This window comes from Serinus canaria, chromosome 5 (genome assembly GCF_022539315.1).
Source record: "Serinus canaria isolate serCan28SL12 chromosome 5, serCan2020, whole genome shotgun sequence".
In the NCBI taxonomy this organism is placed as follows: Eukaryota; Metazoa; Chordata; class Aves; order Passeriformes; family Fringillidae; genus Serinus; species Serinus canaria.
In genome coordinates, this window is record NC_066319.1 from 39,236,678 (window position 1) to 39,354,134 (window position 117,457).

Here is a 117,457-nt window from a genome sequence, read left to right on the forward strand (position 1 = left end):
CTGCAGAGCAAACCTTCCACTTCTGTGTTGTACTTGGCTGCATTGAACCGCTGGTGTTATGGGAAGGGCCTCTCCTCTGTCCAAGCCAACCACTGCCACCACACGGAGAGGAAGGTGACAGTGCTGTAACCTGGATGCCCCACACATTCCCTCCAAGGCCTTTGCAGTGCTCACATCCAGCCAGGCCCACCTGGGAGGCAGATTGAATGGGGCAGCTGGACAGGAGCCCTGCAAAACCAACCAAGCCTCCTCATACCGGCCACTGAATTTGCATCTGAAGCCACTAACAAATGAGGTGAAGGAAAAGCCTGGAACAGTGACCAGGCTTGGGTTTGAGTCCTGACTCCAGAGCAGCCGGTGCAGTCTGGCAGGCAAAACACAACTCAGCTGTCCCCAACACCCTTGCTGAGCTGGAACTTCCTCACTGCTCCCACAGGCCAAGTTTCACCTCCTTGAACTCCTGCAATCCCCACAATTGGAGATAGAGAATCTGCCCCACTCTCAAAGCAGATTTTATGCATCCAGGGTACAAGAGGGGGTAGTCAAAACCAGCTGTTCAAAGTGATTTGCAGTGATTCACCACAGCTGAACACCTTCAGCCCCAAATCATAAACCCTGAGACCCCAGGAAGACATCACCTAGAGCACATCAGACCTTGTCAAGCTGTGAGCTTCCCTCATGACATGGCTGCCCCTTCCCACTCTGCTTGCAGGGCTAGGGCAGGCTTTCTTCCAACTGGATGCCATCCAGAGCCTCCTCTGAGGTCCAGAGAAGGGAGCAGGAGGTGGTCCCAGGGGGTGGGAGAAGGGACACAGAGACCACAGCTCAGGGGGTTAAGGTGGCGTTGTAAGAGCCCGGTACCTGTGGGTGGTGGGGTGAGAGGTATCACAAGGTCAGACTTTTCTGTTGCTAAAGCTTCAGAGATTTCTCTTTCCATCTGCCCTCCCACCATCTGCTGAGGCGACTGCAAGGGAGAGGAGGATTGCAAGGGTCACTCTTGGGCCAAAGCAGATGGAAAGGACCTGCTGTGAGTATTTTACTAGACATGGGCCAGACAGCTGCAGTGTGCCCCCCAGCCCTGCTGACAGCTCACTGGATCACCCAGTGCACGGAGTACCACGGTGAAGGAGCTGGCTCACAACTGCACACACTGCCCTGGAGGCTTGCTTGCAATGATGAAGGGTCTGCAGCTGTACAAAGCAGTGAGTTAACAAGCTGTTTAAGTCCTTCCTTGGAGGCCTGAAGAAACAGATGCTGCCAGGAGCTGGTCTCTCCCCCTCCTGGGGATGATCCTTCAGGTCAAAGATGTTTTTTCTTGGTGCACTCTGAGGGGAAAAACCAGCAGAACCTTTGCTACCCAGAGCTCCAGCTTCTCCTCCCCCTGAGCCTTTGAACCCTTTCCAAATTTCTCAGCTCTGCAGGCTTCCAGACCTCGCCTGCTGCAGACCTAATTAACTCTCTTGTTCATTTATGGTCTTTTGTCACTAAAGCAAGTAATTGGTGCACACACGCAGCAGATCCTCGTGTGCTCACATGGACTTGATTGCTCCCTTTGGTCTGCTGGGGAAGCCTCTCCAGCTCACCAAGGGTGCCTGCAGTCTCTCTCTGTAGCCAGCCACTTCAGGATCATCTATGGAGCACACGCTGCCTCCATTTCCAGAAGCTCTCTCAGTACTTTTGCAATCAGAAGACACAGATTGTCTCAGGACACGACATCTTTGAACTCAAGCAAGTCTAGACCATGGACTGCACCTTCCCCTTCTCCCTTGCTAGCACCAAGAAACCCCTTGGGGTTTCTCATCATGTGCTGTTGTTTGCTTGGTGCTCACACACACACACTCAGAAGCCTCCAGTTCAGTGGGATGGCACAGACACCAGGCCTGGCAGGGATGCTGCTGCCACAGTATTTTCTCCCTGCGTTGGTACTCACTCGAGTTTGCATACAGCCAGATGCATGTAAGAACATGAGCTCACTGCTCTTTTACCACCACCACCACCCTCTGTGTTCCCTCTTACCTCTGCCACCACAAGGATGGAGAACAGCAGAGAGGGGCAGGGCCCTTTCACAGGGGGATAGCTGGGCAAGATTATCCCAGGGCTCCTGGACCAGACAGCTCTTCAGCCTTTGGAAACCTCCCTTGCCTTTGTTCCTTGGCCCTGTAGGGTTGGGGGAAGGGATCCCAATGAACATATTTGTGCTGTTCTCCTTAATAGGGTGTTGTGTAACACAGAGGGAAGTGACTACGCTGGGGACCCCAGCTGAGAACAGAGACTTTAATCCTGCTGCCCAGGAAAAACTTGGAAAAAATACCTACATCTGTTCTGTTGCATTAGACTTATGGCTCAGAGGCTGACAGCTGACCCTAGCTGCTCATGATGCCAAGGCACAGCCCCTGCCAAACAGTACCAGGGTAAATGACCATGACTGATTAGAAAGGCAAAAGGCAGAGAAAACTGGGGAGAGTGCTCTCCCTGGGCAGACGGGAGAAGGCCAAGCCAGAGTTCATCAGGGTACTTCATCTTCTCCACTGCCATCCTGGCAAACAGAGAGGAAGGAGCCATAGTAGAAGAGAAAAAGGCAGAGGATGAGATGCAGGGAGAGGCATAAAGGTGAGGAGGCAGAGAAGAATTACAGCTGCATCCACCTCTCCATGGGGCTCACCAAGGATAAGCTTCAGGAGACAACCCTCCTTCTCCTCAAACCTGTGCTAGGCTGAGAGCACAGAGGACAAAAGGTACTCTTTTATTTACAAGCAGGCTTCACAGCTCAAGAAAGGCATGGGGCAGGTGCTGGCCTCATGGAGCAGTGCACACCCCTTGCCACAAATCTGCCAGCTCCACGACGTGTAAGAGCACAGGTGTGGGGCTCCCTGATGCAGTGCCACAGCACAGTTCTCTTCCAGGCTCAGACTTTGTCATCACCCTGTGGGGTTCAGTTGTCTGTCTCTGCTCCCACACACATGTAGGATGGTTCTTTGTGCGCTGGGCCTCAAAGGACGAGTCTGGACACGAGCTTTTTCGGTCTTCACAATTGTTTATTGTTTCTTATCTACAAAGTTCCTTCTCTGCCCGACCTGGATCCAACCAGCAGGGCAGCCAAAGGCACTCTGACCGCCCACAGGGCGGTCGCATCTTTTATAGTAAAAACTACCTATATCATATTTACTCTTTATTCCCAATACCTATCACCCTCGTCACCACGTGCACCTTCACCCCAGACCAATCCACGAGTGCCAACATCACCACAGAAGATGGATGACAAGAAGAAGAAAGAAGAGCCTTGTGACACGCCCTGATTCTCCATCTTGTCTCAATAACCCCCCTGTACCAAAACCCCAAAATCTGTGATTTACCCTATAATTATGTCTTCCCTTCACCATTCACACCTGAGTGATTCTCACAGGTTTCATCTCCTCCTACACAGGTGGCACATCCCTAGATGGATCAAAATCAAGCCACCAAGTGCTTCTGGCAACATTCCAAGACTCCCGAGCCCCCCAAGGGTTCTCTTGGTAGCTCTGGACATCAGGAGTGATGTTCTGAGTTCCCACATCACCCCACACCCACAGAGCAATTCAGAGAGTGAAAAGGAAATAAGCTATTCAGCAAACAGAACACAATGCTGAAATTTGACTAACAGCAGACTCCTAGACACTCTGGAAACATGTCAAAGACTTCTCACCATATTTGGTGATACATCCACTGGGAACATGGTAAGTGCAGCACTGGGACCACAGGGCAGGAGGAAGAGCCAGTTCTCCATGTAGTCCCTCTTAGAGACACAGCAGGATGCTGAGGGGAGCCCACCCCTGGATGGGAGGGGGTTTTCTGGAAAGATATTAACACCCAGTTTTGTGAAGGATATGCCTGCTCCTTACTCATGTGCTAAATTGACTCAGGCCTAATTAGCACAATATGTATGACAGGATTAAAGCAGATTTTACCTTCTTCTTCCTGCCTAGGGCCACCAGCTACCAAACACTCCTCCTGGTCAGCATCCAGCACAGAACAGTGGACAGCTTCAAGAAAAGCAGAAAAATACCTCCTTTCTAACTTCTGTCTGTCAGAGACAGGCTGTGGCCCTGAAGCAGGAATGTTTATTTGCTTTAAATCTTATATAGCCATGGATGTTTTCATTATCCACATGCATGTCACACTCTTTTATCTGCCCTTAGGAGGATAGGCAGGAAAACTCAAGCTTTCCTCAGTCCATATGTGGAGCAGACAGTTTTGATTAGCCACGTGCTTTTTGCCTTTCAATCCCTGCTGGCTGTCACTTTGACCTTGTTCAACAAGACAAAGGCATGAGAAGTGGTGTGTTTCCTTCAGTCTCTTATAAACTTCAACACCACAACCTCATATCAAACTCTGTTCCACTCCCCATCTCCATGGGCTACCTGCTCATGCAATTCTAAACCTCCAGCACTAAACTGAGCACTTAAGAATCAGGGATCCTGCTGAGAAATGCAGCTAAAAGGTCCAGGTCCTTCTGACCCAGAAGCATTTCTGCACTAGAATCCAAAGATGCCTCTTGAGTCCAGCATCACCAGTCCCACGACTCCTTACCGCCTTCCAACCCTCTGCTGTTGTTGACTGACCTGGTGCCTTTCCCTCTGCTCCTTGCACTGCTGGGGAGCAGCCCTGGCAAAAGCAGAGCTTCAGGCCTGAATTAGCTCCACAGCATCAAGTGCATTACACCTCAGTAATGTCTTTGTTACACAGCTCCTCTGACACTCTGCCCCTTCAAACTTGAAATGAACCTCAGCCCTGCCCAGGAGGAGGAAACGCGGGGGATGAGGCACAGCAGAGCCAACTCCTAGAAGCAACATCTTTAGAGCACTTTCCAAAGGCATTGCCAAAAGGCTACTGACACCACTAACTGCTAAGTGTAAGGTTAGCTGGCCCAAGCCACCTCTGCTCAAAACCAGCCTGATGCAAAGAGTACCCAAGGAAGGCACTGGTCTGTGCAGGGGCCACTTCAGGGCAGTTCCCCCCCCGAGGGTGGTAACAGGGTCCCTTTTCCCTCCTGTCCCCGGAGCTACTGCACTGTTCCAGTCACTTCCTGCAACTCATCCAAACTCACATCAGCTTCCACTCTCCCAGGTTCTCTGGAAAGGCTAGAGGTGCTTGCAGTTAATTTTAAAAAGTCCATTATGCTATAATGAGTCCTAAAAAGAGAATATCAGCTCTTTCTGTGCACCAGCTCAATTCTGCTTTCCCGGTCCACACATTACAACTCCCTCTCTCCTCACATACTGATGTGTCTCAAAGCCTGAGGGAGCACATCTAATCTGGTTAGTGTTACTGCTGTTGTTTATTCATATTAAGCACATTACTCTTACTAAGCTATTTGTGCTGAGTGTCCTGAGAGAATGCTGCACGTTAATAATGCATGTGTAAATCCAACTTTCTTTCATGCATTTTAAATGTGTTGCCTGCTGGAAAACAAAAGGGCAAGGGGGATGGTGCAACAGGGACGTGTGCAGAACCAGCTGATGCTTTCTAGATGCTCACTTCTCACACTCCAGTTTGGGGATTAGAAGCAGAGCAAGAGACTCTACCAGCCAACTTGTTTGCTAGATTAAGAGGTCTGCTGCACAAAAAAAAAAAAAAAAAAAAAAAAAACCAAAAAAAAAAAAACCAAAACAGCAAACCCAGACAACTGTGAGTCAAACTGGACGGTTTCAAGAGAGCTGAAGTTGGCCACTGTTAAAGGGAGCTACCGGTCCCCCTCTGGTGGCCATCAGCCACACTCAGGGTTTGCCGGCACCCCAGAGCTGCCGCAGGGCGACTGTCCCTGCCCCGAGGGAGGCACCCGAGCATCCCAGGGCCGGGCAGCATGGCTCGGCTAGGAAAGCTGCCGGGCAGCAAGGCTTCAGAGCACGGAGCTGAGTCAGGGAGAGCGGCACATCAGGATGCCATGGAAGTCTTCTATTCCCGAAAAAAATCATTAGAAGAACAGCCAGCAGCTGCCCAATCCCTCCACCCTGTCAGGCCGGTCTATAACTAAGCCCTTGGTTTTTAACAGCAACACTGTGTAGCAGGAGCTCCCATCTTGAAACAGGGCCCCATTGTGCATGGGGCCAGGCAACATCTGGACACAGAGAGTCCATAGGCTCTTTAGGATGGGGAATAAGATGGAGGGAAAGGACAGAAGATGGACAGGAAATGAGTGAGCAGAAGGAAATCAGACAGCAGTGGTCAGCACAGAAGACAGCAGTCAGAGAGATGCTCTCAGTGGGTGAGCACAAAGGCAACCATTCAATGTCTTACAAAAAGATACCAGGGCAACATTTTTTGCCAGTAATTTTCAGTTTCAACAATGTAGACAATTGCTACCAGTGTATTGAATGTTGTTCCCCATATAAAAGGGCTTAGGAGAGAGAAGTCTGAATAGCCCTGCTGACTGCTCTAGTCACAGACAAGAAGAGGCTGCCAATTTTCCTTAAGTGGTGGTCTGAGTCTTTTCCACACCAGCAGTAAAGTCCTCTGCAAATCTGAGATAGCTTCTAGTCAGCAAGCCACGTCTTCAGACAAACCTGAAACCCTCACAGCTACTTTCCAAGAGGACTGCAGGGAATTTTATATCCTTGCATTTCTTCACCCACTGCTGTAAAAGCAGCACTATCTTATCTCAAGGCAACCTCACACTTCAGCTACTGGAGCACAAGAAAGCCCCAAACAGCTGTTCCTTCTGGTAAGAGATGAGATTTCTAAAATTACTCAGAAAATTGCATGGGTTTACAGGCCTTCAGTACTGTGTTATCACAAATCCCTAAAATAAGGGGCTGGTAGGGGCCAACATACAGCTTAGCAGAAAATTGCCTCAAGAGGGTGAGAAGAATTTGGTTTTGGCCATGCAGAGTCACTTCCCCCAAAACCACTTAAACTCACTCTGGTCTTCACATGCCTCAGAGAAAACTCTGGAACAGTCTTAGGCCAATTCCAGTTTCTCCATCCCAGTTTCTCCATACATTGCAAGAGCTCCACTTCCTTTGCTTGTATTCATTGCAGCTTTGTACCAAGGTGGAGAGGCTTGGCTCTCTGCCTCACTCCCCACTTCCAACCCTGTGCGCAACTGCCCACACCTCAACACACTTTGTAGCACTCCATTCCTGCAGAAGGGTAGCTGGAAACGGCTCATTGGGAATTTTGGGGGAACTTCAGCTACAGCTGTTTTGTTTTACTGCAAAGAAGTTACAGCAAATTATGTCTATAAATGATCACGTTCATGCAGTAACACCTCCTTCCTACAATCAAGTTTCATGCTCTGGAAAGCAGAGATTAGTGTCTCTCACACATTCAATGAGAAAACCAAAGAGTTTAAGAGGAAGACCCTAAATCTTAGATTTTGCAGGGTACAGCTGGTGCCAAGACAGGCTGAGGTTCTGATCAGCTTAGCTGTTTCCCATAAGTGTTTCCCTTTTAGAGGTCCTCTAATCAAACATTCAAATGCTTTCTGTGCTCATGTGCCAGATCAGACACAAGATGGTAGCAGAATAGCCCAAACCATACAAAATGTAGTAATTCCCTATGGGAATCAGGAATCACAGCTTGGTTCAGTTGACCAACTCAGCCATTACACAATGAAAGTAAGAACAGATCTCATCCAAATCAAGCATCATTTCCCCATTTTTTTACTTAGGTATCTGAAGAAATTCATTTTTTGTGGTTCCACAACTGAAGCAAAGTTGAACAGATGAACTGAATGTACAAAAATCCTTTTTTCCTAGCAGCACATCATGATACACCTCAGGGCAAGTGGCTGTGTACAGAATCAAGGATTCAAAGATATCAACTCTTTGCTATTGCTGAATATACAAGCTGGGGCATGTAGGATTCCAGCATGAAGTGCATGGGCATGATTTCTCTCAGAGCCCCAGCTCCATGCCAAGTGCCAGGATAAATGGAGGCTGTGGAGTCAGCAACAGGGCATTCCAAGAAATCAGAAGAAACTGGAGATCAGGATGGACAATGTGAGCAGCCAGATGATATCATGCATCCTGTAAAGAGAAGTGGAAACTTTAGAACTTACTTCATGCTGAAGTAATCCAGCATGCTGAGCTCTCTCCTTCACACCCAAACAAAGTTTCTGAAAACTCCAGGCTCAACTTGGCCTCCTTCTTATGAATTGTACTGGTCATGGTATGCAAAGACTGTCCACATGGCTTGCTGTGTATCACTTTGCTGGCAAAGTCACCCACCTTTTAATACCCTGGCCCCACCTCCAGCAGCTCTACTCACAACCTTTGCAATTTTCAGGGCACATTGGAACTCCAGTTTCTGTATTCATAACGTCAGCACTGTTTTATGAAACCTCCCTCATCTGAGTGCAGCATTAGACAATTCTGTTGCCACAGGAGCTTTGAAGGAATACCATGACCCAACACAGTGTTAGAGGCAATCCCTAAGGATTGCATGCACCACTCTCTCTTCTTCAGACAGTGCTTACGGCCTGAAAGCCAGAATCAGCACTAGATGCTGGTTTCACATGTGAGAACATCCACCTAATTATGTGGTGGAACACACACAGCCAGCCAGTGCTCTGCTGGCTGAGGACAGGCTAAATCTTGTACAGCCCAGGAAACAGTGTTTCATCATTTTACAGGCAGAAATGCTAATAGACACTGAATCATCTTGAGAATCATCTCAAGTTTTAAAGTTATCATTTTAATCCTTAAGGTGTAAAGGACTCAAAAGCCCCCTCTTCTCCTCACTTCACTTAATCTTGACAGTACTGTGAAGCACAAGCTCTTCAAGTACCTGAAGCTCAGTCAGGTAATATACAATGAGACCAAAAAGTGATTGCAGCAACTGCATTATTAATTTACATAAAAGAGTCCTTGAAATTCTTTCTAGCATTACCAGCTGCTTCACAGCATTTTCCAGCCTACGAGCAGTGAGGCCTCGCAGTATCCTCCAAGCCTCAGCCCAGAGTCCTGCCTCTTCCCAAAAGCTCATAGGTCCTGGCTTCAGTCAGTCATCCTGAAAGGCTGCAGGTGGAGAACCATACCCTCCCCCCTGCACCAGACTTCTGCTAGACATCTGAACACCTGGAGAAGCCCCTTGCCCACAGACAGCACCAGTTTGATTCCCTCTGTAAAGCCTAGAAAGAATGCTGAACTGAGAAGACATAATTTTTAAAATATTTTATTTATTATACAAACTATTTACAAAATCAGCAACTACAACCACAGGCTTCCAAATTTTGGCTGAACTCTGCCAGAAATTCACCAGAGGGAAGTAGGATTTGACCTGTATCATTGACAGCTCCTGGTTTCTATAAACATGCAACATGGCCTGCAGGTTCAGGCTGAAGCCAGACCCCCTTGCACCTCAAAGCAGCTTCAGGAAACACAGAACGTGTCTAAGATGGTATCAGGTTCCTAATGATTTCTACAGAAGAGTCTCTATTAAGTGGCAATAAATAAGGAGTAAAAAAGGGAAGGAATGAGCCTCTGCTGGAAGTAACATACAGTATAGGTGACCAAAGCACATCCCCATTGCCAGCGCTAAGGGCAGCATTAAAAGTGACTGTACTGGGAGAGGATGTAAAGGTAGAGAAAAGTTTAGAAATATTGTGGTGGAACTCAGGAACATGGCGCAGCCTAGGGGCCTGTGCACACAGAGGGGATGGGTTTAGTTGACTTAGAGTACCCATCCCAGTTCTGACTGCACTTGTGTTAAGAAGGAAGTCCTTGGCATCTTCACAGCTGCTGGGAAGTGCTGGGTGCTGGCTGCAATGAAACAAGAAGCATTTAGGAGCTCTTTCCAGTAGAAGTCCACTCAGTGGTCAGCATCCTCAGAATAAAAAAAGGCCAGCTCAAGAGAAGAAGGGAGAAGATTCCTGAGGGAGATGTCACTGTCAGAGCTGGCCCATAGCTACAGGACTGAAAACATCCTCAACGAGGTGAGGCTACAATATGGAAAAAACACCAAGCCATGCCTCCCAACAAAGTGGAGTTAAGCTGAGCACCACCACCTCCTCTCAGTCCCCTGGGAAAGCACTGAAGCGGTGGCACAGTGAACACAGGAGCTGTAACTCTACTGACCACGGAAGCCACCTGCAGTATAAATAAAATGGTACCATACTCTCCACCCAAGAAAGGTCAGAACCTTGCAGAATGCAGCCTGCACTAAAAAAGGGAGAACAGCCACTACTAATGTGATCTGTCAGAGCGCAACAGTGGCAACTATCAAGCTGGCAGCCTCGCAGCACCTCAGTGCCAGTGAGGAAATGAATTCACAAGGCAAAGAAATCCCCCTGAGTAGTCTCAATGTTCAGCTGACTGCTTTTTGGCACCAAAATGGCTTTTTTTTTTCTGTACAGAAGTAACACACTCAGCCCAAGAATGACTAAGGTGCTTCCTTAAAAACATTTTATAGATGTAGAATATTTCCCACAAATTCCCAGTCAATTTAACTAAGCTATATTTGAAAAGCACACACGGTTAACTTAAAATATCCATACTGTGCTCAAGTCTGACCTGATCAAGGATCAGCCTGAGGACAGCAGAAGGGGACTGAAGAGGATGATGTGACATTTTATCCAATACAGTGTTCTAAAATTAGCTCAGGGATGCCAGTCTGAGAATCCATTCTGGAAGACATCCAGCAATTCCATAATCCAGTGAAAGCTTACATTGCAGGTAGTAGCAATGAATTTCTCTCACTATGAATCCTGCCTGCCTTTGACTTACTTGTAGACTGTAGAAAGCAAAGATCTTGAATCTTGCTTCACTGAAGAACTCATCAAGGTTTCCAGATTCCCCTTCCCTTTACTTCCCTGGGAAGGGCTGAATGGATTGCCAACTACAACAGACCCCAATCACAAGCTTACTTCTGATTCTGGTCTATCCACTCCTTTCCCCACAAGCCAGACAACGGTGGGTGCAAGCTGTAGAGTAACCACTTAAGTGAAATTCTAGTTAACATTTTGTGCTGGAAAGCTAACATCACTGAATGGAACATGTGGAAAGGAAAGACGAAGAAAGATGGTAAGAAGGTTGAAAGGGCAGAAATCTAGCTGCTCTCCAGGCACCAGCAACTCCCTGGACACTCTGCCTGAAATGCAGTAGAGAATGAGAAGCCTCAGGCTGCTGCATGATAGAGGTAGAAGCTAAGATCCTGTGGGATGCTGGGGTGGAGGTACCATGTTCTGCCCAGTACCATCATCCCAACAACAAATGCAAGCACAGTGCACACTGTAGCTGCTTATTGATCTGTCACTGTTAGCACATAACATACATACCCTGAAGGTGAATGTGGGATAGGCATTGGTGCTCAGCATTGAGGGATCACACTCATGCCCATACTCTCTCTCCTGAGGAAGGGAAAAGAAGGCAAGGGCATGGAATAGCTTCCTGTGCAACATCAACTGTCAGAAACATTCAATGGAGGAGAAACTCCTCTTCCAGTTAGTTTGCAGAAGCTAATTACCAGCCACTGCTGGAGAAGGGCGCTTCTGCTGCCAGACCCTGGCGGAGGTAGTACAGGATCACTGTCAGGGCCAGCACTTGGTGCTCCAATTAGATTGTTTTCCTCTTTGGGTAACTCCCTCCAGTGGATACTGCCCTTTTTTCTCTGTGGCACAGGCAACAACAGCATCCAGAGAAACACGGAGAAGGAGAACCAGAAGCCATTCTGGGTCAGGTGCTGAAAGGATGGACAACTCTATTCCCCTCATGAATCATAGTGAGATATCAGGGAGCATCACTGGGGGAGTTGAGCCAAGGTAAAGGAAGCTACTAAGACTTCCTATGAGCCAAGGCTTCCAGCAGAGCTCCATGCTGGTCTTCCCTCTTCCTCCTAGAGAGCTACAGTAAAGGCAGCTCAGCAGATCTCCTGCACCTCAATGTAACTTCTGCTTATGAACTTCATTTTCTAACAGAAGGATGGATATACAGGGTGCTTGGAAATCAAGTGCAATATCTCCTTGACAAATGCAACAGTCCTTTTGCTTTTTCACATTGAACCAAAGGGAGAACGAAGGAAAGGGGAAAAATGAGCTCTTGATGACATATTTGGGATACAGAAAGGCCACATGACATCTTCTGGATGACAAATTCCTTTACATGGAGTCTTTGCTCTGCTTCCACTGCCCAAGTGAAGGGAAGGAGAACAAGCAGAGGATTGAACTTGGGTCTTGCCACAAAGAGCTGAGAGACTAAATGGTCCCCTGGGAAGGGGAAATCACAGCATGCCAAATCCCTCACAACCCTCGCTGATAGCTAGCTGCAGCATCTTGTGCACTTCTTCATAGGAGTCATAAGTAGGGAGGCACAGCTGGTTAAAACTGTAAAAAAAGAGAAAAATTCCATTCAAACTAGGTCTGAGAGGGAACTACCCCCATTAGCTGCCTTCAGATTGATTGAATGGATTGACACAAGCATCACACATGTTACTCTGTTTGCCCACCACAACTGGCTGGTGTCATTCCCAAAAGCACAAGGAAGAAAGTCCTACCACCCCAGGATACTTGCCAAGTGTGGGCTGTCGGCAAAGTACTGTGAGTTGGAGCTGCAATGATCTGGAAAGATGGACAGAGTGCAGCAAACCCTCCTGGGGGCAGCTGGGAGGAACCAGTAGTGAACTGCAAAAGCCTGGCCAGCTCTTCCTGTGTGAAACTGGAGACCACAGTCCAAAACCACCTCATGACCTGTTACAAACCAGGAAAGGTAAAGACAGGTCAGCCAAGGAAATCAAGCAAGCACGTCAGCAACTTACAAGAGTATCAGTCAACTGGAGTCACAAGCAAGTGTTCTATTAACAGTTAGACTTGATTTGTTTTACCAGGGTGACACATAGAGGCAAGTATTACATAGTTCCTAATCAGTTAAGAGGTGTCCCATACTACTATCTCCCACCAATCCTTTCCCTTAAAGCAGAAAGGCTTCTTCTGCTTCTGCTCTCCCCACAGAGATTTTATTTTTAGAAATACCTGCATAGGCAATGAGGTAGGTTTACAACGCAGAAAGCACACTTCCTTCTTGTACTATGTTAATTTTTTAGTTTTTCACATCATCTGGTACTTCTGCAGGCAAGTGGAACCATCCCAGTGTTTACAGATTGAAAACACAAGTTTCTATCTGTTTTCATCTTGGGTGTTTTGGCAGCTTCCATTATTTTTCTAAACAAAGCTGCTACTATTTCCATACCCCTCCCACTGGGAAATGCAGAAAGGGATGAGAGCCATTAGAGGGTACAAATTTATGCTACTACATCAATAGTACCACAGCACTGAACTCCAAACACTACATGTGGGCTGCAAGCATGTTTTTCAAGCATCTCTTAGAGATAAGTATATCACCATGAACATCTTTGGTAGCAGTAATTCCCACCAACTCCTCCTGACTCCCTGCTGAACTGTTCTTAATTAGAGCTGTGGTAGATTTTTTTAAAGAGACCACTGCTGACAATTTTACTTGCTGGTATCTGATTAAGCATAAGCTTTAGTCAGTCAGAAGGAATCTCTCTAGGCGGAAACATTATATCATAATGTTTACAGTCCTACCTGACCCCTAAATTTTTCAGTTTGTCCTTCTGAAAAAGTAACTTCCAACCACTTCTGCTGTATTTGGAATAACTGGTTTCAACAAGCAGGAAGGAGAAACCCTTTCATTTACCTTCTCACGGAAGTGCCAAGAGCCTCCTACCACTACAGCGTGTGCCTTGAAGTCACAGACACTGATATCTCCAGTACCACACATAAGCAGCTGAAAGGCAAGAGAATGCAGTCAGAAAGTCAGGAGCCCAGGAAACAAGGCAACAGCTACTGTGCAAATTGAAGGTGTTTAAAGTCCTCAGACAAGGAACATTTTAGTTTATTCCCAGATCCAGAAAGCATCAAATTTGTCAGACAGGATGGGAAGTAAATGTAGAGCTGCTTAGGGAGGCAGCAATTACCTCAAGCTCATTCTCATCAAAAATAGCCAGGAGGTTCTCAGGAACTAATTCATTAAGACCTGGAAGAGAAAAGCAGCATGAGGTATGCCCTGGGACACAAAGGCAGAGAGGAGCAGGGAGCAGGCAGCATGTTACCTTTCAGGAAGTGATCCACCTCCTCTCTAACCTGATTCGCCAGCCTGTACTGTGCAAGCAGATTTAGGTACAAAATTTTGTTCTCATTGGTCACTGGTACTTGAGCCCCTCCTGCCACTAGTTCTACCACCTGAAAACAGAACACTTGACATGAGTGTGACCAGTAGCATTCCCCAAACCTGAACTCCCATCCACTAAAAAAAAAACAAGAAAGGAGTTACTTCCCAGAGCAAGCTCAGTTTTCTGGGGCATAGCAGAGTTCTTGGTCCCCCACTGCTGCAGGTAGTAGGGGTTAAATGTTCCCACTTTCAGGAAACGCTTCCCTCACCTTCTCCAGCTGTCCTGTTTTGCTATACTTCTCTTCAGCAAAGACCAGGTCCATCTCACTCACATCATTGTTCAGTATGAAGCACACTTTGGATTTATAGAATTCTGGGTCATCCGTTTCAAAATACTGTGCAAAAGAATAAGAAAGCAGGGACATAGAATGAAGAACAAAAAAACCCTTACATTGTTAGCCAGAATCCTGGGTCTGCTACTGCACCAACATTCAACTTCTCCCCAGATCAACACAGGCTTCAGACAGGGCTGGGCAGCTTTACCTTGTAATGCATCCGAAGTCCTATGATCTGAGCCAGGAAGGAGCGAGTGAAGCGAGCCCGGACCAGCTGTTTGTAAGCCCCTCCCAGAGATGACTCATACAGACACTTCCCCACCAGGCGCCCCGCAAACTCATAAACTTTGAGTCGTAAATACGTGGGACGCCCTGGGTTCGGATGCACCTGCAAAGAAACAGAAAAGTGAAATATCCAGCTACCAGACTGACCAGCACAAATAGCAAATATGGGACCATTTCAACTCACTACATCTCTCAAGCTGGCCAAGGAGCTTTCATGTAATGTCCTCAAAGCCAAGCACTAGAAATAAAATGCCTAAGCCTGTGTAGGAAGAACATGAAATGTTTCACATGCACGGGAAAGAAGCTGTATGAGAGCAGAAATGGACTCTGAAATATTCAGACCCAACACTCCTCTTGCCCAAAAATCCAGCCTTCCCTGCTGACTTGCCACCCTTTACTGCTCATCCAGCCAGTTCTTTGACACTTCAGTGGGTTAAGATCATTAAGCAAAGCTTTGATGAAGGCAATCTAAAGAAGATTAAGGTAGCACAACACTTAACAGCAGCATTGTTTAACCATCAATGGTCACATTTCTGTGCATTCAGCATAGGAACTACAGACTCACCAAGGCCTGGTTGTTATCACTAAAGCGGGTAAACAGTTGATTGGTGGTATCAAATAATGCCTTACAAATGAGCTCAAACCACTCTCTGCGTGGACCTCCCCAGTCCAGAGCTACAAAATAAAACAAGCTTGGTCATCCAAACTGGGTTATCAGTTCAAGAGTTTCATGCATGCTGCTCAGTATTACCCAACACAAGAGTTTATCACAATAAACAGCTCTGTAGCAATGTGGCAGTAAGCAGGGACTGCAAAACTATAGGTTCTTTCCCAAACCTACTCCTAGTTTTTTTTTTGTTTGGTTGGGGTTTTTTTAGGGCTAGAGGGGCAGGATTTACATAAGGCTTCAGGTCCCTATGTGAAGTAGCTCTAGAACAGCAACAGCAGGATAATTCACAAACATCTGTGAGAAAATCAAAGGGCTGGAAAGCCACAAAAGAATGGACATACTACAAGAAACCAGAATTTCAGACCAAAACTACTCTGCCATCATTCCTTTTGCTTCCTCAGCATATATATTCACAGGATAACTCACCTTCTTCATCCTGAAACACCACTTCAAAGTTTTTGCTCCAGTCAGAAACAGAAAAATTTCGTGTTGCTTTAAATGACTGAAAACCAGAAGAAAATAGCAACAACCATTACTGCTTGGCACCCCATACCCAATATGAAGTGCTGTATGTGTGAATGGGCAAAGACAAAACCCCAAAAGCCTAGCACTTGAAAGTATAAAAGTAAAAATTAGAAACACCTAAGGTCTAATTCTTATCTGACAAAGCCAAAGAAGCCAATTCCTCATCTTCTGTTATGAGACATTACCCACATAAAATACAGCTCATCTTAAAACCAGTGTGAGGCCTTAGCACAGAAATATCACTCTCAAGGCTGCAGTAAAGTATTGTTTGAAGTATTAAAATGCCTGTGGGAAGGAGCAATTTCTGTAAAGCACTTTCAGCCCACGAATTCAATTTAAAATAGAAATGTTTCAAAGAGCACTACAAAATAGCTTGAAGAGAATTACTGAGTTCATACTTAGAGCATGTCACGATGCAAAAAAGTAATAAAATACCCCAAGTGTCTAAAATTTCCAGTGCCCTGATTCTGGACTCCAATTAAAGAAAATTTTAAAAGCTACATGGTAGTCTTCAGTCATACAGGTAGTTTTGGCTTAGTTTATCCTGAAACAGGTTGGAGCATCCTGCTACTCACCTCTGGACTAAGCACGTTCATTGGGCCTATCAACCTTGGTCACTAGAGCTTATTTTTATTATCATCATCATAATTATTATGGCACTAGATTTATTTTTTCTTACTAGACTGTAACAATGCTCAAGACAGTGCAGGAATTTCCAAAATAACAGCAAAAAGTAGTCATGGAAATACTGTTTAGAAATGAAGTCATTTTGTCCAAGCTATTAACTGAAACATAATCTCATAAACACCGCAAGCTGGTACACGCAGAAAATATTCTGAAACACAAATTTACTGAGTATAAATCAAGGGAAATCCCAGCCACTCCTGTTTTCCCCAGAAATGTTCTTTCCATCTTTGCAACATTACTGTTGTGAGACGCAGGGGGAAACAATAAGTCAGGATAACTGCCTCCCCAGCATACAAAGTATTCAGAATGTCACTTCAGAACTGCATTATATGAATGACTAAGCTATATTTTGGAAACACAACAGTTCAGGTCAGACGAGGTGAAGATTGTATTAAGGGACTCTACAGAATATTTTACCATCACTGTGAACCACTACTAGTAGCCTGTTGATGCAAGAGTTTCATTGCATCAGCTCAGGAACATCTGACTTGACAGCTTATCTTGCTGAATGGCTCTGTGCCAGAAAAACAGTAGATAAAGATTCAGGAGCTCTGTGTTCTGCTCCCATATCCAGTCCAGGTAGACAGTCTCTCTCCAAGCCTCGAGTTCCAATGTAAAGTAGGGACAGAGTAGCATCAGTAGATTTCCTGCTTTTGCAGGCTATGAATCCTTTTACTGAATCACAGAATCACTCAAGTTGAAATAAAACCTCTAACATCATCAATTCTAATTGTTGACTGGTCCCTACATTGTCAACTAGCCCATGGCACTAAGTGTGACACCCAGGCATTTCTTGAACACTCCACAGCCTCCCTGAGCAGACCTTTCCTATGTTTAACAACTCCTTCTAAAGCTGCCCGCTGGCATCTGCCTTGAAACAGAGGGACTAACCATTTCCAGCACGGCTGCCCTAGCACATTCCAGTCTGGACTTCTTTAGGCACTGAGCAGAATAAGAAGGATGGAGGAAGCACTGGCTAAGGCAGAAAGACTCGTTCACTCACCGACTCCAGCAGGCAGTGGCGGCTGACCTTCAGTGTGACCTTCGAATGAGGTCTTTTCATGTGCACCTGACGCAGCTCTCGCTGAAAGAAGTTCACTTTGTCTTGGAAGGTTTCAGAGCCTCCTGAGAAGAGTGACAATTTGGGTAAGGCCTGAGATGTCAACACTTCAAACATCTACAGAGCACTCCTAAGATTAACTGCACAGATCAGCTTTACAGCCCCAAAGTGCATTTACCACAGCAAGGTTTAGAGACAGAACTCTAAAGGTAGTTTTGCAATTAATCTTGCTGGTATTCACACTCACAGGTGCACTTTCAAAGAGCCTGACAGAGAAGCCAAGCTGAAAAGGAACAGCTGCTGTGATGAAGTACATTCACTGGAAGCACCAATGGGAACAGAGCACGATACTCCAGGAACCAGAGTTCTCATCAGAAGTCATTCAGTGCCAGCAATCTTTATTCCCCAGGGAAACTAGCAGACCCAAGTGCTAACTTCCTGACTACTGTACCCACCTCACTGTCCCTTTACCTATGTTTTTATGCAGAGAGAGAATGAAAGTGGCTGCCAAGATGTTCCTCTCCTTGCAGCTGAGCTCCACAGGGGGTTGGATTCCATCATCCACCACCAGTGTCAGTAATTTGTGCACAGGATCAGGACCAAGGTATGAAAACTAGCAGCAAAAAGATGCAAGAAAGGGTAAACCCATCATGCAGAAGGCACAGTTATGTTCAGTAGACAGAGCAACACCACCTGTGCTTTTAAGACTTTCTCTGCTCCCTGACGTGTATGCAGTTAACAGAAAAACTATTTCAAGCATCCAGACTCCATTTAGGAAGCTGCTTTAAACTTCACACACAATTCTGAGGGCTTCAATGGACACAATCATAGCATTTTAGGAAGGTTATGAGGAAAATAACCAAGAAAAATGCAAAGGAATCAAGATTTTTGCCTAGCATTGGGACAAAAGGCAGGAAAGAGTGGTAAGACTGGCACCTAGTCACAAATATTAGCAAAACTTCTGCACTAAGAGGGGATTGCAGCGTTGAAATTTATGCCACACAATGTTGTTCTGTGGGTGGAAGCCCTTCTCTTCAAAAGGAAAAAAGAGACTGTGATTCACAAGGATGACAACCTAACAACGTGGAGGTGCAGTGACAGGTACGTGGAAAGAGGCTCACCTTTGTGCCAGGGCACACTCTAAAGGTGAAAAGGCGCCATGGAATGATCTTCAGGTAAAATTCTTTCACTGAGAATTGCTGAGTAACCACAAGGAAAAGAAAATGTTAAATGTCACACATCTCTTAAGGGGTGTCCCTGAAACACATGAGGCAGAGGACAGATCTATAAGGCTAGACCTCCCTTCAATCCCAGGAACAGGCTTCTGCAGCATTTGGCACAATACTTGAGAAAAGCTTTAAAGCTCCACAGAAGTGTAAGCAACTTGTCAGCAAGCCTTCACTGCATGCATTTATGACACATGTGGGATGCCAGCATGACACAGATTTTACAGCAGTAAGCTATTGTGCTCAGCAGAACGTCACCAGTCTAATTGGAAAGTAATCTTAAGTACACTTGAGAAGCTGAATTCAGGACAAGATTGTAATGCACTGACAAAAAGGTCTTACCAAAAGTCACACCAACGGACTACTCCTACCACTGCCCAATTTTCATTATCATTTTAAACATCTTTTAAAAAGCACTTGCAATTGCTAAATTCATGAGATTTGCCTAAATTTACTCTCAGTTTATTTCTGCCGGAACAACTGACTAACTGCACAACTTCTGTCTTCTGGAAAGCAAGTTAAGATGAAATGTTAGCATCTTTAGACAAAAGAAAACCATTTCCTGCACAAACCTTTCCTAGCTGCAATGACTGGAAAAACTGACCACCAGCATTTGTCCACAAACAAGCCAAATATGAGCAGCAACTCTTTAAAATAGTGGCATGGTAACGGTTTTCTGCTGTTTCTATTTCTATACATGGAGACATCCAGGGATACAATTATGCAAGCCTAAGAATCACATTAACAATTTTGGCACCTAAAGGGAGCTTCTAACAGTACCTACTTCTGGTGATCTACTTTACCAGGTAATGCAACAGAAAAGAGTATGGAAGTCCAAAACAATACACCAAGGGTGAGAGGATGCTGAGCTCACAAGGACATAGCACTAAAAGCCAGTTCTTAGAGCCATATGCAGCACAGATTTAGAAATCTCTAGCAGCTCCCTCCATCATGGAACTGTTTCCCAGCCCTCTTTCTCCCTTTGGCAAGGAAGCAATTCCTGGATTAGTCTTTCACTTTGATATTTATCACTGCATTTTTCAGAATGCTTTTGAAGAGACAGATGAACAAAATTAATTTAAATGCATGATTAGACTTAGAGGAATTTTCTTTCTAGTTTCTGAATGCTTTTAGGCAACAATAATGGAAAATAGTTACTGTTAACATATTCTTATTATAAGAGAATCCCCAGTTTCTCCTGTTTCTTTTACTTATGAATTTACTCTTTGTTCTCTGACCATTTTTTCCCTTTTTCTTTTCAGGAAAACATTCCAGAAACAGGACAAAGACATAAAATCTGAGAAGGTGAGAATCTCTTAAGTTGGAATTTACAGGTATCAGAAACTGAGAATAAGAATTGCAGGTCTGACCTGAGAAAAGCAATGGAAAGGCAAAGAGAATATCTACTGAACAATCAGCAAGAAAATTTCCAGTAGGATTTGGATCAGACCTAGAAAGATTCTAAAATCTAAAAACACAATCCTAAAACTTCAAGTTCTAAAACACACTCCTAAAACATTCAAGGCTCTTTTTAACATTATTCTCAGTCACAAGCTCCATGTTTGCCAGAAGCAAACTTTTTTTTAACCACATCTGAGGCACCTGAATCTGGAGCTAAGATATAGAGCACAAGGAAGCTCTTCAGTTACAGTATACTTTAAACATGCACACGAGTGTGGCAACTTTCTGATATCTACCTTAGGTGACACGTAGCAGTAGACTTTTTTGGGCTTCTTCACTTTCTCAGGGGTCTGGCTGTCAGAAGGAGAATCTTCATCTTCATCCTCAATGCCATTAGAGGGACGGCGCTGGGAGGAGCTCAGGTGCACTGGTGGAAGTTGCCACTGAGTGTTGGTGTAACTAGGAGCATCGTAAAGGTAAGCTTCAAAATAAATACTGACACCTGAGGTGGACACATTGCGTTCTACAATGTTCTTTTCATTCTCTGAGGGAAACAGATATGAAAGAGTTGTGTAAATCCTAATGGAGACAGGAATGAAAAAGAATGCACAGGCTACCACAAAATCAGTGACTTTGATGTTAAAGAAAAGATTGTACATCCAAGGGAAAACCTGGTCAAGTGAAATTTTGATAAAGAGAACCCAGGAGTGGGATGAAAGATGGCTGTTTGTTAGTGACTGGTTGAAGAAAAAAGGCATAGAGAACCTCCCTTTCAGGGCACCAGCCTGAAGGTATAGCCACTTGACAGCCACACTGAAGTCTGGCTGACCCCTGAAGAAACCAGGAATTATAGCATTGTAAATAAAAAAACCAAAAAACACATAGGTTACATGCAGTGTTCTTCCTCCATATAATTTAACATACAATACATGACTGGCTTAGGTGCCAGCTACTAGCAAGCAATAAAAATTGCCTGATTTCAGAGGTAAACCTCCTGAAATAGTGAAAAAACACTTGTTTTTATCTGTTGATGGATCAGAGACTATCAGCTCCCAGAGACCTCCCCTGTTAGAATTCATTTACCTTAATATTTTTTAATGAATAAGCTTTCCTTTAGCAAGTAAGCATAGCCAGCCTGCAGGGAAGCCACAAAATAGCTCTGCTACATGAGTGTGCAAAGCACATTGCAAGAGGACACCTGGAGACTGAACACTGATCAGGTCTTGACTCACCACTTAGAACAATGATGTCAAAATCACCATTGCTTATGGGCTGGTTCTGGTAGGAGATGCAGGCATGAAAACACCCCCTCGAGTGCAAGGTGAGTCGGAAGAACACCTCACAAGTCTGCCGATTGGACACCACAGACTTCTCAAACACCACATCAGAGCTCTCTTCTTCTTGAGGCCCCAGCTAAACAGAAAACAAATTAATAAAAGGAACTCTGCAGCTCACCTGAAGTCAAGCAGCAAGGGATGAGGCTGAACTCACCTCATGGATGGAGAGGCTGTAATTGTGCTCATCTATCAAGGACACAGAATTGCTGGTGGGATTGTCATACTCATCTCTGGGAGCTATCTGCAGAGTGTGCTGCTGCCCACAGGTCAGCACCAGAGTGGAGAAATGGCAGACAATTTTGGTTTTGGAGGGAACCACCATTCCTGAAGCAGACAACAATAGTTTAGAGTCAAATAAATTCCAAGGTGAAGCTACAAAAAGCAAAAGAAAAACAACCAGGGGCACAATACCCTTGAAAATGGATCAAATCTAAACACATTCTATGCCCCTACATTAAATAAGCAAAGTATCTGAGCACTGAAGTATATGGTGTAGTACACACCGTGTGCCTTGCATCAGAGACTTAATACTAACAAAGCAAACTAAGTTACTAGTCCTCTAAAGAATGGTTTTCCACCATTCTAACCTTCTGCTCAGGAACTTGCTCCCACTGTATATACAAAATATAAGCTAGCTGACACCCAAGAAAACCTGCAAATGCAGCTTACCAAACAAAATTTATCTGGGTTAAACCTAAGCTTCTTCTTTCTGAAGGGATGTTTTAGCAAGCTTTGTATGTATTCACAAAGCAATGAATAGAGGTCCTTTCAATGGCATGTACATGAAATATAAAAGAAGCTAAGTGGGGTCAAAAAAACAGAAGTAGAAGAAAACAAATTTTAGATGGATAAAAAGGAAATGTTTTTACCAAAGTGTGTAATCAAAGGTATCAACTGCTCCAGAAGCTTACAAGAATAGAGTAGGGTGTTCAGAAAAAAGAGGCAAATTATGACAGCATCTCCAACTCAGATACAAATTACTCAATACTTTCACAAAAGACACTCTCTGACTACTAGATGGATTATGAAGAAGTTACTACAAAATGGAGAACGTGACAGAAGTGGATAGGGATTTTAAGTAGCACTAATGACTTATTCTATAAAGCAGTTTCTGTTTTGTTATGTACTGGTAGTCACAAGTATGTTTTACTCATGGGTCTGTTGCTGGAATCCACACATGGCAGGAGGACAACAGTGAAGGGTAACCCTTTCCCTGTCACCCACCAATTTTAGCTGGAAACACATTTACCTAAGGGCCTCCAAGACCTCCAAATCTACTTTGAATCATTACAGGGCCACTTAGATCTTACCTGGCTGAAAAACCTTGTAGTAGGGGCTGTAGGCCACATTCAAGCCACCGAGTTTTACAGTGATTTCATATCTCCCAGCCCTGCGCACAGTGAAAGCCACTTTCACCACATTGGAATTGGGCTCTTGAAGAACTTCCTGGGTTACAGGAATATCAATTGCTAACTCCACATGGCAGATGTGCACTCGCAGCCCCACAGGTCGGTGAGCAGGGAAGGGTTGCCCATTTTTATAGAATAACTGCATGGGAAACAGAGAAGTCCAGGTCAGCAAAAACATACAGCGCACAGAGGAGGAGAAAACAAGTTGCCTTAGGAAAGGGCAAGTACCTCAGTTCAGAAAAGGAAAAGTAATTAATAGACAGCTCTGTCACACAGACTGTGCTCTCCAAAATGAACAAGGACAAGTGGGCATTGAACAGCCCCATTCTCTTTTGTGCTGGGGTTCAGATGCATGCCCTGAAAAGAACATGCCTCTAGGCATTTCCCATCTGCACTTGTAGTGCAATATCAGAGCAGAAATCATGAGAACCCACTAGCAAAAGGAAAAAAGTAAAGCCATACCCTTTCAGAGAAACAAGCAGATCTTGTTCATTTGTACAGCTAAGCTCTGAAAAAAACTCTTACCAATTTGTTACAGAAAACAGTGTGATGAAGATGCTGACCTAAGGAGCTGACCCAGTCTTTACTGCTAAGAAGCATCATAATGAAAACAACATGTTAGATAAAATCACAGGCAGCTCAATCACCAAAGTGATCTCCTAGACAATTTCAGAAGGTAACATACCTCAACCACTAGTTCCTTACAAGGAAAGAATTACACCTTGAAACTCTATATGCATGGCTCTTCAAGAGCCAGCAGCCTGCTGGCCAGAGCCTGCCTACCATCTCCAATCAGCAGAATGCAGTCAGGAAAAAGTTACTATTATTCCCTATTTCAAGGTAAGGGAGGGTGTGGGGCCTGAAGTCGTTTGCATCTTGAGTGACATCAGGAGAAACTAGTGTATGCAAAGCTACTGTTGATGAATAAAGGGCCAGGCAAATGGCACACAAGCATGAAGTGGAAAGGCTCATGAGTGTCAACAAGGTGAAGGAAATAAATTTAAATAATGGGAACAGAACAAGTCCCTTTTCCCCCAGCTTTTTTCACTGCCTGCACCCTGGAGTTAGACCTTCCCAAGAGGGATGGGTATGACAACCTAGCTGAACCTTTCTTCTTATTTTGATACCCTCCTGGATGGGAAGGTGAGATAGAAAGACAGGCACATAAACCCAGCAAAACCTTTCAAGTTGCTCAAACTTTCTCCACATAGGTTCAAACTCTCTGTGTTCACTCAGCTTACTTCCTCTACACTTGGCCTTTTGGGATTAGAGGGAAACAAGAGTCCTTGGCAGGCTTTTCCAGGTCTGACAGAATAACAATCCATTTTGCAGTTAATGGGGAGTGGCCACGAAGCTTTACAGCTCTTGGGTTGATAAAATGCCCATTCCCACACCCTCAACTTCAGCTGCACAACCAAAAGATAGCACCACATTTGCTGAAGGCAAGGCTCAGCCTAATCACTTCCCAGTAAAGGAAGCAGCAGTCAGGGCAAACTTGGGTCTCCTCTGGCTCTTCAGAGGATTCTGAAGAGAGGAAGATTAGGCCTTAGAAGTGTAAACCTCAAATATACACTTACAGAGTTTTGCAACATTGTAACATAGCAGAAGGCAAAAACAGATAGTTTGCCAGTTACTTAACCCTCAATTACATCTGGCTTAGCCCCAACAATAAAAAAAAACATTTGAAGAGCCCACCCCTAACTCAGACCTCTGTTCCTGCCCACAAAGCCGCATGGAAACAAAAATATTGCCTTACATGCACTCGGAAGGCCATGCTATGGCCCACCTCATAGGGGTCCTTCCAATCCCAGGAGATCTTGCAGGACCGGGGATCCAGGTAGTTGCCTCGCACGTAGTCATAAATAGTTCGCTCCCCTCGGCGCTCCCGGTCCTCATGCTGAAGGAAGCTGACTATACGTGCGGCAAGCTCAAAGAGGAACTTAATGGTGAAGAAGAAAGCTACAACAGATACTGTGATCCCACCTGCAGCAGGGAGAGAACAAAGAGTGGTTGCAGAAGCCAAGGTTCTTGGCTGAGTCAGGCTGTAAAATCCCCTCTGCATCAGCCAAAGATGCCTTTCTGTTAATGGAATTTTACTCAAATGCAAATTAGGTATTTAAGGCAGATGCTATTGTGTGAACGTTTATGGTTTGTGTTATGATACAAGTAAGGTTAGAAAATATCAAGTCTCTTAAAACTCTGCAAATGACCGCAAACAAAGGAAATAGTTAAAGGTGGTAGAGAGTCTCAGGTAAGGCTTGCAGACATCCCAACAGAGACATGGAATTCCCTTCAAGTTGCAAGCTAGAACTACAGAGATTCCTTTAAGGGAAACAGATAAGCAGACAACTTCTGCACATTACATTATGGCTGGATTAAGAAGCATCACAGAGGCAACAACCCTCCACTAGTTCTTGGAAGAAAAAGTAAGGGGATGGCTTAGGAATTAGGCTAACAAAATGACTTCAGGATCAAGAAGAATGGTCTAGAGGCAAGTCTGCCAGACGGAGGGCACAGTGTGGAGTGACAGTAACTTCATGTTTGTTAGGTAAACTCTGAACTAAAATTAAATCAAAGGTTTTTAAAAACCCTTCTAAAGCCTATGGAGAGGTCATCAAATACAGTGGCAGCCTTTCCTTCACTTACCAATAATGTAAAACATCAGGTCCCTTCGGTGAGATACACAGCCGAGGATCACAGCTGCATCTAGAACACAAAATAGGCCAAGTCCAGTCCAGTGACTCCCTCACACACACTGGACTAAATTTAATCTATGGTTCCTCAGAAAAAAATGCCTATTGATCACTTGTCTTCCTCTCCAAGGACATCCCTAAAGCATTATTCCCTAAGATTGAAATATGCGAAAAGCACAACATGCTACAATTAACAGTCCTCCCTCCGTCACAGATTCCGATTCAGGGATCTGTAAGAAGGACAACGTATCATCCCTCTGAAAACAGTGAGAGGAGGCTCTGGGTAAGGCTCTGCAGGAATGAGATACTTTTTGCAGGATCACCAACTCCAACAACAGTGGCCAAAGCCACTCATCCAAACTGACACACCTATTTGCAAGCCATGAAGTTATCTTCTACTCTGATATGAAAGCATACATTACAGAGCCACCACCAAAATGGACAGAAGCTGAACCTTAGCCAGAAACCTTGGAAGAAAAAGCTATGGAATAAAAGAGTTGCAGACAAGACCATCTCCATTTGTTCAGAACAAACAAAATCCTTCTAGGGCAGTGGTGAATATATTTTTGCCCTGCAAGTCTACTACAGAACACATGAATGCAACTGGAAAAGAGTCCCCTTCTGACTTCTGCGAAGTGGAGCCTCTCTGCTGAAACTCTCACTGATCAACACAAAAGCTAAAACCTTTTGTTTGTACACCATTAAGTTCACAGCAATTTTAAGAGACACCAATCTAGACTCAAGTTTTCACTGAGAGGACTGCTAAACAAACATGTAGTAAAAATACCACACCCAGAACAACATGCTGTGGGGTTGATAAGACGTAGCTGACAGATGGAACAAGAGCAGCAGCAAGGAACGTGTGTGACAATTAAGACAAAGGATTTGGCATACAGTAATGCATACAATATAGCTCACCATGTCACCATTCAGTTAGTGACAAGCTACATTGTGCATTCAAGCTGCCTTTTTTTTTTTTTTTTAAACAAACACAAAAGGGGAGTTATTCATGAGTTATCTCAACAGCAGCAATAACAGACATCAGCATGCAGAAAGCTTAAACCAGGTACTTCCCCCCAACAACAGCCATGACTTTCTAGCCCAGCAAATCCCCTTTGCTGGCCTTGGCACATAGTCCAGCCTTCCAACCAAAGAGCAATCACATACCTTTACACAAGTGCCCATGTTCTAAAAGCCAAAAAGAGGGTACCCATTCTTCAGCATCTTTCCGCTTTGGGCCCAGAACTGGGACAGACATCAGCAAGAAGAGGCCATAGAGAAGATTATCACAGAAAGAGTAACTCTTGGAACTTGCATCACAGAATCACTGCTGCTAAATAAGGACTTGAGCACTGCAGTTTCTTCCTCTTTGTGGAAAAAAGAGTTGTCCTGCAGTGCTGTTTCCTTTAGCCTGCAGTTTGCTAGCTTTCCTGGAAAAGCAAAAAAAAAAAAGAAGAGAGAAACGTTAGATGTCTACATTGTGGATAAATCTAGCAAGCAGAAACACATGAGAGGTGCAAGATGCAAGAGCATTACTAGACACCAAATCCATGAGAGGTGCTATAAAAGTGCCACTGTTGATGAGGTGCAAAGCTTCACCATATCCTCAACCTCTATCTGTCACAATCTCATTTCATTACATGACCCCCTGAAACTAGCACATTCAAGATGGAACAAAACACATCCTTGCCTCCACAGGTTTCATAGAGATAGAAGCAAGAGCTGGTAGCCTAGGAGGAATACAGAGAGACTGTCTCAGCAGCCAAGGATCAGGTTAGAAGAGCTAAAGCCCTGATAGAACTAAACCTTGCCAGAGATATCAAGGGCACCATGAAAATTTTCTATAGGTACATTGGTGATAAAGAAAGACTAGGGAAAACATGTACCCTCTCCAGAAGGAAACAGAGACCTGGTTACCCAGGACAATGAGAAAGCTGAGGTACTCAACAACTTTTCTTTTCTCCCTCAGTCTTCGCCAGCAACTGCTCCAGCCACACCAACCAAATCACAGAAGACAAATGCAGGGACTGAGAGAATGAAGAACTGCCCACTGTATAGTGAAGAACCAGAGCAGGTTGCCCAGAGAAGTTGTGGCTGCCTCATCCTCGGAAGTGTTCATGACCAAGTTGCATGGGGCTTTCAACAACCTGGTCCAGTGGAAGGAGTCCCTGCCCATGTCAGGGGAGTTGGAATCAAATGATTCCTTCTTTAAGGTCTCTTCCAAGCCAAACCATTCTATAATCAGGTAGCCCTTCAAGTCTTCATACCCAACAAAATGCTATATACTATTCTCAAAACGATTTTGCCCAGATTTAAAGGACTATTTTTAGTCAAGCCTCAAAATAAAAGAAAAGAAAGTTGTTCTGAATTCTTGAACCACAAAGCAAACTAGATTTTGGGTTTGGTACTGTTGTTTTAGGTATTCAGGAAACTGAAATCCTTATAAGGGATTTCAGCTTCAGCAGCACTATCCACTAAATTACAGTTTACTGTCAGGATTGAGATAAAAGAAATTAAAATTTAACAGCAAGGATTGACGCAGCCCACAAAAACCAGGACACATGCCAGAAGAAACACCACAGAGCCTACACAATCATTATCTGCTCATTCAGAGCACAGATTACCTAAAGGAATGAGAATGGAAAAAACAGAGCCAGGCTCACCAAGGCAGCTGTCTGTTAAGATAGTCACCTCTTCTGGGGATGTGATGTGCTCCTCCCGCCTGCCATGCCACCACCTCAGCTGTCACTTCTTCCTTAGTTCCCCCTCCTCTGCCTTCCTCTTCAGATGGCTGTTATTTCCCTCCATGCCAATAATCATACAGATTTGGCTGCCTTTGCACACTTTTACTAAGCTAACACACATGAAAATCAACTAGTAAACCTGTCCAGAGTTTTTTCCCTGTGCTGCAGAAACAGCCAGATTTTCACATCTTTTTCTCACCCACGTCTCAAGGAAAGTCCCACCCACTCATCTATTTTCCTCCTTCCTCTACTTTTCCTCACTGCAACAGTGTTGCAGTCCCCAGGGCATAAATTCTAATTCTCCTCCTAGGTAAAGCCTAGGAGTTATGAGTTTTCTAAACTCATACATTTCTGTGTGTTAAGGACCACAGACCTAGCAATTTCCTTGGTATTTCAGTTATTTCACAGTACATATCCAAGATGTGCTACAAATGACTGGTTGAAGCTCTGCTCCATCCTGGCCTGCCTGCGTAAGGTGTGTGACTGCTCCCCACACAGCTGGGGAATTTCACAGAAACTTATCAATATTAGGAATCTACAAGATCTCCCTCCAGCATCTTCCAGAACCAGTCTCTTCACACCACAAAAAACCCACGAAGCTGCCTCTGTGGGTTCATCTACTCAAGCTATTTTTGCTTCACTCCACAACTCCTTCCCTTCTGTGAGACACACCATAGGTCACACAGCCTCTCTTTCAAGCACAGAAAGATCCATCATTTAAACTTCACAGTTTTTTAAGTCTATTGGAACCTGAATCTCTTGATCTGGTTTGCAGAATTTTTGAACTTGCTGGACACATCAGTTATCTCAGTTATGTTAATTAATCAGCATAGCAACTTGTCATTTTATTATCCCTACATGACGTGGTAAAAAAGACACCAACTCAGGGGGTCACCTGAGATGAAGTGGCTGTTATACAATCAACTTCCTTCCAGCTTACTCACTGCCAGCAGCTTTAAGGGTGCTCTTGCAGCTGGAAGACAGTGAGGTAAAGAACCTAGCTGCAAGTAGGTGGTATCCAAGATACACTGCCACTCACTTAGCAGAATGCAGATGTGAATTAAAATGGTATCTGTGCTAAGGACTGCTGGGTAAAAATCTGGGAAATAAATTAAGAAAAGTGGCAATATAAGGTGCCATCATAGCTAGGCTGGAAAAAAAGGTGCTGAATTATCCAACAGGTCTTGGAAATCTTGATCCAAGAACAGAGCAAGTGATGGTCTCCTGCCACCTGCAGGGAAAATGGGGATTTGAAAGCTTCACCTTCGTTTGACTCAAGGAGAGGTACTGGCATAATCAGGGTGGACAGCATGGAATCATAAAACAAACTGCATTAGTGCCATTGCTTCCTCAAGTCAGCATGGAAAGGAAGTTCAGTAATTGGAATACATTTAGTTTGTGTTACTGCTGCTGTTGAAGCCAGAGGAACACAGAGCAGAGCACCAGAAGGGAGCACAAGTGTAACACCCACAAAAGGAACTGCGACATAGTAATGGCACATTCATGTGGCTACAGCTACAAAACCAGCTAGGGGCACCATATACAGAACAGATGTACTGAGCTCCTAGGAAATCTGCTGTGCCTCTTGATTTTATTTGGTGCACTGATAAATTGCCATTCTTCTCTTAACAACAAGCCTTTAATTTTGTTTTAAAGCCTTTTTGCAGGTTAATACTACCTCATCCAATCAAGATAAGAGAACCATTTATCTCTGAGCAGAATCTCCCTAATCCATGTGCACAAATGTCCACCACAAATGGCATGTTTGTCTCATGCCACGCGCAGATGACTATTCTCTAGTGAAAGAGACAGTATTTTCTTACTTAAAAGGAGTATTTTCCTTACCTCTTAAGGAAAGCAGGCACAAACCAACAAACAGGAATGCCCATGAGAACCTAACTTTAAAATACATTCACGGAAAACCAAAAAGTCAGCACAAAAAGCACTAAGCAGGATCCAGTATCAGCTGTCAAGGACAAAAGCTGCATCAATGGTCAGTGTCTACACAAAAGAGTCATTCTCTTAGTAGGGACCGAATTTGTCATATGCATTTACATACAAGCTATATAAAACAGCCGCAACAGGAAAACAAACAAACAAAAAAGAGACTTCTGTCAACCGCTTAAATCTAAGGCCTTTTCATTGCAAATGAACCACCAGCAGCGCTGTCAGCTCCTCCTGTTCTCAAACACAGCAAGACAGCCAGATGGCAACTTTCAGGCAGTCTCATCCTGACCCCAAATCTGATTCCTGAGCCAGGACAAAATTCAGCCACTTGCCATGCTGCACATCAGTGGGGAAAGCAGATCACCCCCCTCTTCCTCAATTATTTATCTTCCCAAACCACTGAGGGTCGGTTGAACAGCATAATGAGAGCTCTACCTACTGTATTTCCTCAACCAACAGTTAAGCTAGGTGTGATCACTCAGGTGGAAAGCTCAGCTGTGGTTTTCCTAATAAATACAGTTTTTCTTTCAATCTCATTTTCTTTCTCATTGTCAGAGCATCAATCACAGTTCTACAGAGGTCACCACTCCTGAGAGAACAAAAATCTTGAGTGATTCCTCACTGGCTGCTTTTTCTGACCAGCACATCAGATAAAAACGATTGTATTTGGAAGATACCAACAGCTACAAGATCTCACTAATCCTAGAAGCTTTCATGAGAAAGGCCTTTCTTTCTCCCTTCCCTGCACAGGGCACAAAAAACCAAGTACCCCGGACCAGCCCGAGAACTTGGAGAACATTTCTGTTCGTGTGCAGAAAAGACATTTTGCAGACTACATCATTATGGCTGCATAAAGTACAGCTAACATTATGCTCATTCGCTAAGACTTCTGATCACAAATATAGGTAAGATCTAAAGATAATGACAACCCACTGCTTTTCATTAAGAAGTTCATAAGCCAGAACGTAACAACAGCACTACCACACTAGCTCTTAAAAAACCAAAACAGTCCAGCAAGCTCAAGTGAGTGGGCTGAAGAACTGCGTACCGTCCCGGCTCTGCTGAACAGAGAACAAGACGGGGAGGAGAGCGATTGGTGTGCTGCGGCTTCCCCTCCAGCCCGCGGCAGCGGTGGGCTCGGCGGGGCCACCAATCTCCACGGTCCTTCCAGAGGCGCCAGCTCGCCCCCACCTACCGGCGTGCCCCCTGTGCCCCGCAGCGCCGCGCAGACGGCCAGCCTAAGCCGAAGTGAAGAGCCGGAGGCCGCCGCCTGGTAGGCAGAGCCGGCCCTTCGCGCTCGCCGGGAGCCCCGGCCCTGCCCGGCCCCGCCGCGTCCCTCCCGAAGCCATCCGCGCCGACTGCGCGGGGCCCCCGCCGCGGTTGTACCAGGCCGACCGCGGGTGCTCCGGGCCGGCAGCGGGGCCGTCACCCCGGGGGACGCCCGTCGCGACGGGGCGGCAGGGCTGCGGCTGCAGCTCCCTCGCCCCGGGAGCCCGTTCCCCGCGCCAGGGCCCGAGGCGGCGGGGAGGGAACGCGCTACTGCTGTTACCGTGGTCTCCGACGACGACCGCGAGCCCGCTGTCGCCGCCCCGCGCCGCCGCTGCCCGGCGCTGGCAGTCGGAGATGACGCGCTCCCGGGGCGGGGCCCGGTGACGCACAAGGGACGCGGCGGTGGCGGCGGCGGGGCCGGCTGGGTCAGCATGGTGAGCCGGGAGCGGGCCGGGGAGCGGGGGTCGGGCTGGGATTGGCTCCGTCCTTAGCTCATCGCGGCTGTGTGTCCGTGTCCTTGCAGGGGAAGCAGAAGAAGGCGCGGAAGTACGCGGTCATGAAGCGCATGATCAGCCTCCGGGATGAGCGCCTGTGAGTGTGGCTGCGGCTGGGCCCGGGCTCGCTGGAGCGCCCTCGTGTCCCGCTCGGGAGGCGCGGGAGGAGGTCCCGGCCCAGGTCTCTCCGCCGCCGGTAGCTCCTCCTCATCGCTGTACCCCAGTAATACCTGTGTTTCTTTGCAGTAAAGAGAAGGATCGCTTAAAAGCCCCTGTGAAGAAGAAGGAGGACCCGAGTGCCATCAAAGAGCGGGAGGTGTAAGTGCTGCCGGAGCACTGGGGAGGGAGAGGAGGAAGGAGGGAGGGCAGGCCACACTGCAGGCTGGAGCTGAGGGTGTTTCTGACTGATACTGTCAGAAGAAGAAGTGGCACCCCAAACCGAAGGATTGTGTTTGGGAGGCAGCAGGAGGCCTGATGAGTTTTTCTGCTCATTACCCTTCTTTCATTCTATGTAAGTTGTAGGGTTGGATGTGATGTTATGTGCAATTCACTGATTTGAATTCTTTGTCTTCCTGGCAGGCCCCAGCATCCTTCTTGCTTGTTCTTCCAATATAATACACAGCTGGGCCCCCCTTACCACATCCTGGTTGACACTAATTTCATCAACTTCTCCATCAAGGCCAAACTGGACCTAGTGCAGTCGATGATGGACTGTCTCTATGCCAAGTGTGAGTTTCTGCACCACTCACAGCTTCTTCAGACCACACAGTGACAGTGTGCTCATAACATGCTTTGTCAGCCTCATGCCACAATCTGAGAATAACAGAAATCTTGCCAAAAGAATATGTGCTATAATCATGGAGCTGTGGTAACCCTGGCAATGTCTCTGGTTTCAGTCAAGTAACAGTTTTAAAATGCTAATCTCAGCAAAGGTAGAATACTAATAACTTAAAAATCTAAAATTACCATGGCATGATTAAACTTGGTGGTTCTACATTTCATCACCTTGCAACATTATCAGTTGTCACTGTAAGTAATACATGATAGAACTCCATGATGTTTCTAGGGCATGTGGGCAGTATGTAGGGATCTGGGAATAAATACTGCTTTGTTTTAATGTGGGCTTTTTTTTGCATTTAGGTATTCCATGTATCACAGATTGTGTAATGGGTGAAATTGAAAAGTTAGGACAGAAGTACCGTGTGGCATTAAGGTAGGTGCAGGGTATTCTTCTCTGTTTCTAGAACTTAATTCTTTAATATAATAAATGAAAAACATTTGCTGTGACTGGTGCTCCTGCACTAGAGGGTGGTTAGGTTGTTGCAGGGTCCTGAACTTGGTACTAAGAAATACTTGGCCTATAATAACAAGACAAACTGCATTGGGTTTTTTTGCAGGTCATTTCACTTGACCTTTGTCTGCCATTTACTCCATCCCTTCATCCTTTATTTTGAGAAAAGTGTTCTGTATATCCCAGAAAGGGGTGTTCTTGTTCCTCCATACTGTGTTACTGTACTCTGGTCTGATTGCTGTGATGCTGCTTTTTATGTCCCGACAGAATTGCCAAGGACCCTCGGTTTGAACGCTTGCCATGTATGCACAAAGGAACCTATGCTGATGACTGCTTGGTGCAGAGGGTCACTCAGGTATTCCCCTTCTGACGTCTTCTGTGCCATGCTAACATACTAAAAATTCCTGAACCCTCCTAATTACTGACTGACTTAAATTTCCCACAGAGTAACTATAAAATCTCCCCAAGGGGCATTTTCAGTTCTAACACAAGTTTATTTGATGCAAGGTATCATGTTCCCTGAGCATTCTTGTTGTATAGGACAGCATCAGGAAGCACTTAGGATGGGAATGCTGTCAGCTTGAAAGGGTGGACAGAGTTTCAGAGATTTCTTGAGTCTATTTTGATGGGCAGAAGGATGTTATTAGTCTACTGTGGAATTCTGTACAAGTCCTGGAAATGCCTTGCTAAGGACTCTCAGCCTCCTTTTGTTCAGTTGTGTTCAGTGAGCTCACTAAATAGGAACGTTTGGTCAGCCATGACTCCTTTCTGGGGTTCACTGGTGTTGAATCTGACTTGCCTTCTGTTTTTTGCAGCACAAATGTTACATTGTGGCCACAGTGGATAAAGAGCTCAAGCGGAGAATACGAAAAATCCCTGGAGTGCCCATAATGTATATTTCCAGGCACAGGTAAGGGCCCCCTGACAGGAAGGAATCCTGCCCAGTGCAGTCCTTGTCTGACAGGGACTCTGTCACCACGTACTTCTCTCCTTCATTGTCTGTAGTGCAGGTTGCAGTAAAGGGCCTGGTGTTTACAAAGAAGTACAGCTATTGCTGGGAAGAGACTGGTCACAGACCCATTTTTATTGCATGTTCACTTGTCTTTATCTGAAGAAGTGATTTCCTTGAGGCCAGTGTTTCCATAGATCAGTTTTGCTTTCCAGCAGCAGCAGGACTACCAGATAAATACATTCTACAGGCTCTTGAAGAAAAGAACCATTCCTGTTCCATATTCTATTTAGTAGCTTTGTGTACCCTCAGCTGAGAGACTGAATTAGCTTCTTAACTAAAAACCAAACCAACTCAGAAGGATACTAGTGCAGCATGTTGGAAATTAGGAGCTTGATTGCTATAGATATGTGGAGTTTTAACTGATCTGTAATTAGAATGTGGCTCAAAAGATTTTTCTCTCGAAACACCTTTTCTCCTTATTCACTGTGGCCATGAACTTTTGGAAAAGGCTGCCAAGGGTGGTGACAGAGTCACCATCCCTAGGGTGCTCAAGAAATAACTGTACATGGCACTTAGTGCCATGGTCTAGTTCTCAGGGTGATATTCAGCCAAAGGCTGGACTCAGTGATCTTGGAGGTCTTTTCCAGTCGAAATGATTCTGTGAATTATAAGTCAAATGTCTAAAGGTTTATTTTCTGTGGTGATCCTCTCTTAAATCCTAAATCAGATCTTACAAAACTGCAGGGTTTTTCCTTCTCTGGAGATGGTGAGTTTTTGAGATGTCTGATTGCTGAGTTTAAGGTGAGAAATAACAGCAACCTTATGAAGACTTTTTACTTTCAGAAGTAATATTTTTCTTCCTGGGGATCTGAGCTGCAGATAGAAAGGCAACAAGTGACTATTCAGTTTACCTGTAAGCCTGTTGCTGCATGGGTGTCACAAATGAATGATTTAGTCCACTTGAAGAATCACTGTCAAAGGTACACTAGCAAAAGCAGCTTTTAGTATGAGATTGTAGCAGTGTGACTTTTAACAGAGCTTAATGGCAAGGTTCATTCTGTTACTACATGGATTAAAGATACAAAGGAAAATTGACTTAAAGTCACTTTAGAATGTGGAAACCAGAAGTGCAAAGGATGAGTTACAAGGTTCAGTAAGGATCTTGCTTTCCAAACTCCCGAGGGCATCCAGGTGCAGCTGCATCCAATCTTAGTCCCAGACTTGGTCAACAGTCTCTGTCTTAATTAGATTTTGGAAGCGCTTAATCATTGACTAATTTAACATTTATAAAGTGATTCAGTAGGGTTTACTACAATTATAACAGTGACTTAATTATATTTTCAGGAAGCAATATTCATACTATACTCAGTAAAAAGTATTTCAGCTGACTCACATGCTTGCACACTGACATAGACGTATAAGTAAATGTATAAAAGAACCAGTTAAAAATTCCTCTCAGCTTCAGTGAAACAAATGGGATGTCTCTGCATTTCTCAACAGGCAAGGCTTGAGTGATGGTCCTTCAACCATCTCAGCCTTGAGACCGAGAGCCTTTCTGCTCAGAGAGAGGTGCTGGTGCAGCCCATGGCAGTCCAGGAAAACTCTAAGGGCCTCACTTAAGACCACTGCTTATAGGGTCACAAGATGATTGCTTTTAGTCAGGCATAAATTTTATGTCTTGGCCATAATCCAGTTTTGTAACTACTAGAGTTTTCAAAACTCTGGTAACATTGCTACCATTCCACTGAGGCCACGACTTAGATAGGATTGTCAGAGGATGACTGGCAATCTCATCCTTCACCATAGACCAGCAACAGGAGTTCCCAGTACAGTCAGTGCTGTTCTCACCTCAGTCATGCAAGGCTTCCTGGTATGCTCAAGGGATGCTTCACCACCTAACTCATTACACAAAGGCCAAGGCCTAGCAGGGATCCTTGAGGTGGTAGTGCAGTCCTGAGGAGGAAGAGGGGGTAGATTCACCACCACAGTGGGGAGGGGAGTAATGTGGAGTAGGTTGTCTTCATAAGTTTTCCTTCTTTCTCAGGTACAATATTGAGAGGATGCCAGATGATTATGGAGCTCCTCGATTCTAACCTGTCCAGTCAAGCCATCAGTGCCCAGACTGTGAGCCAGGATAAGGGTCCTTCTGATTCTACCCTCCTCCTTTGTTCTTTTATTGGAACTCTGCTCATAGGACTGTGGATAACACCAAACTGACTTCTTAACCTTGTTTTTCTAAGAAAAAACTATTTTGAAGAGTCTGGTTTCATTCGTCTGTCCTCTGCCTTGGTCTGGTTACCTACAGCTGGGAGAAGCATATGGAAAACAGAGGGTAGCAGCACCAAGAATGTGCCTAGCTCTGCATCGGCACCATTGGAAAACATTATTTCAGCATTCTGAATTAAATACTGATGATGCAACTCTGAGAATGAAAAACCAGAAGAGATTTTAAAAGTTTCTTACTGCTGCACCTGGAGTATACCCGAGACAGGTATTCCTTTGAGAAGCTACCTCACACCTGTTCAGTCAAATCAGAATCTTCATTCTGCAGAAAAGACATCAGATCTGCACCAGTTGGTGGCTTTCCATGGAAAAGCAGTTTAGATTTTAATTCAGAATTGATAGGTTTTTATTCAACTGCACAGTTAATGAAGTTTGTTTAAGTGTCCTCTCAAAATGCTCTTTCTGTACTTGGTTAGCTGGCAGCCCAGTCCTTTTCTTGCATTTAGAGTGGTGGAGAGCAGGGCAGGCTTGGGTCAGGACAAGTCTTTCACTCCTGTTTGTTTGGGTCCTATACACCTCAAAGCCTTATCACTTTTGGTATGTATCAGAGACAAGAAGGAAAGTGTCTAATGGGCAAAGGTATTAATGTGGGATGGGAGCACAGTTGTTGTGGAGGAATAAGAACAATGGTTGCAGATAAAGAGTCTTCCAGAGACCTGCAGAATTTGTTGCAGGGAAGAAAGTGGTTAGGGAGGGAGGGAAAAGGAATTATTAAACCACATGAAGAAATGTAGGGGGAAAAGTATTTCAAAGCCATAACTCAGCATTCTCCTATGTCCTCCATTATTCCTTCATTTTCAGCAATATAATTTGCTCTTAGGATCTCTGCTGTGTGGTGAGCAAAAGGTCACCAGGAGCCAACATGCCAAAGCACACTTCCTGGCCAAAATGCTGGATCTGTAGTACAGGAGAAGACTGAAAATTTATATTCTTGGTATAATTAAGAAAATTTCCAAACCATAAGAGCTTTATCCTGTAGTCCCTTACACTGGTTTGGCTACAGAGGTAGCCACAAAGGCCAAGAGCATCCTTGCCTGTATCAGAAATACTGTGGCCAGCAGGACCAGGGAAGTGATCCTCCCCCTGTACTTAGTGCTAGTGAGGCTGCACCTTGAGTCCTGTGTTTAGTTCTGGGTCCCTCATTACAAGACAAGACATTGAGGTGCTGGAGCACGTCCAGAGAAGGGCAGTGGAGTTGGGGAAGGGCCTGGAGCACAAGTCTGATGAGCAGCAGCTGAGGGAGCTGGCATTTAGTCAGGAGAAAAGAAGGCTCAGGGGAGACCTTTTCACTCTCTACAACTACCTGAAAGGAGGGTGTAGCCAGGTGGGCGTTGGTCTCTTCTCCCAGATAACAGGCGACAGGATGAGAGGAAATGCCCTCAAGTTGTGCCATGGGTATTGGCACAACTTGATATTGGGAAAAAATTCTTCACTGAAAAGGTGGTCAAGCACTGGAGCAGGATGCCTAGGGAAGTGGTAGAATTACTGGGCCTTGAAATGTTAAAGTGTGGATGTGGTGCTTAGAGACATGGTTTAGTGGTGGATTTGGCAGTGCTGTGTTGATAGCTGGACTCAATGACCTTGGAGGTCTCTTCCAACCTTAACAATTCCATAATAGCTGAACTTAGCTGTCTGTATGCTGGACAGGATAGCACGCAGTGAAGATAATTTCCTGTCTTTGGGAAGTGCTCTGACATCCTGGTAACTTCCTTTCTAGCACCATACCTCTACAGATACTGCAGGAAACTTGGGGAACACATCAGACCTTCTTCTCGTGCTATCTCTGCTTGTTGCAGGCTCACCTATTAAACATCCCTGAAATAACAGCATACTGACACTTTGAAAATTTAGCACCTTCCAGGCTATCACAATCAAAATTAATTTTTTCCACCTCTAGCCAGGAAGAAAGTAGCCAACAATGGAGAGATTTTACAGTTAGTATATAATACATACGTTTCAAAAATAATATCCTTAGTTTTGTTCTCTCAATCCAATCCGTATTTCTTTAAGCTAATGATCGTATATTGTCATGAACAATCGAAGCCCATGTTTAGTCAAGTGAGGACTGAGAAACAGTTGTGGGATTAGATCTCTGTAACTTGCTTTTCAGAATAATTCTGAAAAATTATTAAGAAGTTGAAAGACTTCTTTGAGTCAGTAGTTAACTAGGCTTGTTCGAGGGCAAATAACTTCACTTGAATTAACCTAAATGGAAGGAGACTGGAGAAGAAAGAAGAAAGGAATGGACACTTAGGGTAACATTTGAAAATAGTCTGACACAGAAGAGGTCAAAGGCATAGCAGCCTGATGAATTTGGGGAACATATACCTGCCAGCAGAATGCCTTTTGCAGGGACTTCATGAGAGTATATGTATTTAGCATGAACAATGGGTAGGCACCAAACTAAATGTGCTCATTTAGTGAAATCTTTTATTCCTTTTACTCTGCCTTGTTTTAGTAAAAGGAGGAGGAATCTGGAATAGGTATAGTGCAATTGCAAAAGATGTGTTAGGAGGGTTGGAAGATGAGCAGAAGAAAGTATTGGCAGTGAGCACACTCATCAGGAAATTTTCATTAATTGAGTATAATTGGGAAGACAAAAAACTTGGCTATTAACTTGAAGAGTCTGGTCAGAAGATAAATAGGACAGGAGAGGACCACCTGAATGATGGGGTGCTTCTCCTGCAATGCCAGACAACCTGTGTACCAAACACTTGGTTCAGAGGAAAATGTTTACTCCACGCACACAGTGGGATCCCAGTGTCTGATCCAACTTACAGTATGTCACAGGAGAAAAGATCATTGTCACAGGAAAGAGTTTGGTAAACTAGAATATTTTGATGTTCCTACAAATGCAGAACTCTGTCAGTCCAAACCATAAGAGAAATTCCTTCCTGACTCAACTATGGCAGTTGGTTTAAACCTGCACAGACTTAGATATCCGATGCTTGCAGTGTTTCTTAGTAATTAAAGAATTCAGCCTCCCTGCTAATATCCTGTCCCCTGATGTAGCCAGTTTCCATTGCTTCAGAAGACCAAGAACCACATAAAAAAAATCTGAGCGTATACAAAGAATGGTAGAAAATAATTTCTACTCCTTTCTGGAGCCACCAGAAGGTTTAAGATTACTACAGTCTTACCAGATTAAGAAATTTAAGCTGCTGATCCAAGATGTGACACTGGTTAATTGAGGGTAACTAAATGTGGTATAGTAGTGTTTAGAAGCAGAAAGAACATGAGCTGTTTAAAAAAAAAATTAACCCAAACCAACATGATGGCACCCTTTAATGTTACAGACTGAACAGAATAAAATAATAAAAATACCATATTCTGAATAGAAGAATCAGAGGGCATAATGTGAGCTTCACAGGGTTGCTATTTTGGTAAGATTGGGTAAAGCCAGTGTATCTTGTCTGGTGGGAGTCAACTGTACTGCAGCCCAAACCAGATTTGAATATTGAAAAAGCATCTGTCAAGTTTTTTGGAAGTTACATTTTGGCTTCCACAATGTAAGCTGGAAAGCAGTTCCCCTGAGAGTATTTAGGTACATGTATTCCCTCTAAGGGAAGTAACAAGTCTCTTGACAATATTGAGTAACCACAACAAACAACAAAAATAGTAGGAGAGACCTGCCTGCAGGAAATAACTGTTAGGAAACTGATCACAAGAGACCTCCCATAGAGTGAATAGATCGGGAGGATAAATTAAAGGATGTTTGCAACAGGAATTCCCTATATTGGAAGGACAGGGTTTCAACAGCTTAGTGAATCAACTGGCCCATAGAACTCAGGTCTATAAATGTTAAGTACAATATAATGAACAGTAAGGTGAGGGCTAAAAATACAAATGCTATCTGAAAGTCATATTCACTGCAAGAGAAATCTGAACAGACCATCCTAAATAGAAAACGATCAATAATCACCTCTAAATGAAAAGAAGGGATACTAAAGAGTAGAAAAGGCAGTTCTGTAAATATTAAGATAGTTTTCTTAAAGATTTGGATCTCAGTTGAATTTAGTCAAATATTTTCTTGCAGATTCATGGTGTATCTCCTCTGTGGATTTCCTGAAATTTAACAAAAAATGAACATAAAGTCCAGCTTTTCCACCAGAGAGGATAAAGCTTCTTCTCTACCTAACAATGTGATTTTCTTGATATTTCTCCTGACTGAAAAGTTTTAGGACCTTTCCTCCACACCTGCCTTTCTCCATTGGCCAGGGATCCTTGATTCAGTAGGCGTGAACTAGAGACTGGACATGACAAAAATTGCTCGGGCTTCCTGTGTTTGTAGAGGAGAAGGAGCGGAGGCACCGCCGTGCCGCTGTGCCGTAGCCGCCAGGCTCCACTGCCCAGCTACTAGAATTCACACACGCACACGCCTCTGCCCTGCCACAGGAGGTCAGCACTTGGCAGAAGTCATTGCTAACTGCCTACAGAACGTATTTGTTTGTTTAACTCATGCTTCAGCGCGGGTAACCGAGGGCACCGACGCCGCCGCCCCAGGGACACCACGGCCCTCGGGAGCGCCGTGCCCGCTATACACGGCCTAGCTTACGGAGGGTCTGGCGGCACCCTACACACAACGGAAACCCCGGCGCCGGGCCCGCAGAGGCTCCCGTGTGTCGCCAGCCCCGTCCCGTCTCCTGCCCGGGGAGCGGGGCGGGCGCGATATGTCTGTCGCTCCGGGCTCGCCTCGGCCCCGCGCTGCAGTCCCGCAGCTGCCCGCTAGGCGGCGCTGCCACCAGCCCAGCGGGGCGCTCTGGCGCGGCGCTCACGCTCGACTGCCCGGCGGGGGCGGGGCCTCCCCGCGCAGGCGCCGTGCGCCGCCCGCCGCCGCGGCCTGTGTCCGCTCCGCGCTCCGCCATGTACCCGGCCTGGGGCTTGTACGGGGCGGCCGGGCACTACCCGCCGCCCCCCACCTCCATCCCGCCCCCGCCGCTGCCCATCCCTCCCCCCAGCGTGCCGCCTCCCGCCGTTCCGCCGATGCCGCTTCCCAGCTACCCGCCGCCGGGCCCCGCGCCCCCCGCCGCCGCTCCGCCGCCCGCCGGTTCCTCGGGGTTCCTGAGCCTGCAGGAGCAGCACCTGGCCCAGCTGCAGCAGCTCCAGCAGATGCACCAGAAGCAGCTGCAGTCCGTACTCTTGGGTCCCCCGCCGCCGCCGGGCCCGCCCCCGCCGGGGCTGCCGCCGCCGCCGCTGCCCGGCTCCTTCACCGACTGGCAGCAGCAGCCGCCGCCGGTGCCACCGGTGCCGCCGCCGGTGCGCAGCTACCAGAAGCAGTACGCCCACCGTGAGCCACCGCCTCGCAAGCCGCCCCCCGCGGCCCGGGACCGCGACGGGCAGGAGCCGCCGGGCGGGCACGGCGACTGGGGCGAGCCGGTGCCCGCCGAGCCGGTGCCCATGGACATGGAGCTGTCCTCACCGCCGCAGTCCCCGCAGGCCGGCGCCCAGCCCTACCTGCCCCCCGCCCAGCCCTACCTGCCGCCGCCCCAGACCGAGCCTTACCTGCCCCCCGCCCAGCCGCCCCCGGCCCAGTCCCCGCCGCTCCAGCCCTACCTGCCCCGGGCGCAGCCCTCCCAGCCGCCCCCCTCCTTTTCCGAGCCCCCGCCCTCCTACCTGGAGCCCCCGACGGCCACCGCCTCGCAGCCCTACCTGCCGCCTCCTGCCCAGGGCTACATGGCACATCCCCAGCCCTACCTGCTCTCCTCCCAGGCCTCTCCTTCCCAGCCCGCCCTGGCCCCCTCCATCCCTCCCCCGGTCAAGCCATCGCAGGCTCATTTCCCTCCGCCCCAGACGTCCTTGCCCCCGCCCGCCGCTGCCCAGCCGGAGGCCGCGCAAGGTGCCGCCAAGGAGGGCGGTGGCACGGAGCAGCCGGACCCCTCCACCATGACTCCCCAGGTAAGACCGCCCGGCTGGCAGCGGGGAGTCGCCAGGGCGGCAGTGGCCATGAGCCACTGGGTACTGGCTGTTGCAAAGGTCCCCGAGTAAGGGCAGTTAATAAACACACTATATTTGCATAATATTGAAAGGATTTGGACGCAATCCGTGGAAGTGTGGCACTGATTTATCCAGTGGTATTGGTAGGGATGTAACAAATTGTCATTTCTTGAGCGTGCTTTGGTCTCTGGAGAATGTATTCCAAAGTACAGCATGCGTGTCACCCGCCCCTAACCCCTGTTGGCTTTGTCTGGCCAGATGTGAGATACAGCAGTCTGTTTCCTTGATGCACATTGCGGGATGTCACTTGCTTTTGAGGGGTTGAGTTGCAGTTGTCTGCCTGATCAGTGTAGAATTGTGAGTATTTTAGTCTTATCACACACGGTTAAAGGTGCAGAAATGTTTCTGTTGCAGTACGTACTTGCCCTCTACTTAGACTTGATCCACATTTTGTGCTACACGTGCTTGATCTACCAGTATAAAATTGCATTGGGCATTGGAGGGAAGTGTTCTGAAATGCCTTGAAGTGAAAAATGTTACAGCTGTGTGATTTTTATGTGTACACTAGGGCCAAAACACTGCAAAATGTTTGTGTGCTTTACTTCCTAAATGAGACCAGTTCCAGTGAACTTGATGGGACCATTCATCTGCATTGTCAGGGACAATCCAGGCTTGAGGCTCAGCATGCACAGCAAGGCACATGTGTGGGGGCCCTCAGCTGTGTGCATGGGTCAGGCAGATTCACTGAGGCTTTGGCATGGGTTTAGAGTTATCTTATTGGGATCCACCTGCAAGAACAAAATTGAACTGCATACTTTGAAATTTCTTTATTTAAATCTATTTTTTTGGTAAATTGATCTTAAAGTTCTGATTTGAAGCTAGGTTTACAAAAATCCCATTGTGTCATATTGAAGTCACTGACACTTTAAATTTGCTGATTGCTGGGACATGCCATTTTTACAATGGTACCATATAGCCAATTACTGCCTGGCAAAGTAGTGCTTTCAGTTAATTTCACTTAATTTTATGAAGGTTTTGGACAGTACTAATTGATCTTTTACAGTGATAACAACAAGACTTAAAAAGACCTCAAAAAGTCATGCATAGAAAGTGGTGTTAATTTGGTTTTGAGTAAGCTTGTTGATTTCTTAAATTATTGAGGTCAATGATAAAATATTGATAAAATATCTCCAGAAGAGTTGCAAATAATTCTTTATTGTAGTGCATACATGGAAGCAGCAGAATACTGCTGAAGTTTACATTGTCTGGTTTAAGAGTGTTTATACAAACAGATTCTATCTTGAGTAGTTTGCTTGCTCTCATTCACAGTTCAGTTCAGTGTTAATTCAAAAGGAATATGATATTTTCCTGGTCATAACTTTGTTGTAACAGACTGATACAATTTTGGCTGTCATAGGCTGTAAAATGGGAGGATTTGGAGTAACAAGTTTTTACACTACAAGGAATAGGGAAAGCTAAGTGTAGTGATGCTTTCATGCCTTTTAATAATCTGAAAAGTCAAGTGAAGAAAAACAGTGTAATTTGTCATTTGTAGTATCCTATTAAGCCATTGTTTAGACTGGCAATTGAAAGCACTTATTTCTGTTTCTCATCCCACAGTAACAGTGGCTGCAGACAAATATATCAGTGTTTTTCTCTTAACTCAGAAGATATTATGCAATTTGCCATGAGTTGGTGTTTTATTATTTTCCTTTTCCGTCTAAGATACTGTTCTTTGCCTTGACAGTATCATGAGTTTAGTGTAGTTTCTTCCATGGGTATATAGTTGGATTAAATTGCTGGATTCTTGTCAAATCCAGTTAAAATAACTGTGGTGTTTCCTTAATGTTCCATCTGATACTTGTGCTGCTGTTTGTTTACGTATCACAGGCTGGGTAAGGTTGGAAGGGAGCACAGGGGGTCATCTGGTTCAGCCTCCCTGCTCAAGGAGGTTCATCCCAGAGCACGTGGCACAGGGCTGTGTATTCCAAACAGTTCTTGAATATCTTCTGTGAGAGAGACTCCACAGTCTTTCTGGGCAATCTGTTGCAGTGCTCAGTCGCCTACATGTAAAAAAATTCTTTCTCATATTCAGGTGGAACTTCCTATGCATCAGTTTCTGCCCATTGCCCCTTTCCTTGTTCCTTGGCATTACCAAGAAGAGCCTGGATCCTTCCTCTTGGCACCCTCCCTTCAGATACTTGTGTACATTGACGAGGTCCCCTCTCAGTTGTCTTCACATGGCTCAACAGTCCCAGTTCCCTCAGCCTGTTCTTATAAGAGAGAGATGCTCCACTCCCTTGGTTGTCTTCACTGCCCTCCACTCCTGGACTTGTTCCAGGAGTTCAAGTCTCTCTTGTGTTGAGGAGCCCAGAACTGGATGCAACACTTCAGGTGTGGCCTCACTAGGGCTGAGTAGAAGGGCAGGATCACTTCCCTCAACTTGCTGATACTCTTCCTGCTCCAAGAATGCATGGGTACATCTGGATCCATAAATATGCATTTACCTACATCTGTTAAAGCTACCTCAGCTTTACCCCTCACCATTTAACAGACTGCTACTCTCTTTGAACAGCTCCTTTGTTTTGTAGAGGATGCTAAACCAGTCTTTTGCAATTTTCACCTGGAAAGGGCATATTGTCCCCCAAAAAAGGTAGTATGTTATGGCCTAGGGTCACCTGTGTTAGCTTTGGAGTAGTCTTTTGGTGTGGACTTCACATTAACGTGTTGGGTGGTATGTCCTGTGGCCAGGAGCTGATAGTGGTGGTTTCAGTGTTCCTGTAAAATGCAACAGGCCTAGTCTCTTGGTCAGCCAGAGGTGGGAAAAGGCCTGTGTTGATGCTCATGTTTTCCATGGGCTTAAGGATTATAATTGGACTTGAAAGATAACAAGTTCAGTTGAATGACAAGTCATTGTGAGGAGGTGAGCACTCAATAACTGAATTCTTCATCATGAAACATTTTCTACTTCTGTTTTGTTACAACTAAGCTGTAAAGATCTACCTTTCTGCTTTTCTTACACTTCCCAGATAGCACAGTAAAAGATGTCATAGACTCATCTGCTGAAAATAATAGGTAATTATATTACCATAGCGCTGGAAAACCCATGTCATAATATGAGTTCTAACCCTATGTCCAGTTGGTGGAATAAGGGGGAAACAAGATGGATCTGTGGAGACAACAATTTTGTGGCAGTAGAACACGTCCCACCCATCATAGCATCTAGCACCATGATGACAAGTCACCTTATAGTGAGTGCCTTTTGAGATGGATAATTGAATCAGGCTTTGTATAGCTGGCAAAGTATGCTCCTCCCTTGAGTTGCACTTATTTCAGCATGTTGTTAAAGGTTTCTGACAGTCTGTGCTGCAGTGTGAATGCATATCTTCCACCCAAAACTATGGAACTTTTCTGAGACATATTCTTGTTAAAAAGATTCATGGCAGGAATAATTGCATGATCAATTTGAAGTCTGTGAAGCATAGTCTCTCATTTCATTGACCTAATTTCCAAGTTACAGAAGTTTGGTTTTTTTTAAAAAACAGCTCCATATTTGTGTTTTCTTCCAAGAGAAAACATCATTTCTGATCTGAGCGTGAGGTAGATTCCTAGCAAAAAGTTACTCTTCTAAACCTGTTTAAGATGGGCAGAGTGATTCACTTTTGAGAAATCTCATCAGACAGCACTTACTGCTTTGATGTTGTCACACTTTTATCTTGAAATGCCTGCATCTTTTGGGTTCTTTTCTGTTTCTGACTGGCCTTTGTATAGGTGTTTTTTCTTAACTGTTCATGCTTGGATGGAAAGGAAGAACAGAAGGTATAAAGGATGGAGATCAGTCACAGATTCTCAGAGGTAATAGAATTGAGAGCACAAGAATGGTTGCACTGGGTTAGACCAAAAATTAGAGTATTTTATCATTCTGTCTTTGATAGGGACTAAAAGCAGATTTTAAGAGAACAACTTGAAAATCAAGGGTATAACAGTACTTTCCTAGGATACAGGAGCTGCCTTAGCTGTAAATTGTGTATTTATTTTCAAAATATGTAGATTTTTCTGAGCTATGTCTTGAATCCACAAAATTTTAGCCCTTGGAGAGGTATCTGGTGGCACAAGACCATGTCAGGTGAAGAGTAGCCTCCCACAGATGTCTTTCTATTAATTTGATGCCTGATATACAGAACTGCTGGTTCTTATTCAGGCCTCTTTAAGATGCTACTGCTGAAGTGTTGTGATACTTTTCTCTAGTCTTTTGTTCTTTATGTTAGTGGCAGCTTACTTTTTGACGCTTCTGTCATCTGCCTTGAGTACTCTTAATTCTACCCTGAAATACTTAAAACTGGAAGTTTATTTTTTCTTAAATGGATCATTTTTTGGGATGCAACCATATCCACTTCCCTCTTTAGCTGTTGAATGACTCAGGATTAATGAGAGTTCAGATTATACATAATCTTCACTATATACTGGTTCTGATTCTTCTGTTTCCATAGCTTTGTTCAAACGTCTTTACCACAATTTCTCAGCTGTCATTTTCAGTCTACTTGATGTCTGTGTTGTCTGTCCATCCTCTTCATCTCTTCTGTACATGTCCTTCTTTTTCTCTTTACTGTAGTTCTTAGTTATAAAAAGCTCTAAAACCAATAAACACAGTACTTATAGCATGTCTGTATTAATTTTGCTTATTATTGCCTGTGCTCCACATTTTTGTTAGTATTGTTTGCTATTGTTATAGAATAGTAAGCTTGTTGGGGTAAAAAGTAAATTCTGTTGTGGGTTCTGTGCATCACATAATGGTTTATGAATTTTGATTTAATCTTCTGACATCCATTGCAATACTGTTGCTGAAGAAGTGAGTTTTTCCTCAAAACAATTTAAAAAACTTTTCCACAGTATGATTCTAGTAACCATCAGTAATGATTTTCTATTGTTTTTCTTGTGAAACTTAGAAAATCTACATCTATTACAGGAGCAGCAGCAATACTGGTACCAGCAGCACCTGCTTAGCCTGCAGCAAAGGGCAAAAGCCCATGCTCAGGGACAGCAGCAGATGAAAAGTCCAGTAGTGAAGGATGAGCAGAGATCAAAGTCTGAAGAAGAGAAAATGAGTGCTTCAGCTCAGCAGTCTGAACCTCCTGCTCTTAATGAATCCCTGCCTTCCGCATCCAAAGAAGACGAGTCTTCTCTTACATCCACTGAAACTCAGGTAAGGCTTTGTAGAGTGATGCCACTCCATTTGTGTCCTAGATGAGCCAAAACCCCAGGAAAATTAATGCCATCAAACGCTCTTGTATACTTTGTAACAATAACTAAATGTTGTGAAGCTGTCTTAAAAAAAAAATTGCTAAAGCTGCACCAATTAGAAAATACACTTCTTGTTTATAAAATTACATGTTCACCCACACGTGCACCAAGCAAGTCTGAGCTGACTCCCCCGCACCATCCACAATGTTGTCTGTGAGAACACCTCATGATATTGAAGTGCAGAATCAGGTAGGTACTGATAGCTGAGGAATGCTATATTTAAGACACTATTTCTTAATTTCTTTCTGGCACTTTGTGAATTCTGACTCCCCTTCTCTCTGTGTGTTAGAGTTGGTCTGAAAGCCAAGAATTTTGCACAGAGGTTTTTTTGTCAGCATGCTCAGTAACAGTTACGGTATAATAGATGGAGGTCATGATTGATGTTTGAACAGTATGTGCTCCCCTTTAACTTACAGCATGCAGGTTCCTACAAAGTGGCAGAAATAATGCACTTGGAGTTACTTTTCCTCATCATGAAAACCAGTTTCTCATTACATTTGCTGCGAGTGGCAGATAACAAATTTTCATTGATCTCTTTCCTCTCAGTAATTTCTTTATATATGAATAATTTAATTGCCATCAGCCTAACCTTTAGATTAGACTGTTCACGTTAAGAAAATACGTGTTCACACTCAGAAAAGGTGGGATAAAAATCAGCCTTCCAGAAGCTGTGGGTGGCTGGAGCACTGAAATAGAGTGATGAAGTAAGGAACAGTGAGAAAGTTCCTGTAAAATGTGTAGTGACCGAGTGGGTTTTTTTCTGACAGAAGCAACTTTCCTTTATTTATAGTATTTACCTTTTTCTGTAGCTCAATATTGAACCTCCTGATGACCCTGAGGAGGATTTGAGATTGCAGCAATTGCAAGCAGCAGCAGCTCAATGGCAGCAGCACCCCCATCAGCGGGTTGGGTTCCAGTATCAGAGAATAATGCAGAAGCACGCTCAGCTGCAGCAGATAGTACAGCAGTATCAACAGATCATGCAGCAGCCTCCACACTTAGAGGTGAGACACTAAGGAGGTGGTGTTTGATATACATCCTGGGTGACCCAGCACTCATAGTCTGCTGAAAAATACATAGTTAAATAATTTGTAATGGTTGGCTCATTTGTCTGGCTACTTTTTCTGCTTGGGTAGAAGTTTATGTCCCTTTTCCCTACTGTCACTCAACTTCAGAAGGAAAAAAGCATTGACAGATGGTGAAGCTTCAGTAGGATGAGAAATACGATATTTTACACTTCTTGTGAGATTTTTTTTGGATGTACCTAGGTGATACAGGAGTAGAGCTGAACACAATATTGAATTTACTCAGCTTTGAATGTTTTGCCCCTGAAGAAACAATTCAGAAATGTCAAGTAAACAGATAATTACACGGAGTAATTTGGAAGCTGCTCTTTTTACAAAAATAAATATGTATAATGATAAATATAAATGCCAAAAATAGAGAGTAAGTGTAATTTTAAAAATCAGTATCTCACATTATTTTTAATTCAAGTAAACAGTTGAAACCAGTATTTAACCTTTAACCATTTTAGTAGAAGTTGATTGTTGAATTGGAGAGTTGAGTCAATTCTTATTGGGTTGGTAGAGTTTGTCCATTAAGCATTTCTTTGTAGGTTGGGCTGTCTGCATTTGTTTGTTTTGTTGGTTTTTTTTTTAAATCTTTTTCGGTAAACCTAAAAAATCTCAGGCAAAATCAAGCCTGATATCCTCACATAATGAAAGACAAAACTTGAAAGAATCTTCATTTGTGCAAATAAGATCTGGCAAAGGCTTAGAGAAAAATAATTGCAGGCTGCTGAGGCAATTCTGAGCAGGTTGATAGCAAAAGCTGAAACTTAAGACATAGTCACATAATGTATATATGTGAAGATTGATTTGAGCTTTAGCCATTGTTAGGATGCAGTAATAATACAGTTTATACAGATTACAGGTTTCTTCAGCTGTCCTGTTGAAGTCTTCTATGCATAGATATAGTGTAAAGTCATAAAATATATCCATTTTCACAATGTCTTTAGATGTCACTGTTGGTGTATGGTTTTGTTTTGCTATAGTTCTTCCTCAGCCTTTCGCCCAAGTCATCAGAAATTGTGATATTACAAGTGATACTGAAATACATGGCTCTGAGAGTAACTGACTATCTAAGGTATTTTGAACCTATTGTCATCTCATTGCAGACAATGTCAGTGGACATGCAGCTGCGACATTATGAGGCACAGCAAAAACAGTTCCAGCAGCTTCATAAAGATTGGGAGCGATCAATGAACCAGCAGTGGCAACATCAGCTTCAAACCTACCCTCACAAAGACCAGCTTCAAGAGTACGAGAAGCAGTGGAAAGCATGGGATGAACAGATGAAGGTTACTCAGTCACATCTGCAGGAAAAAGTGACCTCACTCCAAAATCTGAAGAATCAATATCCTGCAAATGTGTCGCTGCCCCCTCCATTTATTCCATATTCTCAAACTGGTCAAGGTGGCATTCCTATTTTGCCACCAACTTTACCTTCAACTACACCTCCACTGGTTCCCCCACCTCTCTCTTCTGTTTCTCAGTTATCCAATTCCTCTGTTCCTTCAGGATCCAGTTCTCAAAGCAGTCAAGCTACTGAAACACCGAGGCCAGCTCTCCTTCCCACCCCTGGTACCTATGCATCAAAAATAGCTAGTTCAACTAGCTATTCACCTTACCATTCTCAAGTAGGTTCATCCTTTGGCTCATCTGACCATGGAAAATCTCAAGGTCATCTTAGTAAACAAACTGTAAATCTTTCATCTGAACAACAGTGTGGGGAACTGAAAGGCACTTCTGCAGTGTCTTCAACACACATGCCTATTGTGCAGGATAAACCGGTGAGGTCAGGTGGATTGCTTCCAGATCCTCCCAGATCAGCACGTTTTGAAGGCCCTAGAGGCCCTAGGTAAGCATGTTTTTGTTGATTCATACATATTCTAGGCTACGAGATTTTCAGTGATTCATTAAGAAATGAAAGATATATCTTTTTCTCAGTCTTTTTGTGGTTGTGTGAAGTGTGTAGGTTTTATTTTTAATGTATGTACACCATGCTCTCTGCATTTATATTTTCAAAGCAAGGATACATAGATGTCCTGAGCATAATTTGGAGAGTAGGTTGCTTTTTTTTTTTTTTTTTTTAAGTGCTAGAGGATGCTGCCCCTTCTCATTCACAAAGACACAATGCTCCTTCTTTGAAAATAGGAAAGCTGTTGTAAATATTTTATATGTCTTTGCTGATTTTATACCTGCTATATAATTTAATCCAATATCTTGTTTTTTGAATGTTTTTGTTTAATACATGATACCAGGGTTCAAAAATGACATCTGTTCTATCTACTGGTTAGTTCAAGATGGGTTGGTATGATGTCTGCTGAATCAAAGGGCAGTGGTGTTCTGCTCAATTGTTTCTATCCTTCTGTACTCTGCTAGACTTTACAGTAATATCTTCATGGTTATTTCCCTTCTCTTTGCTTCCAAAGTGATCAATCATGAATTATAATTTGTGAATTGCTAGCAATGCACATGAGCTTTATATAAATGAATAATTTTCTACCTCCTGGTTTTAAAAAACCGTTTTTAAAAAGTGTTTCTGTTCCTGGGGATTTTTTGGATGTACAGTTGTGAACAGATTGTTTTCATGACTTACTCGTACATGTCTTTTATGTGTTTTGGTTTAGAGCTCAGTGATGTGCAGTGATAGGCACAGGTTGTCTTTCTGGGTTGTGAGCAGACATTTCTGATTCATGTCCAGCTTTTCATTCACCAGTAATCCTAAGTCGTCCTTGGCAGGGCTGCTCTCGATCCCATCATTGCCCAGCCTATATTGAGACCTGACCCAGCTTCAGGACCTTGTACTTGGCCACGTGAGGTTCCCATGGACCTACTTCTTAAACTTTTCTAGGCACCTCTGGATAGCATCCTGTCCATCAGGCTTGTCACCCACACTACTCAGCTTGGTGTCGTCTAGCTCAAGGTGCACTCAGTGGCACTGTCTATGTCATTGATGAAGATAAAAAACAGTGTCCAGTCATCTGAGGGACACCACTTGTCACTGATCTCCATCTGGTCATTGAGCCATTGTCCCCTATCCTCTAGATGTTGCCATCCTGCCAGTTCCTCATCCACCAAATAGTCCCATCCATCAAATCCATCTCTCTCCAATTTAGAAAGAAGGATGTTTTGGGGGTGCATATCAAAGGCCTTAAAAAACTCCAGACAGAAGACATCCATAGCCCTTCCTTTATCCATTAGTCACTCCATCATAGAAGGCTGCTGGGTTGGTCAGGCAGAACTTGCCCTTGATGAAGCTGTGCTGGTTGTCTCCAGTGACCTCCCTGTCCTCCATGTGCCTTGGCATAGCTTCTGGGATGATCTTCCCAGGCACAGAGGTGAGACTCACAGGTCAGTTTCCAGAGTCCTTCTTCCTGCCCTCTTTTAAAATAGGTGTAGTGTTTTCCTTCTCTCAGTCATCAGGTACTTCACTGACTGTCACCATTTTCCCAATATCATGGAGAGTGGCTTAGCAAGTATGGTAGCAAATTCCCTGAATATTCTGGGATGTATCTCATCAGGTCCCATAGACTTACATATATTCAGGTACTTCAGGTCATCATGAACCTGATCTTCTCTTATCGTGGGAGTGACTTCGCACCCCTCGTCCCTGTTTTGCAGTCCATCCACTCAAGAGGCATAGGGTTGTCAGTGAAGAAAGACTAAGGCAAAAAAGTTGTTGAGTATACAAGTCTTTTCCTCATGCATTTTTACCAGTTTGCCAGTTGTGTTTGTCCAAGGGGTACACTTTCTTTGACCTTTCTTTTCTGGTTGATGTACCTATAGAAGCCCTTCTTGGAACTCTTTGCATCCCTTGCAAAGCTCAGCTTCATCCATGCTTTGGCCTTCCTGACTCATCTAGTGATGTACAACTGTGAATCCCAGACATCTAAGCAACTTGACTTTAGACATGAGTTCTCTATTTTGTGTGAAATTAATCTATAGGACTTTAAGATGACATGTTCATTTGAATAAAATTTCTATTGTGTCATCTGTAGATTTGACGGACCTCGAGGAAGAGGATATGACAAATTTGAAGGCTCAAGACAGAGAGGACCTCGTTTTGACTCCCAGCGCTCAGAAGGATACAGGTCGCGTTTTGACCGACAGAATACAGATGGACAGTCTTCAAGTAGATGGAGCTCTATCCCACGAGGACCAGCAGGACAATTTTATACAACAAATGCATCACATGGACACGGTTCCCGACCTAGTGGTCCACGGTGGATGGGGCCCAGGCCTCATTTGGGACAGCAGCAGCAGCAGACACAGGTAGACTCACAGTCAGAAAGCAAAGAACCTTTTACAGACACAGCTGGCGATCAGCAGTCTGTAAGCAGAACTGAGTCTACTCCTGATACACAGAGTGCAGTTCCCATTGAGCCGAATGAGGACCTGACAGACACTCAACAGGAGCCATCCCAACCTGAAGTCAAAGAACCTAGTTCAGACCCTCCTAAAAAGTGGACATGGAGTTCACATGATCCTAACCAGCAAGTAGAAGAGTCCAAGGCACCCACCCCACCTACTCAGAACCAGAATACAGCACCCCCTGCAACAGGAAATCAGGATTTGGATTCATCAGATGGTCAGTTGACTGCTTCAGATAGCACCCAGGACCTACCCGGACTGGAAGGCAGAGGAAAAGGGCCATTCATGCATGAAGATAGAGGAAAGGGACCAGGAAGCAGAGGAAGAGGCCGTGGCAGAGGGCAGGGGGATGGCCGCGGCTGGGGAATGGGCCGTGGCCGGGGAATGGGAAGGATGGACGGTGGCCGGGGAATGGGAAGGATGGACGGTGGTTGGGGAATGGGCAGGATGGATGATGGCCATGGCCGGGGAATGGGCAGGATAGACGATGGCCGTGGTAGAGGATATGTATACAGAGGCAGAGGGCAGGCTAGGCAGGCATCCATCCGTGGCAGGGGAGTGTTCAGGAGGGCAGGCAGCAGGGAGAGGATGCCAGATAGACGGTCAGGCAGCAGGGAGAGGATGCCAGATGGACAGTCAGGCAGCCGAGAGAGGGGGCTGGGTGGACGGTCAGATAGCCATGAGAGGGTATTCCCTAACCGAGACAGAGAGCCACCTGGACGGACAGGCAGCTGGGATAGGGGACGGGCAGGAAGCCGGGAGAGAGGCCCAGTCAGACGGGCCTCTAGCCGGGAAAGGGAACCCCTGCGGCGGGCAGGTAGCCGAGAGAGGGAGCCCATGCGGCGGGCAGGAAGCCGGGAGAGGGTCCCTGTCAGGCGGGCAGGAAGCCGGGAGAGGGTCCCTGTCAGGCGGGCAGGTAGCCGGGAGAGAGACCTGGTCAGGCGGGCAGGTAGCCGGGAGAGGTGTCCCATCAGAAGGGGAGATAGCCATGAGAGGGAAGCAGGAAGATCTGAAACAGGAAATATGGGTAAACCCATTCACCTAGGCGATGACCCTGACAAATTGCCTCCTTACCATCGAGATGAAACATTCAGGGGTTCTTGGGGTCATGAAGATGATACAATGCAGGAAGAATTTCCTTTAGATAGTCAAGATGACCCGTCGTTGGAGCATGAGCAATTGGATGAGTGGGAAAGAGAACAATACTGGAGAGATCACAACTCTGATTATCAAGATGATTCTGTACATGCATATGACAGAGATGACAGGTTGCAATCCCACCATTCACTGCCTCCATTGTCTCCCCTACCACCACTACCTCCTTTATCATCCGATCACGACAGACGAGATTCGTGGTGGGATGACTGGAAAAGGCCAAGAGAAAGGGAACTAGAGAGAGATCTAGATAGAACTGGAAGATCCTCAGATATTTATGATCAAGATTTAGACAAAGAATGGGATAGAGACTGGGACATGAGACCTATGGATGACAGAGAAATGGGGAATCGTGACCTGGATATCCCCCCACTGCCACCATTACCACCCCTTCCACCTCTGGACAGGTATCGTGAAGATAGGTGGAGGGACGATAGGAATAGAGATCATTATGACAGAGATCTCCGAGACAGGGGCGAGCTTAGGATTCGAGAATATCCGGAGAGATATGACACATGGAGGGAGAAGCAAGACTACCTTCCTGAAAGGACAGACTGGGAGAGGGAACGGTTGTCAGATAGGTGGTATCCAGATGATGGAGAGAGACTGCGGTCTTTGGATGACCACTCAGATTCATCCCTTCCTCCCCCTTCACATTCCTCTGATATGCTGGGAGCAGATTCAAACCTGGACTCTGACCAGTCCTTGGGAGGAGTGATGGTCCTAAGCCAAAGACAGCATGAGATAATTCTGAAGGCTGCCCAGGAGCTCAAAATGCTTCGGTGAGTTGCCCAATTCTGTGATTTTGAATAGGAATCCCATTCTGTGGGATCCATTTGAATCAACACAGTAATGGCTTCATTTCTTTTACCTGCAGCATGATAGTAGGAGCTCCTTTGGAACAAGTTATCTGGAGTACCTTTACCACAGTTTTTGTGGATGGACTTTTTTTTCTTAAATAGATGATTGTCCCTTTCCCTGTGAATATGGTGCTCCGTGTATGTTACTTTCCAGGAAGAGATCTGTCACATCATCTGACTAATCTTTTTGTTATCCTCAAATAAGCTCTTGGATAATTTCTTTTCAGTATTTCTGGTGGTGTCAGATAAGCTAGTGATAATTGCTTTTTAGTACTTACCCCTCAAGACCTACATTAATGTGATTCTTAAGACCTGTGTTTTTTATATTGCTCACTTTTAAGTTAAAACATAGGTGGGTTTTTGTTAGTTTGGTTTTTTTTACAGAGCCTCCTCATTTGAAACCAAATATTGTCAGTGAACAATTTTGTCAAATTCAGTTGATCTTTAGTTCTGGGAATCAGCATAAAAGGAGTGGTATAACAGTTAGGAAGTTATGAATGCAAGAGTTCATCAAGACTGCATTTTTAGAAAGCAGCTGCTAGACTTCCTAAGGCTTTAATAAGTGTTTAGTATGAGGCTTTCAACAACCTAATCTAGTGAAAGGAAGGCTGGGAATAGATGATTTTTGAAGTCCCTTTCAACCCAATCCATGATAGAGATGTTTTGCGATTTTCTTCAGACTTTTGTTTTCAGATTTGTAAGATTGCTAAACACCAGTCCCATATAGAAGGTCTTAGATGCATGCCAAAATGCAAGAAAAATATTTTTTTTTTAAAAGGGAGAACTTTAATTCTGAATAATTTAATAATTTACTGCAATCAGATTAATTCAATGGTGTTATTAACTGTAAAATCTGTGTTATAAAGTAGTATTTGCTGAAAGTTTGGAATAACATTATTTTCAGCTTCCTGACTTTCCCATTGCCTCAGTTGGCCAGCATATGTTTTGCTGTTTGTTGTGACTAGCTGCAAGCCAGTCACTTAGGCTAAGGACCATAGTTTGTGAATCACTACAAGACATATTTATTAGGGCTTAAATAATTTAATCATAGTCACTAAAATGTTTTATGTAAAAAGTAGTTACATATACATCTTTCCAAGCTAGTAAAAAGGGGAAATATAAATATGATACTGATTTTTAATAGAATATGAGGGTAATCTTCAAATCAGTTACGCTAGTACTTCTCATTAGGTTCTTATAGGCATATGATTTAAGTCTGAACAGTAGGAACAACTTTATGGAGATTATTTATTAATTTTTATGGGGATTTTTTGAGCCAAGAGTTATACCAGTAGTGTGGTACATAACTGCTTTCATCTCCAAAACTAAAGCCTTCATCTGGCTTTGCTTTTATTGTGTGTAAAGCAGCATGGTCTCATCTGCAGACTGTTCTATATTTGTGATCTAGTGTAGCGCTCAGTTTACTCTTTTGTGTTTACAAAACTCTGAGGGTTCTTTTTTGTGAGCCAAGTTCCCCTTCTGCTGAGCACTGAACCGATGCATCTCTGGTTAGCGTGGTTTGTGTTACTTCTTGTTACAGAGGGATCCCATTCCTAGTTGTCATTTAGAAACTGCTTCAATACACAGAGTTATTAGCAATTGAAAAAACTAGATTAGAGATTGCTAACAAAAACTGAAGGGAAAAGAAACCATATTCACTAGAACTTTGTAATCCAGTGATTGTAGTACTCACAGCTGAACCTGGTCTTTGCTCTGTAGACTATGTATTAGTTGTATATTAAACAGTATTTTGATACATAAACCAAAGAAGGAAAAGTTAGACTCACTGTTTAGCTTTTTATATATTGGAATCTCTTGTGCTTTGTTGGCCTCAATCCTGTCACTATGTGAACCAGAGCAAGTAACTGAGAACACTTAAGTATATATTTCCAAGGGCTTTCTTGCTTGCAGAAGGTGTTGACAGAAGCCAAAAATCCATCTTTTCTCTTTACTGTTCAAATGGAGGGGTTCTGGCAAAGCACAAAAGTGTAGCTACATGTCTCAGGAAACTTGTGATCAAAAAGCATACAGCTAATACCCTAAATGCCTCCATGGTTAAGTGGATGTGAAACAGGGATTTCTGAATCACAGCATTGCCCATGTAAAGCCTGCTGTGTCCTTTTCTTCTTTTGGCTTTGTCTCTGATGCTAGTGTAATATGTGTTCTCACCATGAGCATTGATTTCATTAATTTTTCATTTAAGCTATAGACTGATAACACTTTCTTATCATGCATGTGCAGGGAGCAAAAAGAACAGCTACAGAAGTTGAAGGAGTTCAAACCTGACATTTCCACCCAAGACTCTCCAAGATCACAGAACACAAGCACAAGGCCAGGTGCCTTTCAGGTAAATTCATCTTACACTGATAATATGTTGGTAGCAATTACTGTTTATGTATGTTGAACCAGTTCTACACACTGATGGTCAAATTTCTCTGTGGAATGCATCCCCAGTAATCCTTACAACTTAGCTATCTTCTGTTGAGGCAAAACAACGTTTTTGTTTCTTTAAATTTTCCAAAGCATTTTCTGCTCAGTCAGTCTGTTGCAGCAGACCTCTCATTAGGGGTGGAAATGAGCCAAGACACAGACTCTCATTTGAAATGTGAAAAGGTTCCCAGTTTATTCTTCTTTACAGCTTAGCCATCCTGACTCTGACTACAGCAAAGTCCTGCTGTTGGCTTCTCTGACAGACTGACTGCTGGCTATTTCCTGCTGGAATAGGACTGCAAGTATTTCCTTGCTGCCTCTGACTGCAGGCTTTTACCTAGCTCAGCTATGACTGCAGGCTCCAACAGCAGGCTCTAACTCTATCAGACCCAGACTGACCTCGCAGCAGATATTTGCAGCAACTCTCTTCCTTGTTTTGTTCTTCTTTGTGTCTCTCTGGATTATTCCTTCTTCCTCAGGGCTCTCTACCTTCTCAAGGTCCTCTTCCTCAAGGCTCTCCCTGACCGGCCAACCCATCCCTTCTATCACGCTTATTGTTATTAATCAGAGCCCATTAAGGGCAAGGCTGTTCTTTGGTAATTAGTACGACTGTGATTTATCAGGGGCAACGTCACTTGTAATCCCTTTTTCTACACCTACAAGTCCACCAATTATGACCTATCAGGGGTGGTTGCACATGAGGTTCAACACTCTAGATTACTGTGGGATAATGTGCAAAAAGAGCTCTCCCAAAACAGGGATGTAAGGTTCACAAGAAGACCCTGGTTTTCCTTGCTTAAATTCTTTTAATTTGCACTGCTTTTCCTACTTCGGGAGCTATCTCCTCTTTGAAGTTGGAAAAACTTAAGGATATTTGAGATATTTCAATGTAGCATGGGCATTAGCCTTCTGTTTGCTGTTTTAATTGGGAATTTTTATTACCTTCTAGAATATCATGAAGTGCATGGAAACTCATGTTTATGTACCTCCATCCTGTTGTGATGTAACTACTCCTCTACTGCTTAATTTTCTGTGCAGTTCTGGGAACTGTTCTCAGATGCTTATATTTGGGCTTTTTGGTAATTCAGAAATCAGCTGAACTTCTGCAGTCATGCTAACTTAGGTTTATAAATCCTTCCTAGAATGAGTAAACAGTTTTGTTAAATGTGTATTGGAGGAGATATCTGAGTTGATTCACCATCTTTGTTCTTCATCACATCTTAACCCCGAAGTTACTCATACCAATAAATTTAGCCATAAGGTCTTCTGGCTCTGACATTTAGCCAGACCAACCTTTTTTTGTCCTTCTGTCCAGAGAAGTGTTATGCAGTGAATGAGGCACTGCAAGTTTTCTTTTTGCTTAGGTGACCTCTTCCTTGTTTACAGTGTCTTGTAAAGTAAAATAATGGAACTGGTTTGCTACCAAGAACTATAGGCATGTTGATACCTTTAGGAAGTTACTTTACTCTATTTTGATATTTTGTATCTCATACTACTTCACTTGTCTGCCCAGAGGTTTTCAAGCAACTTTTGTCTTTCTTGGAATTCTTCCTTCCAGATATTTCTGCTGTGACTTGGAGTTGTTATTACAGAGCTCAGCTTTGTATCTACAACCGTCCTGCAATTTTTGTTGTATGTTGCTAATAAGGCTGCCTGTAACTTGGCATCTGCTTTGATGCTGAAAAGTCTTGTAATGTGTGGGGTTTCTTGTGGATGTTTGGTTTTCGACTAGGGAAGACATTCCAATTTCTTTTGTTCTTCTGATACTGATTTTATTAAGGTTTTTCCAGGTATTTCTGCTCTCTGAATTTTTCCAGTGGTTTCCACAAAGAAACTGGCCTTATCAATCCTTTTGCATCTCACCAAGCTGCCCTACTTTCAGATTTTCAGGCTTCACACAGACAGCAGGAATCTTTGCAGACAGCAGGAGTCTTTGGAAATAAACAGTAGACACTTTTGAACTGAGATAGGCCTACTGGAGCAAAAATTGGTAAGGTTATTTTAAAGAAAATCAGTAGTGTTTAAGCCTTCACATAGCAAGCAAACGCAAAATTAAATCAGGCTCCCACTTTTAAAAAATAGTCCTCCTACCTGTAGCACCTTGATGGAGGTACTAGAAAATGTGTATGATTTGACTACCAATTGCCATTGCACGTACTGAGGATGAGAGAAGGTTAGTTTACAGATCTACATTAAAAGTGCTTTCTGCATCTAGGTCTCTTCTCAGCTATCTTCAGAGGCACCAGTAGAAGCCCAAGCTATTAAACCTTCTCCTGCTGTTATTATAAAGCCTCCCGTGTTGTTCAGACAGCCCACCCCTGTGACAAGACCAAGTGCCCCAGTGGCAAGGCCTACCACAGCTATGACAAGGCCACATGCTCCAGTTCCTACTCCAACTACAACCCCAAGTCATGGTCAGTCTTTAAAACCATCACCTTCTGCTGTGGAACAGGAACGCTGGGATGAGGACTCTTTCCATGGACTGTGGGACACAAATGAGGATAAAGGTGCAAATATGGAGTACGAGTTGTGTAAGCAGGAGTCCATGATGCCCCCACCTGTCTCCTCGCCTGTGAAAGTACCTGCCATCCACACCTCCATTCCATCAGCTGTACCAGTGTCCCTTTCTCCCGTTATTCCAGCAGTTCCTAAAGCACCCATCATTCAGCAAACGGTGGATTATGGCCATGGGCGAGGTGGGTATTACAGAGCATTTGATATGTATCAAAGAGCTAATTAGTCCTCCTGACTTTTTTTTTTTTTAAAGGAGTGTGCCATGCAAAGTATGTGTGTTCTGCAGTTGATGTGTAGGCCTGTGTGCATTAATGATGTAATGCTGATCAGTGTGGTTAGAAGGAGTCTCTAACCTTTAACCAGTTATGACTCTGAGTTTAGTGTTTTTCTTGATGCTTTTAGAAAGAGCTATTTCATGTTGCTGAACAGTGTATATTCCATGGCTACTATTCCGTGAATGGTGTATAGCCATGGGTGCTTCTAATAAGTACAAAATTATGTGCTGTATTTCAGTTTATAGTGTTACTTTCCCTTAATCTCCTTGTAGGTGAGTATGGAAATAACTGGGCTAGAAGGTACTTCGGATGGTTAGAGTTCTTAAGTGTGACTTAGTGATTTAATACAGAATGTGGCTGGTGTTTGCATTATTTATATGCTGCATAATGGGTGTGAGGTACCCTCTAGCCAGAGGGGGCGGCAGAGTCTGGTTCTGAGGGCCATGCACCCTATACAGTTGTTTAACACATAAGTAAATAGTGGAGGGCTCTGCTTTTTACTATTGAGCTTACCAAAGCTAAAATTCAACACTAGTTTTTAATAGAATTGATCTCCCTCCTGTAACAGGAGGGAAATCATGTCATAAAGAAGTTCTTAAATTGTGCGTTGTCATTTAAAGACTGCTTTTTCTCTTCCTAAAGTACCATAACAGGACTGGAAGCTGTATCTGTTCCTTTAAGTAGATGTTTTTCTAAAAGCTGTTTGAAAAAATGTCATTTTTGTGAGACTTTCAATTACTATTCTTGACATTACAGTAACTCTTTGAGTTATTAAAATTTACAGAGCATTTTAATGTTTAGAATTTTCTGACACTGCATGCTACCTGAACTCACCGGAAAGGCAGAAGTCCCATTGTTAAGATGGAGTGGTTTATATACAACATACACACACACAAACCCACTTCAGCCTTTAAAAACCATAGTGCTGTTTATTTATGTAAAGCTCTTTTTGCTTTATCCATTAAATGAAATTATGGTCGTTTGTTCTAGTCACTTTTAATGCCATTGACTGATTACTTTTCGAGAAGAGGAAAGAAAATACAAGACACATGTTTTAAAACCTAGGATTTTTTTGTTTATTTTCAACCAGATATAACCACGAGTAAAGTGGAACAGATTCCATATGGGGAAAGGGTAACCCTTCGTCCAGAACCTCTACCAGACAGGCAAACATTTCAAAAAGGTAGGAGGTGCTTGGCTAGCTTTCAAAGAGTTAGTTAGCTCTTAAGAAAAGCTGTAAGATGCTAAAAGCTTGTTCAAACTAAGTAACTCTTGTTTAAGCTACAACCACTTTATTTTCATTAGAGGTTCATAAGAATAACAGTTTATATTTTCAGGAGGAGTACTGCAGTCAATACCTAGCAACTTTAAAAATTCAGTTTTGTAGCTTTAAGTAGGACTGCATGGTATGGTTGTCTCTTGTACGGTTTGGAAAAGAGTGTCTGATAAAGTGCATCCTAGCTCACATATCGTATACTTTTCTTGCACTTTTACCTGTTGCCTTCTTTTTCCAAAATAGTAGTTTGGATTTCTATGGGTTTCTCCCTTCAGAGCATCCAGGTCGCTACAACAGAGAAAGAGATCGTGAGCCTTATTTTGAGCGTCAAGGTAATTCCAGCACAGATCATCGGGATTTCAAGAGAGAGCGGGAATTGCACAGAGACCGAGGTTCTGTGGACTATGAACGAGAGAGGTTTGAAAAGGAGAGGCATCCTCGAGATGACAGGTACATGGTCTTGGAACACTATGGAAATCAATACACTTGAGGCTATATTGTGTATCAGGCTGCCCGTTTTGCCTGTGAAGTACATGTTCCTTTCACTCTGGAATCCACAGTGGAAATTGACAAAAATACACAAACTGTGTTTTTTGGCAGGGTTCTTCCTACTACACCCTCAAGAACTCAATCTTACCGTGACAAGAAAGACCATCCATCCTCCAGGCGAGGTGGTTTTGACAGACCACCATATGAACGAAAGACGGATCGTCCAGCGTATGATCATGGGCCTTCCATGTTTGGAGGTACAGTTTCTTTATCCTAAAGTCTTGCTAGAATATTATTTTAAAAAATGGACTTGCAGAGGTGAAGATTAATTGGTAGAAGATAAGTTGATTTGCAGTATTTGTTTGTTCAGAATATATAATTCAGGAAAATATCTTTAGGTGGTGGCATTTAGTTTTGTTTCTCAGTGGTGTTGAGATCATAAATGAAACAGTTATATACTCTGCTAAAAACTGTCTTTGATTGCAATAGGTTTAAGATTAGAAATTTTAATTATTTATGAGGACATATCTGTGAATTTAACTTAAAATAATGAAGGTCTGTTTAAATCAGCTCAGAACATCTTAATTTTTTTATTTTACTGAACTAAGAAAATTCTTCTGTCCAAACACTGGAATTTGAAGGTGATCGTAGAAATTACCCTGAGGAAAGGATTCCTATTTCTGCTCCATCAATGCCTCGTCAGCCACCACCTGCTCCACGAGTAGAAAGGAAGCCAGAATCTAAAAATGTAGATGATATTTTAAAGCCACCAGGACGGGATAGCAGGCCAGAGAGGGTGAGTGTACATTCTGAAAGCAACAATCGGTTTGAACAAGGTCTGTATTCACATAAAATGCAGGTGGATGTAATATGTTGGGAACAAGTGTAGATTGGAGGAAGCTCTGGAAATTAGCTTGGTTCCTTTGCAAATGCCTGGAGTGTTGTAGCATAGCTATTAGAAGTTCACAGGAGGGGTAAACTTCATTGGAATGGTCAAAGCAAATTAGTATGTAATATTAAGGTGTTTTGGCCTCTTCTGAGGTCTTCACTTTAGTTTTTGATGTATCAGGGGAAAGACTTGTACTTCACCCAGAGATTTGGCAATGCATATATTATATAAGAAATAACACAATTTAGATAAAATACATTTAGGTAAGTTTTATTCAGTTGAATGAAAGAAGTTAGTGAAACTGAACCAGATCTATAGCATGCAGCCTAAACTGCTGAAATGATTCAAAAACTCTGAATTTTGTAGAACTACTACCATTTCTCACAGCCTGGTTTCTAAAACAGTCAGTGAGTGCTTGGTGATATGCAAATGTGTGAGCCCACAGCACATAATTCTCCAGAAGAAAATATTTGCAAAAGAGAGTCTGTTAAATATAGTACAGTATCATATCTGCTTACATGATCTTTGTTTCAGATTGTGATCATCATGAGAGGGTTACCTGGCAGTGGAAAGACACATGTAGCAAAACTCATTAGGGTATGTAAACATGTAAACAGGCACTCACTGTGTAGTGCTGCTTGTCTTTTACATGTGCTTCCTCTACTTTGCTTTCTGTTTGCCTAGAATTCAAGTTTGTTGTTATTTCATGTTCCATATCTTCACGTACTGTGTGAATATCCACCAGTGTTAGCAAGCAGGTGGGATACTGCTCTCTTCTTGTTTTTACTATTGAGCAGGGAACTGCTGTTGACCAAAAGTATTTTGAAGATTTTGAAGTATTTTGAAGTGTAGCAGAACGGAATTTTTACAGCAAAGGTATGTGCTTTCTTTTTGCTTTCTTCCCAGGATAAGGAAGTAGAATGTGGAGGACCTGCACCAAGAGTGCTCAGCCTGGATGACTACTTTATCACTGAAGTGGAGAAAGAGGAGAGAGACCCAGATACAGGGAAAAAAGTTAAAAAGAAGGTAGTCCTAATTCTGTTGCTTTTCTTGACAAAGAAACAAGACATTCTGGAAAAACAGTGGCAATCAGAATTGCAGTCTGTGGGTTGGGAAGAGTGCAGAGGTCTCTGGGCTGTTTTTCAAAACAAGCCAATATAACTTAGGGTTATATTAGCGTGGTATGAGCATATTCTTAAAAACTGACCTGAAAGGTGTTTTTCCCGCACCAATGTACTTTGTGGTCGTGCCACTCAGGTGTTGAATATTAGCCATTTTATAGATGTCCTCTTTCTTAATGCTTTTGTCCTTGGTAAAGGTGATGGAGTACGAATATGAGGCTGATATGGAGGAGACCTATCGTACCAGCATGTTTAAAACTTTCAAAAAGACCTTGGATGACGGCTTCTTTCCCTTCATTATCCTTGATGCTATCAATGATAGAGTGCGACACTTTGAACAGTTTTGGAGTGCTGCAAAAACAAAGGGGTTTGAGGTAATGCAGCCTAAATGGCATTTGAACTTGCTGACAGCCATATGCTGATTTTTCTAAACTTTTGAATGGAAAAGTCTCCCACATTCAAGAAAAATGCTGTGGTTTAGTTACAGATTTTCCTTTCTTAAAGTGTACAACTGCAGAGCGTATCACAAGGTAGAAAAAGAGCTCTAAAAATTGGTTTACAATATTTAATAGTCTTTTTCTTTCTAGGTGTACTTAGCTGAAATGAGTGCAGATAACCAGACGTGTTCCAAGAGGAATATTCATGGGCGCAAGCTAAAGGATATCAGCAGGGTAACTATATACATCTGGAGTCACATTGTGCTTTTGGGCCTGCTGTAGTTTGAAAACTAAAGACTACGTAATGCTTACACTTTTCCTCTAAGAAATACTGGTAGTTATTTCATGGGATTGATTAAAATTACTGAAGTACAGATACATCCTGTTAGCAATCAGGAACCAAATTTTCCAATGAATCTGTTAGATTTTTAGAGGTGCTTCCTTTTCGTGTGTTTTGTTAGATGTCTGATCACTGGGAGGCAGCACCACGCCACATGATGCGCCTGGACATTCGTTCTCTGCTGCAGGATGCTGCTATCGAAGAGGTGAGAATCTCTGTGCTTGTTAAAACTGCAGATTAGGTCAGTGTGACTATACTGAAAATATGAAGCTGACAAAGATGTGATCACAGCAAGGCAATTACAAACAAGGCACTTTTGAAAGTCAGAATCACTATGTCAGGAAAGTGTGTTTTGTTATTCTTATGAATTACCCCAAACATGAATGTACATTTTTACCTATTATCACCTTTTTGAGGCTCAGACAGGCATCTTTGAGCAAGAGTTGAAGTCACTTTGCTCTTAGCAACTGTTGAATACCAATTAAGGAGATTAAAGAGAATCTTTGCACTCTTAGATGAAACTCAGCATTTTTTACAGGTTACTGAATTATTTAGATCATATTTTGAGAAAGTAAGATAAGGAAATAAACAAATTTGAACTCAGTCCTTGTAGAAATACAGATGTTTCGCAGAGAATGTAGAAATAACTAACACATAGCAGAAGGTTCTAATTGCCTTTTTACTTCATTTGCAGTTTGCCATGACATGCATCTTTGGTGTGTCAGCTTACTGTATTGTTACGTTCTTCTTTGGCAGTTGTGTCAGGAGCTGTGGGCATAAATTAGTTGTTAGCTGTGTGGTCTTTGTGAATGAACCATATGTTTTTGCTGTCAGAACAGCTCTTGACACAGCCATAGAAACTGATGAACTGCTGAAGTAGACAGAGGTTCTTTGCAGGTTGTCACAATGCTAGCAAGTTATTATTACATCTCCAAATTCTTTGTAATGGAATATACAGTAATGCTTAAGAGGACAGCAAAAGGTTCCACTCTAAAGTAGGTTCAGAGAATGACAGACTGGGATTTACGAGGTTTTGCAAATTATGTAAAAAACTTACAGACCTGGGGAGTTTTACGTATTCCACACTGTATGCATGGGTCCCCAGTACAGCTTTGGAGCTCAGAAAGTATTACATTAGATGAACAGAGTTAGATGTTATGTCTTCATTCTTCTATTTTGTTATGCTGAACTCTATGGTTACTGTTATTCTTTACTGTGATATAAAAATACATAAAAGATAAAGGCTCAGTACAGATGTTCTATGCAGAGACAGCCATTCCAGGTATATATAAATGGCAAGTTTAAGAACTTTTTCTGAGATTGCAAGTTTTGAAATGTGATTGTGTGGGAAGCAAGAGAAGTATCTTGCTGTTACGTATAGTGGTAACACAAGTAATGCAAGTGAAGGAAGGGAATGAACAATTTTTGGTTTTCCCCAGAAAATCTTTGTAAAGAATATTCTTTGACAGTCTGTTGCTAGAAGAGAATGTGCTTCTTAGGAAAGCCAGAATGGACACAGGATTCATATATATTGCATCATCATACCTTCAAAGATGAATCCTTTCTTTTCTATTTGAATTTGGACAGCTCTACTTAGTCTGTTAAAAAGGAAATAATTAAAAGCCAGACAATGCCTTTTAAGTCTGTGCATGTGCTTTGGAACAGGTGGAGATGGAGGATTTTGATGCAAATATTGAAGACCAGAAAGAAGAAGCAAAGAAGGACACAGCAGAGGAAGAAGAAAGTGAACTGGTAGGAGACACATCAGCCCTCCCTAACAAGTTGTTCATTAATGTGTCTGAGAGAGAATCTCAGTCTTACAAATGCCAACCCATTGCTGTTCTTAGCAGTGCGATCTTAACACACATGTTTCTAGCAGTTTTTTACTTAAACATTTCTAGGAGAACTTTAATGATAAGTCCTATTATTTCTTCTTAATTTATTTCTAAGAATACGTGAGTATGTGCTACAAACAGTATGGTCTGTACAGCACGTAACATGCCTCATAGAGACATTTTAAATTGCAGTACATAATAGTGCTGTCTTCCAGATAATCTAAGAATTAATACAAAGTGGAGGGATGGGAGCAATGGGAAAAGATTAATTTAGCTTATTTCCTTTCACGTGTCTAAAGAACTCTCCTCAACTGTCACAGTATATGATAACAGTTATGAAGACTGCTTTTTCTGCCACGGTTGACTGACTTTGTTTGTCAGGTGGTATTTCCAAGGTGAGGCATTAGGTCTCTTGGATAAATAAAGATTACAGGATTGCCCTGAGGGCTGGCTTTTTTAGGTACGTATTTGAAAGGCTATGAAAGGCTTCCTGCTGTAACTTCTTGGTGTGTGATGGAGCTGCAACTGGTCTGTCCTTGATGAGTTGAATGTCTCAAATCTTGGTGCCCACAACCAAGCAGTTAAAGTTCAATAAACAGGAAGTAACCAAAAATGTCTGAGTTGAGCAAAGTGTTTTTCCTTGATGGAAGTTTACTATTTGTCAGGAGTGGCAGGTCAGAAAGCAGTTGAAATCAGAATTTTAAAAAGCTTAGGAAAAGTGGATTCTAATAAACGTCTGTTTTTTTCAACATGACTGATTTATTCTCTTTACTAAATTATTCTTTGGCGCAGAATATGAGACTGCATAAAGTGTGGTTAGAACATTTCAAAGATGCATCCATGTTTACAAGAATGTGGCTGCTAGTCCCATTTCCATGAGCTATAGTTGAAAGAGAAAGTTGTCTTTAGCTTTTGGGACATCTGTGCATAAATCTGTGTGTGTATGTGTGTGTTATTGGTTCCGGGGAGTGTCCTAATGTACAGCACTTATAACAATAGGCCTTTTCTTTGAGACAAAGTAATCTGCATATAAGAATGTGTTCTATTCAGATTCACAAGATATGAAAAAGAGCATTATCTGCTGTGGGTAATCTCTTGAATTCAGTCAGATGGCTAATCTCAGAGAATTATGTCAGACAGAAAGTGGAACAGGACACTGTATTCGGTATCTCTTGCCCTTTTGAGAGCATTTGATAAGGGTTATGCAATTCATTTTGCTGCATTTAATCCTGTAAGAAAAGGGAGATCTGAAACTCCTGCCATCTGGCAGATATCTTTGAAATATCCAACTGTCTTGTACCGAAGGATAAAGTCTGAATCTTTGCTTATCCTATTTGAGGACCAGGATATTGTATAGATTCAGCACACAATAGGCCATTTCACACCATCAAAGTCACTCTTCTTGCTATTATCAACTCCCATAGGATTGTTTGTAGTATTCAGACAAGTCCTGCTTTTCTGTGCTTGATGGTATGAATTATTGATACATTTAACTTAGTATTCTCACCAGTGTATCCCACATCGCTTTGTTTAATGAAGGCTTTTAGCTGTGGTGTAAACTTTCTGAGAAAGTTTTAAAGTGCAACTTGGTTTAAATGTATAAACATATGTATATATATGAAGTTTATTTATTTGTTACAAGGAAATATTATAGTACAAACTGTTTTGGCTTGCATTAATTACAGATTTGATTAAAACCAACAAAATCCAGAGATCTGATAACCTCAAGTCACTAATATATGCGTGATAGAAAAAGGTCATTCAAGGATTTTTTAAGAGCAGTGCTGAATATAATCAAATGCAGTGTGGTTCTCTGGAATTTACTGGAATTAACGAATTTAGTAACACATAGTATTAACAAATATGCATATATTTTTACCACAGTGGAAGCAACCTTTAAATAAAGCAGGAAAGAAGTTAGTGTAATAAAACTGGTTTGTGGATTGTTTTCTTCTTGAAATCTTCTAGAGTAGTTCTTTTCCCTCTCTGTTAAAAAACATTCTAAAAAATAATTAAATTCTCTCGGAGGGGTTCCATTCACTACCTTGAGCTTTTTTATGTGGTTGCAGAGGTACATAAGTACCTTTATACCAAAGCTGAACAGCTGAAATGAGGGTTACTTTATGACAATTTACTTGTTAAAGAATATAAAAAGAAAATATAATAAGAGGCTAACTAAAATAAATACCTTTTTGCCAAATTTATTTTCATTATGCTCATTTACAAAGAATAAACTGGCTAAGGATCATTCCACATGGTGACATTATTGGTAGGGCAAAATTGTTTTATAAGAATCATTGTGCTAAGAGTACAATTTTAAAATGAAAAGTAATACTTAAATCCTAGTGACTCAGCAGATTCTCTCATTTAAACAAAAAAAATTTGTTTAGATGTGGATTAACCACTCATACATTAATTTCGTTTGTCTCTTCAAAAGGAGCAAGTGACGCTTGTGTGTAGTAAATCTGGGAATGTGTTCATAAAAACTTACGGTAACTTTTTTGTTTGTGTTTATAAAGCTTTGAATATTCTTTATGCCTGAAAGTTGTGTTACAGTGACTTTGCCACCTGGAATAATACAATACAGTAACTGCACACTTTTGTGTGCGTTTGCTGTCTGTCAGACTCATTCTGGAGTTCTGTGTTTGCAGAGGGCAGCACTCTTGTAATGATTTGCAAGGGCTACTGAAATCACTGAATGGCACGTGGATGCAGAAGTTCTGAAATACCAAGTAATTGGTCTCCATCTGATAATGAGAATTGTGCCTTACAAAAAGAAGTACCTTAAACTCCCGTTGTAATGCTGTTTCCAGTTCAAAAGTGATATGCATGTGTGTCTCTCTCTAATCCTCCGAGCTTCTTTCTGTGTATGATTTAGGGTTACATTCCGAAAAGCAAATGGGAGATGGACACTTCTGAGGCAAAGCTAGGTGGGTATTTATTTTTTCCTGTTTCTTATAGTTGGTATCTAATGATGTTTGCAAGACTTGAATTTTTGTTTTTACTGTGCCTCCGTGCAAAGACAAATAAATGCGTTGATTTCATACGTGTGTCTGAAACTGCAAAAGCATCTATACAGAACAGGAATTTATCTTCTGCCAGAGGCAGGAGACTTTACTACTTTCTAATTGTCACTGTTTTATATATTCATTAATTGTTGTTCCATCTGTTCAAGGAAAGTACTTTGTCTTCAAATTTGAAAAAAACAGTATTTATATTCTTCATCTTTCTGTGTTTATTATTTTTATATAAGCAGAGTCAACTCACATCGCACTGTACTCTTTTTCATATTGCATCCCTTTTTTCCTAAGTGTCATCAGTAACTTCTTGCAATCTTGGAGACATGCCTCATAGCCAAACTGTGTTGATGATACTTCTCACTTTTCAAAATTGCTGTCTGTGTGGGCAAAGTAGTAGCATGCTTTGAAATTGGTTCTGAATTACTAGGTGTCAGTATGTCTTTTCAACATCTTAGGCATTGAAAAGTTTAAAGTTCATTATGCTTTACAGTTCCAGGAGGGCAATAGAATTCTTCTTTGTAGTATGTAAAATGGACTTTCCAGGAACACAAGGGCACAACTTTTGCTGTACTTTTTTGTTCTCATTAGAGCTGATATTAAGATTCTGTCAAAGTGAAAAGCAACTTTCAGGCAGAAATGCATGCACCACAGCTGTGGTGAAAGAATTATTCATGGAAAGAGGTTTCTAGTCATTATGATCAGTTTTCTTGTGGTGTTTTTTTTTTTTTTACTGAACAGTGTAAGTTCTAAATTAAGGTTTTGTCTAGGCAGTCTGCTCAGAACTACTATTTCTGTATCATGTCCATGACAGGTCCATAGCTAAATGGGACACAGCTTTTCTTAACATTTTGCGTTTCACTTCTTCATGTGTGGTACAGCCCTGTGCATCATAATTTTTCCAATAACCAAAATCACAACTGCACTGTAGAAATAGAGTTAGGAGGTCTGGTTTGCATAAAGCAGCCTTTCACCTTTTGCTGTTAAGGGCTTAGCTACACCGTCTCTTCTCCTGCTGTGCTCTCTTTAAGTCATAGAAATAGTTGTGGATTATATGGATGATGTGGCACCTGCAGTACAAGCAGAAGCACCTTGAACTCAATGATTTTGGCATACCAAACAGCTAGGCAGTTAGACAATTAAGCTAGGATTGGTCTGCATTTTTGTTATAAGCAATGATTTATTTAATAATGTAAAATTGTTTCTGAAGTTCATGCTAAGAACTGTGTTACGTTTCCTTCCATAATGAAAACTCCATCTTGTAAAAAACATGATTTTTATATGGTCTCCACTTAAATGTAAAATAGGGAGCAAGCAGCAGAGTCACTTTTATGCTGAAGTAAGTTACTTGCAAGGCTGTTGAAATAATCCTTTAACAGACAAACTTCATTAACGAACTGGATGTTAGCATAGTGCACGACAGATCCAGGTGCTGAGAAGGGCTTTCTATTAAATCTATAGTCACAATTTTACTTTTATAACTACCCTCTAGATTCAGTTTCATATAAATGTAAGTCTATAGATTAAATTCTGACAGAACTTAAGTTTTAAAAAAGCCAGGCATTCCTATATAAAAAATGCAGTTTCTTTGGAAAATTACTCTGCCAGGACAGTCAACATTTAGCTTAAGGTGTACATTAGAAGCACTTGCAGTCTGTGAGTAAGAATTACTTTATTTAGTTCACAATAAGGCTTCATTGTAGATGATCAATTATAATTATTTTTGGAAAGGCATGTAAGCTGTGGTGTGCATTAGTTACTCCAAGACTGAGTTATTTCCTGGGAGATGGCCAGCCCATTAGGTTTATTGCATTAGTCCCAGAGGGCACACATTTGCAGAATAACCTAAGTGCAGACTCCAAAAATGATGCTCTGAGTCTTGTTTTGCTTTTTTTTTTGTTTTCTTTCTGAGTAGATGTTGATAACAGGAGAGCACAGTAAGATCTTGCTGATTGTAATAAACCTCAGAAAATGTCTGAAAAGTTTGGGTTCTAACTGCAAACACTGACTTGTGACAATTGCCAAACATATGACCCAGAGCTCTCGCTTTAGCACAGATTTACTTTATTCTTACATCCCTCTTGAGTATGTATGTGATTTATCCTTTCTTTGTATGCTGTGCACAGCCACAGTTTCATTCTGAAAGTCTGTTCATGGGTCTTCTTAGTGCAAAGTGCACAAATGTTCTTATATTAAAATTTAAAGTAATGGACTCTTAATTTTTAAAATTTGACTGTAGTGTTTAGTGCAATGCTCTGTTTCAAGGTGTGGCTTAGTGGCAAGTTTTGCAAACTTTCAGGAATGGAGAATGAGCTCTGGTGTACCTGAAACTTTGATACCATTGTAAAATTTGCTCTAGAATACAAATGGGTTTCTACATAAAACTTTGTGGGTTTTATATAAGAAGGGCAAAATTTAACTGATTGATTTACTTAGGTTTTGAAGGAGCTAATTAAATTAGTTGCTTTCAGATGTTACTTTAAAAATTCTAAAGGTGAGTTTTTAAGTTTTGTGGGTTTTCAGAAATGCTTCTCCTTTATTGTTTTTAAACATGAAATGATAAAATTATGTTTAATAGTTTAACACTAAATAATCATCAGCCATAAATAATCACAAGCACCAGTGTTACAAAATGACACCTTGTCTCATTTTCAGAAAAGAATATTCTGAAATAATCCTTTGTGGGAGTTTTTTGACATTTGTGCAGTGTCTGCTGCATGACACATGTACCTTGAACTGCAATAGTATGGATGGAAGCAGACCGCTCTGGAAAAGCAATCCAACTTCAAACATGGAAGGACATAACTTTTTAAAATAAATCCTGTGTAGCAGTAACAAAAAGGGACAGAGGGGAACTGCATATTCAGAACAGCTTCTGAGCTCTCTGCAGACATTTTGGCATTACACATTTCTTGGCAATGTTTTCAGTTGTTTGGTGTGCAGCAGGGAGTGGGAGACATAGCTTTCTTTCGCGTCGGTAATGAGGTGAGCTTGCATCGTAGCTTCCTTCCAACAGGAATATATCTGTCTACAGGTGCTTGCCAACAGAGAGCTCCTCCATTTTCACTTTTTCATGTTCCTAAATGCTCCTCAATGAGTGTGTTGATCTCCTTTTCAATGTTATTTTTTTTCTGGAAAATGCTTAATGTCACAAATGATCTACACTGATTGAATGTAGCTGGAGTAACAGAGGAATATTGTGTAAATAAATTTTGTCTTCTAGAGGGAGTGTCGCCTTTCTGTGGAGATTGAGCATCAAATTTAGCAGATTTAACTTAGAGCAAAAGAAGAACCTTAACTAAATAATGTAATAGATACAAATATTCTGAACATTTTTCTTAAGTGTTGGCTATTTTAAGAAGCAGGGGGATTATAATGTTTTATTAGAAGAAGTTCTGTATCTGTTCCAGGGAAATGGGGCAGAGGTAGAGTCTTTAAAAGGTTTAGAGGTGTATGAGGGAGAAATAACCTAATTAGTTTATGGACTTTAAATTATACTAGCATGTCTACAGTACCATTGCCTCACATTATCTCCATTGTTACTCTTCTCTCTCCCATATTAAGTAAAAAAACTCATCTCTAAACTGAGTTTTGTTAAGTACCTACCTTTGAATATCATCTTCTGCTATCCAGAAAATAATGCTGCCTTGTATTTGGTCTATTTCTGGGGCCTTTTGTGGGTGAATTTAATTACAACAGTGACTTCTGAAACAGTATTTCTAACATCACCGGTAATGGCTTAATGAATGTAATTGCCAAGCTTAGTGTTCCTTCTACACATACTTGAATTTTTGGCTTATAAGCTGGTAGTTTACATCGACAGAAGTAACAGAATTTCCTTTGATTTGTAGAGCCGGTTTTCCATTTCATGCTTTGTTGTTCATAATCTTACAATGAATGTTTCATCTCCTTTCCAAAGACAGTTTGCCACAAAATTTCAAGAAGGTGTTGTTTTCTTTACTGAGAATAAGTGTCTAAAGTGGAACAAAATTTTAGAACCTAGGAACGGAATTGTTTCTCCTCATGTATCGGTTCAATAAGAAAAAGAAGAAAATGAGGACTGTTGGACAAATGTACTGTTCAAATATTCATGACTGACCTCTTACACCATGAAAGAAAAAATTCTGAGATATATTTCTCCCAGTCCTGGAAGACTTTTTAAGTGGTTTGCCTTATGGGGAGAGAAAAAGAAAGGGGAGGATCAGGCTTTCCAAGGAGCGTTTTGTTTAGCAGAAACAGTATCTCAAAAACTTGTCTTTGGTGCATTAATTATATAATTGCCACTTGTTCCCTGAAACTGCATGTATGCCATGTTTGACACAGTATTGATCCCCAAATTCGGGAAAAATGCTGCAGCTTTAGTATTGTGTTCAAATACAGAAAGATGGATCTGTGGTTCCTAGCTATTGTTGGGTATATTGTACCTGTAAGGGCAGACTTCATGTAGATCTGGAAGAGCAAACTTTTCCTCCCTCATATAGAAAACAACACTGGGTGTTATTGCCGCACAGTTAACATGAAAGATCAATAAAACTTGAAAACTGTGTTGAGTCTTCTTTAGTTTATTTCAACTCTCATCATGACACCTGTCAAGACAAGCTGGATGTACAAATTCTGCTGCTTGTTCTTTTGAAAACTTTTCCACTCTCGTCTTGTTTGTGTGAATAATAGAAAAAATAATCTCCCTTAATGCTGAGGCTCTGTGTTTGTTCTCAGACAAGCTGGACGGTTTGCGGACTGGCACTAAAAGAAAACGTGACTGGGAGGCAATTGCCAGCAGAATAGAAGATTATCTGCAGCTTCCAGATGACTATGATACACGTGCTTCTGAACCTGGAAAGAAAAGGGTAATAAATTTTCAAATGACTTACTGTCTGTACATAACCCTTTAACAGTCTCTCTGAAAGAGAGCTTATATCAAGTCATTCATTGTCTGTGAATATGGGAATTTCATTGACTCCCTTTTCATTTTGCTGTTCCACTAGATTTTGTAAGAAATTATGCCTGCAAGTAGGGTCTTTCAGAGGTAAACGTATTAGCTATAACAGCTAGGAATTGTAGATTATACAGATTACCTATGCATGACATGGTCTGAATACCAAGTGCTGCATGTTTAAATTCTGTTGTGAAAGAAGGGGGAAAATCATAGAGGGGGATGAAAGATATACTAGAAAGAGGTAATGCTTTTTTTTCTCTCTCTGCAAAATAGGAAGACCAGCTTTTGCCACTAGCAGTAATTGAATTAACTGGGTATTGTTTTGCTCTGTAATGTCAAATAGAAAACTGATAGTACTTGATGTTTGAGAGAAATGGATGTACTTAAGGCACTGGCAGAGGAGATGATGGTGGAAGAAAACTGACATTGCTTATCAATAGAAATGTCAAGGGAAATCCAGATAAACTCAGGATAGGGAGGTGCTGGCGGAAAATTGATAAGACTACATTCCCCAGTAACACACAGGCCTGAGTGAGATTAATCAGTATGCAGAGAAGAGCTCTTTCACTTACTGTTTTTTATTGTCCTGCAATGGTGTGTTTCAGCTGAGTTTCTGGCCTAGAGCCTTTCTTCATTGCACCTCTCCCTCCCTTCTTCCTGTTGCTCTCCCTTCCATTGTTGTCTTGTTTTGGGAGTGTCACTGTGTATGTTAAACCAGATATATTAAAGAGCTCTGCGTTACCACGAAGAGGTGGAGTGCAGATAAGGAGATGTAAAGATGGGGAAATAACATATATATTAAAAAGTTACTTAGTGTAAAGAAATAGTGGAAAAATTTAAATAGAAATATATTACAGAAGATAGAGAAGAAAACTGTCCTTCATTCATTTATTCATTGCTGACTTGCTCTTTACCATGTCTTTCTGTAGTTTCATTGTCATCTTCTAGATGTTTCTGTTGTGCAATTGAAAGACAGATTTCCCAGAAAAATAAAATAGTAAATGAGTTTGGATAATTCTTGCTGCAGAAAGTGTTGTTTTGAACAGAGAAATAATTGTAATAGTTATACTTCAACTCTCAGAACTATAGCACTGAAATGGAAAAAGCTTATCATCTATACCTTTTGTCTACTCCACAGAACACCCAGTCTATTCAATTCAAAGTAATTTCACTCTTTACCTGTCAGGAAAAAAAGTAATACTTACCTGTTCTAAGGAAAATGAGTAGAAATTAGTATTTTTGTATTCTTACTTGCAGTTGAGAGCCTAGATTCATATCAGGATTTCTTGGAAGATTATTGTACTGATAGGATGTTCTCCATAGGTGCGATGGGCAGATCTAGAAGAAAAAAAAGATGCTGACAGGAAAAGGGCCATCGGTTTTGTTGTTGGACAAACCGACTGGGAGAAGATAACAGATGAAAGTGGTCACCTTGCCGAGAGAGCCCTCAACCGCACCAAGTATATATGAAAAAATGGTTAAGTGGATTTTTGTGCTTTGAGGTAAATATTCATCTTCCGTTGTTCCATCTGTGTTTATAGCCTTGATGTTCTTCGAGAGTTGAGGCTGCAGTTCACCCCTTTGTTAGAGTTCTCCCAGGCGAGGTTATTTGATTTGGAACTTTGTGTAGTAGGTGTCAGCTGTGCCTATGTTGACATGCATCCTTCTGTACAGCACCTGACAATAAAGAGGGAAGGATTATCAGCTCTCAGATCTCCCAGCCTTATTACAGGAAGTTTGTGGCTCCATTTAGAGTAGTTTAGCTTTGTGCCTACTAGTCCTCTTGATTTCAGACGTTGCTTATTATATTTTAATTCTAACCATGTTAATTGCTGGTTTACGTGACATAACAGACTTTTCCTTTCTTTACAGGCCATTTGTTCTGCGGAGAAGTGAACCAAGGTGTCATGAGCATCTTGCATGGGTCATGTCACTCCCACCTTCACAGTTTTTCTTTGTTACTTTAGTTTCAGCAATTTTCTTGAGATACTGGCAGATAACCAGTGCCCTCAAAAAACTCATTGAATCCCACTACTCCTAAGTGAGAGAGAAAGTTTACTTTTTAATATTTTTGGAGGGGGGGGGAGGGTCTGTAGTTTTAGCTGCTCTTTGTGGGATAAAGTGGAAGGATTAGACAGATGTTACCTCCACTGTACCATCACAGAATGTTTATCACCTTTGCTCTGTGGATGTTCTCGTTTTATACTGTATGTACCTTGTAGCTTATTGTATTAGGAAGCAGAACAATAAATTTCACTATAAACTCAGTCTTCTTGGTGGACCATATGGTATGGTTTTTGTTTGACGTTTTTAATGTGGTCTGTGTTCACATGTTAGTGCTCAGAACCATCCTTACCTGGAAGACTTACTGTGCTCATATTCTGGAATGTGTCCTGTCTTCTAGGTTTTTCACCTGCTCTTCTTCTCATAGACAGATCCATTAAGACCCCAGGTCTTGCTAGCCTTTAGGATTCATGTTCCTGGAAAGCAGGAATATCATTATGTTTGGATTCTAGTTCCTCCGTTATGTCAAATTTTCATTACTATGTGAGTATGAATTCTGCTAGGTGGTTCTGTAGTGTTCAAGGGAGCACTGTATGAAAAGCTTGTCTTTAGTGCTCAATATGCAAACAGGTACTACAGAATTTTCTGAGGGGCAGCATAGAAAATTTGTTTTGGTCTTATTATACCTTTTGGTCAACACTGATCCTTATCAGGGTGTTTAATTCCATTCATAAGTCTACTGAGTCATAGAGATGCATCTTTTATAAAAGAAGTGACAAAGACCAGAAGTTATATCCTTCTTTTCCTTTGATAAATATGTTAAGCTTGGTTTAAAAAAAGATGAATGAATAAAAGTCCACACTATTAAAAATGGTGCAGATTCTTCATAGATGCTGGGATATCACTTCTGCAGAGCATCAAGTTTGCTGATGAAAACTTTCTTTTGTCCTCACAGGTTTCAAAGCAAATGCTTTGTATTAATGATGTTGTAACCAGGAAATAGGTTGAAATTTGAAAAAAATTGCTGTTTTAATGATGAATTGAATTTTTCTCTTTATCTTTCTGAGCAAAGAAAATGAAGTCCTGAATTTTCCTTCTCTGTTGAGTGCTTACATTGTGTTTTGCCTCTAGGTTGTTAAATCAGTTTGTTCTGGTGTCGTGGTAGTTCAGGTTGTTAAAGAAGAGCGTGGTTGTAATAGATGGGTTTGTTCACCATTCTAATTTTTGGTTTATTGGCTGCTTCTCAGCCTTCTCTGTGGTGCATGATTAAAAGTTTTTCAGTAAACAAGGGGAATAGCTGATCTTGAATTATGCCCTGAATATGTTTAATACAAGAAAATTGAGCTCCCTGAATGCAGCATTTTTAAAACAGAAGGTATTAAATGCACGTTTTCTGCATACACTTAATTTACAAAGCATATATGCTTCTAAAATGTTGCTCAGTAAGCACTCTTTGAATTGTGATGGAGAATTGTTGACAAAGGGAAACTAATAATTAACAAGAAATGACTACTGTGTATTGCTGTGGAAATCAGGTGAGCTTCACTTTGGAGAAGTTACTCTCAGGTATGTGTTAAATGGGTTTCAGTCTATACTCAGTTTTTCATAACAAAGCTGGAGTTCTCATGGCACACCATGAGTTGATGCTGCTTCTTGACTCTTAAAAACTGATAGTGGTTTTGTCTGTATTTTTGGTAATACAACTGTACAGATCCTTTTCTAATATTTTTCTTTCCAGACTAAAGAGCACTTCTGGAGCATTCAAATGCATGGTGTCTGTCAGAAGTTATAATATTGTTTACTGGTTTTACAAATTTTGAAATTATTTTAGCAGATAATACTGAGAGGTTATGTCATGCTGTTTATTCTGTGCTGCATGTAGAACCAAAGAAAAATGAGCAGAGAATATACATAAAATTATACTTTACTCTGATGAGAACTGACAGAAAATATATCAGTCTTGAAGTTTAAAGCAAAGTTCAGTTATGAAAATATACCACTGTAGACTGTTGCCAGACTGTTTGGCCAGAAAAGGCTGAAGGGCTTGGGTTTTGTTGTTTTCCTGAACTTCAGTCGTTTTCCCCTTCTTTAGTACAGAAATATCAATATATCCCTAATCTTTGCCATTTGTTTCAGTTGGTTTGAATGCTTAGCAGATCAGTCTTCAACTTCTTGATGGGAAGTGGCTCTGAAAGAATATAACTTATGCCAGAACTACAACCTATAGCAGATTCTACATACTCCAGCCATTAAGTGACTGAAGAAATCAAGCAAAAAGGAAAAATTCATCATTGCTGCTGGCAGAACTGAGAATAGCTAGCTGGTCCCTTACTTGGCTCCTAACCAGAGGTTGGTGATTAATGATTTTGCTTTCATCTGGGAAGTCCTTAAGTACAGAATACATTGTGTTGATCCTGATTTAGCTCTTGCTCTTATGCTCACTGAAATTGTCAGTAGAACCTTTCACAGCACTGAGCAGAATGAATTCCAGCTTTCATTGATAACTAAATAGGAAGATATGCATCTAGCACTCTCATGTAATGATCCATCTTTGACCATGCATGCATTTGTGCTAACTCTAAGTTGAGCTGTTTCTGTGTATCACATTGAAAAATTCAGCTCTGAAAAAAACATCAGCTGCTGCAGAATGGAGTTGCTACCTTCTCAGCAAAGTTGACTGTTAAAGCAGTATTTTCTGTGAATTATAGTTTCTTATGGCACTTCACTTCTTTTCAAGTCAGTTTGCTTTTTTAATATTGAAGCTACCTGTCTCATGAGAGAAGTACATGTGGTTTTTGCAAGGGAATGTGCAACATGCTGTGCTATGTGAATAGAAGCACAGTTGTCATCTTAAGTCACCTTGTGTTTTACTGTAGGATTGCACATTAGGTGTGATGGTATGACTATGGTAAGAAAGAATGAAATAATAGCTGATAGTATTAGGTCAGTTCTAGAAATTTGTTTTTCTGTTTCCTCAAATGTTTACATGAACAAAGATAAATAACTTGCATTATTACTTCCCAGTCTTTCGAAGGGAAGAATTTGTATTGGTACAAGTTAGTTTTACTTTTCACACATCAAGTTGGTTTTGGCATTTTTTGGACTTTGCTTCAGTTATCTTTGTTAACCCTGTCCAGTAATTTTTCCTTGCCTGTCTGTCGATACATAGAATACGTCACTGCTCTTTTCATAAGGCATTATTTGTTTTAATTATTTTCAGAAGCCTTTTAATCTCTGAGCAACTGTTTAGGTAACCATGGGGATACTGAGAGGATTTCAGTAGAATCTTTTCTGAAAGGATTGAATTGGAAAAGTAGAGTTCTGACATTACACTGAAACATGTATTAACCTGTCCCCAAAAAGTGCACATCTAAGGCACTTGAATAATTTAAAATTATCATAGAACTGTAAGTAGCAATTCCTGTTAGAAAGTTTGATTCCTGCAGAGGAATAGTCTGTAGGTAGTGTGCTTTCAAATGAGAGAGAAGAACATGACCTCACCAGCCAAAATCACTTTTTCCCAATCTGAGATTTCAACATCATCAGAACACTTCGAGAATCCTTTTGAAAGGAATAAAGAAATTCTGCCTGTGGGACACCTTGCTGTCATCTAAACACATTTATTATTACCAGAAGAAAAAATAGTTTGTTCATTTATATTAATGCTGCTGTCATGGTGAATCATTTTTTGTGCCCTTAGGAGACAATTTCCCTTAGCAGGCTGTGCCATCTCTTGTAGCTTCCACACACACAATACTGGACAGACCTTGGGATTTGAAGAAATATGGGTGATCTGGCTTTGGAAGCAAGATGTGCTTTTTTGAAGTGTGCTATGAAGTTCATACTGTCTCTGGCAGCATGCAGCTAGGTAGCTGTGAGCTGACTAAACTGAAGGCCTGGAACTCTCCTGAGAGTATTGTAATTCAGCATTCAAGGACTGGAAAGGAGAAGCAGTACTGCATTTTCTTTGCTTCTGGAATGTTCACATGGCATGCATCCTCAGGAAGCAAAATAATGATGGATACATGGCTCCTTTCTGTTATGTCTTGCTTCACTGTTTAATGTTTCCCAGATTATTTCTGGAAAATGAGTTCTAAATTCTGATCTTGGGTTCACTGACAATTTGTGATCAGACTGCAGCAGGACAACTTGCATACTGTAAGGTAAAATATTTGAGGAAAAGAGATGGCCATCTCAGTTGAGATCTGCACACTTGGAGCATCAGCTATTCTTACACTGTGGTTATACTTAGTTTTCTTGTCATAATAGAAATGAGAAGACAAAGAAAAAGTTTCATAGAATTTAAAATATGAATGGCATATTTCTGGTTTTGAGCCTCTAGGGCAATCATCTTTATTCTCTTGTAAAACTTAAATCAAGATTGTTTTCTCTTTTGCTCGTCTATTTCTACATGCGGGATTCAGAATCCTCCAATGAACTAAAGGACTGTTTACTTCAAGGAACACTTACAATTTCTGCTCAAGATTAATCACTTCATCATGATGAAACTGCTTTGTTTTATTCTTACCTCTGGAGTGTTCCAGCAATTGCGATTTCTCTTCCAAATTTGCATGGTACTGAATCTGCAGCCTGGAGCCTTAAGTCTTCCTCTTGCATGTAGATTGGAAAATTAGTAGCAACAATATTCCATTCAGGTGAATTATCACCTTCTAGCTGATTAATACTCTTTGAAAGAAGAATGTATTTTTATTCACAATTTTGCTTAAATCAGGTAAGCTGAAGTACTGTTAGCAAACAAAGGCACAACAAGTTACTGCAAATGGAGAGGCAAAAGTGTTTTAAAGTTGTTTATATTTTCTATTCTGTGTTAGGTTTTTAGACAGGAGGCTCTAGTCTCTTTGAATTGTAGGATTTAGTATTTCAATATGCAAAACCAAAGATGTCAAGTTGTCTTGGTGGAAATGTCGCAGTTTCATTTTTTCCTAAGATTTTTCTACCTCATGGAACCCTGAGATTGAAACTTTTTGGGAGGGGAGACCTCTCCCTATGGTTTGTGCTCTGGAGTGTCTGTCAGTGAAGTGTTTCTCCATACTATTTCCCTTGAATGTCTGTACAGGGACAACTTTTGTTTCCATAACTTGTCAATGTACACTTCTAAGAATTTACACAAGAAATTCCTCATGCTGTGCTTTAGGAGGGCATCTGAACTGTCTGCTGGGACCAGTATATTCTTATAGGAAGTTACTGGTTGAACGGTTAGTACTCTTAGGAATACTTGAAGGCTGCAAGGTTGTCATCACCAATTCCTGTGATGTTGCTGTCTTTGGAGAGAAATTATAACTGCAGTGGTCCTTGGGGGGGTAAAACCAAACCCAAAGAAGGAAAAGGAATTCAGGTACTTATGCTCTAATTATCAGAGCTGGAATCTGTCTTGGGTGGGTAGAATGTGCTAGCAGCTCCACTGGCTGTGGCATCTGATTTAGCTACTGGCTGCATATATGTTTATGGAGGAGAATCTTAAATTAATCCCTGCCATTTTTTGCCTGCAGGTCAAGAGTATAGTTGAGCAAGCTGATTTAGAAAGCAGTTTGTCATGAAGAAGCTTTTTAAGGGTTACATGTAAACTGAAACATTACCAAAGGAAAGAAAAAATCTTTCGAATCTAAAATGTTTTGTGTTTAAATCTTGTAGGATGTTAATTCTCTGGGATTAGCACAGGAAGGGAACAGAGCAGCAAGTCTTCCTGGTGTCAGTGTAAATAACCTTTAACTGCAGAAAATCTAAATATTTCTATTGAAAATTACTTCAGTGGTGACATACACTGTATGTGGATGACAAGATATCTTAAACAGCAGTTCGATTTTTTTTTTTCTGTTACGGTAAGTTTGATGCAAATAGTAATGAAAGTTTTATTTGACTGCTATTACTGACCCAGGTACAATCCTTTGTATATATGTGGCTTCTGGTTTTTTGAGAAGACCATATTACTATTTGAAGGACAGAAAACCTTGCTGACAAGCAGCTACATTGTTTCAATGTATTCATCTGTGGACACTCAAAACTCTTGTGCAAGTGATGAGTCTTTATTTCTATGCTTTGAGGTCCAATTTCCATTGAACTACAGTTGCCAAATTCTTTTCTTTGAAGGCATGGACAGATCAACTAGTCTGGTACCAGATCTCCTCAATTAGTCACACAGACATCAAGATTTTTCAGGTAATGACAACCAGATGGCACTAAAGCATTGAATTCATGTCAGGATTAAATTGGGGGAAAAAACGTGATATTGATTACACAATGATTTGATTTTTTTGGTTTCATATTGCCTGATACACTTATAAACCAGTAACTTCTACTTCATAAAGGAAAGTGGCCACTTTTCTATGGAAAAAAAAAAAATCAGTGATTAACATTGTGCTGTTGTGTAGAGTATCACTTGCAGGTCACAGTCAAGATTTTGTGCTCCATTGAACCTGCAGACTGTATAAGTATGGAACAAGATCTTTCTTCTACTTTAATGAGAAGCATCAAAATTGAATGGTCATATATCCTCCTAAAAACCTTTACAACTGATGACTTCTAATGGAAAATGGGTTTTAATTTGCTAATATCTGCTTTTGGGGTGTTAAGTCTTTAAATATATTGTAGTAAGAAATAATGTTTCTGAAACCTTCCAGAGTTTCTTATTGCATCTTTAGTGGGTTTTGTGTTTTGGTTTTTTCTTACTTGGAGTGAAGAAAAGTAGGGATAAATATCCAAGCCAAAACACTAAAGATACTTCTTGTAGAAGAACCTGCTAACTTTACTCTGCTAAGAAGACTCAGAACCTCAGCTGGATCCGGAGGCACTACAGAGATCTGTCCTAATGGAACAAACTTGCAGCTGTAATGCCAACTGCTCACATAGGTTTCACAATGTGCAATATGATTGCTGCACAGTTTGCAGGAGGTCCTCTACATTTAGGAACGAACATGAATATTCTTTTTCAAGTTTGCAGTCTACATGTTGCTTTATTAAGAATATAACTATTTCTGTCTCCTTTCCCTTCTCTCAATAGCCAGAGAAAGTCTGCTGTAAGGCTGAAGGGATGGCCCTGAAGTTAACTTGGGCATAAACAACCTCATTTTTACTCCAGAGCCTACCTGTTGTAGTCTCGTTGCAGTGTATCTGGTTCAGATGTAGCTTGAGAAGAATATTCAGGTGCCTTTTGAACAATTCTTTCACTAATTTTTTGGATGAGACACTAAATTGGTGAGTATGCTGCATTGCTAGCAGTATGCTAACAGTGCACGCTGGTTATGTTCTCGTTGAAGACAGACTTGGAGCAAAATAAAAATCTAACTCAAAAGCTAGATTTACCTCAGCAAAACCAGAAATGGCTGTTTGACTTTGGTTCACTTTTGGGGAACTGTTGAGACTTGTGATCTTCATTGATCAATATTTCTTCATCACCTTCCTTAACAGTTGTATCCAGTGCTGGCTTGTAGAAGGTTGTCTGAGTCCTACAGACTTCCATCCTTTTCTTGTTCCTTGGCTTGACTTAGCAATGTTGAAGGAAAGGACTTTCTAGAAGTTAAAGCTGGCAGGATTTACGTTTTTCTTATGCAAAAATGCTGACCGTATCATGTCATATTGCACTCTGCTCGGATAGTTTTTTCCATTATACATATAAGTAATTTCATTTGAAAAGCTACAGTTCTCCAGAGAATATCATTCTCAAAGGCTAGTCTTTACTATATCCTCTGATGCAGCAGCAGCCATTACACAGTTTCGGAAACAAGTTCCTCAGGAACGTCTGTTATGGCTCAACAATCTCATTCAGATTGTCTTTCTCAGAAAATATTGCAACATTTCTCTCTTAATTCAGACACTTCTTCTTAGCATATTAAGTTTTTGATGTTAAGTTCTGTGAACAGAAAATGACATGCTGTGTTTTTGTGCGTGGGCAGTTGTTTCTCATTTGAAGTGATGTGAAACAAAACTTCATATTCACGCTATTTGCAAGTCTGCATGAGGTTCAGGGTTAGTAATGAGATGACTGCATTCTTGCAGGAGTGTAATACATTGGTTTTTCTTTTCTGGACTGTTGTGATATTTCCTTTTATCTTAGCTTGTCCTTGGCTATATGCATCAAGATGAGGGACATCTTTTTTCAACAGTGGAAGCTACTTGCTAGCCTTGAGATACAGGAGAGACAAATAAAGAACTTCTGTCTTGTGATAATTAACTTACTTGTGCATAATTTTTTAATGCATTTTCTAGCACAGGTTATGAACAAATGTGTAAAGTACTTCGTGTATATTATATGAAACATAAATGTGTCATGATTAAATTAGTTTCCTTTACATTCAGTTCTCCAGCTGGATTAGTCCTATCCGTCAGAGATTTAAGACCTGTAAGTGGCCTTCAGAGCCTTTAGCACTGCTATTTTTCAAGTTTCAGACTTTGCTGTAATTTCTTTTTTCTCTGGGTTGGTGTCAAGTTGCACACACCTGGCAAGTACAGTTCAGTGTAGTTAAATGTACACGTGGAGTCTATATGTAGTAGAGACATTACTAACTTTCTGCAGTATGTAGGTGATTTTTTTTACAACTTTCTCTGTTCAAAACTTTGATATACAAGCAATAATGGAAATAATGAATTTAAAATTTCAACATTATTAAAATATTTTACAGATATGCGTATGGTTGGCATGTTCCCCGGCAAATAGAGTATAATTGGCAGCAAAATCAAGACTGGGCAATATTCTAGAGAATTTTGGAAAGTGTAAAAGGATAGGAATACATTGTGAAAAAAATTAGAATTGAGTTCAGCATTCAGTGTCAGATTCTTATTTTTTTGCTGATTTTCTACCTGTGATAATAGATAAAGGTTTTGAAGATAGGGTAATATGTAAAATACCACTTTTGCAATTATGCACCACTTTTTTTTTACTTACACTGTTACCAACCGGTATTTTTTGGTTTGGCTGTTACTTTGCTGATGTCATTGTCACAGAATTTGGTTTATTTTAAGAGCAGTTTTGCTTTTGGAAGCAGCAGCCTATTTCTGGCAGTCCCTGACATGTTGCCCTTGAACCCTGTGCACGCAGGGATTCTGTCCTGCGCCCAGGATGCGTCTGAGCCAAGCTCTGAACGGTTAATGTGGAGCAGATAAGCCCTGTTACCTGAGCAGGAATGGCACAAAGATGCATGTCTTCGGGGATGCTTCTCAGAAATCACCTTGTAACTCCTCATAGTCTAATTAAGTTGGTTTTTGTCTAGGGGGTTATCCTGATGAGTCCATCCTCTTCCATTTTGCATTTGGGGAACACTCCGTCTTCGTGTGGGATGGTGGATGAATGTGTTGTCATGTGGAACTGTGTACGATGTGGATTTCCGTGCTGAGGCACGCCGAATGTCTGAAGCCATGCTACAGTCAAATGTATTGATAACATAACTGAGCTCAATCTTATCAGTGCAGAAATGAGTTGTCATGGCAGCACACTTTGCCAGTGCTACAGTTGTGTGTAAATGTCTTATGGGGAAAAACAGACATTGGCGAGGCATCTGCATAAAACCTTCCTCCCTCTTAATTCTCAGTGCTTCTTTATTTGTACTAGGATTTAGAGCTATCTCATGTAGATCTTTCCCATGTAGGACTGGATCTTTTGGAATGCCATATTTACCTTGTCATTACTCCATTACTTCTACAGATTTCTGGTTTACACCTGCATGATAGCTGAGTTACATCAACAGTACTTGCATTTCTCTATCCTCTCTACCTTCCTCTCCCCCAAGATTTCTTAATTATTATTTTGTAAGTCTAAGAATCCTTTCTCGGCTTTAGCTTTCAGTGTGCTAGAGATGTTATATTTCGGGTGTGGACTTGAATTTCTATGGTTTATTTCCAGTGGAAAAAGTCACTGAATGCTTGCAAACATATGACCATTCAATAATAGACTGAATTAAGACAATTGAACTGGCACAAAAGTCTTATTAGGAGCAGCTTTGTGAAATGGTGAACTGAGTTTTGTGAACTGCTGAAGCAGCAAGATCCTTGGATCCTGACTATGTCTCAGGGATGATGCAAGGCACAGTAAACTTTTCTGAAAAGGCCTTTGGGGCATTACGTACTGCTTTCAGGTGATGTCAGTGCAGTGCTCCCAAATAACACCTCCCACAATGGTTCCAGCATCGTTTACAGTAAGAAGCTGGTCTGCAAAGCACTGCTACTGCCACTATTTGCCAGAGAACAGCCTCTGCAAAAAAAACCAGTTGGATGGCCCTGAGGTTGATGGTTGGCTGTGGCTGACATAACAGACCACACAGTAATATTAAAAGAGGTAAGATCTTGTGGTGGTAACTGTGGTAACTGAGGCCTTCATACTCATTATTTGTCAAGTTGGAGTATTCCCACATAAGTGTTGGCCTGTGGTTCATGACAGTGAAGAGCTAAACTTGCTTTTCATTGCCAGTACATTTGGAGGCAAATCATCACCGATGGTGGTGTGGTGTTTGGAGTATATCAATACCACTAGTTACCAGGGAATGGGATAGTCATTGGCGTTGCTGAGGTTGTAAAGGAAAGAAATTGCTTCTTTTTTTTGCTTTAAATACCCAAAGCAGTTTTATAGAAACAGCCTTACAGCAGCTCAAGAGAAAGACGATTCTGTAGTTTTGTCTTAGCTACTCAAGAGTTGACACAACAACAATTTGTTCTGCACCAAACTGATGTTCTGTGCCACTGCAATCTTCTCCAGTGTAGCTTGTCAAGAAACACCAGTCCAAAGGTAATTCCTCCTAGCATGAGGTGGCCCCTTCTAAAAAATAACATGCAGTCATCTTTATGAGTCAGCCCAGGATCTGTGAGGATTTTTTCCCTGGTCAGTGTGACTATTCAAATACAGAAAAGGTGTCCAGCAGCATCCTGGTTGCATTGCAGTTTGGAAGATGCTTACACAAGCAAATCACACAGTGTTAATGGACACGTCTCCAGTTATGTGCTGACATATGGGTGAGTATAGTATTGTCACTTCTGTACATTTCCATAAATAATCAAAGCTCCGTGAAGTTTTTGAAGCAGAATGTTTCTCACCAGATCGCACACTCCCACCCTGGCCTGGGCTGTTACAGCTTCATTGCAGCCAGGAACTGTGCCATGAATGCTGTCACTGACAAGACTGTTACCGAGATGATGTTTCTTACTTCCTGATGCTTCCAGTTGCTGTAAAAATTGCCCTGGTCTTTTGGATAATGTTGCTTATTAAAAGTTTAGTCAGAAATGAAGTCAGAAATGATTGCTGTGAAGCTCAGGGGTTAGATAGCTGCAGAATAAGTGGTTTGTTTGAAGTCACAGAAAAAATGGTTTGTTTGAAGTCACAGAGCAGTGGAGCTCTGACAGCAGTGGTGACTCTGGGTGCTGCATTGCAGCTTCTGCTTTCCCAAGAGGTTATTTGAAGAGCACTGCCAAGTAAAAAGCACCTGGTGTTCTGTGCTCAGAAGGAAATGCCATTGTATGGGCACAGCCTTCCTCAAAAGAAACATCAAACTGAAAAATCTGTGGGCGCACAGCTGCAGCCTGGGACATTGGGAAACATGAACAGGTGATAGTTCTGCTTTATAATGATTGTGCAAGAGGGGTGAGCACTCTGGGTTTTAAAAACACCATTTTACAGGGTTAACTTTTTGTAACTGTAGGTACTATCCCAAAAGCCTTTTATCTAAAACCAGCCTTTGTGATTGTTTTTATTTCAACACAGGTTGCACTGCCAATCATAGGGACTCAGTACATGCAGAGTTGTACAGGACTGACCTCATTTTTCCCTCGAGCATGAATTCTTGGTGACTTTTATTGTTCTCCTAATGGTTACTTTTTCTTAAAGACCTTGAAACTAGACATAAAAAACAATTACTTATGCTGTTGTGTTTGCTCTCTGAGAACCAAATGAGGAGAGATTTTCTATTGAGATGTATAGATATATGTTTATATGTGTACATGTTAGGTATTTAGCTTATTTTTTTAAATAATACAAAGTATTTTTTATCATTTCTTTGTGTAAAGCTATGATGACACAAATGTGCTTTGGGAAATCCAGTAAAATATCTTTCTTGAAGTGTCACTTTTTTTCCCTCTATATGTAGTTTTCATATACTCACCTTTTCACTTCACCACTTAGTTTTATCTGCTTATTTTCTATGATTGCAGTAAGATATAAAGATTGATGCTGTTGGGTACAGACTGGCACATGTTAAAATGATCCTTTTAAATCTAGTAAAACAACTAGTGAGAAAGCAATAAAAACCAGGAGGGAAGCTGCCACTTCAATTCATGCTAGTTGGACTTTATGCTGTGTCATTAAGTGTTGCTTAGTAGGTAATCTGTAGTGCCTGTTTTATTGGATTATCAAAAACAAGAACAGTGTTTAACCCTTGTACATAAAGTGAAAATTACCCTATAAACTTTTAATGAAAAGCCTAGTGCCAAATAACATGACTAAATTTGGAAATCCTGTAGAAATACTGCAAAAGATAATGGTAGGTGGGATTGCTTGCTGTAGAAATGCTAAAAGCCATCTAAAAAACAAAGAAAAAAAAGAAATTTTCTCAAATTTTAGGTCTCTAATGTTTGTATGTTACCAGAAAAAAGGAAAATGTTGATCATGGGACTTAGTGACTTCGGACTTCACCTGCCACTCAGTGGCCTGTATAGTTAGATAAGAAGGAATTAGTAGATTAATATGAACTCTGTCCTCACAAGTGTTGAGTGCTGACTGAAATCTGCTTTTCCTTGAGATCTGTGCACAGCTCTCCCTGATTTTACTTGAATAGCCATTCTCAATCCTTGTCTATCAGGCCTGCTTTTAAAAATTGATTCATTGGTTTGGTGGATATGTATGCATGAACATGTGTGCTTTTTCTCTAGCAGCCTGTCTGTTGCCTTCTCCCACCCCAGCCACCCCCCCTCCAAGACAAGCACCAGGCTGTGGGGTTTGGGTGGTGGAGACAGCTTCCAGCAGAGCCTTCCAGACTGTGCTCTCACTCCTTTGTGTGCCCTTGATCAGAGTATCTCTCTCAAAAGCCCCTGGGTTACACGATGGCCTCCCTGTCATGGTGTGCCAGCCTGTGCTGTCTTGTCTGGGCAAAGCTCCAATCTCCTCTCTCCAGCATGCTCATCTCTGCACCTGAGCTCTTGTGCTTGCACCTGAGCTGCTGCAGCAGGCTGATGAGCCAGGGCAGCCATGGCTGTGTGGCTCCTTTCCCACTGGCAAAACAGGGCTAAAAGTAAGTAAGTAAGACTAAGTAAGTCAAGGGAGAACAGCTCACCTGGCTGCTGCTCTGCTATGGCACCTGGCAGAGCCCCAATTCACATGTCCTGGTCCATGGTTCAACTAATGCATTATTTCTTGTTATGCAAAAGGAAAAAGCTTTTGCTACCAGCTAGACATGCCAGTCTATCCTGAGTGACCCACAGCCTGTTTTATTCTCAAGACTGCTCTCCACAGTCTCTGTGTGCATTGCTTCACCTTCTCCCCTGGTGGTGCTGGGTCTGCAGCACAGGCAGCTCTGTGCCCAGAGTCTTCTCCAGAGAAAAGTCAGATCTCTCAAATGTGGTAATTGTACTATAGCCTGGATTAATCTGTCCTTCCAAAGCTTATAATGGGACAGCAAATACTGAGTTTTCAGGAATATGGGCCACTGGCTCACTAAGGGATGCTTATGTGGAGAGCTGCCCTGATGTCAAATAACAATCTGAGACATGTATTTGAGAGAAGGACCTTTCACAAACATTCTTTGAGCTGTGACCTTCTAGGGCTGGTTCAGTTACTCTAGACAGGTGCAAGTCATTAAATAGAAGAAAAGAAAAACCAGATATGTTTTATTGTCAATTTTCCCCAAGCTATTTTGGCATAGAGGGCAAACATTCAGTAGGAACTTCTTCAAGCTCTAATTAGCTACACATGAGTAATAAGGGCTCTTATGGTAGGTATTAACATAGAGGAGTACATAAGGGCTCTCAGGCTCTTGCCAGCTTAGTCAGTGTGGTCACACCTCCCTCTTTCAGCAGCCACAGCCTGGAGGAAGGAATCCATTATTTTAAATATTTAGCAGCCTTTGCTGCTGTATAGCTGTGTGGACTCAGTGTGCTGTTGTGGATGGGCTGGGAATGCAATTGGAAATGCAAAAGGATAGCCCTGAGGTATTGTTCCCAGAGGAGATAGTTACGAGTGCCTGTGGGCTTTTTGCATATACCACAGAAATTTGGATAGAGGGAAGGGATTTTTTTTATTTAAAGATGAAACTCGGCAGTAGTGACTGCACTACCCAAGTTGCTTCCTTGGCTAATTAGTGGGAAATGGTGAAGCAAGAGCCCAGCCAAGCCTGGGAGTCATGACCACAGTCTCTGTGTGGGCAGCAGCTCACCCTTCTCCCCTCAGCCCTCCAAGTAGACTCACTTTTTCAGTAGGACTCTCTCTGTGATGGACACCCATTAGGCTTTGTTTGAAAACTACCTTCTATGGTCTTGGGTGCGACTAGAGTGTAAGTGATGTTACACAGCATACCCTGCACAGCACAGGTGGTGAAACCTTCATTTCATAGAAGCATAGAATATGCTGAGTTGGAAAGGACTCATCAGCATCAACATTCAACTGCCCTCTCTGCACAGGATGCCCCAAGAGTTACACCATGTGTCTGAGAGCATTGTTCAAATAATTCTTGAACTCTGTCTAGCTTGGGGCTGTGACCACTTCACTTGGGAGTCTGTGTCAGTTTCCAGCCACCCCTTGCTTACAAAGAGACAAGTGGCCCTGGAGGAGGCAGCTGCACTTCAGGCTCCCCAGACGGGATCTCTGCTTGCAGGAGGACCACAGAGGGACAAAAAGGTGGGTGGATGCCACCTCTGCATCTCTGACACTTCTGTGGTCTCTGTTGCATTTGTCTGAAGGTAGACAGAGGTTAAAAAGCTGCCAAAGAAGATACCATCATTGGCTCAAGTGGCCTGTAATCTAGATCCTTTGCAGAGTCTATCTAGCCATGCTGGGAGGGCTTTTTGTTTTGTTTTCTGGGATTTTGTTTTGGTTTTGTTGTTGTTTTTGGGGGGAAGTTGTGGGTTTTTTTGTTTGTTTGTGGGTTTTTTTGTTTGTTTGTTTTGGTTTTTTTGTTTGTTTGTTTGTTTGTTTGTTTGTTTGTCTATTTTGGGGTTTCTTGGGTTTGTTTTTTTAATGTCTTTGTTAGATTGAAAATTTACATGGGCAGAATTGAACCCATGGATACAAGTAGTGAGGCCTCATCACAGGCAAAGGATAACTGATGCCAGATGCTATTTCTTGTGGTCATACTGGCCCACATTTCCCAAAAACCAGTGTAATACACAGCTCTCTAGTTCCCACTTGTAATGATAGGGCAAGCACTGGAGCAAAAATTCTGCTGCAAATAGTCCAGTCCTGTTAAATGTTTTCATTAATGTGTGTTTGAGGGAAGGACCCTTTTACAAACATTCCCTCCTTGGAGATACTTAAAACCCCTCTGACATGGTCCTAGGCATCCACCTTTCAGTGGTCCTGCTAGAGCAGGGCGTTTGACAAGATGACCTCCAGACATCTCCTACAACCTCAGCCACTGCATGACTGGGATTTGGGGCACTGTCTTGTCCTCAGTCCCCCACCTACTTTTTTACTGACACTCATGGACTTGCGTCTTACCCCAGGACGCAAGAAACTGTTACCCCCACCAGGAACTCTGTGTGAAAGGCTTTGTTTCAGCAGGATGCCTCCAGTAAACCTGTACCTTATGTTCCCTAATTATTTAGCTATGAACAGATGAATTTGCTGACCCTTCCTTGAGCCAGCCCATCATTCCCCTTTCCAGCAGCTTTGGTTTTGCCTATCCAAACCATTACTTAAGCTCTGAGGTTGTTATTGCCTGCAGGAAGGCCACATTAATGGTACCACCAGCAGCATTTATCCGATGTTGTACATTTGAGTCCAGCACCCTTAAGCTTTGGGATATGTCTCTGTGTGCCTCCAGCCTCCCCTTCCTGATCCTCACAAGTTGCCCTTCAGAGCAGACTAATCATGAGGCGCTGGGGTGAGGGGGCAGGTTTAATGGAGCTGGTGTTGGGTAGTGGGGCCTGCTTGACCCCACAGAGATGCTGGCAGAAGGACTGCCCTTTTGCTGCAGTGTTGTTTTTCCCAACAAAAAGCAAGAAATTTCTATGAAGACTCTTTAGAGCAGACATCATCAAATAGGTCTTCAGGGATGTAAAGGGGTAGCTTAAACAATGTGTTTATTTAAAAAGGAATCACGTAAATTTGGTGTTGGGGTTGTAAAATATACAAACTTGGAGAAATAAATATACAAAATGAAGCAGGAAATCTGGGTGGCCACACTCGTAATGGGGGGAACCATTGTCAAACTGCTCCTATTTCGGAGCTCCCCATTATGTCCTGATGTTTCCACTTCTTTACTTCTGTAGATGCATTGCCTGTGGATCACCCCATGCACTTGTCTGATGCTGGAGCTGTGATTCTCAAGAGTCACTTGCTGCACTCTAGTACCAGCTGGTACCTTACAGCACACCCAAAATTACCTTGACCTTTTCCCAGTTTTCTCCCTGAGGTTTTACATGGGTATGTGGTTGCTCATCACTGCCCTCCCAATGCCCTCGTGCCATGCCTCTGTCAGGACTCCCTCCTCTTCACAGCCTTTTCCTCTCCACTGCCACCTCTGTGAGGATTAGAGAGCCCTTAACACAAAACGCCTCACCATGCTCCATCAGGTAGAAAAGTGGCCACTAAGTCATGGCCACAGGGTAAAGAAACCTCCTTGAGTTTACAACCCTTACAGCAATGGGGTTGTAGATGTCAAGGCCCAGCTCTTCCCCAGCTTGTGTTAAACCCACAAGGACTGATGGATCTCAAATAACATTCTCCTCTTTCACCAAGGGCAGAGTACAGAACAGAGATGCTTTGGGCAGTTTTGCCAGAAGGAGCATGGTGTGGGGGAACATGGATGGGTGTTTAACATGGAGCTGTCCTCCCAGGTGATGGGCTGATGGAGGCTCTTTGGAGTGCCAAGCAGAGCTGGCTGTGCACCCTGCTCTCCTCCAGCATCCCGGAGAACACTGCTGGAGAGCACAGACCTGCTTGGCCATGGCACAGAGCTGCACGGGGTGGGGGTGTCTTGTCTAACAGCACAGGGGAGGTGGAGAGGTGGAGGAGAGTGTTATTCTTGTTGGCTACAACAAACATAGTTTTTACATATCCCAGACAGGAACAACTATCCCCATGGAGTGCTTGAAGTGCTGGAATTCACCAGCTGTTTTCTTTGGACACTCGTGTGTTGTATCTGGACAGAAACTGAGTCATGCTTTTGGACTCAGTACATCCACTAGTCTGCTGTGCCAAGGAAACTTTGCCCACTACTAGGACCTCTTCCTGTTTTATAAACAGCAAGGCTGTTTGCCCTGGTTTTTGACCCTCTGGAAGAGAGAATGAAGGTAGCTCAGTCAGGGTCATAGGGAGAGCTGGGGCAGGGCAACTTCTCAGGCTCCAACCTGATGGCTTCCTCTCTGTCCCTCCCTTCTGGTGGTCCTCACCAGTTCTGAGCAGCAGAATACAATGCACACAATGCAGCATATGCAACGCAGCATAAAATCCCAGCATGAGGGAAGTGATAGGCCTCACCTAAGGAGCTGTCTTACAGAGAGTGCATGGCTCTCAGAGAGAGAATACCCCAAATAACAGGTGTTGTACAGAGTGCCCATGAGGTGCACATGGTGGCTGCGCACACAACCCAAGGCTGCTTTCACAGAGACTCAGCTGTGGAGCAGTTCCTGGGAGCAGCCAGCAGCTTTGAACCCTTCTGGGATGTCACTGTCCAGTTTGGAAATGATTTTGTAAATGGGTTTCTTCCAGAAGGGGTCGGCATCCTTGCCTGCCCTGACGGCACTGAAGAACTCCTGCAGTGTCAGGCTGGCCACCTCCAGGAAGCGCCCTGGCACCTGCAGCAAGACAGGCATCAGCCAGTGACACCACCATGTCATGGTGCCTCCTCACCCCCACAAACACTACCACCCCCTTTCCCCCCATCCCCCTCCTCACCTCGAAGTCATTCCCCTTGTTGTAGTGCATGTTCAGGGCACGAAAGAGCTCTGAGTCCCGGGAGACCTGGAGAGTGCAAGCATCCACAACACCCTCCAGCAGGGCCTGCCGGGCAAACTTCTCCACCTGGATGTAGTAAAACTCACGGAAGTTGCTGAACCACTTGATGAGCTGGGAGGTGATGCAGCGGCTGAACTGGTGGGGGGACAGCCAGAGGATGGTGTTAGGCCAGCTTGGATCCTCCCTACCCACGAGTCCCTGCAAACCCAGCCAGGCGCTGCTGGACTGGCCCAAACCCAGCTCTGCCCCAAGCTGGGGCAATGACATCAGCGTGTCCAAGGTGTTCTCCACACTGAGACTCGGATCCCAGCTGCCCTGCAGTGAGGAAGCACATTCATGGGGTGTTTTAATCTGAATAACTCGATTGCACAGGGTGAAGAGCTGACAGCCCATGTCTGCCACTGCCCTGTGCACCTGCTCCTGGGCTGCCCATGCTGAAATGGGTGCTGTCCCCCATCTCCTGCCAGCAAGGCGGGGGGACACAAGAGCAGCCCTTTCCTCATGGTTCCCCAGGGAGGCAGGCTAGGTGCCACACCACACAGGAGCCCCACCCAGCAGCAGTTCTGGCTACTGCTCTTTTACCTGCACATCAAGGAAGTAGGTCTTCAGCAGAGTGGAGCTGGGGTAGCGGGTGAAGAAAAACATCAGCTTGGCCTTCTTCAGGTGCCCAGGGGTCAGCGCCTCCTGCATCTGCCTCGGGGTCAAGGAAAGCCTACACGTACCCAACCCCGAGCTCTGCATGTCCCTGAGCACCACCCCTGACACATGCATGCCCCATGCCCACAACAGCCCCTCATGGCCTGTCAGGGGGGCAGAGGGGGTTCATCCTTGGCTGGACAGCCACTGTTTTTTTCCCTTGAGAATCCCTGAGGAAGCTAATCCTCCCCATAGCACTTCACAGTCTTGTGAGAACCAGAATTTCTGTGAGACTCCTGCTCATGGTTTAGGATGACAGGACCCCCAGTTTAGCCCAAAAGGAGGCTTGGTAGCTCCTGGCTTATACCCACAGCTATGCTACAGCATCTGGCCAACGCTGAGGAGTGGCAGTGTCCCTCCATGGCTTAGGACTCTTTTCCTGCCTACACCTGTTTAGTCCCCTATGGAGCAGCAGGGACCTTGGCCCTGCAGAGACCAGCAGGGGCAGTGCTAAGCTGTGGCTCCAGAGAACAAGGGGAGCACATTCCCCAGGGACCTCTAGCTGCCCCCAAAGGATATGTGGGTCGAGGCAAAGGGCACTCCATCATTTGCAGCTGGCAGCTCACCGTGGCCATCCCTGCCAGCTGGCAGTAGTGCCAGGCTCTCCATGCTTGCAGGGCTCAGGGGCAGCGGATGGTGCTGCTGCTGTCTCACAATCGATGACCTCAGTTTAACAGTTCCCCAGGGCAACTTGAGGGGCTCTGGAGAACCCCTCTCCAGAGCAGATGGGCTCTCACAAGAGTCACTGTCCCAGAGGCTGTGCTGGCTGTAGCCCAACAGCTGGCTCAGCAGCTGGCTGTGCTGCACAGGGGTGGCTGAGCCCAGGGAATAATCCATGCTGGGTACCCGAGAAGATTTTCTGACCCCCTTTGAGCTGAAGGAGGCAACATAAGAGCCCAAACTCTTCCCCAAAGCTCCTGGCAGGACCTCAGCCTGGGGTGAGTCCAGGGAGCCTGGTGCATTCATGGGAGATGGCTTAGCAAGTGGCTTTCTGCATTTCCCACCAGCAGTATATTCTCTCCTGGCATCTGGCCCCAGCATCGGAAGGCTGTGGTGCTGCTTCTGGATGTGGCTGTCTGCCTTTGGCCAGACAGTCTTCAGGACAGAGTCCACTACCTGGCATGTCACCACAGACAGCTCGTGCTTCAGTGCCTGTGAGAGTACCCTCACTGCCGAGGGCAGGCCACCTGTGTCACCTCTGTCCTCAGCCTCCTCCAGCCCACACGCCTCCAGGACACTCCTCCTGAGGGGCACTTTGTGTGGGTTGCTAGTGGCAGTGGCACTGTCCTTGTTCAGTCTGTCTTCGGGCTTTCCAGGCACTGGCTGCACTTTCTCTGAATCTTCCTGTGTTTGGGCAGCATCCTCAGAGTCACAGACTTGGTAGAACTTGTCTTGAAGCCACCTCAACTGCTGCTCTAAAAAGCCAAGCTGCTCTTTCAGCTGCTGGCAGCCCTTGGCATGGGAGCTGGCCCCTGTGGAAGCCACTCTTCCAGCAGCCCCCGTGCCCTGCTGGGGCACTTTTGGCTTCCTCTTGCTCTCCTGGGGCATCTCACCACCCCTTTCCCTCTCATGCCTAAAAGCTGCCTCCAGGCTCGTGTCAAATGCCTGTGGGGCTGGTGGGTGGCTCATGCCCTGGATGATGCTCTCCACCCTGGCCCTCTTGGCTCGTAAGTGCTGGTCACAGAGCTGCTCCCGTGGGTGCTGGATGGAGAGCTTGTCCCCATCACCAGCACAGGGCACGGGAGCTGGGGCACGGGTCCTGGGGAAAGCCAGGGCTTGTGCTTCTTCTCCAGGACGTGCACCACATTTGTAGTCATGAGGCAGGGCCACTGCCTGAGAGGAAGGGAAAAGAATGGTGGGATCCATGTTCCTGCCAACCATTGTGTGGCTGAGGAGCTGTGGTATCAGGGATGCACTGGGGGAAGGCAAGAGAGAATCAGTCTGGAAACAGGGCTCCAATTTCAGCCCCTGGCCATGCCCTGAAGTGGCACAGTCTCTATCCTGCTCAAAGCCAGTCCTGCTGTCCATTGAATCTTCTTCCTGCCTGGACAGGCTGGCAGGCTTCCCAGATGTTTGATGTTTCAGCCTGCTAGTGCTGTGGAACTGGAGAAAGAGCAAGAAACAGAACCACATACAGCAGTTTTCCAAGCACAGGGCCAGAGATTTTTTTTCTCTCAGATTTCCATGGCATTCCTGCTCCCCTGCAAAAACTATTTCACCAGGCAATGACCCCAGGCAGAAACTTCCAGACACTGCAAAACCCGTGAACAGACTGTCAGGTGTCACACAACAGCAGCAATGCCCTAGGCACCACTCCACTACCCACCCACTAGCCAGTCATTCATTGTGCCCAGAGTACATGTCACCTGCTTTGGGCCCAGCAGTGCCTGGCACCACAAACTTCCCACATCACCGCTGCATCTGCACCAGAGGCATTTGGGGAAACTGCTCACTGGGCCTGTGGACTCTGCTACGAGGGCAGGGAGCAGCAGGCAGAGCCCTCTGCCACATACACCTGGGCAAAGGGTGGGTTTGGGTGCTCCTGGGTGTTGGCAGAGCACAGGGGAGCAGCAGCAGCTGAAGGTATTCACACAGCCAGCAAGGCCATGGGTGCTGCCGGCTTCTGCTGGCCCCAACACCCCCAGCAGAGCCCCCAGGGCACGGGATGGGCGGCAGCACTTGGGGGATGGGCCAGCACAAACGGGCTGGTGGAAGAGGGCACAGAGGGGGTAAAAGTGCAATGTGAACTGCTGTGAGCAGGATACATCAAGATGTTCAGGCTAACACAGCATGGGGTTCCTAAGTGCTTGGCAAAACACTGGATAAAAGAAATGAGGATGGGGATTATCAGGGAAGAGAAAAAATACTGAGCTAGCAGCCCCAGGCTTAAAATTGTCACGCTGGCTCCAAGCAGGGATTCATCCCCTCTGCTCATTTCCTGCTTGCACAGCTTTGCAAAAGAAGTGTAAAACATTGTATCTTGGGCGATTACACAGTAACTGCCCCTGTGGGATGCTTCTTCCTTACCCACATTAACGAGCAGCAGCTTTGCACCCCTAAATTAGGACGGCTCTTGTCTTTTCCAGACGCCTTTAAAGCCTGAGATTCTTTTGCTGTTCCCAGAAATACCTGATCATTTTCAACACCATCAGTCTCCTGTCCCTGTAACTGCTCCACGCCAAGTCCTCCAGACAGTGTAGAAAATGTTTTTTTTTTTCAGGGGTTTTTAGCAGGTTGCCTTTCTTCAAACACCCTGAATTCCAGGCAGGTGCCTGAGAGAGCTCTACCTTTTGCAGAGCCATAGTCTTGACAAACCAAGTATTTTCTGGGTTATCTGACACCACATGTTGATCTGTGTTGTCTCTCCACCCATCCTGACCATTAGGGTTCCATTTTCCTAAGAGTCTGCTGTAGGGTCTTTCAAACTGCTCCGTTTATCCACAGCCAGCACAAGGCTGGGGTGCCAGCAGCTCTCAACATCCAGCCTTGCCCTTGTGTTAGAAGCTCGACCATTGCCTGCAGCTGCCTCTCAGCCTGCCGTCTGCACCCAACACAGTCACACAGCCAACACAGTCACACAGCAAACACATTCCAGTCCGAGATTCCATCCAGCCTTAATCCTTTCCTCGATGGTGTGGTCCTGTAACCTCACTTGTTTTTCTACACTTTCTCACAATTTCTCTCGTCTGCTGTGCTCAACAGCAAGGTCAGGAGCTTCCCTGTCCCCTGGGCTGAGGCTTCCCAGCCCCCGGAACCTGGGTGATACACCCCTTTTAAACAAATCAACTCAGGGCTGGCAAGGTGACCTCCACCTGCTTAAGGTTTCCAGCACCACCGTTTCTGTTCTGGAGATTTGGAGGGAGGGAGCAGATCCTCCCGTCCCAGGCCACGGCAGTCCGCTGGGGTGGCCCTGGCTCTCCCTCACAGTGTCCCCGGCACCGCAGGACCAGAAGGTGATGCCCTAAGCAAACTCCTCCTGCCGATGCAGCTCTTTCCGCACGAAGTTAGCAGGTGCGTGCTTTGGTTCCCACTCTCACTGGCAGCTTTCACTAGTGCCACCCTCCAGAACACCAAAAAGCAGCCGAGACTCCTCCTACCTGAGGAAAAAGACAGGAACGAAAGGAAGATGCTCAGAAGACGAGGGCAGTGTGCCTTCTCCAAAACTGAAGCCACCCCTCATGGACTCCCTGGGCGCTCCTCGGTGGCACAGCCGCGCACGGAGCAGCGCGCTGTCCCTCCGGACGGCAATTTCCCGCAGAGCCTTCCCCGGCGGCCGCATGGCTCTGTGCGGTGGCAGCCGTGCCCGAGCCGGGCCGCGGGTAACCCCGGGAGCGCAGGGAGCACGGGCAGCCCCTGGAGCGCAGGGAGCACAGGCAGCCCCGGGGCACGGTACCCGTGGGCAGCCCCGGGGCGCGGGGTGCCGCAGAGGCAGCGCCGGCGCGTCCTCCCGCCGCGCTCAGGGCCTTTAAAGAGGGAGTGGGGAGGCCGGAGGCAGCCAACCAGCTGGGAACGACTTCTGAATATGCAGATGGACACCCAGGAGGTCAGGCCCAGCGCCAGCGTCCGGCCACCTTCCCTGCTGTCTGCCGCACTCGTAGCCCCTGGAGCCAGACAGGCATGGGCTATCAGGTGCGGAGTTGTTGGCTGCCCAGGTGGGCAGAGGCCCAGAGGAGCAATTTTCGCCTGGAATTTGGCCGGAAGCCCCGTTCAGGACCCAGGATAGTGAAATGTTGGTGAGATGATGCAAATACACCAGGCTGACGAGCTGGCCCAGATCCCACCAGCTACCCATCTTCCATGGAAAGTGGCTAGGCATTCCCCACGTCCCACACCGTGGAGGAATGGAGGCAACCGAGCTGTACTGGAGGTCTGCAGCACAGGACATGGGCAAGAAATGGGGCAACACAGGAGAAGCAGCGACTCAGAGTCCCTTGCTTGCCGCAGGGTGCTTTACAGACAGCACCAACAGCGCTGGCATCACTCCCAGCTGAGCACATCCTGACCCCAGCCCCAGGACAAACCTACCTGCCCCAGCAGCACACGTGGTTGTCAGACACTTCTCCTCATGCAGGAGCTGTGGGTGGGTGGGCAAAGCCTAGCCATGAATGCCACTCCTGGGTCTTCATCTGCTTAGCTTCCACATACTAACAGAGCATGGCAATGCCAAGTGTATTCACTGAGTGGGCAGGAGGCTGTGGTTAAAGGCAGTTGACATCAGGGGGTCAGTATGGTTCAAGGATATTAGCCTTCAAAAGACAGATCACAGAGAAATCCCTGGCAGAGAGCCTTTCTGGCTCAGTTGCCTTTTATTAGAGCAGTCAGCTCATCCTCAAAGCCTCAGACACTATCCCCTGTTGATTTTTATTCAACCTCTTTCCTTTGAAAATGATCTCATATTTTGAATCTTGCAGTTAACCATTCATACATTATTAAGCAGTGGCTAAATTAAGCACATGTGCATAACCCAGACTTGGTTCCTTGAGAGATGCCTGGCTGTCAGACAGCCCTTTATAACTATCCCAGGCTGATTCCCAGAATCTGTAAATAAGTTCCTTGGGTTTTCTTCCACCTGTGGTTCCTTGCCTGGAAGTAGACAGAAAACAGAAGCTAGCTGGGGAATTCTCAAATATTTTCAACATACAGAGCGCACCTGAGGAACAGGGCTTACTTGTGGGCTCATTTCCCCGTTTGCCATGGTGAGATGAGCTCATTGCCCGTTTCTAACCGTGCAGCATCTCGCTGGGTGATGCTCGCGGCAGTATCGTCCCACACCGGCTCAGCGCCGTGGTTTGCCAAGGTGAGCAGGGAAAACACGGCTATAGCTGCCCTGCAGCAACCCAGAGCTGCTTCAAAGAATAGCGTCATGAACCGGCACTCTTCGTAATGCATGGGGTTATTTATTACACATATACATATACCATTACATATAACAACATCCATATGTACAGATACGTGTTTATAGAAGCATATGGAATACATAGATATTTTATATGTATGTGATCTATAAGTAATAGTATTTACTATCACATACATTGTATAGAATGGTTAATACCTATATTATTACATATATGGTAACACAGCAATACTATGAGCAGCCCCTGGCCCCCGGCCCCGCCCGCGGTGGTCCCGCCCCGGCTGCTCCCCCCGCTCGGGGAGCTTGGTCCGGCCCCCCGCGCTTCCGCCTCGCGCCGGGCCTGCTTCCGGTGTCCGCCCTGCGGCCCCTCCCGCCGCCGCCGCCGCCGCCGCCGCGATGGTGCCGCTGTGGCGGTCCCGCTGCCTCGGCCGCGCGCTGGGCCGCTCGCTGCGCGCCTTCCGACAGGTACGGCCCGCGGGCACCGGCCGCGGGGAGCGGGGCAGCGCGGGAGGGCGGCGGCTGGGCGGGCGAGGTCGGCGGCGCCAAGGGCACCGGGACGCGTCCCCTGCTGCCTGGCGCTGGGCACCGCCGTCCCGGGGACACGGCGGGGCCGGGCACAGGAAGGGGCGGCGAGGCTGTCCCCCAGCAGGGGCCGCGGTGAACGCGGCGCTGCCCCTTCCCCGCGGGTGCCGCTGCCCCGCTGCCAGGCCCGGCTTCGCGGGAAGGGCGGCGGCGCCCGGCACGGCGCAGAGCTGACCGGCGGGAAGGGCTTCCGAACGGCGCCGCTCTCGGGCTCCGCCGTCCCCGCCTGTCAGTGGCTGTAGCATTCGGGGCCCTCGCTGTTGGCAGCCACCGGCCTGCGCTGGCGGAGACCCTCCCGGGCCAGGGTGCGCCCGGTGCAGGATCGGCAACAAACCGGTATGCGGTTTGTTGTGTAAATTGTGTGCTCTGTTTACAGGGCAGTCATTGAACCGCTGCAAAGGGTGGTAACCTCTGCTGGCTGCAGCGTGGGCTGACGGAGCCCAGTAGCGACTTAACCCTGGGGCTGCCCTTGGCCAGCTGGGTCCTGTGTCCTTCTGCACACATCTCCCGTTTAAACAGCAAACATGCACAGCTTCATGTGGACACACATATATGTGCATCCCTATGGCATGGGAAAGATCGCTTCTCTTCCAGTGACCAGCTGGAGCCTTCGAGCATGAGACTTGTTTTTAGACATCCTGCAAATGTAGGCGAGCAAGTGGTGACAACCCATTGTAATGTAATGACACGTTTGTGTTATAAACGCATGTGTATACATGTAAAAGTGGGTTAGGAACCACTTAAGAGTAACTGTACAGTTACAGTTTGAAATGTAGAGACAAATTTATTATAATGCAGTTTAAACAAGCTTATTAAAGTGGCATTTTAGCATATTTAACCTTGTCAGCTCTCAGTGGTGCTGTGTAATTATAAAGAACAGGAAGAAGTCAGATGGAGTATTCAAACCTTTTACAAAACTAGTCTGAAAATCAGGAGGTTTTAGGCTGAATGCTTTTTAACCTTGGAAGAGTTATAACAGTAGTTTGATTTCTATTTGAACAGCAATATGGGAAGTAAATTTTGATTATGATGTAATACAGGCTTTTTGGAGAGATAGAAAGAAATTCAAAACTTGGCAAACCTCTGATGGCAGAGGGGAGAACAGTATACATGTACAAAATTCAGAAGTGGAGGATTGAATGGGGGGAGTGGAGTCAGTGAGGGTGAGGAAAGGTTGACTGGGTTTTGACTGTCTGTAAAAGGAGAAGAGGTCCTGAATTCATATCAAGTAGAAATCATGAATGTGCACCAATAGCCTGTAGCACATAGGAGTCAGGGCAGGGGCAGGCAGACCTTGAAGGCTGGGTGAAAACCTCCAGAGAAGAGCTAGTCTGGAAAAGACAGGTTTGATCAGGAGCTGTGTAAATGCTTTGAGAATCAAATCCTTTTGTTTCTCTGGGCAGGAGTTCGTAAAGAGCTTTTTCTTCCCTGTTTGCTCTTCCCCTCATGCTGGAGGAGCTCTGAGCCTGTTGTCTTAGTAACAGTATCCACCACTCAGCATTGCTATCTCCGTCCCATCTCGGTATCTGCCCTCCCGTACTGTATATAATTGTTTTGATACCCATGAAAGCCATGCAGTGGGGTTTTCACGTGTAGCAGGGGTTTGTGCTCATCCTTGTCGAAGCAGCAGCTGCTTTGCTCTCAACAAGCCATGGCTGGAGATCCAGTTGCTGCTCTGCCTGTTGCTGGAGCTGCACAGCACTGGCCTTCTGGTTTGCCTCTGTTGAAATGAGCTGCACTGTCAAGTTCATCAGATTTCTTGCCTGAACTGGTCCCTCACTGTTGGTATACAGGCTGTTGCTTTAGCTGATGTATTCCATCCTTTCTTTCAGTGTGTAGTGACCTGCTGGAAGGTGATGGCTCCTTGAAAGGTGTGGCCTGGCACGGTGCATGCCAGAGTCACTTTGACGTAATAATGGTTATAAAAACAATTCTGAGAAGTCATGTGAAATGAGAGGGAAATATTAATCACTTGGTACATGAGTCACTAGCTAATTAGACCAAGACTTCTTTCCCCAAGTGATGGCTGTCTTTTTAAACTGACCCAGAGTGCTAATGCCACGTGGCAAAACTGAAATGTTTCCATTCTCTCTGAAAAAGCTCCAGTAGAAGGCAGAGGGCAAATTTAGCCAAGTGATCCAGGAAGAGGTGGAATCAGAACGATTCCTTCAGGGAAAAAAGGGAACAGGAAGCAGCCCTGTCCAGTGTCTCCTGAAGCTGCATGTTCATCTGAGGTACTGTGGTTAAGAGACACACAGCAGTTCTGCAGAACGTAAGCCAGAGAAATCACAGTATCTTTTATTAGTGGCTTCCTCCTCACATTAAGCTCTTCCCCTAATTTCTTAATCTTAAAGGCAGAGGGTAGAGTGATAGCAGTTTTTTCCTTAACTTTGCTGCAGTTGTAGAATGCAGACTTGACACCACTGATGGAAGACAGCTGCAGATGTTTTCTCACAGCAATTTATTTTAGGACAGACCTTCTAAACTTTCCTTTTTGTTTTAACTCCACAGTAAACTGGTCCTGAGCAAATAAAATTGTCTGGTTTTGCATCAGTCTGAGGCTGTTCCTTTCTTAACAATTTATTATCTGGCATGATAGGAATGCCCTTAACCACTTTTTTTAATAAAGCACCCAGGGAAACAATGGATAGAGGGGAGCTCAGGTCGCTTGATACTCAATTTGTGATTGACTCCATGCTATCTGGGACACTACAGAAAGTGGGAAAAATATGATCTATACAGAGTGCTGAGAATTGTGGTGCTCTAGAGAGCTGACCCACTGGAGTTAAGTTGGAGTTTGTCTTACTGATCCTGGCTTAGAGCTGACTCTACACAAACCAGATCTGAATTAGCAGGACCAGTGCTGCAGCAAGATTAGGCATTGTAGCATTCAAGATGACTCTGCAAAGTCTGCACAGTGCTTCCTGCTTTCCCTTACCCAGCCTGACTTGGGGCAGGGGATCCAGCAGGCCCTGCCACAAGCTGGTTTTGCAGGACTGTTGGTACAGGATCATTGATCCCTGCAGTGGAGTGGCAAGCAGGGTGGCTGCATGGTGTTGTGCTGGAGCTTAGCAGTAAGTCAGACTGGCTGCCTGCATCCTTAGCACAGCTAATCGTAACCCTGTTGAATTGCCCATTGATTATTGAGTTGTGTCTGTGTTAATATCCAACAAGTCAAATCCATTTATAAGCTTGGATAATTAAACTACCAAGGGCTTGATTCCAGGCCTGTTGGTAGTTTTGATATAAAGTGTTCATTGAATCTCTTTTTGTATGCTGCAGCACTCAGTCCTGTAGATAGTGTGCCAAGCTTAAGTATATTGTTGGTCCTTGGTCTCTGTTGTCTTGCCACACAGCTCCTCAAATTATTTTGATATTTAAGGTCACTTATATCCCATCCTGCTTGTTTTGCTGAAGCTGAAATCAGGGCTTGTATACAAACTTCAGATGCTGAAGGTGTGAAGGAAATCTAACTTTTACCTTAGCTGCTGGATAAGGGTGCTTTGAGCTCTTGAGTTGCTGTCATTCTAAGCCAGTCAAGTGCATTTCCATCATGGCCACAATGCTTATTTTCCAATTGCTTTTAAAGAGTTCTTATCTTCTCCAATCCTGCAGGTTTGATGTGAGAGGAATATGTAATAACAGTAGGGGGAAGTAATTGGAATATTTTGAAACATGTTCTACTTTTGAGCGCTGTTATGGTGAGCTAGGAGTACAGTCAATGATTACACAGGTATGAAGTGAAACATCAAAGAATGTGGAATTCCTGACTAACTGACAGCAGTAGAAATTTTGCCACTGAGAGGAATTCTGGTCTTCTGGAGTTCAAAGGCTCCATAGCTTTAGAAAAAAAAATTAAAACCCCTAGATGCTGCATTCATGACTGTAGGAGTAAACATCGTGGGATGTTTTATCATCATATCCAGTAGCTACCCTTTACCTTCTCATTCGTAGCAAATTCTATTGGAAATCTGTTCCATCTTAAAGAGGAAGGTGTGCACGAGAAGGTCAAAACTTCTGGATCCAGAACTGGAAAATGCGAGCACCAAATTTAACATCACTGCATCATAAAGCATCCTGGGAGGAGACAAAGGATAAAGAAGGGCATAGATGTTCTCCTGCTCTAGCACACTGTGGGAAAGTGGCATGCCTGCAGACTGGAGCATGGGAATGGTGGGTCCTGTGTCTGATTGAGATTTCAGGGGAAAACCAAAGTCCTTCTAGGATGGGTTTGTATTCTCGCAATACTGATACATCCTTTTCTCTCTGACAGGGGAACTGTACTCTGGCAAGATGCCCTCTGTCTGGTGAGTCTTACACTTCTATTTCGTTTCAGGCTACCTAGAAAGAACAGAGCTGATGATGGAGGTTGGTAATAGGTCTGATTGGGGTTTGTTTCTGTCAGTCATGTAGTGAAGAAGCAGTGAAATGAGCTAAGTTTCCATGGGAGTGCCTCCCTTGCCTGATGTACATGTTGCCTGATCCATTTGGCTCTGGTGAAGAATTCACAGCAGCAGCACAGTGTATTTCAGGTATTGCACTGCTCGAAGCACATGCTGTTGCAGAGCCCTAGCTCTCTAAAAAACTCCTTTGAAAATGATGGATGAATATTAAGTGACATGTTAGATCTAGTGTGCCTGTGAACTCCACTTCAATGCTTAAACTGTTTTTCCTTAGAGCTCTGTTTTTTCTAGCTGTACTGTAGAAATTGTGCTGCTTTTTTAAAAAATCAAGTGGGGAAATGGCTCTTCCCTCTGGCATTTTGTAATTGAGATAATTATGTTCTCCAGTTACTATGCTGACTCTCTTTAAGATCAGTCTGGAAAACTGCCCAGTGCCCTGTAAGTGACAAAGGACAGGAGTCCAGTTCATAATAAAAAATGCAGTGTCAGGGCATATGAGCAGTGTGGGAAGGGGACAGTGGGGTATGTGAAACTGGGAAGCTGTGCAAGTATTTCCTATTGTGATTTTGGAAAATAGTTTTCTCTGGACAGGGAGTGGGCAGAGAAGAGGGGTAATGGTGGCTCATTACTCTGCCCTACACCCTCTTTTCAGTCCTTTTTTCCCTCCTTAGCTGTCTCTGAGTCTGTGAGGCTTTCTGGGGTGCCTCTTACAGGGCTGATTCCTTGCTCCATACTTTGTATGGGTGTGGATAACTCAGCAGTTCTGGAGGTGATTCCTCATAGCTCTTTCCTGGTTTTGCTCTGAACAGGGTAGCTGCTGCTTTGTTTGCCCTTTTCAAAGTTACCCTTGTTAGCTTTGTTGTCAAGCTGTAACTGTTTTCCCCATCCCTATAAATCTAGATGCAGAAAAAACCACTGTTCTTGGCAAGCTCTGGCCAGGTTTGATGGCACGGAGGTGTCTCTGGATGGATATATTCCCCATTTGGTCGCAAACTTCTTTCAGGGCGGGTAGTGGTGCCGTCTGTCTTCTTTTATCTGACGATAGTTCTTGAGGGCTGGACAGCTGATAATAGAACTCCTTTCTCATTCACAGGTGCGTCTGGGAGCCAAGGACTGGCTTACACAAACAGCAAGAAGCTTGTGTAAGTATCCACAGGAAAACTATCACGTGGGGAGACTGGGGCTGCTCTAGCCATGATAAGATTTGAGGTCTGAGGAACAGAATATGGTTGGCTGTCATGAAATCCTTGTGCACATCGTAGGCATATGGAGCTAGCCCTAACAAAATCTAGGTTTTGCAGGTTAGGAACTGAAAACAGTCTTTGTCTGCAATCAGATACTGGGACAGGGAAGGGACAGGAGTGAGGAAACCAGTGATAAATGGATTTCTACTCTTTGATTATCTGACTAGAGGTGTTGTTTGCTCTATGATAGTCTCCTGGTAGATTTTCTGTCAGGAGAAGTGGGGTCATTCACAGCGCTGTTGTTCATATGTCAGGGTTTACACTAATGAGGTGGTCTTACAGAAATGTATTTGGGGAAATAACCATAAGAGTACATGCACAAAAGCCTGAAATACTTTGAAATCCTTTGTTTGTACAAAGTAGCCTGTGCTAGAAGAAATGCTAAAGCACTGTTTGCTTCAGTTTTCCAAATTTGATGTCAGCAGATACAAAAATCATCCTTTGGAATGCTTGGGATTGCCAGCTCCCTGTGAAGAAGCATGGTGGAGGGAAATAGCTGGTTTTTGGATGCATTGCCATAGGCAATTTATGATGCTTTTCTTTTTTTTTTTTTTTTTTGGAGCAATCTAACAACTTCTGTAGAGATGACAGTCCTAATCTGGAGGTAAAAAAATTGTTGCTGCACTAGTCTTGGGCATTGTGTGGGCTGGCCAGGTCACCCTTTAATCAGTATTTAAACTATGAGGGTTTTGACGGGTTGTCAGTCTAAATGGAATTCCATACATATCAGTTCTCACTGAGTTTCTGAGAGCAGTGATGATGGTAGGATGTAATGCTTCCTTTCTGACTGGATTGTTGCAGCTTGAACAGTAAATAGGAGTTCTTTGCAACAAATACATCATCAGAACAGCTGAGCAGCCTTTCACATCAGTTAAGCAAGTGTAAATTCTGTAGTTGAGCTTGGTGCTGGCAGCCTGCAGAGGAATGTTCTTCTGTGTTCACACTCTTCTCTCTTTCTGCAGAGTAAATAGCTCCAGTGTATTCACTGTCCGCTACTTCAGAACCACTGCAGTACATAGTAAGTAAAAAGGCAGGAATCAGCATGGTGCTTCTTTTGCTACCTTTTGCTGTCCTACCAACAGCTTCCTTCCATCTTTGGTCAAGGCTCACTGCTTTTCTGCCTGCATGGATGACTCAGGGTTTATATCCCCAGGGCCCTAAAGATTTTGTCTGGCATTCCTGTCACCATGTGGCTTTGAGTCAAATGTGAATTTCTCTGGTGTTTAACTGTTGATCAGTGTTGAAGCAAGGACATGGACAGCAATTGATGTCTGATGGCCTACCCTCTTTAGCAGAGTTGTGGTGACAAGAATGAAGCAATACCATAAATTTTTAGCTCTAAAAGCAGTCAAGTCTGTTTGTCTCTCTCACAGGGGATGACGTGGTTACGGTGAACACACCAGCCTTTGCAGAGTCAGTCACAGAAGGAGATGTCAGGTGGGAGAAAGGTAAGCAATTGCCTCTTCCCTGAAATTCTCATCGCTGTTACTGCTGTGTTGGACATCTTGGGGATGCATTACAGTTCACTGGCTGACATCTTGCTCTGTGCCTTTTAGTTTGTGACAAATGAGACATGTGATTGCAGCTCTCCTAAGGGATTAAGAACTGCAGTTACTGCCTCATCACCTCTCTGTCAGGGAGATGTCTAAACTGGAATCAGATTCTTAACTGTGCAGTAGATTGCTTGAGCTAGTCTTTTCTTTAAAAGTTGTGGAGAAGTGGGATGTAGAAGTTATGGGTTAGTGTGGGAAACTGCTGTGGGTAAAGAGGGGAGGCCAGAGCACACCTCCCTGCTCACAGTGGTCTTCATATCTGTCATTCAGCTGTTGGAGACACGGTGGCGGAAGATGAAGTGGTGTGTGAGATTGAAACAGACAAGGTAGGAGTTCCAGGACCAAAACTTTTCCTAGTCCTAGTCCTAGTAGCAGGTACCCTGTATGGCTTCTCTCCTGCTAAGAGTTCCTAGAGCCTGCAGGACCCTGACTGTGTCTCCTGCTCTCTTCATGGAGATAAGCTTTTCTTATCTTGTATAAAGTTTGCTGTGCTTTAAGTGAGAATTCTTGATAACCCTTACTCATCCCTTTGATTAATCATCACTGGTGGTGTTGTTTATTGGAGCTGTAATTTTATTCCTCCTTCCGATTTGAGTGATTGAGTTTTGAAACCTGTTTGTGCTTAAACAAAGGAGAAATCTCCAAGCCATAGGTTGTCTTCAGATTGTTTAAAATTTAGGCTTTTTGTATATCCACCCCTGGAAGGACTGTTAAGTCTTGAAGTTCTTGCTGAATTCTCTGCCGAATTCAGTTTTCAGCTTTGCTGTTAGGAAGATGCTGGCAGTGGGTCAGTTCTTGACTGTACCCTGGAGATCAGGCTATATGTTACACTGCCAGCATCTCCTAAAGCTTCTAACTATTGGCACAAAATCCTGTTGGAGGGTGTAAAAACTGGTGCAAATAGTGTGAGACACAGCTGCTGTCTGTGCCAAATTACAATATGTGTCTGCACATATTGGCATCTTCTCTTGGGCCCTTGGTCTCCAACTGATGTTTGGGAGAATTTCACTGACTTTCTTTTTTTTCAGACATCAGTGCAAGTTCCAGCCCCAGCAGCTGGTGTGATTGAAGCCCTTCTGGTACCCGATGGTGGCAAAGTGGAAGGGGGGACACCTCTATTCAAACTCAGGAAAACTGGAGGTAAGTCATGCATGTATAACTTGCATAGGCCTTTGTGTTTCCACCAGGCTTTTTCCTGGAGATGTAAGTATTTAGAATAAAATGTTAAAAACGTTTTTATTCTAAATGCTTAAATCTCCAGAAAAAAGCATTTAGCAAAGCATTTAGAAGGGATCCTGAGAGAGGTTAAATAATTCCCTCATCTACCTCTGCAACTGGAAGAAAATACCCCTACTTTTTTGTCCATTAGAAAAACATAATTTTAGTCCTTCTGAGGGGGATCTTCTCTTTTGTTCCCTCTGGAGGAGACTAAGCTCTTAGCTATAACAAGTTGAGAATTCCCCTAACTCCCTTTTGTGCCCTATTCTCTGTAGCATCCAGCCTCCTCCAGTAAGGAGGTCAAGGGTGTTGATGAGTAAAACACTTTCACAATGGGTTTCTCTTGTGGTGACTTGTGTCGAACATAAAGGCACTCTGCCTGAGGGTTTACTTTTGTTAGATTGGTTGGACTCATAGATCTCTGCCAGTGGAAGCTGGTGCTCTTACCGTGGTTCTTGCTTGTCTTTCAGCTGCTCCTGCCAAGGCTAAACCAGCAGCAGCCCCTCCTCCTCCTGCAGCCCCTGAACCTGTAGCTGCGCCTGCTCCTCCCCCTGCTGCAGCACCAATTCCCACTACAATGCCACCAGTGCCGCCTGTGTCAACTCAGCCCATCGACAGCAAACCAGGTGAGCCAACAGGCATTTGTTCCTGTTCTTGAGTCTCTCTGCTTTGAGGCAGAGTGTATAAGGTAAAACACATCAGAGACATTTGTTGTCAGGGCCTCCCACAGTATTGCCCTGCTTGCTCCAGACTGGATTGCTCAGCTATGCCTGGAACCTTCCCAGCCTAATTTAAGCTGCTTCTATACTGTGTCACTTAAGCAAGGAGCTCAAATGTGCTTGTTGCCTCAGGGCTTTTTCTACCTGGCTTCTGTTTTTGACTGATGTGTTTTTTACCCTCAGTGTCTGCTGTGAAGCCGGCTGCAGCCCCAGCGGCAGCCCCTCCTGGGGAGGCAGTGCCCACCAAAGGTGCCAGATCAGAGCATAGGGTAAGCTGTGGGAGTAGGGACCTTGCCAGCACTTCTGTTGCTAGGTGATAATCTGTTCTGGCTTGAGCTTGCCGGATGTGTCCATATCCACCTGTACACACCCAGCTCAGTAGGGCTGTGACAGGTGGGAAAATTCTCTACATGCAGGAACCACTTACAAGTGGTGTGAAGGAAGAGCCTGGACCAATCTAGCATGGGTCTTTTCTAGGCAAAAGTCTTGTCTTGAGCTCTGCTGACTCAGGACAGAAGGACTCAGTGTGATCTGCTTGGTTTGTCCACAAGCCCTCAGCAAAGGGTTGAGGCTGCTGAAACTGCCTTGTGTATTCTTAAGAGAGCATAGTTGAGCAACCTGCTTTCTTAGCAGTCTTGCTCTTCTCACGTTAGCCACTTGGAAAGCTATGCATGCTTGGAGGTCTTGAGGAATGCAGAGGTCGGAAGTAGCTATGCTGTGATGCATTTCAGCACTGCTTTTCAAGTGAACTGTGGATTGGGCTGAGCAGTGAAATAAACTCCTTAGCCCATTGTGCTCCTGACCTAGAGTGAAAACCTTGGCCCTAGGCATCTAGTCCCTCCGATGGCAAGAGGAGAGCCTTTTGGGTTTCTTGTGCATTTTGCCCTTGGATAAGCTTTAGGAAGCTTCTGCTTATACCTTTTTAATTTGCAGGTGAAAATGAATAGGATGCGTCAGCGTATTGCTCAGCGGCTGAAAGAGGCTCAGAATACTTGTGCCATGCTGACCACTTTCAATGAGATTGATATGAGGTGAGGAGTAAACCTCTTTTTCCCTTTATGAGTAGAAACAGATTAAGGCAGTAATCTTTAAATAGCAGTCAAAACCTTGAAGGTTTTCTTTGGAGACACTGGCAGCATGTCTTTTGGGCCCTCTTTCTTAGGTATGTACCACGGTCTGTGCAGCTTCTTCAGGACCACATTGGTGTTGTGGTATGAGGGGGTACAGAGCTTCCTAATGGTCTGTCGTTCCTTGGGAGTCACCTGCTACTTGTAATAGGGGGAGTCTCTGATTCTCTTCCTTGGGCTTTTTGGTGGAAGACTGGTAAATGTTGAGCAGAAGACCAGAAGTGGCTAGTATCACTTGCATATAGTGGCTGTTAGAAGACAGCAAGATGTAGCATCTGCTTTCTGCCACTCCACTGGGTTACTGCTTTTGGAGTTGTTTAACTTCCAGTGAGTTGGTTCTCCAGGGCTCATCAGCCTTTCAGGTGAGCATTGCTTAGGCCTAAGGCCTTTGCTGTCAGATGGCATAGCTTTCTAGAGACAGATCAGCACCCTTCCCCATCCTCTCAAGCAGGTGGGGGGGCTCCTGACTCAAATGCTCGCATGGACTGAGCACACTAATGTCTTTGGAGGGTAGGCAGCTTATGTTACAGTGCATTAAGGGGAAATTGTGCCCAAATCAAATTGCCTTGTGAAATCCTATGCTACTCCTTAAGACAAAACATGTAAATATTTGGGTCTCAGAACAATAAGGCTGGCAAAATAGTCTTGATTGGAGGGAAGTGCTGCAGCTTTATCTCCTCTCAGAGGCTCATTGAGGTGTCGCTTTACGCCAGCCTGGGGCTCTCATTGCATCTGGTAATGTGGTTTGGATTGATTACTGTGAAGTTGATTTGTGAAGACCTGTGCTGGGGCCTCTTGCTTCCCACGGGGGTCAGTGTCTGAAAGGAGAAGGCCTTAATGAGGCAGTTCCATAGCAAACTGTATCCTCATTGCTGCAGCCCTTGTGTCTTGGGAGGCACTAATGTCTTTGGGTGGTAATCCTAACTCTAAACAAGGTTAGACACAGGAAAACAAACACTAAACCACGGAAAATCCTGCTCCTTGGTGAAACTATCTCTTCAAAGACTGAGGGTTTCTGAAGGGGGAAGGGAGGAACCATGCAATTCCACAGCTTCTTATGTTAGGCTAGAACAGGAAGAGCTTGTAGCCACAGCTTGGTTGATGTTTTGTAAATGGCCTCAATTTTGATTAATAGAAACAGTGGGAAAACTGATTTGTCAGGTCAAGAGCTATGGGTGGACTGGCACCCAGTACCATAGCTCCTGGGAAAATTCTTTTCATATTCACTCAACTCCCAAAGCCAGAGAGTTGGGTACAAAAGTGATGTTGTGCTGTCTGGTGCTGAATTTGCAGAGTGGTTGAGGTCTTTTCCTTTGATCACTTTGATTTTATTTCCTGCATATTTACTGCTTTTGCCACATCCTGGTTTTTCACCCTTCTGTGTCAGTCCAGCCACACCTGCATTTGCTGTCTGTGGTGCCACACTGGTATGAGCACTCTTGTCTCCAGAGAATTGGTGGCAACATCAGGCCTAAGCAGGAAATATACTACGCCCTATCTTGCTTCTGTTCTTGGCAGTGTGGGCCTTGCAGGTTTACCCTGGCTGTGGAGCTCGTGGTCCAGGGCCAGTTTCTGTTTGATCCTTTGGCAGGAACCTTAGAGCAATGTTTATATCACATGTGAAGGCTTTTGCAGCTGACTGGAGGTTTCCCATTTGGTGGTGCAGATTTGCATCCTTGGGGCTGGCACTGAAATCTGTAACAGAGAGAATGGTGTTTTCTTGGGCTCCCGGTTTACCAGCGTTATCATGTGTTTCGCAGCAACATCCGGGAGATGAGAGCTGTACACAAGGATACCTTTCTGAAAAAGCACAACCTGAAGCTAGGTTTCATGTCAGCTTTTGTGAAAGCTGCAGCCTTTGCTCTGCAGGACCAGCCTGTTGTGAATGCAGGTGAGTGGTGACCCTTGCTGGTGACTTGTATATCTGGGGAACATGGCAGAATGGAGGAAAGCCAATGGCCAAGTCCGTGGCTGGAGTAGTAGCTTGGAGAAGCAAATCAAATGCACAGAAAGCATGGGGACAGTCCTGCATGCTGCTGCTGATTTTGCTAAAGCCACTTACATGGGGAGCGGACAGCTTACCAAGAGGGACTCGGCTAGGAAGGGGTGACCAGGACTGGGGCTGGGGCCGTGCATATGCAGCCTACAGAGAGTAGAGCCTGCTGGTTGGTGTTCAGGTGATGCTGTAGGCACAGTGCAGTTCCTGGGCATGTCAGAGGTGCTTGCTGAAACGCAGAACAGAATAACCAAGGGGAGAATAACTGAGGAGATCTGAGCAGTGTGGACTGTTTTCTTTCCATCTATCCTGGTGCCTCTCCCACAGGTACAGCAAGGAATCATTCTTCTCTGGAGTTATGTTTAAGCTAGACATGAGCAAGTTGTTATGATTTTTTTAGCCAGTAAAACCTTTGATCTTAGGTTCTGCATATATAACACAAATTATTTCTCTTTCTAGTGATTGATGACACGACCAAAGAGATTGTGTACAGGGACTATGTGGACATCAGTGTTGCTGTAGCAACTCCCCGGGTAGGTACCTTGGATGCTTTGTCCATGCTTCCTGCAGCCTTTCATATGGTATGATCATATACTTTGAGCCAGCACAGCTTTGTGCTCTGCTGCAGCAGAAATTAGCTGATAAGACTGATTCTTTAAATGAAACACCTGCTGCATCATGGACTGCTGAGATGTCTTTTGAGAGAAGGCAGAGGACCAAGAATATTCTACCACTATAATCATCTTAATAAGAGATCTTGTAACAGGATCAATATAGATCTCAGTTGTTAATGAGTAGGGCCAGGTTAGGGAAACCCTTTCTTGTCAAGAATTCATGACATAGGGAGTAAAAGCTTTGAACGTCCTGTCCTCTGGCTAACTTTGCTGTGCTGTTCCAAAGAGATGTTTCTGTCCAGGGAGAGTATGGGATGGAGTTACAGATGTTGAATTAGTGCATTACCTTCTTGATTAGAAGGTTCTGCTATGAAGCAGAGGTTTGACAAGGACTGAAGTTCTGTCACTGTCTTCTCCCGAAGTCTAAGGGAGGCCCAGCAAAAAGAGGTGAGAGAAAGAGGTGCCAGCTGAAATCTCCCAATGCCTTACCTGGGAATTTATCAATGTGGAGCTGGCTCCAGACAGACCTGGTTGATTTTATGAGATAAGCTAGTAAAGGTAAAGATGATGGCTTAGTTTAAGGTGTCAGCCTTTGCTGTGTATCATGCCAGGTTTCCTGTCAGGCTACCAGGGTGTGAGGCAGCTCTGCCAACCAGCTGCTGTGGGCTGAGGGGGAGGCAGGAGCTCTCTGGGGCTGTGTCCAGATTCCTGCTGCATGACAGCTATCTGTGTGTTGCTGCACTGAATTTGCTATTCATGGACTTTGCTTCTCCCCAGGGTCTGGTGGTCCCTGTGGTTAGGAATGTAGAAAACATGAACTTTGCTGACATAGAGCGTGCTATCTACGAGTTGGGGGAGAAGGTAAGGAAAGTTTTCTGAAGAGGGTTGGGAGGAATGGAAAGAATTGGAAATGCTGGGTCGGCATGTATTGATTTGGTTTCTGTGTCGTCATCTCTGACCTCTAACACACTGAGTTGTGCTGTGGGGAGTGATCCAGTTACATGTCCGGCTGTGCCTTTGCCTTCTAGGACAGCTCTACTTGTTCCCTGTCCAGAAGACTGCAATCTGCATTAGTGACATGGTGTATTTTCACCTTTGTCTTTAGAGGCCAAGGCTGAACTGCCCTGGGGTAGAAATCCCTGTGTCTGTCTCCTGCAAAAGCAGGAGTTGAAACCAAAGGCGAGAGATTCCTTCTCAAAGCCACTAGACATTCACTCTAAAGACAGGATGCATTTTTGAGTAATTTGTGTTGGTTTTCAGCTGAACAAATCAATAAGCAAAGCTCTTGCAGTCAGTATTTATTCCTTGAGAGAGTGGATGTCCAAACCCTCGTTCTTTGCTCTCTGTGATCTGTGTGGCTTTTTTTTTTGCTTCTAGGCACGGAAGAATGAACTGGCCATTGAAGACATGGATGGTGGCACTTTCACAATCAGCAATGGTGGGGTGTTTGGGTCACTCTTTGGAACACCTATCATTAACCCACCCCAGTCTGCCATCTTAGGCATGCATGCCATCTTTGACAGGCCTGTGGCTGTGGGAGGCAAGGTAGGTGGACCTGCACAGGAGGTTTTATGGAACAAAGGACAGGGTTGAGCAGACTGAGGACCTTTTTTAAGGGGTTGGTGTCACTTCTGAAACACTTCATCGTGAAGAAGGAGCAGAGACTAATGGGTATAGGGCACCTTTGCTGGCCCTGGTACTTGCCTGAGCTGTGCAGGGGACTTTGTCCTATCTGTGAGTGGGCAAACTGGTTATAATCTGCTTAGGTGTGGGAAGAAGGAGTTTGTAGCCTTTGTGATAGGGAACGGTTCCAGGAAGGGCCCTTATCTTGTATGTGGCACGGACCCAGCCTGGGTGGGTGGGTAGATAATTTTGCCAGGCGGGACAAATGCAGGAGGGCCTGAATGCAGGATTCGGGGTGGGAAAAAGCCAGGTCTTCCCTGAATTCACGGGAGGAGACCATGCAGGCAGGAGCGCTGAGCTCACTAACCCCTGTCCCTGCTCAGATCGAGGTGCGGCCTATGATGTTCGTGGCGCTGACCTACGATCACCGGCTCATTGACGGCAGAGAGGCCGTCACCTTCCTGCGCAAGATCAAGGCAGCGGTGGAGGATCCCCGCGTGCTGCTGCTCGACCTGTAGGGCAGCCACACCCCCACACAACCCACCCGGGACAGGGCCGCAGCACCAGCAGGGACGATGCAGGGCATTCAGGAACTGGCAGGGGTCATTCCAGTCTTTCTCCCTCCGCTGTGATTGGAGCTGTCCCAGAGGAATTACGGGGAGAGCTCCTACCTCCTTTCCTATTTTGTTTAATGAGGGTTTAGTATCTCACGAGAACTTGCCGTGCAGTGGGCCAACCGCTGAATGGCACTGCCTTTCCAGAGCCATCTG

At 43.9% G+C, this 117,457-nt stretch overlaps 5 protein-coding genes across 13 annotated transcripts; 3 read left to right on the forward strand and 2 right to left on the reverse strand.

Annotated features, from left to right (window-relative positions):
- Positions 1-7,605: 7,605 nt before the first annotated feature.
- AREL1 (apoptosis resistant E3 ubiquitin protein ligase 1) lies at positions 7,606-32,062 on the reverse strand. Of its 3 annotated transcripts, XR_007777646.1 has the most exons (21): positions 31,968-32,062; positions 26,895-27,157; positions 25,681-25,740; positions 24,791-25,017; positions 22,936-23,173; positions 21,780-21,949; positions 21,521-21,701; positions 20,585-20,832; positions 18,783-18,860; positions 18,133-18,274; positions 17,605-17,726; positions 15,816-15,891; positions 15,285-15,394; positions 14,643-14,822; positions 14,369-14,494; positions 14,041-14,170; positions 13,906-13,964; positions 13,626-13,715; positions 12,483-12,658; positions 11,252-12,295; positions 7,606-8,003 (listed from the first exon to the last, which is right to left on the reverse strand). XR_007777646.1 is itself a non-coding variant. In XM_018907404.3 (20 exons), exons 2-20 carry the CDS (start codon positions 26,983-26,985, stop codon positions 12,193-12,195), a joined length of 2,607 nt encoding a protein of 868 aa, XP_018762949.1. In that variant the 5' UTR covers positions 26,986-27,157; positions 31,968-32,062; the 3' UTR covers positions 9,135-12,192. The 3 variants fall into 3 exon arrangements, 2 of the variants coding, with proteins under 2 accessions (XP_018762949.1, XP_050830708.1); XM_018907404.3 differs by lacking the exon at positions 7,606-8,003 and having other exon boundaries at positions 9,135-12,295; XM_050974751.1 differs by lacking the exons at positions 7,606-8,003; positions 31,968-32,062 and adding an exon at positions 31,467-31,961 and having other exon boundaries at positions 9,135-12,295.
- On the forward strand, positions 32,046-38,673 carry FCF1 (FCF1 rRNA-processing protein). The gene is made up of 8 exons (XM_009101886.4): positions 32,046-32,121; positions 32,211-32,278; positions 32,428-32,499; positions 32,761-32,909; positions 33,322-33,394; positions 33,740-33,827; positions 34,288-34,382; positions 36,469-38,673. The coding sequence occupies exons 1-8, from the start codon at positions 32,119-32,121 to the stop codon at positions 36,515-36,517; spliced, it is 597 nt and encodes a 198-aa protein (XP_009100134.1). The 5' UTR covers positions 32,046-32,118; the 3' UTR covers positions 36,518-38,673.
- A 2,897-nt stretch (positions 38,674-41,570) lies between these two features.
- Positions 41,571-77,218, forward strand: YLPM1 (YLP motif containing 1). Of its 5 annotated transcripts, none has more exons than XM_030239880.2 (21): positions 41,571-42,602; positions 47,608-47,844; positions 48,752-48,946; positions 50,119-50,861; positions 53,005-55,314; positions 57,634-57,739; positions 60,038-60,518; positions 61,702-61,794; positions 62,163-62,337; positions 62,488-62,633; positions 62,985-63,172; positions 63,800-63,862; positions 64,172-64,291; positions 64,584-64,760; positions 64,974-65,057; positions 65,285-65,368; positions 66,829-66,915; positions 69,877-69,928; positions 74,732-74,862; positions 76,275-76,453; positions 76,824-77,218. In XM_030239880.2, exons 1-20 carry the CDS (start codon positions 41,571-41,573, stop codon positions 76,419-76,421), a joined length of 6,651 nt encoding a protein of 2,216 aa, XP_030095740.2. In that variant the 3' UTR covers positions 76,422-76,453; positions 76,824-77,218. The 5 variants fall into 5 exon arrangements, 4 of the variants coding, with proteins under 4 accessions (XP_030095740.2, XP_050830802.1, XP_050830803.1 ...); XM_050974845.1 differs by having other exon boundaries at positions 60,275-60,518; XM_050974846.1 differs by having other exon boundaries at positions 60,275-60,518; positions 63,018-63,172.
- A 15,352-nt stretch (positions 77,219-92,570) lies between these two features.
- On the reverse strand, positions 92,571-98,095 carry PROX2 (prospero homeobox 2). The gene is given in 4 exon segments (XM_030240305.2): positions 92,571-94,898; positions 94,999-95,193; positions 95,641-95,752; positions 96,251-98,095. Coding segments are annotated over 4 exon segments (2,130 nt in total). The 5' UTR covers positions 97,888-98,095; the 3' UTR covers positions 92,571-94,712.
- Positions 98,096-101,932: 3,837 nt separating this feature from the next.
- Positions 101,933-117,254, forward strand: DLST (dihydrolipoamide S-succinyltransferase). 3 transcript variants are annotated; one of them, XM_050974907.1, is made up of 16 exons: positions 101,964-102,073; positions 106,145-106,363; positions 106,464-106,497; positions 107,687-107,735; positions 108,800-108,855; positions 109,211-109,285; positions 109,661-109,716; positions 110,419-110,530; positions 111,079-111,234; positions 111,511-111,596; positions 112,261-112,358; positions 114,215-114,345; positions 114,910-114,983; positions 115,842-115,925; positions 116,442-116,609; positions 117,071-117,254. In XM_050974907.1, exons 2-16 carry the CDS (start codon positions 106,301-106,303, stop codon positions 117,203-117,205), a joined length of 1,377 nt encoding a protein of 458 aa, XP_050830864.1. In that variant the 5' UTR covers positions 101,964-102,073; positions 106,145-106,300; the 3' UTR covers positions 117,206-117,254. The 3 variants fall into 3 exon arrangements, with proteins under 3 accessions (XP_030095796.2, XP_050830864.1, XP_050830865.1); XM_030239936.2 differs by lacking the exon at positions 106,145-106,363 and having other exon boundaries at positions 101,933-102,073; XM_050974908.1 differs by lacking the exons at positions 101,964-102,073; positions 106,145-106,363; positions 106,464-106,497; positions 107,687-107,735 and adding an exon at positions 108,407-108,441.
- The last annotated feature ends 203 nt before the right edge of the window (positions 117,255-117,457 follow it).

Excerpts from the sequence above, each read along its gene's own strand:
- YLPM1 (XM_030239880.2), top strand. The coding sequence starts at position 41,571 with ATGTACCCGGCCTGGGGCTTGTACGGGGCGGCCGGGCACTACCCGCCG. Across the intron at positions 57,740-60,037 it reads CAAGGCCAGGTGCCTTTCAG|GTCTCTTCTCAGCTATCTTC; the intron begins GTAAATTCATCT and ends TTCTGCATCTAG. Across the intron at positions 61,795-62,162 it reads CAGGCAAACATTTCAAAAAG|AGCATCCAGGTCGCTACAAC; the intron begins GTAGGAGGTGCT and ends TTCTCCCTTCAG.
- FCF1 (XM_009101886.4), top strand. Across the intron at positions 32,910-33,321 it reads GGACTGTCTCTATGCCAAGT|GTATTCCATGTATCACAGAT; the intron begins GTGAGTTTCTGC and ends TTTTGCATTTAG. Across the intron at positions 33,395-33,739 it reads AAGTACCGTGTGGCATTAAG|AATTGCCAAGGACCCTCGGT; the intron begins GTAGGTGCAGGG and ends ATGTCCCGACAG.
- AREL1 (XM_018907404.3), bottom strand. The coding sequence starts at position 26,985 with ATGTCTGTCCCAGTTCTGGGCCCAAAGCGGAAAGATGCTGAAGAATGG. Across the intron at positions 18,275-18,782 it reads GAGTGTGCCCTGGCACAAAG|TTTTCATACCTTGGTCCTGA; the intron begins GTGAGCCTCTTT and ends TTTTGCTGCTAG. Across the intron at positions 17,727-18,132 it reads CTCTCTGCATAAAAACATAG|GAGGCTCTGAAACCTTCCAA; the intron begins GTAAAGGGACAG and ends CACTCTTCTCAG.
- DLST (XM_030239936.2), top strand. The coding sequence starts at position 102,005 with ATGGTGCCGCTGTGGCGGTCCCGCTGCCTCGGCCGCGCGCTGGGCCGC. Across the intron at positions 107,736-108,799 it reads ACAAACAGCAAGAAGCTTGT|AGTAAATAGCTCCAGTGTAT; the intron begins GTAAGTATCCAC and ends CTCTTTCTGCAG. Across the intron at positions 109,717-110,418 it reads GTGAGATTGAAACAGACAAG|ACATCAGTGCAAGTTCCAGC; the intron begins GTAGGAGTTCCA and ends CTTTTTTTTCAG.